Source organism: Leopardus geoffroyi, chromosome E1, assembly GCF_018350155.1.
Source record: "Leopardus geoffroyi isolate Oge1 chromosome E1, O.geoffroyi_Oge1_pat1.0, whole genome shotgun sequence".
NCBI classification, from domain to species: Eukaryota; Metazoa; Chordata; class Mammalia; order Carnivora; family Felidae; genus Leopardus; species Leopardus geoffroyi.
In genome coordinates, this window is record NC_059330.1 from 56,871,961 (window position 1) to 57,010,946 (window position 138,986).

A 138,986-nucleotide genomic window follows, 5' to 3' on the forward strand; every position below is an offset into this window, starting at 1 on the left:
ACTTCAAAAGGACCTCTGAGCTCTGGTTCTCAGACTTCACCCCTGGAGCCAGGGCCGAGCGTGACAGCCTCTCTCCGGATGGGACATTGCTGCAGGAGGGCCAGAGATCACGCGGTCTGGTTCAGAAAACAGGAAAGGGAAAGATCCATGTCCGATGAGTGTATTAATTTCCTACTGCTGCCGTGAGAAATTGCCACACAGTAGCTTAAAACAACAGAGATCTGTCAGGTCACAGGTGAGATATCCAGGCTCCAACTGGTTTCTCTGCTCCAGGTTCTACAAGGGCAAAATCAAGGTATCAGCCAGCCTGGGCTCTGATCAGGAAGTTCGGGGAAGAATCATTTCCAAGGTCGCTCGGGTAATTGCCAAGTTCAGTTCTGTGAGGTTGGAGGACTGAGGTTCCCCCTTCCTTGCTGGCTGTCAGCGGGGGCCGATCTTTGCTCCTGGAGGATGCTGACATTCCTTCTCTTGTGTCCCTCCAACAATGGCAGGCTGGCTTCCTGTCATCCGTGAAATCTCTCTGCTTCCTCTTCTGACCTGAGCTGGAAAAAAGTTTCTCTGCTTCGAGGGGCTCGGGCTATGAGATGCCCCACCCCTCACCAATAACGCAAAGTAACCTCCCTGTTTTAAGATGTCTAACTTTAACTATGCCCGCAGAGTCCCGGAGGCCACGTACAGCGTTTGGGAGTCAACAAGACCACCTTCTGGTTTGATAAGTCACTAGGAGGGCTCATAGAACTCAGAAACAAAAAACGCTCATGGTTAGGGTTGATCACAATGAGAGGGCACCGATGAAAATCAGCAGTGGGAAGAGGCTTGCGGGACAGGGTCTGGGAGAAGCCAGGCGCAAGCTTCCAGGCAGGGCCGTGCGGATGGCCCTTCATTCTCCCAGCAAAGATGGGTGACAGGACACATGGGGCACTGCCAGCCAGGGCCACTCACCCGAGCCCTGGTGTCCAGAGTTTTCGGCGGGTCTGAGTCCTGTAACTACAGCTGATTGTTGGCCATGCTGACCTCAGTCCGCAGCCCCCCCAGAGGTCGAGCTGGGACCCTGGGGCCCAAGGCTCCAACCCTAGAACTCATTGTTATCATAGACTGGCTGGCCCAAGGTCCCCAGAGACACGAAGACACTCTTATCAGACAGGACCTTCCAAGGGCTCAGAGGTAACTTCCCAGGAGCTGAGGACAAAGACCGAATCCCTCTTTGGGCAAGGTCAGTCTCTGAACACCATGACGCTAACATTTCCACCGGCTCCAGGATCGAGAGAACGTCCTTGGGGAGTCACTGTTCTGCTAATCACAGCTTCAGTCTCCCGGAGTCCAAGGGAGCAGCGTTTCCCAAAGTGTGTCCTTTGGAACCCAAACCCCTCCAGCCGTTCCCAGGAAGGGGCTGTGGTCAAACAGCTTTTGGGACCGTCATCCCCCCGTACCCTCCTTTCTCAGAGACCCACTTGGGCTTCAACGGAAGCCCAGGGAAATCCTGCCATAAAGACCCCTACTGCAGTGCACTTAATCCACATTGCCCAAACTGTCTTCTCTGGGGCGCCATCTTGCTCCCTCAGGCGATCTCTTGTAGGGTTCTACCAGAGATACCTGGGGAAGGTGGGACTGTGCCGGAAACCATGTTTGCAACCTGGAGCCTTGCCACCAACCCCTTCCTCAAGACAGTTTGAACGCCTCCCCTCTCATCCTGACCCATTTTGGCACACATGGTGAGCGTCTTTCTTGTATAGAGCGGGTTCAACAGAGCCCAGGCTTGCTTTGAACTCCGGTTCCAGGGCTTTCTGACTCGTGACACTGCCTCGTAGGTCTCTGAGCCTCTCTGAACCTCAGTTTCTTCATCAGAGTTATTGTTTTGCTCCCTCTCTGAGAGGGTCATTGTGAATTAAATTAGGCAACATACACAAAGTGCTTAGCTCATCGTATACTCCTGACAGATGCTAGCTTTTATGGTATTTATTTATTTACTTTTAAATGTTATTTATTTATTTTTGAGAGAGAGACAGAGACCAAGGGGGGGGGGCAGAAAAAGAGGGAGAGAGAGAATCCCAACCAGGTCCCGCACTGTCAGCACAGAGCCCGATGTGGGGCTCGAACTCCCAAACCGTGAGATCATGACCTGAGTCGGAACCAAGAGTCGGGCGCTTAACCAACTGAGCCATCCACGCACCCCAGTATTTATTTATTTTAAATGTTTACTTATTTGCTTTGAGGGAGACAGCGCAAGTTGGGGAGGGGCAGAGAGAGAGAGAGGGAGAGAGAATCCCAAGCAGGCTCCACGCTGTCAGCACAAAGCCTGACGCGCGGCTCGATCTTACAAATTGTCAGATCAATGACTGACCCAAAATCAAGAGTCAGACACTTAACCGACGGAGCCACCCAGGGGCCCCTATAATATCTATTTTCTAAGAATAAAATGTCTTGGGGCGTCTGGGTGGCTCCGTGGGTTAAGTGTCCAACTTCGGCTCAGGTCATGATCTCACAGCTCATGAGTTCAAGCCCCGTGTTGGGCTCTGTGCTGACAGCTCAGAGCCTGGAATCTGCTTCAGATTCTGTGTCTCCCTCTCTCTTTCTCTCTGCCCCTCCCCTGCTCTCTCTCTCTTTCTCAAAAGAAATAAACATTAAACAAAAAGAAAAGAAAAGAACTAACCTCCCCTGCTGCCTTGTCATCACTGTCAACACCAGGTCCAAAGACCCTGTGAAGCATCTTGTAGGATGGTCCTGATTTTGGCCCAGGGGAACCGAACGTGGCCAGGCATTCTGGCAAACGTAAGTGGTACTTCTCTCGAGGATCCCAAGGATCTGACGAGCTAACTAACCCAGAAGGATCCTATCTAACGAGTGTGTGGTGAATGAAGGGCACCCCGTTCAAGGTGACCAGGAGGCCTCACGCTCTTACTTGCCGGCACTTTGTCAGTATTTATTGAAAGCGATCGCTCTGCGTGGAGCTGCTTCTGGAAGGGACACACGGGCCTCTGACCTAACCCCCGAGCCTCCCCCATGTCCAGAACCAAACAATACTCTCCCTTGAGCCCGCACGCCGCTGCTCGGCCTTGTCAATCAGCCATCCAAACGAGCTGCAGAATGACCGTCAAGGCCGCCACACGGCCCGTGTTTTCTCTTTGGGGTCTGTCCCCAAAGCTGGGTGGCCCTCCGGGTTCCAAGTCCTCCTAGACCTTCTGCCCGGCCTCATCTTTTCCCACACGGTGGCTCCCACTCTCAGCCCAGCCCTGAGGCCGATGTCCGGCTTGGGGATTGTTCTCTTGGCTTTGACCTTGGGGCCCCTTCAGGACACAACTCCTGTATCACTTTCCATCATCACAGATAAAGGCAGGTGGAGCCCCCCGCCTGATGGCCCCACATGTAGGGCCCTCCTTGACTTTCAGGGAGGGAGCCTGCGTACATCTACGGGCAAAGCTGAGCCCTCCATGGGAAGGGACAACTTGGAAAGCATCTTGGAAGAGGCCGGGGGGACCGCACTACAATCCAAAGCTGGGCATCCTGCGTTCACAGTGTGCAGCGAAACAGAGTCAGATTTGGTTTGGTTTGCATTTTTTTTTTTTTACATCTGACTCATCTTCTTTATTTTTATTGTTTTATTACTTTCATTTCAAGAGAGAGTGGGGGGGGGGCAAAAGGAGAGAGAGAGAGAATCTTTTTTTTTTTTTTTTCTTTTTTGAACGGTGATGGTATTTATTCGGGCAGCCCTTGTCTTCTGTGTCCCATTAGCCCTGGGTCCTGGCATCTTGTGTCTTCAGGATTCAGCATATTGAGCCCTGATCGGGGAATGTTAGAGGGTCAGAATAGGTAGGTCGTGCTCAAGGAAATGAAGCTGGAGATATCTGTAGAACCATTTTTCTTCTCTTTTTATTATTATTTATTTGTTTGTTTACTATAATTCATTGTTCAGTTAGCTAACCTACAGTGTATACAGTGTGCCGTTGGCTTCGGGAGCAGATTCCCATGATTCATCACTTACATACAACACCCAGGGCTCATCCCAACAAGCTCCCTCCTCTGCAATGCATCACCCATTTTCCCCAAGAGAGAGAATCTTAATTTTTGAAAAATGTCTTATTTATAGTTGAGACAGAGAGAGACAGGGCATGAGCGGGGGAGGAGCAGAGAGAGAGGGAGACACAGAATCCGAAGCAGGCTCCAGGCTCCGAGCCGTCAGCACAGAGCCCGACGCGGGGCTCGAACTCACAGACCGCGGGATCATGCCCTGAGCTGAAGTTGGATGTTTAACCACCTGAGCTGCCCAGACACCCCTCCCCAAGAGAGAGAATCTTGACCAGCTTCCATGCTCAGCGTGAAGCCCGACCCAGGGGCTTGATCCCACGACCCTGGGATCATGACCTGAGCCGAAATCAAGAGTCAGATGCCCAACAAGGTATCCCTACACCTGACTCCCCTTCTAAGATAACCCTATGCTATCAAGAATAACATGGGGGCGCCTGGGTGGCTCAGTCAGGGGTTCGTCTCTGGGGTCGTGGGTTCGAGCCCCACGTTGGGTGAAGAGATTACTAAAAATAAATAAACAACAACTTAAAGAAAAAACACCAGAAGAACAAGCATGATGGAGTTGGTGATTCTGCTAACAGCACGGGCTCGGGGCTGAATTGGGTACCAGGTCCTGTGCGTCTTTTCCTTGCACTGTCTCATGTAACCCCGCCATGGTTACCCCATTACCTGTCATTCCCCCAAGTTACAGGTGAGGAAGGGGTAAGTCACCTGTTTGGGGTCACTAGCTGGTAGGCTTGTCCTCCAGGCCCGCGTGCCTCAGTACCCCTAGCTCTGCCTTGCTGTGGCCACCCCCCCCCCCCCACCGCCACCATCTCCCTGGGTCTCCTTGGCCTGACACACAGGTGTGCATCATCTGGCAAACAGCCTGGGGCCCCGTGATCCCTGAGAAAAATGCCTGCGGCTCTGGAAAGTCACCTGTTTCAAAATGAAGGAAACAGGCGGACTCTCCGACCGACTTCCTTCCAAGAGGCTCCCGTGCGTCCAATCGTCAGGCTCCCAGCCCAGCCTCACTGCACGTTGATCCTTCTGTCCCCTTTCCCGGGTCCCTCGCGGACAGCGGTAGCCCGAGTGCCCTCTCTTCTCCCGCAATGGGTTTTCTGGGTCTCCCCCCCACCCCCACCCCCTGCCTGGTCCAGCCCCTGGCCGTGACACTGGTCCAGCCTCGGTCTTTACTGCCATCTAGTGGCTCCCGGACTTACCGCGGGGAGGAGTGTTCCAAAACGGAGACCAGAATTCCAGGCGCCTTTGAAATGCTGTAGTTTAGTTTGTTTCGTCTCCACGTCTCCACGGGGCAAACCCAGGCCCAGCCCTCTGACAGCAACAGGCTTGGTGTGGCCCTGGGGGACCTGCTTGAGGGGGAACGGATGCAGCCGTTCATCCTGCGGAGGACCCCACCCGTGGGCGCTTGCCCCCTGTCTGCGGGAGGGTTTCCAACTTCAGGTGGAGAGCTCAGCTTCCCCCTGGCATCCAGGCTCCACGTCTCTGCCCACCAGAGGCCAGGGGGGTGTGGAGGGCAGGGTGGCCAAAGTCCAAGAGGGATGCAGAAAGCAGAAGTTGGCCCCGTGCGCAGGGGCGGGTGGGGGGCGAGGGCAGAAGCCTTCCAGAGGCAGAGACGCAGGAGTGGGTTTGTGTCCGGGCAGGAGACGAGAGGCGCAGAGCTATCTCTGCCCCGGGCTGGCCCTCTGAGGAATCAGGTGGCCAGGGTTCCCATCCTGACCCTGCCGCTCACTCGGAACGTCTTGGAAAAGGAGTCACCGTCCACCTCTGGGCTGTTGTCAGAATCCGACGGAGACGGATATGAAGCCTCGGCCACAGCAGGCCCTCGTGTGAGTTTCCTGTCGCTCTCCCGTCACAAATGGCCACAAGGGGGTCACTTAAAGCATCAGGAAGTACTCTCTCCTAGTTCTGGAGGCCACACGTCCAAAACCGAGGAGTCCGCGGGCTTGGTTCCTTCTGGCGGCCCTAACACAGACTGGTCCATGCCTCCTCGCTCCTGGCTTCTTGGAGCTGTGGGCAATCCACACGGCATCGTCCCTGCGGGCACGTGTGTGTGCGTGCGTGTGTGCGTGTGTGTGTGTGTGTGTGTCTTCTCTTCTTGTAAGAACACCAGTCATACTGGATTAGAGCCCCAACCCACACTAATCAAGTATACCTTCAACTTGGCTCGATTACATCTGCAATGACCCTATTTCCAAATAAGGTCACGTTCACAGGAGGTTAGGGCTTGAGTATGTCTTTTGAGGAGGGGACACTATTGTCCACGGCAACCCTCAGACGGATCGTGCATCATCGGGCTCCCATCTTCCCTCGGGGTCAAGAGCAAAGTCCACTTGTGTCTGATGTCCCGTGGGTCCTCCACACCGGGTTTGCCCGCTCTGACCTCAAAATGTCAGTCACATCTGGCTCGCTCACCTCCCACACTCAGCTCCATTACTCCCCATCTTTAAAAGGCCACAGAGATGTCCCTACCCCCGGAGTGGCCCCAGATCAGTCCCCAGGCCCCACCCTGTCTCACCGTCCCCCAAGACCCTCACGGGTGTCAGGCATCTGCTGCAAGGGGCGGCTGTATGAAGCATGTTTTAGGGTCAACACCACCAAGCAGACACCCCTCAGCGGAGCAGAAACCCCTCAAAGTCGGCAGAGCTCAGAAGGTGCCCTCACTGCCCGATTCATCCCTGCAGGCCTCTGAAGGACAGGGGTCCAAACAATTGTTCTGAGTCCAAACAACTGTTCTGAGTATAAAGGAATGTTCTAGAAAGTCAGGCTTTTGTGGGTCAAGTGGTCCGCTTTTTAGTATGTTAAAGAAATATTTTGCCCAAGAGCCTGGGGGGGGGGGGGGGGCGGGGAGATAAAAGCCTGGCGGCCAGGGATGTACTGACCGGGGAAAGATGTTCGAGACGCCCAGCCCCCGTCAGACGGCCTGGAGGGGCAGGCGTGGAGCCAGCCGAGCGGGCCAGCAGACCGCCCTCACCCCTACCCAGTCTCCTGGACCCGTGGCCCCACTCCCTGTGCAATCACACAAGGCCCTAACGAAACGCTGGTCTAAAGGGGCCTGATCTGCAGGAATGTTCGAGGCAAATTAAATACACAGCATCCGAGAAGCCAAGTGGCTTAGGAAAACGCATTCACGGCACAACAAAAGACAGAACAGTTGGACGAGCAAGCGAGACACAGCCCTCATCGGCGGCCCCATTTTGTTTGCGCCCCACAATCGCCTATTGTAGAGAAAAAAAAAATTGTAAAGAAGAAAAAAAAAAAAAAAGAATGCGTTGAAGCCTTGAAATTAAACACTTAAAAAAAAATAGGCCAATGTTCTCAGAGACCGTGTTTCAAAAGACAGCTTTTGTTCCACACTCTGGGCTCTCTCAGTCGGCAGCAAAGGCCGACTCCACCTGACGGGCACCACAGAGATAAGCCAGAAGCACCGTCTTAAACAGCGCGGGGGCAATTTTCGCCTCTACCTTATCACCACCTTCAAGACGCATTATTTTCATCTGAAGTACAGCCCCAATTTTGCAGGGGGGGGGGGGGATGGGGGAAGGGGGAGAAAAAAAGCTTTTCATCTCTCCCATCCTCGTGTTTTTCCTCTCTCTCTCCCGAGGGAAGCTTGGGGGAAGAACATTCGTCTGCTTGCCATGGTTTGGGAACCCCATAAAACACTCGGGAGGGTGGAGTGTTTCACACTGATAAATAAACCCCCTCCCGGCCCAGCAGGTGGCTCCTGGACACGAAGTCTCGGCCACCGCGCAGACCTGGTGCTGGGGACCGACGTGGTCGGGCAAAGGGATGGCCACCCTGTCCCCACGCCTCCCACCTCTGAAAGCGGGGGTGGGGGGCAGGGGGGATGTTGGAAGGGCCCAAGTGCCCTTTATCTATGCTCCCCCCTGCGTTTACCCCACTCCCTCTCAGGCACCACGGGCTTTCTCAAGGCCAAGGGCATCTTTTGCATGTTCATTTACCCATAACCAACGCAATTGCAAGCCAGCCTCACAGTGGGCTGGAGAAGTGACTTTTCCCTTAAACCTGTTAAGCAAACCAAGGGCTTGGAGGCTAAATTTTCCCTGTCCTTTGTCATCTCTGCCACCGAAAAACAAAATAAAGGAGATTTCCAGAACAACTGGACGAGTGATGAGGAGGCAGGCAGCCTCAGGATGGTCTCAGCCCTGGGGACCTCAGAGACCACCCAGGCCATTCCGGCAGAGGGAGGTGGTCCGTGGTCCATGGAGATGTGGCTCTCAAACCCCGGCACCTTGCCTTCGGGAGCGTCCACTCTCCTCCTCGCTCATTCCTTTCTTCAGCCATTCCCGAAATATCCTCGGTACCACTCTGTGCCCTGCTCTAATTACTGAGGACATAATAATTTAACAAAAACCTTCCCCGCATTCGCGGAACCCAAGCTGTATGGTGAGGACAGACAGCAGACAAAACAGATTTACGCTGATGACGCTTGGTGACCCATTAGCAAGGCATCGCCGGTGGATTAGAAGCGCGCCCGGTCGCTGCCGAGTCATGGCAGCACGAGCCATCTCTGGGGACGACGTCTGGTTCCCTCTGACTCCAGCTAGGTCATACCTCCCTCCACCCGTGTCCCACGACTGTCCAGCATCCCTGCTCTAGGCACCCTCAGTTAGAGCCAGAATACCAGCGCAACAGAGGCTGACAGCCCCCCGGAGGGCTTGCCATAGCCTACCCTGGAAAGGACCCCCACGCACCTCCTTAACACCCCCCTCGCTGGGCACTTATGCGGAGAGAGCCCCTGTGCGCAGAGGGACATCCGTCTGATGAACACACGTCTGTCCCACAGGGGCATCTCCAGCAGGTAGGAGAGAGATGGCAGGCGCCGGGGCGTGGGTCTAAACACTCTGCTCCCCTCCTACCATGACTGAAGGACCGCGAGCGGCAGGAACCCGGTCCCTACACATGGGTGACATGTGACCGTCCTCAGGCTGTGGCTGCAGGATTACGGAGCACTGTGTTTGCACGTGAGCGCTGACATCCGCTGACATCCGTAGCGGCTTCAGCGACGAGCACCCCTAGAGGGACAAAAATTGGGCTTTATTTTATCATCTTGAGCGTCCTTCCTCAGGGCACGTGCGCGCCCTCCCCCCTCCCCCTTCATCGGTCATCTCTCTCTTCCTCCCTCCCTCTCTGTTTCTCTCTAACGCAACCAGAAAACATGGAAGGAGAGGGCACCTTATGTCCGTGTCGCATTCCAAGATGATTCCAAGACCTGACTCTCAGACAGACACCAATGGGCTATTTGTATCTCGGCTCGGTGATTCATCCTTTCCTGCGAGCGCCCCCCTCTGGAGAGCTGGAGAGGTGCTCCGGCAACCCGGGCTCAGTCACAAACCTTTACAAATGGGCTTTTCCCGGTTCGTCTATTTTACACCCAGGAGATGGGTCCACGTGGGAATTGTTTTGCTCCAAGCAGCTGGTGCCAGATTGGCTTCCTAAGTCCCCACGGTCCTGGGGGCAGAGCTTCGGACCCCATGATCCTTCCCTCGAGGCAGACAGACACCCACAGGCTACAGGTACCCCGGGGAAGGGCCGTGCAGGTGCTGCTGGGGCTCCGTTCCCCTCCAGGGTGGGTGCGATAGAGAAACCCTGCTTTCTAACACCCACACCCAACAATCCTGCCGAACCGTCACTGGCCCCAAGAGCAACCCACCCAGAATGCCTTGCAACCTTTTTACCCGAAGAAACAATGTATCCTTGGCTTCCCGGCCTTAGCTTCCCTCCAGTGAAATTCAAAGGAAAAGGGAGGGAAGAGAAATGAACTAACATATTAGGCTCTCCCCGCTCAGGGCACCGAACAGGGAGCTTACTGAATGTTCAGCTAATCCTCAGCAACCCCAGGGACGAGCATTGTTTCTAGTTTACAAAGCAGGAAATGAAGGCTTTTGCAGAAAGGTAGTTAGCCGGGTCAAGGTTTCTCAGATAGACAAAGCCCGAGGCAGGATGTCAGACCCCCAAAGCCCACCGCTTGCTGTCCCGGAAATGCCCATCCCAGCTGCTGCAGAAACAGCTCCAGCCAGGCGGCCCGGCACTTGGGCAGACTCTGCCGTTACACTAACCTTCTCAATTCTCCCCACTGCTCTCCAACCGGGCTGTCCCCTTGAGGGCTCTCCGTCCTGTTTCTGCTCCCTAAGTCTGGCAGTGTCTCCAGGTTCAGGGCTTAACGCCTGCTTTTCTCTGTCTGCTACTGGCCTCGGAGAACGCCGCCGTCCTGCCCGACTCCGCCGTCTCTGTGCTTGGCCTGCACCTGCTTGGCCCTTGCAGGGGCTCCCAGGGGCGTGCCAGCCGTGCAAATGGGACCTGTCAGGTGTGACGCGAGAGCTGCCGCGTTACGTGACTCCGGGGAGCACAGATTTGTCTCGACATCTTGCCTCTTGCCTCTATCCTTATACCCAACTTAATTCCAGCTGGATTCTAGATATCGATGTGAAAAAAAGGAATCATCGAAGTACTAGAAGAAAATCTGCACGGATGTTTTGAGGTTCTTGAAGCTGGGAAAGCCTTCCAAGTGTGGTGGGCATAAGACCAAGTCAACGAATGTAGGAATACGAGAACATGTTTTTTAATCTGGGGACTGAATTTGCCCATCAAGCAGGTTGGGGAAGCCTCATGTTCTTAGCTAGGAGTTGTGCCTCCATGCCTCGGTCTGAAACCACTCGGGGAGAAGAGGTAGTTAAAACTGGGTCTTGGATATGCATGGGAATTTTTTTTTTAAGTTTATTTATTTATTGAGAGAGAGAGAGGGAGAGAGAGGAAGCAGGGGAGGGGCAGAGAAACAGAGGGAGACACAGAATCGCAAACAGGCTCCAGGCTCCGAGCTGTCAGCACAGAACCCAATGCGGGGCTCGAACTCACAAACCACGAGATCATGACCTGAGCCGAAGTTGGACGCTTAACCCACTGAGCCACCCGGGCACCCCATGCATGGGAAGTTTTAAGGGGAAGAGCAGGGAAGGGACCCAGAAAGAAAGCATGCGTTTGGTTCATTTGAGCTCAGTAGCATAAACTGTCCTTTTAGCTGTGTTTCCATGTTTTTATAACCCATGTAGGTCATAGCCTAACAGACAGTGTCTGTCTCTCTCCCTCTCCCTTTCCTTCCCTCCTCCAGCAAGAGGCTGAAACATTTCCCCACTGGCGGGGAGTGGGGAGATGGGGTGCAGGGAAACCATGAGGATTGTAATCGAATGTTTACCTGGCTTCCGGAGCGGCCTCAGGCTCGAGGGTATAAACATAAAAACATAAGACGCTTTTACGAGTTGTCTAATCAACGCCATCAGCCACACTCTGTCATCTCCTGCTGACATCTCAGGCAGGTCCCACCGCCTTCTGGTCACTCTCTGTTATTCGAATTCATTCCCTGGGGCGCCTGGGTGGCTCAGCCGGTTAAACGGTCAACCGTCTGACTTCGGCTCAGGTCATGATCTCGTGGTTCGGGAGTTCGAGCCCCGCGTCGGGCTCTGTGCTGACAGCTCAGAGCCTGGAGCCTGCTTTGGATTCTGTGTCTCCCTCTCTCTCTCTCTGCCCCTCCCCTGCTCACACTGTCTCTCTCTCTCTCTCTCTTTCAAAAATAAAAAAAAAAAATAAAGAAAGAAAGAATCAATTCCCTCTGGTTTCCTCTCAGTCCAGCTCGGAGCCCTAGGGTCTCTGTCCCTGCCGCAGCCTGAGACAGGTGTGGGCAGGGCTCCCGCCCCATCTGTCTCTGACTTGGTCTCGTTCCATTGGTCCAGGGGAGTTGCTGCCCTCCAGCTGGTCTCCATGGAGATGGCAGGTCCCTCCCCCTCCGAGTTTCTTGGGATGATGTTCAGACTCTGGGCATCTCCATGGCTGAGGACGCCCTCTGAAAAGACGCCCCTGTCCGCCCAGGCCGTGCCAATGGTCTGGGCCCTTAGCCCTCTGTGGAGTGTCTCCGGGCAGTTCACGACTGCTGCCTATCCTCGGTGTCATGGTCATGCGCACGGAACCCTAGGAATCAGGGAGGCGCTCTCCAATGACTCCTAAGAACTAGGAAGAAATGGGTAGGAGACCCCCTGTCCTCTCTTCCCGGTACCTGCACCCCAGAATGTTCCAGGTGGCAAGGGTTTGTCAGTTCCTATGTCTGCATGCACACCATACCCAGAGGCCCAAGCCTGGCTCTCCCAGGGACGCCTTCTCCACTCCTGAGAGCAGGACAGGGAAAACTGGAGCCCCGGAGGCACCCAGCTAGGGGCCGGCCCCCCACGGCCTCTCCCCACAGACCCTGTCAACGGCTGAGAGTTATCCCCTGGAGCCCCACTGTGGGGAGGGAAACACCACCTCGCTTGGCACCCTCCCCCCGCCCTCACCCGAACACAAAATAAAATCACAACAGATTAAACACTCATAATCCAAGCAATTTGTATGCACTATTTCATTTACCCTGAGAGGAATATTCTAGTTTTGCCTCCAAAAAGTTGAGATTTAGAGACGGTGTTTTGTCCAAGATTGCATGATCAGAACGGTGGATTCATCTGTCTTACTGTATAACAAAGAAATGTTACCAATGTCAGTGACTTACCAGGGCGGGAGGAGGGGGCCAACAATAATCAGGGAGCCAAGTCTAGCCCAACACCTGTTAACCTAAGGCTCACAGGCTAAGGGTGGTTTTTCCCTTTTTTTTTTTTTTTTAACATTTATTTATTTTTGAGAGACAGAGAGACACAGAGCATGCATGGGGGAGGAAGAGAGAGAGAAGGAGAGAGAGAAGGAATCTGAAGCAGGCTCCAAGCTCCGAGCTGTCAGCACAGAGCCCGGCCCGGGACTCGAACCCATGAACCACGAGATCAGGCCCTGAGCCGGAGTTGGACCCGCTTAGCCAACTGAGCCACCCAGGCGCCCCTGCTTTTCCCATTTTTAAATGGTCAGAAAGAAAAACAATCCGAAAGGGGACTATTCTGTGACAGGAGAGATTTATGTATGATTCAAATGTCAATGTCCATAAATACAATGTTATTGGACCCGGCCGCACTCATTTGTTTATGAACCGTCTGTGGCTGCCTAGCCCTACACGGCTGGAGTTAAGGAGTTGCGACAGAGACCATCTGGCCTTCACAGTCTAAAATAATTAGTAGCCGGTCTTGTGAAGAAAAAGTTAGCCAAATCCTGCCGACATTTCTTTTTCTCCCCCACCCCAGGCGTCTGGACTGGCTAGGACGGTTCCCGGGCTGCAGGGTGGGATCAGGCGGGCTCCAACTGTATTCGTCGGGGGCCAGCAGTCACGGGGACACGGTCCTTCTCATGGTGGGTAGAGGCCATACGGCAGAAATGCCCTGGGGCCACACGGTCCCTTCCGCCCCCACAGCCACAGGCCCTGCCCGATCTGGCAGGAGGGACTCCAGACTCACACCCAGACGCACACGCCAAAGGACAACAGTGTCTCGTTCTGACACAGGTGGGGAGTGGAGAGTTGGGAGCAAAGGTCTCATCGACCACAGGCGGGGCCCCAGGATTTGAACTCGGGGCCGTCTGACCCAAGAGTCTGTGCGCATTCCCCTGCCTCACGGGTTTGCATCCCGGGCAAACCGTCACAGATGCCATAAAGCAAAAAGAATGGGAAAACCTTGGGGGAAAAGAACGAACAAAGGTTTTTCCCATCGTTCTCCACCCATTCCTGGGCACCGCTGGGCACCATCCGGCACCCCCCGCCTCTCGAGTGGCCGAGGAAGCAGCGAGTGTAGACAAAATCAGGCCAGAGCTGGCAAGAGCACTCTATTCTGCGGGAATGCCATTGTGGGTAACTGAATAGCACGCTGACAGGGAAAACAGAAAAATTCCAAAAACCATCCTTCAATTACCCAGCAGGCATCCTCAGAACAAGCCTCTTTCAGAGTCAGAATATAAATAAGTCATGTGTGACTGGAAGCCCTCACAGACGAGAGGGAAAAGAAAGGAGAAGGGAATTTACGATCCTCCCCCCCCCCCCCCACCTGCCAGATTTTCACCGAAGCAGGAAGGAGCAGACCCTCTGTAGAGCCTGCTGGTTGTCAAATATGAAGCCCGGTGGAGGAAGTCGGGAGCCATCGAGTGTCTGATGTGCTGAACATCGCGGCCGGCAGCCGCGCGGGAGAGGGTGACAAGTGGGCGCACCCCCCCCGCGGCCTGCAGTTGATTCTCCGTGTCATAATGGGATCGGACGCTTGCCAAGCAATCGACAGGAGGGAGAAAGCATTTATAAAACACGTACAAGCTTCTCACTCTGGTAGCTGCCGCTTTGAAAGAAAGACGGCGGGGAGGAAAGAAATGTAGCAGATAATAGAGCGACATTGACACGTTGTGGGACGCGGGGAGACGTAGGAGATTTTCTTGTCAAGCTCCGCGGAAAATCAAAGGGGCTGAGAAGCAGTGGACGAACAGGATCCACGAATAACCACACGTCAGAAATATTGTACTTGACGGGCTGTCTCCTGGGCTCCAATCCCGACAGATAGTGTCCTCCTGAATCGTGGCCCGGATGAAATCAACTACTCTGGGGCAAGTGCTTTACCTACGTAGGTAGCGGAATAAAAACTGCCCCTTATTGAGCACTTACGTGTGCCAGGCACAACACGTTTTGCAGACAGGGTTCCGGTTAACCTTTCCTGTGGGGGGAGGCGTAACGATGCCCACACTGCACGCGAGGAAACGCACTGAAGCAAAGTTTCGGCGACTTGCCTGACACTTCACCTCCAAGTGGACGCGATTGAGACGATTCGCGTCGCTGCGACATCGTTTGGCGAGATGCGAAGCCTGTCCTCTCGGTCATGAGCTCCCCGCAGCCCTGACTCACCTGCTCGTCACACCCTCAAGATGAGAAGCGGCCAAATCAATCCCCAGTCTGTCCTGCTCCGTGGATCACTATTGTCCGGAAGAATGCTTACGTCCAGATTATTTCAAGTCCCTCCACGCCCTCGAGGCGTCAAGAACCCCCTTTCCCTCTTTTGGTGGCGCATGTGACTCTCGATCTCAGGGTTGTGGGTTCGAGCCCCACATTGGGTGCAGAGATTACTTTTAAAAAATAAAAAGGATATTGCTGTCACGGTACACCCCGAAATAATTGAGCATGGCTTTCATTCACTAGAGCTATACATTTATTTGCATTTTTTTTTTCTTTTGGGGCAGAGTAAAGCACAAAGAAATGTCCAGATCTTCAGCGTAAATCTGCTGAGTTTTGACAGATTCCTATAGTGTGTCGCAAACCTCTATCACTATACCCGGCATCGCTATCATCCCAGAAAGTTCCCTCCCGTCCCAATCAGTTCCCACTCCTAAGTCCCAGAGGCAGAGGAGATGTGATAATGTGCACTTGACCGTGAGATCCATTGATCTTTCTTACCATATAAATAGCCCATCATCTGGAAACATCTGGACTAAGAGAACAGTAGAATGGCTCACTAAAGGCTCGTCAAAGGCACCTGACCGGGGTAACGTCCTGCCGTGTAGCCGAACCATCCTCTAGGATAGAGTGGATGTGCTAGATGGATGGCCAACAGGTGATGCTCTGTCCCCAAGCGCTAGAACACAATGGGACTACACAGGGCTGAGAATCCCAGGGGCAAGCATCCCTGGGGGCCACCTTGGAGCTGCCTATGAACCTCTGAACAATCCAGAAGCACCAGTGAGTTAATGCCTGGGAAGTCAACTGGGACCCATGAGGGACAGGAGTCAATGGAAAAGTCCTTCCCCTCTGCCCTCTCAGGCAGACGGTTCTGAGATGCGTTTCATAAGGCTCCCGAGAAGGTCCCGGTGAAGTCAAGCACCAGTCACCGGTGGCGGTAAATTAATGACACATTCTGGTTGATATTGGTGTTCCCTCCTCCCCTGTCTCGTCCCCCAGCCCCTCACTCCTTGAACAGGATTATTTCCTAAATAAACAAGCCTTAGTCGCTGGCTCTGGTCTTTGGATGTGTGTGTCTGTGTGTGTGTGTGTGTGTATTGCGGGGAGGGGTACTAAGACCCAGATAGGCGCGTGGTATTTGTGGTTGTTGGTTACTTACCGAGATACAATTCTATACAGTAAGATGCACAGCTGTTAAGTGCACACTTTGATGGGTTTTGACAAACGCACATACACCTATGTGACCAACAGCCTCACACAACACATAGAATCTTGCCAGGACCCCAGACAATTCCCCTGCGCTGTTTTCAGTCTATCCCCACCCCCAGACGCAACCACCATTCGGATACTTATTCTGGAGATGCATCGGGTCTGTTTCAGCACTTGAAGGAAGTCGAATAGACGTGCAGTATTTTCGTGGTGGACGCGAGGTGGCTGAGTTGGCCACACGACAGGATCCGGCTTGCGTCGACACAGGGCTGTTGGAAGCGATGCTGTGATTTCCAAGGCTGTGACGGAAGACGTCTACGGCCTCCGCGTTCCCGACTTGGACGCTGGGTCTGGGCCCAGGACGAGCAGTCGTGACCGCAGTGGCCGCAGCGGGAGGAGGAGCACGGCCCCGAGACTCCGCCGGAGGGCAGGAGAGTTGTCCCACGTGTCCTGGTCCTGTGCGATACTAAAACACGTGAGATACAGCTAACCTGCTGTTTAGAGGTCAGTGAAACCCCTGAGTGTGCGTATCAAAAATAAGAAAGACGAGGGGGCCTGGGTGGCTCGGTCAGTTAAGCATCCGGCTCTTGATTTCAGCTCAGGTCATGATCTTGCGGTCCGTGAGTTCAAGCCCCACGTCGGGCTCTGTGCTGACAGCTCGGGGCCTGGAGCCTGCTTCGGATTCTGCGTCTCCCTCTTTCTGCCCCTGCCCCACTCACGCTGTCTCTTTCTGCCTCTCAAAAAATGAATGAACGTTAAAAAGATTTTTTTTAATTTAAAAAAGTGAATACGTATAATTTTTCCAACCTGCTAATTAATGAGGAAACTGACAAGATGACCGCTTGAAAAGAGAATGTGCAAACCAGCCATGAATCCGGGCAATCAGGAATGCCAGAATGGGATTTGCTGATCGATGCCACACTCTCGTGTCCCCGCGAGACAAAAGCCATTTGTGATGTTACGGACAAAAGTTATTTGTTTTAATGACTTAACTTCTCTTTCCCCCTTCCCCGCCCCGCCAAGAGGTGTAAAATTGCCCAGTCAATAGACGGGAAGGTACACACTCCTCCAAAACCAAGCGAGCTCTGGGGCGGGCGCTGGGGCCGCGCCCCGTCGAAAGCGCTCATATCCTTCTCTCCATTTTCAGGTGGACAATCTCTCTGGACAGGGACTAACTCAGTCCTCTCACACCTGCAGGACTGTCTTAGAGCACCTCAATCCAGCTCAGTAGAATGGGCCGGGAGCCTTGAAACATCCTGATTCCCAGGCCACACCCCAGACCCATAAAAATCAGTATTTCAGGGCGGGTGGGGGCAACGCCTGGCCTCAGGGTCTTTAAAGCTCCTAGATGATTCTGAGGTGCCACCCAAGTCGAGAAGCACTGCTCTGTCTTTTTGTTTTTTAATGTTTTTATTTATTTTTGAGAGAGAGAGAGACAGACAGACAGACGGGGGGTGGGGAGGGGTGGAGAGAGAGAGAGGGAGACACAGAATCTGAATCCAAGCTGTCAGCACAGATGCGGGGCTCGAACCCAAGAACCGTGAGATCATGACCTGAGCCAAAGTCGGACGCTCAACGGACTGAGCCACCCAGGCACCCCAGAGAAGCACTGCTCTGAAGACATCCAAGCAGGAGCTCTCCTCCCCTCCCCTCCCCACCCTCCTTCCCCCCACCCTCCCTCCTCTTCCTCTCCCCTGCCCCACCTGCCTCCCATTGTGCCTCTCAGGTCCTGAAATGTGCCTACTTTTGTGCAGAAGGCACCAAGCTGGGGCAGCCCAGGACAAGCCCCCTCCAACTCCCAGCCTGGCGGGGAGAGGGTCGTTCCCGAAGATGGCATCTTTCGAAAATATTTTCCTTCCGGGACTCAGAAGGAGCCCACAGCTTGAGAGCAGCAAACGAGAAGAGATCTAGGAAATCGGTTCTGGCAGTCCCGCAGAGTGACAGTAACCAGAAGTCCTTTGAGCACCGGCTAAATAAATGGGTTTAAAACGAATGCACCAGCTGCTACAGGAAAGTGCGTGACCACAAGATGGGCGGGCTGCAGGGCAAGGGCATAAATCCAGACACATGGTGGGGGCCCCAGCTCCCCCCCCCGGCCCCCCCCCCGGCTCCTTTCACAGAAGGCAGAAGGGAGCATGTCTGCTCTCAGCCTCCAGAACTCGTTTTTAGTCGAGGGAGAGCTGTCGTGTTTGGCTTCCCAGGCCCCCCACGCTACCCTGGAGGGCGGCCTGGGGAGGTGGTCTGGGAGGACGGGGCAGCCAAAACCCTGAGCCAGCTGACCAGCCTAGCTGGTCATCACAGATTCTGGCAGATCATGGGGGCAGTCAGCTGTTGGGAGTTGGTGACCAGGGAATTTTGAGTGACCTCAGGCAAGTCGGAACCTCCAAAATAATAACAATAATCTCTAGTTCCTAAGCTTTCTCTGAAGGTGAAATCACACTGTGTACAGAAAAGCAATTATCACAAAGCGACGCACCCAGGCAGCCATGGGGGTGGGGTTACCTTCCCTCCCTCCTCATCTATCCCGAAGCATCCGGGCACCCGGCTTGGCCAGCCTCCAGGTGCTAGCACTTTCCAGGCCACCACAAGCCCCACGTGACTCCTGGGCACTTGAAACAGGGCTTGTGCAAACCACAATGAGCCGTGAGTTTAAAATACACACCAGATTTCAAAGACTAGGTTAAAAAAATAAAAAGCAAAATCCCTCATTAATAAATTCTGGGGGTGCCTGGGTGGCTCAGTCAGAGTTAGGCCTCTGACTTCGGCTCAGGTCACGATCTCACGGTTCGTGGGTTCAAGCCCCGCGTCAGGCTCTGTGCTGATAGCTCGGAGCCTGGAGCCCGCTTCGGATTCTGTGTCTCCTTTTCTCTACCCCTTCCCCGCTCAGGCTCTGTCTCTCAAAGATGAATAAACGTTTAAAAAAAAACAAAAAAAAACCAGGCCCCTGGGTGGCTCAATCGGTTGAGCATCCGACTTCAGCTCAGGTCATGATCTCACACTCCATGAGTTCGAGCCCCGCGTCGGGCTCTGTGCTGACAGCTGGGAGCCTGGAGCCCGCTTCGGATTCTGTGTCTCCCTCTCTGTCTCTGCCCCTCCTCCGCTCATGCTCTGTCTCTGTCTCTGTTTCTCTCTCAAAAATAAACATAAAAAAATTTTTTTTCCCCATTAAAAACAATTATGTGTTATTTATCTGAAATTCGTACTTAATTGTGCAACCTGTTTGTTTTGCTTTGCTAAATCCAGCAGCCCTGCTTGGAATACTTTGGGCGGGGGGGACTTCAGATTTGGGGCGTGGTGCAGGGTTGAGAGCACCCACTCTGGGTTCAATTTCTGCCTCCGTCACCTGGCAGCTCTGTGTCCCTAACCCCCGGGTCTCGGTTTTTCTTCTCCTCACAATACCTGCTTCGTGTGACTGTCGTGGGGATAAGGCAGTGCACTTAAACCCCCTGGCACGTTGGAAGGGCTCCCCGACACTGATGAGAAAGAGGGGAAGGAAGGCCGGGGGGACAGGGGGCCAGTTCTGCAAAGCCAGGGCAGGACGCCCACCGCCCCAGAAAGGGGGCGTGCCGGATGTCAGGTTCAAAGGCGCACAATATCCTGGCATTCGAACCCCAGGACTCGCTGGCCCCCAATAGGAAGTCTCCTAAGGTGGGTCCAGAACACAGCCCCTGTCTGCTGAATCGTGGCTTGCCCCAGCCCCCTGGCTTCTGGGCGAGGACACCCAGAGTCACTTGGAGAGGTGACAGGGCTTAGCCGGGTCCTCCTGGGCCTCTCCGAGCCACTAGACTGAAGGGGATAAAGAGTCCTCATTAAGCTGAGCCGGCATCACTCCGCTCACCACTGGGCATCACTCCAAACCTGGGCATTAGTTCCTCCTCTCCACTGTGACTCTTGTATGATGAAGAGGTTGTTACGCCAAAGTAACGGGTCCGCAAATCACTTAATCACTGCCCATCCGGAGAGTTCCTGTTACAGGTAAAAATGCACTCGGCGTTCAGAGGAGACATTTTTAAAAACAAAGACACAGAGCCGCATATCAGCCGCTTCCGAACACCAGCTGTCGCCTGGCCCTTTCACTGCTGGGCCTCCAAACACCCTGCAGGGCCCTGGAAGAGACCAGAGTCACCCCCCAATAGCCCCTGTCCCTCCGGCAGCAGGAGTACCCAGTTAAAAGGCTATACTTTCTAAACTCCCTGGTGGCCAAATGTGATAAATCAAGCTGACTGCGATGTGGGAAACAAAGGCAGAAGGAAATGGCAGATGAAATTAAATTTCCTTAGAACCGGCAGCCCACTGGCAAATCCTTGAGGCCGGCAGAGCAAAACGTTTCTCCAGGAACCCCCCACTTGTTACCGCTGGTGCTTTGCTAGAGGGAAAGACAACCTTAGCCTGACAATAGCTAGGCCTCCAGGATCCTGTGAGTCTAATTTAGCGTATGAAAATCTCATTGGAAACTTCCCCTGCACTTGACCTCCCCCAAACTCCCAAGTACATAACCAGTCTCTCCCCATGGTCCTGGGGCAGCTAGCTCTTCCTGCCCACGGGTCCTGTCCCTATGCTTTAATAAAATCACCTTTATGCACCAAGACGTCTCAAGAATTATTTCTTGGCCGTCGGCTCCGGACTCCACAAAGCCCCCCCCCCCCCCTCACATCGCCCCCCAAAACCTCATCATCTGCAGGGCTGGTTCTTTCTGGAGGCTCCAGGGGAGAAGCCTTTCCTTGCTTCTTTCCAGCTTCTAGTGGCTGCTGCATTCCAAGTTCATGGCCCCCTCCCCCCACCCTCAAGTGCAGCAGCTTCTGTTGTCACATCTCCGGACTCTCCTGCTTCCCACTCGGGGAGGCCCCTTGTGATGACATTGGGCCCACCTGGAGCGCCCAGGACCATCTCCCACCCCAGGCCTCCTAACCTCATCACACCTGCAAAGTCCCTTCTGCACTGTGAGGTGACATGCACAGGGTCCAGGGCCCGGGGCACGAACAGCAACCTCCCAGACCCACTATACCGCTGTCCCTCGGGCCTCACATGTTCCGGAGCTGTCCACTCTGGGCCCCGCCTCACCCTCACCCTCCCTCCACCACCTGCAGAGGAGAGGAGGGAGGGCAGCCAGAGGTCCAGAGGCCTGACCGCATCCCGAGGCCTGACCGCATCCCGAGACCGGGTTCTTGAACTTCTGCGGCTCCTCCCCCCCACCACCCCCCCCCCCCCCCCGCCCCCGGACACATCAGTTCCACCCACGAGTAAGTCCGCTTTCTAATATAAGTTGAGTTGGCTTTCTGTCACATGACTCAGTCTCATGACTGACGTTTTATTAAATGGCAATAAATGCTATTTTTCTAGCAACAGCTAGCCCCTCAAGGTCCTGGAAACCTTGCTTCCAAAATTCCTTACAGACTTACTCTACCCCTGACCCTGTCCCAACCTGAGGGGATACAGTGAGTGACCCATCAGGACCCCAGTGCAGCTCTTCCTGCCCATGGGTCCTGTCCCCCTGCTTTCTGCACCAAAGACGTCTTCAAGAATTCCTTTTTGGGGGCGCCTGGGTGGCGCAGTCGGTTAAGCGTCCGACTTCAGCCAGGTCACGATCTCGCGGTCCGTGAGTTCGAGCCCCGCGTCAGGCTATGGGCTGATGGCTCAGAGCCTGGAGCCTGTTTCCGATTCTGTGTCTCCCTCTCTCTCTGCCCCTCCCCCGTTCATGCTTTGTCTCTCTCTGTCCCAAAAATAAATAAACGTTGAAAAAAAAAAATTAAAAAAAAAAAAGAATTCCTTTTTGGCCGTCGGCTCTGAACCCCATGGACACACACACCCCCGTCACCCCAAAACCTCATCAGTGGGAACCCAGAGGGGAGAGAACAGGCCGGGGGGGAACCCTGGAGCCTGGAGCTTCCCCCTGTGTGTGGCACGGTTCAGGGCGAGCCGCCCACAGCCCTTGGGCAGTCAGAGGTGGCTCTGCGTTAAGAAGGCCACCACGAAGCACTGAGGACCTGAGGACAGAGCAGCCTGGGGTGGGGGGTTGGGGGTGAGGCCACAGCTCTGCCCAGGAGATTCAGGGCACATACAGTCCCTGTGCTGGCTGCTCGGCCCATCTCCGCTGGAGAGGCCAGAAAGAAAGCAGAGGACAGGCAGTGTGAGCCTTTGTGTCCGCTCGAGCAAGTCACCATTGGCCCCACGTGGGGCATTTGGCACCTCCACGCTCCTCTTGATGTGGGCATAACCTTCAAAGTCCTGCCTATGGGGGCGCCTGGGTGGCTCAGTGGGTTCGGATCATGATCTCTCCGTTTGTAAGTTCTAGCCCCGCACGGGGTTCACTGCTGTCGGTGCCGAGCCTGCTTCAGATCCTCTGTCCCCCTGTCTGCCCCTCTCCTGCGGCTCAAAAAGAAACATTAAAAAAAAAAAAAAATCCTTGCCTATTAGAGTGGAACGTCATTTGGCCATAAACAAGAATGAAGCACTCATACATGCTATAGCTTGGATGAGCCTCGACCACACGGGTCCCTTCCGCTTCCCTGGCGCTAGGGCTCTCCCACCACCTGCCGCGGCGCACATCCCCCTGGAACCCGCATCCCCGGCTTCGGCCCCTTTAAGACAGCCATGGAGGACCCAGTTTCAAAGCCCAGGGAGACCCTCTGGCTGCCGCCTCTATGGTGAGACGTCACTTCCGGCCGGAAGTCGGTGCGTCCCGCGGCTTTGGCGCGAGGTGGGGGCGGGCAGCGAGCGCGGAAGCGTGCTTTCTCGTGTTGGGAGGAAAGGAACCCCCCCCCCCCCTTTTGTCCCCCGCACTTGGCTTCGGGCTGATCGCGGGGGCGGTGATGACGACTCTCGGCGGGGCGCGGGCCCCGGACGGGGAGGCAGAGGGGGCTCGGGCCGAACGCGGGCTCCGAAGCCGGGGCGGGGCGGGCAGTAGTAGGTGCGGCTGCTGGCCGATGAGTCTTGGAGGCCCCGCCGGGGCGGGGGGGGGGGGGGGCCAGGCGGCTTCTGGGGAGCGTGTAGATAGCAGATGAGACACCCTCCTAGAGCACGTTGTGTTACTCTTTCCCCAGGGTCTCCTCGGAAAACGAGAACTTCCCCGTCCCCAGGCGATTAGATGCAGGCAGGCACCGATTGGCCGCTTTGTCCTCGTCGGTCACAGCACCCAGAGCACCCTCCCTATGGGGATCCAGGTATGCCAGTCACGGGGACGGAGAGTCTTGAGGCCGATGGTCTGGGGAGAGGCTCCTGTGTTGCTGAACCTGCCGGCTTGCGGGTACAGCCTTGTAACCAGACAGCCCGACCCTGACCTAAAGTAAATTCCCGGGAGCAAGTTTTTCCTGGGGTTTGAATTTGCAGTAACAGGTGTGAACATTCTAGCAGCAGTTTGATGATCATGTATGATACTGCAAACAGGACCTATACTGAAAGAAGGAAAAAACCCTTACAGTTAGTATCCGAGAACGGTGGTTCCCAAACATCTGTAAACAGAGTGTGGAGACTTTTAATAAATATTGATAATTTTGGCCAGGCACCGTGCTGAACGTTAAGGGTACAGAGATGAACAAAACAGCCCAGGCCCTGGTTCTCAGGGAGCTACAGCCCCCATCGGGGGAGAAGAGATTAAATGATTGCACAAAAGAGGGTGTAATTCAAAGCCCAGCCTTGTTAGCAGGCGAATTACAGCGTGATGGAGGCTTTCCTAAGGATGGGATCCTTGAGCTGGACTCTGGAGGATATGTGGGGGTTCCGTGGAAGGCCACAGGGCAGCACGTGCAAAGGCCCGGTGGCCTAGCAAATTGTGGCTAGTGGGGGAGCTGAAAGAAGGCCATTATAACCCCAAAAGCAAGAGAATGGGGTGGAATGAAGCTGAAAAGGCGTGGAAGGGCCAGACCACACAGGGCCTGTGGCTCACGTGAGCATTTTGATCTTTCCTAAGAATGTGGGGCATCGTGGGTTTTAAGTAAGAGGATGAGGTGCTAACATCTAATTTCAAGAGAACGCTGTGTACAGAAATGTGCTGTACGATAGAACATGCCGCGGTGACGGAAGTGGTCTACACCCGCCTTGTCCAGTTGAGCAGCCACAAGCCACAGGTGGCAGTGAGCACTTCGCAGCGTGGCTGGTGCTCCTGGGGAACAAGATTTGTCATGTTAATTTCAGCATAAGCAGTCACACGTAGCTGGTGGCCGCCACGTCGGGCACGCGTGTAGCGCGTTTTGAAGGGCACGGGAGCACCTTTTTTGGGATCATGCCACGCGCACCCTCTCGTGTCTCCTGCGCTGCATCCCGTCCCAGGTCAAGGCTGAGAGGGATCCTGCTTTTTGAGAACCCTCCCACTGTCTCCTGAGGAGCTCACACACCGCAGTGCCTGCTGGTGGAACTTGGGACTTTGGGCTCTTGGCCAGAGGTCCTCCTGCCCCTCCTGCTTCCTCGGCCTGGTGGGCTGTCCCCGTGCAGAGGGAGCAGTGCCTGCAGGGGTCACCGCGTCACGTCTGTGCCTCCGAGGGGATGTGAGGAAAAGTGGTCCTGGGTGTTGGGGGGCTTAGCATCCGGAGAGGTGAATGTCATATGCTATGGAGCCACGGGAAGGGACATTTCCAATAGGACTTCTGGGAACGGGACCCCTGTGAGGACATAACGGCTGTTTCCAGCTGCTGAAGTGTGGCACAAAGCAGGAAGCCTGAAAATGCTTGGGGGATGTGAGCAGCTCACACGCTGGGGCCAAACTGGGGAACTAAATGGCCGGAATCGGGCAGGACGGGAGGAAGGTGTGGGTGGGCGTGGGGTGTAGAGGCTCGGTCAGAGTTCAGGTTTGCCGTGGCTCCTGTGCAGGCAGGTTTCTGAGGAAGGCCCCAGGCGGAATGCGGATGACAGCCCAGGGGGTGGCGGGTTGGGAAATCACTGTGGGTGCCTTCAGGTAGAAGGTGATGAGCCCTCGGAGGGAGCCCGCAGGCTTGGAGGAAGGAGGGGCTGGTGGACGCAGGGTCGCTGCCTCCCACCTTGTGTCCCGGGGCCGCTTGCTCGATTCTGGAGGGTGTCTTAACGGTGCTGACAGACTTGCCCAGGTAGAATGAAAACTGACGTGCACTTTCTTTGCAGGTGAGTTGACGGGAAGCTCTGTGTGCAGGCTGAACGTGTGCCAGTTTCTTTTCTGCCTGGTTCCGTGTGCCTGAAATAGAATTGTTGGGGCCTGGAACTTTCCAGATTCCTTTGGTTTCATTCCCTCCACCGTGTCACTTTGGAACGCGGGCCCTGTTCGTGCTTAAGACCCTGTTTTGTATGGACCTAAATAAAAGGGGACAGTCCCCAAGGAGCATTTCACGCACTTCGTGGTTTTCGTTCCCAGCGACCTCGTGCGTGACGTGTCGCTTCTGCTTCTGAGAATCGTCGATGGCAGCAGTGTTCCCAGCTGGAGAGTGACTTAGGGAGCCAGCCACGGGTCTCTAGGAAGTGTGAGCGCTGGGGACGCGTGGAGGGAAGTGGCTGTTGTCTCTGTGATCTGAGGGGGCAGTGGGAAGGCTGGTGTAGCTCAAGGTGGTGGTCACCTTGTTCAGACGTCACTTGGGGTAGAATTTCCAAAGACGGCTGTGACCTTGGCACTGATCGCTGCCAGGCACTGCCCGTCCCTGCTCCCTCCCCGATGTCTCCAGCCCCGTCTCTCCCAGGCCTTCCTGTCTTCTGACCGTTCACCACCTACTGATGTGAGAAAAGGAAAACCCAGCCTGCCTGTGTTTGTAGCTGTCGCGTCAGTGACGGTTGTACACGTAGGGTGAACCTCGGACTGTTTTCGTGCTCTCTTCTCCTTACAGTTGGGGTATAACGTCGTTTTTTTTTTTTTTTAAGTTTGTTCATTTTGAGAGAGAACGTGAGAAGGGGAGGAACAGAGAGGGAGAGAGAGAGAGAATACCTCTGTGCTGTCACCATCCACGCCGGACATGGGGTTTGAACCCACGAACCTGTGAGATCATGACCTGAACGGAAGTGAAGAGTCGGATGCTTAACTGAGCTACCCAGGCGCCCCCATACTGGGTGGGTGTCTTGGCATCCTCTCCCCCGCCCCTCCTCTTGTCCAGCTCAAGTGCCGGGAGGGTCGGGCCCACGGGTGCCTGCAAGGCCGAGAATGTAACTTGAAACCTGCAAGGCGAACTGTCAGCGGGCTTTATAAGGGACCGACAGTCCGAGACTACAGATGTGGGGGTGGGGGGCGTGGCCCCCAAGGGAAATGTCCATTCAGAGGCCCCAGAAAGCGCCTCCGCTCCAAAGGGCAGCGTTCCCACGTTCCGCACAGCCCGGACAGTTAGCGCGGGGTCTCCCATCCCAGCTGCGCCCTGGCCTGCACTGCGACCTCAGGCCCCTTCCCTGTTTCTTAGTAAAATGGGGACTCTGATGACAGGGACGCCCACGGGCGGGTGCCTGGGAGGAGTCTGTGAGCGAGTCAGGAGCACTTGAGATCAGCCTTGGCTGATGGACATTCTCGGACTTTCGGAGCCTCTCACGGTGCTTCCGGCTGTGAGCCTCTAGGCTGTTGCTGCGCAGGCGGGCCCCGGGAAGGCGACAGGAGGGTCCTCCTTGCTGCCAAGCATGGGAGCTGAGGCGGGTTTGCTACAGGCTCCTGGCTTGCTGAGCCCGATGGTGTCCACGTTTGGGGTGCTCACACGAGCACGTGACTCTCGGTGTGGTCACCTGCCCTCTACACGCTCGTCTTCGGCGGAAGTATCAGTGGCCCAGACTGACCTTGTGTTAAGACGTGTGTACTGGGGAACACAGCGTGTGTTGTTGGCATTTCTGGAATAATAAGCAGCTTCGACGCCCGCTTCCTGCTTTGCTCTCCTGCGGTGTTTTTCTTGAGGGCAAACGGCCACTGTGGCCGTGGGCAGGGCCCGGTCTGGCCTCAGTGGCGTCCAGCGGAGCAGCCGTGGGCTCTGTCTGCAGACTGGCTCAGTGAGTTACCGCAGCCTCTGCTTCGGTAGGTTCACCGGGGGCCTCAGATCGTGCTGGGCCCCCCTGAGCAGGAACGTGGTGTTTCCGGGGCGTGAAAGGCAAAACCGGATGTGCTTCGGCTGGGCAGTCTGTGATGGGCACGTGCCGTCTTCCGTTCCCGTTTGACATCGATGTTGGCGGGGGCGGGTGCTTGAGTGTCGTCCCCGGTGGGTCTGCGTGGCTTGGTCTGAGACCTGGGGCGGAAGAGCCTGCCCGGGACAGGGGAAGGGATGCTCTGACGCGGGGTGGTGTGGGCTGAGACCACGCGGTCCTTCTTGGCAGTCCCGCAGCCCTCGGGATGCCTGCTCGTCTTCTCAGTCTGCTGGAGTGCTCCCCTGATGGGGCTGCTTGACTCTGAACCTGCCCCCCCCCCCCCCCCCCCCCCCCGCCTTTGCAACTGCACCTCGGTGCACGAACGCGGTGTGCTGGGAGCTGTCGGCGAGGGGAGGGGCAGCCCCGAACCCACGGGAGGGGACTCGGGAGGACATTTCGTGGGGCTGATGCCAGCTGTCTCCCGCTCCTTCGGTCGCAGCTCCCTCATGCCTGCCTGGGCGCGGCGACCGTGTTTTCCGCAAAGGACACATATTTGAAATAGGCTGCGGTAGGACGTCCTTGGGCTTCAGCGTCTCTGGCTTTTATTCCTCTGGATTGTGTGAGAGAGGGTTGAAGGAGGGGCAGGAGCCCAGGCTGCCAAAGACTTTTCAGCGTAGCAGTAGATCCCGAAACGCGTGGTCCGGGAGAAGTGATTTTTAATGTCAACAACAGCCGTGGAACGCAAAAGGCCTGTAGCAGGAAACGGAATGAAAACAACCGCAGAAGAGTTACAGCGAGTCATGGTTTTGAAGCTCCCGCTCTGGCCACTAGGGGATGCAATCCCACACCACCCTGCTCTCTTTGGCAACTTGGTCCAGTTCTAGGTTTTTAATGCGGCCGAGCCCTTATTTCACCAGAAAGTTATGTGGAAGGTTAATCTGCAGGGCTGGGCTCTTTGTTAGGAATCTGCCAGGGTGTCCCAGTTGCACACGGTTTCTGGAAGGTGTTGATCATGTCATGGACGAGCCGAACCAAACCCGGGCACGGGACACTGGCGCTTGGGGAGAAGAGGGTGTCCTGATGCAACGTTCCATCCGGATTCACTCCGGATTCCCCGGCCGACAACAGGTGGCTTTACTCAGTGTGAGCAGATTTTCTTTGGTAAGGACCCCAGTGCAATACACAAACCAGTATTTGAGGTGCCAGACCGTGTGTGAAGGGTTTAGAGGCATCTCTCGAGAGAACGCTGCTCATAGTTGTGGTTGAAAGGTACAGACCAAAGCTGAACAAGATCTATGCCGAGCTGGTGAGGTCTGGATTGCTGGTTGTCGTCCACTTGGAAAGTGCTGCTGAATCAGGGGAAAGAGTTGAGATCCCGAAGCCTCATTTTAGGCAGAGTACTAAATGTTCTCGGGTTTGTGACCCTGGTTGACTGCTTTCTGATGAACTGAACAAAGGGTAGGTTGGGCGCCTCTTGCTGGCCACAGGAGGCCGGGCCGGGAGCCAGTCACAGGAAACTCCCCGCCCCCGGAGCGCTTCCATTCTGGAGCAGGGGGGACCAGAACCGAGTCCTTTTTATTTATTTATTTAAAAAAAAAATTTTTTTTTTCCCAACGTTTATTTATTTTTGGGACAGAGACAGACAGAGCATGAACAGGGGAGGGGCAGAGAGAGAGGGAGACACAGAATCGGAAACAGGCTCCAGGCTCCGAGCCATCAGCCCAGAGCCCGACGCGGGGCTCGAACTCACGGACCGCGAGATCGTGACCTGGCTGAAGTCGGACGCTTAACCGACTGCGCCACCCAGGCGCCCCCCCAGTCCTTAAAGAAGTGGAGAGGCAGGGTATGTGCTCTGCAGGAAAGGAAAACGGGGCCAGTGTGGAGGGGTGGGTGGATGGGGGGGGGGTTTCAGTTTCAGATGGGGTCGTCAGGAAAGGGCCCGAATCCTAAGGGAAGAGAAGTTGTCACGTGACAATCTGGAAGCGTGTGGGGGGGCGGGGCAGAGGGAGCAGCCAGTGCAAAGGCAGCCGGTCCAGCCTGGCACGATGGTGAGTGAACAAGGCTTTTCTGAGCCGGGTTGGAGAGGCCGGGGGCGTGGGGTCTTGCGGGGCCTTGTCGGAAAGTCTGGCCTTTACTCCCCAAGTGGGTGTCACTAGCTTACATGTCTTCTCTCATCTTTTAGAGACCACCCCCCCCCCCAACAGAGTAGTTTGCATTCGAAGCATTTCCTATTCCTGTGTCAGCAGATTTGCCACCTGAGAGGATCCAAGATCTGCACAGCGTGTCCCTCCCCTTGGCAGCTGTGGGAGGCTCCCTCTCGGCCCTGCTGAGCCGTGACTGTGGTGTCCCCAGGATGACTGACACGGGAAGAGACATTTGGGTGTAAGCTCCTGGGACAGCCGACCTGGTGCCTTTCACCTCGCGGATGAAGCCGGAGTCGGGCCACACGTGTCGTCTCAGAGCAGCAGGGCCCCGGGCACACGGGACTCTGTCCTAGGACTCACCCACTGGGTTTTTTTTTCCTCGCCTGTTGCCCCCTCGCAGGAGCCGTGTCCCTCCTTGCTTTCTCAACGAACAGTAGATGTGTTTTCATTTAAGTTACCGCCAAGAAGGCTACAGAAAGCACATTCTCCTCGAACCTTTACGAGGCAGAGGCTTGTCCCGGTTTCACGTGGCCATCCATAACGAATGTGGCTAAAACAGCTATTCGTTCCGGTATTTGTGCAGATCAGTAATGCAGCCACAGCAGAAAACTTGTTCTTTTATTGCAGACTTAGTTAAATACGGAGCCGAGTGAGTCATTGGAAGGTCACATGTGTCCGGGCCCGGCAGCCGTGGGGTTGTGCGATGGTCACCCAGCACCGCTCCAGAATGCAGCGGGCGTCAGCACAGCGCCCAGATTACCGTGTGGAATTAAAATAAGACTTGGCCTTTCTTCGGACGACAAATTCTTTGTGAAAACCAGACTTGGGTTTTTACCCTGACCTCCACTGGAGGCTCTGTGAGCCGTGTGTGTTCTGTCTTTGTGGCGGTGCCCCCCTCCGCCCGCGCCCCCCCCCCCCCCCCCCGGACCATGGGATACGGTTCTTAAAGCCCAACTTCTGACATACGTGCCCCTTTGGGAATTTTCCTCGGTTGTCCTCTAGCGGGGTGAGCTATGGGCGGAGTCCCCTTCACCCACGGGCCTTCTTTGTTCCAGATCACTGCACCCCTTTGAAAGTCAACGGAGGAGATAGGAGAGAGGAAGGAGTCAAAGTAAAAGAAAGGTGTTCCTTCTCCGGTCATTGTGGATACGTGTGAGCCCTGCTGGGTGTTTGCCTTTAGTTTTTTCCCCCCACAGTAACAACGCACAAGTTGCAAAGTGCAGAGGATGAAAAGGCTGGTGCTGAACAGCAGCTCCCGGCGCCCGGCTTCCCAGGGGCCTGGCCTCGGCACCCGCTTCGTGCGGCTCTGTCTTCCAAACGTGCGGGTCTCCTGTTTCTGAGTAACAGCCATGCACTGCGCCTTTTGACCCATCGTCTTGAGCCTTGCCCGCTGACTTCCTTTCTGGCGGATTCAGGCTGAGCACTCACGGGAAGCACCCTCTGCTTCCCCTTCCCCGTCCTCCAGTCATCCTGCACGATTTCTGTTCAGCCAGTGTTCACGGTTGTCGTGCGGACACAACAGTCGCCCGCCTCCTGGACTCGTCTGGCCAGACCCTCTGCGTCTCCTTCCTGTTCCCCGCCTAGTTGTTGTCTCGCGGTTTCCGTGGCCGAACTTTCTTTGGTGGCCAACTCTCATTCCTGCAGGGCCTGGAGCCTCTCTGCCTAACTTTGCACAAGGTCAACCACATCTCCTGATCTGTCGGTTCGGTCTGTTGCTTAGATGTGTGGAAGACTTTGCAGACAATTCAGCTGTGGTGGGAACGTTGTTACGGTTTTGTTACAATCTCGGGTGCAAGGGGAGAGGCCCCAGGAGGCCAGTCCCCAAACTGATCTCAATTAGGAATTTTGTATTTTGCAGGGAAGGTTGGATTATTTTACAGGGGAGGTTGGATTATTGTTAGAGTAAATACAAAAAGAGTCCCAGCTAAAGGTCATCTGGGTGGGTAGGTTTCCTAGGAGATTCCTTGCAAATTATATGAGGGAGGCCAATCTTCCCAGAAGGAGGCTATGAATTTTATCATCTGTCAAAAATCAGAGCTGGATTAAAGTGGTAAGAACAGATTTTATTCAAAAAAAGGCTCTGTCCCATGCCAGGTTTAGACTAATTTGGGGGGGGGGGGTAAGATTTTATTTTTAAGTTATCTCTACCCCCGAGTGAGGCTCAAACTCACGACCCCAAGATCAAGAGTTGCGTGCTCCGACTGAGCCCACCAGACGCCCCTAGACCAATCTTCATACCCTCTTTTTGACCTAGACCTCGCCTCTGACTTGCTCAAGAATGCATCGTGCTGCATTTCGGTTCTAAGAACATAAACGAAAAGTGTTGCCCGGGTCAGCACTTCCCAAACAACCTGTGCACAACCACCGTCCCCCACCAGGGATCTGTCAAAGGCAGATTCTGGCGCAGCAGGGCTGAGGTGGGGCCTGGAACTCTGCATTTCTCATGAGCTCCCGAGGGATGCTGGTCTGGGGGGCCACCCTTTGAGGAGTGACGGAGGGCATTTGTGGTTGCTAGCTACATCTCCCATTGATGATAGGCTTGGGTGTGGGTTTCATTTGTGTGGCACATACCCAGTTGTAGTTACCAGCAGTATCTACACACACACACACACACACACACACACGAGCCAGTTTCCTATATTAGGGAAGGCCTTACCTGTGCAGCATGGAGTGGTAATTTCTTACAGTCTGTGCACCTGGGCCTAGAATCTGACCCTGAACTCCCTCCTTATATACGCTGGGTTCTGTGAGGCCTCTTCTACAGCTAGTTACGGCAAGAAGCAATGATAAACATCTCCTTACCGTTTGCCTCATAAAACCAAGGTCACATGAAATATAATATAAAAACAAAAAACCTCCCAACTGTCAGAAATCAGCGCCTGGATTAAAGTGGTAAAAACAGGTTTTATCCAGAACTATTGCAATAAAGGAAAAGAGACATCAGTATAGACCGGGGTTCAATTCCAAATGTAGCGGGGACAGGTGGGGATTTACGGTGAGGGAGCAGGAGGAGGGCAGCGGGTGGAAAATCACTAAGAGGACAATACATCAAGGGGCAGGGGGCTTCTGGCTGATCCGACCCAGCAGGATTCTGGCCAGAGGCAGGCCGGGGGGTCAGGCGTCACCCAGGGGCCGGTGGAGGATGGGGAACCCGGTCAGGTATCTGGGAAGCGGAGGGTGGTTCTGTGAAACTGACTCAGCAGGGTTCTTGCTAAAACTGGATTTGACAAGGAAGTTCGCGGATGGGGCTGCCAGAAGGTTCAGGAGCCTGACAAAGAATCTTTGTCCCAAACTTCCCCTCATTAATCCTTTTGAGGTTGATTTGAACGCTTTCCAGAATTGGAGAGAAAAGGAAATATTCTATAATGGAGAGAGAATGGGAAGCAAAATTTCTTACGGGTCTGGTAGGTTCCAAGTAATTTGCAAATGTTCCCTCCTCAAACTTCTTGTCTCATGTGGGGGGAGGAGGCTCAGCAAGGACAGGTGACTGCTGGGGTCAGAGGCCAGTGTCCACTTACTCATTCACAAATGTGGGTGATACACGCAGAGACCGTGCTAGGCCCCGGGGATACAGGGGGAACGAGCGTCACCACGGCTGGGGAAAGGTCCCTGCTCTGCTCTTGGGTGCGGCTGGGGCTCCCGCTTGGCTTGGAGGAGAGGGAAGTCCTCCCTGCTGGTGTCTGCACGGAAGGCTGAATCACAGGAAGCCATGGGCCAGGAATGAAGAGGGAAGGGCATTCCAGGTGGCAGGAACAGCATGTGCAAAGGCTGCACAACAGGTCACCACTAGCGGGGTGGCCCTGGGACCTGAACCCTGTGCTTCCCGACCCCAAAGTGCATGGTCTCCCCACCAAGGCCTCTGCTGTTGTGCTGTCAAAAAACAAATCCCGACTTAGGAAACAGAGACTGTCTTGTTAAGGATGATTGTGGGGGTGATTCTCTCCCACCAGGGAGAATGCTCTGACCAGGGATCTGCCACGGAAGAGTTCAGCAAAAAGGACACTGCCTTCGTGGGAGGAGTGGGGTGGGGGAGGGGGAGCAGGTGTGGGGGAGGGATGAGGTCACCCCGTGAGGCTGCAGGGGCGGAAGAAGTTTCCTTCTGCCCTTTACTGTTCTTTGGCTGGGCTGATAATTAAATTGACACGAGGTAGATTACCAGGAGAAAAACAAAAGTTTAGGGGCGCCTGGGTGGCTCAGTCGGTTAAGCATCCGACTTCGGCTCAGGTCACGATCTCGCGGTCCGTGAGTTCGAGCCCCGCGTCGGGCTCTGTGCTGACGGCTCGGAGCCTGGAGCCTGCCTCGGATTCTGTGTCTCCCTCTCTCTCTGCCCCTCCCCTGTTCATGCTGTGTCTCTCTGTCTCAAAAATAAATAAACATTAAAAAAAAATTAAAAAAAGAGAAAAGTTTAATCAAATGCATACCTCCTGTGAACATGGCAGAAAAAAACGGAGTCACTCCCCCAAATGGCCAAAGCCATCACCTTAAATACCACCTCCGGCTAAAGACCTAGGAGATGTCGGGGTGAGGGATCAGTTGTGGGAGGGGGCCAGGAAAAGCACCACCAACAAGGCGAGGGTGTGGTGTGCATATAAGTCCACGCCGCCTCCACTGATGAGTTTCTAGAGATCTCTGGAGACCCCCGCATCCGTGGAGATTTCTCTTAGAATGAAATGTCTCTTACCGAAGGGTACCTCTCCCCTACCTTCAGAGCTTTTGTGCCTGCAGTTTCTTAAAAATAAGCAATTTAAGATAATATGCCAAAGCGGCATATCGAGGGGGTCTGTTCTCCCCTTCAGTCAACACGTTCTCGGAGCAGAGGCTGGGCCCACGGGACCCGTGCCTGCGGACTGGAGTTTCCTTCCGGTGGAAATGCTTAAAGTTGCGGCTCAGGCAGCAAACACAGCCTGATGCTTTCCCGAGCGCCCCACGCCCCTTGGTCGGCTCTCGGTAAGGGCAGGAGGTAGATGCAGAGCCCAGCAGACTCTCCAGGTCAGCAGCTTGTTCAAGGCCTCCCACCTGGTTCTGGGAGCAAACCCCCAAGATTTGACCTTTGTATATAAGTTTGCGGAGTCCGTCACGGTCTGCTAGAAATTTAACGTATGTAGACGGGCCTGGTCCACAACCTGTTCCTGGCAGCGATCGGGCCGTGCCGTGATGCCTTGGCAAGTCCTTTCCCAGCTAAGGAACTACGTGCATAGCATCAGTGACTTGTCCTCCTTCCTACCAGGAAATGATTGGATGTGTCTAATCCAGCGCTGACGCCAGAACTGTCACATTGAGGAACTCTACTTCCCACGGGAAAGCACGGGCCCGGCGTGGAAGCCTAACAAGTAGTTCTGGCATTTCTGGCAGGTCAGGCGCACCGCTGCGGAGGTCTGGGGACCTCGGGAAAAGAGCGGCGGCCCCACGCCCAGCCGGTGTTGGTGGCCCTTGTTCCCTGGTCTCTGAGAACACGGGGATTTAAAAGCAGTTGGGAAGGGCGCCTGGGTGACTCCGTCAGTCAAGCGTCCGACTTCAGCTCAGGTCATGATCTCACGGTCCGGGAGTTCGAGCCCCGCGGCGGGCTCTGTGCTGACAGCTCAGATTCTGTGTCTCCTTCTCTCTCTGCTCTTCTCCTGCTCATGCTGTCTTACTGTCTCCTTCAAAATTAAATAAACATTAAAAAAAATTTTTTTTTGAAGGATCTGAAACCCTGTAAAAATAAGGCATTGTTGAAAAGTAAAGGAACAAAAAAAAAAAAAAAAAAAAAGAAAAAGAAAAGTAAAGGAACAAAAAAAAAAAATTAATTTAAAAAAAAAAAAAAGGAAAGCAAAGGAACAAGGGAAGAGCCTCCCCCACCCCTACTCCCTATATTCCCAGCCTCTCTTTCTCTGCCCTGCTAATCTGTTTGTGGCTGAATCAGTCTCAGGCGGCTCCCAGCTCAGGAATGTCTTCCCTGGGCCCAGAGAGCCTAATCTTTGAGATGTGAAGAGGCTAATGCCCTCTGTGTCCTGGGAGGGGACGGCCAGACTCCACCGGCCCCACATTAATCGCAAACCTACGTGAGGACTGAACGCAAAGAGCACGTTTTCTTTCTGTGTTTGCGGTCCCTTCAGCGGGTGGCCTGGGGGTGGTCCTCACGTTGTGGTTTAACGCTTATAGCACTGTTCTCTTCTACCTTGGTGGAGAGGTCTGTTATCCAGGGCTCTTGGACCAAACTTCAGTCAGGCGCCTGGACCTTCTCGTCGGCCCATCCGTCCACTTCCTCGTCAAATGCAGCGTTAGCAAGAGTCGAACCCCATCTCTCTCCCCGACGGCACGTCCCCGCCGTCCCATCTCCATCTCGAAGGTCCTGAATAGAGTCGACCTCACCGTCCTCAACAAGTGTCACTGCACGCGTTTTCCTTACCGGTAGTAGTAACGAGATGTGAACCCTTCTACCCTCTCACGTTCTTTGGAGGCCTGCAGGTGAAACGGACAAAGACAGTTTAGCAAGAGAAAGGCCGATTTGTATTCATGCTGGTAGCGGGAGTTTGCAGAAAAAGGTCTCTGGAGGCTAGAAGTGAGGGCTCCTGGGGAGAGGAGGGGAGGACACTTGCAGGAAAGCAAGACTTCTAGGAAAGATAATGAGCCTTTTGAAAAGGTGACAGGCGTGATGGTTTCGCGACAGTGCCGCTGATGAAGTTTTGGGGTGATGGTGGGGTTCGTGGGGTCCGGAGCCGACAGCCGAAAAAGAATTCTTGAGATGTCTTGGGTGCCAAAAGGCGATTTTGTTAAAGCACGGGGACAGGGGGACGGGACCCGTGGGCAGGAAGAGCTGCGCTGGGGTTGTGATGGGTGACGGGTTGTATCCCCTCAGGTTGGGAGGGGGGCAGGGACAGCGTAAGTCTCTAAGGAATCTTGGAAGCAAGGTTTCCGGGACCTTGAGGGACTAGCTGTTGCTAGGAAAACTCCATTTATTACCATTTAGCAAAACCTCCGTCTTGAGACCCTTCAGATGTGTATCGGGGGCCATGAGCTTGGAGTGGGATTGCCAGCATGTATCTTGGGGCTGTCGAGATAAAGAAGTTGACTTACAGGGTCCCCGAGGTTGGGATCGCGTGAAGCCGAGATTCCCTTTTGCCCCCCGCAAAGTGTCACCATCGAGGCAGCCGAGCTCCTAGAGGGTGGTCGTTCTGCTGGTTTCCAGGATTCGTCAGCGGGCTGTAGGCAGTAAGGGAATTTCGTTTCTCCTCTGCCTTAGTTTCCCACGTCGCCACGGCAAGGACTTAAACCCCATTCCTTATCCTACTTGGTGGGGGGGGGGGGGGGAGTGCTAGCTTATGCTCTGCCCCTCAGTCTGGGAAGGGCACTTGCGACCCTTGGATCCTCTCCGGAGGCTCTGCGTTCGGGCAGATAAAGGGAGCTCGGAAAATCAAACAGCTCCAAAAACCCCTCTCGCTCTGGACCCGTTCACTGGCTTCCTTCTTATCTGACTTTGCTAGTTGCCTCCTCCCAAGTAAGGGGAAGTTGAAATCACTCAGGCCCTTTCCAGAGTCAGGCAAGAAGCAGGCTGGGGCCTCCAGGCCCCGGCATCCCCCCCCCCCCACCTCCCGCCGTGACCTGGCCTCACCCCGCAGCTGACTTCCCTTGAGTCCTGCCCGCACAGCCCACCGGGCCCCACGAGCAGGGCCTGGCGTGTCCACCTACAAGCCCTCGTTTACCCCCGCGGGGCTGTGATTTGCTGGGAAGGAGTCGCTTCTGTCCTGCAAAAAGCCAGAGGCTCACCGCGCAGCCCCCGTGACCTGAGATTCCAGGGTAGCAATGAAGGGTCTCATTCATTCGGCTGCCCGCGCTGTCCACCCACAGAGGGAGAGCGCGGGCGGAGACCTGCTTTTCCACCCAAGGACCCCTCACCGCCCTGGGTGCCGGGCCTGGCTCACTGCCTTCATCTCGTTCACTGCTCCTCCGGACAGATTTCTGAGGCCCCATTGTCCCCCACCTTGCAGATGAGGGCGTGGGGGCCGGAGGGACAGCCGCTGCCAGGGCCCCGCAGCCAGCGAGTGTCGGGGTTTGGACGCGGGCCGTGCCTGACCCACCCAGCGACAGGCAGTGACAAGAGTCTCGTTGGTCTGCGTTAAAGCTCACAAAACATAAACGAGTCAAAGTAGCGCAAATACAAAATGTCTCGGACGGGTTTCCGTTCTCTGTCGGAGGCAGTTCACGAAGACGTCGAAAGGGGGCGCGGTGAGAGGCGCTTCTCTTGACTTTATTGCCCTCACGGGCTCATTTGACAGAGGTTCTAGAAGTTCTTTTTTTTTTTTTTTTTAATGTTTTTTATTTTTTTTATTTATTTTTGAGACAGAGAGAGACAGAGCAGGAGCAGGGGAGGGGCAGAGAGAGGGGGAGACACAGAATCCGAAGCGGGCTCCGGGCTCCGAGCTGTCAGCACAGGGTCCGACGCGGGGCTCGAACTCACGGACTGCGAGGTCGTGACCTGAGCTGAAGTCGGACGCTCAACCGACTGAGCCACCCAGGCGCCCCAGGTTCTAGAAGTTCTAAAGGTCCCACACGAGCGGACGGTCGAGTGGTTTTGGAGCTTTGTTGTGCTAGAGCGTCAGCAGCCCCCAAAAGTCCCTGTGACGAAGGGCCTCTGCCGATGGGTACCATTCCGCAGTCTGCGAAGGGGACACTTTGGGGCTGGGATTTGTGTCCTTGTTTTCAGCCCCGCCAGCCTGTCGGGTAAGCACACACCACGTGTTTGGTAGCATCTGATGGTGGTGCCGCCAGGCCCGGCCCGGCTCTTCGGGCACCTTCATCCCGCGTCCCCAGGTGCCGAGTTGACCTGTCATCCCAACCCGAGGCCTGCAGCCTGCGGCCCTGGTGTGTGTCGGGGACAGGCGCAGAGGGTGGCCTGGCCCCGGGGGGCTCTCGCTCTTTCCCACGGGACCTGAGGCGGGGCCAGAGGGAGGGGACCCCAGTGTTACAAGTTATCGTGGGCACGCGTGGCGTCTCCCACCCCAAATGTGCCTTCACCTCAGGTCCGTGAGAACTGTGGCCGTCCCAAGACAAAAGTCCCGTGACACGGTAGCAAAGCATGTTTCATCAGGCGTTTCAAGTGCTTCTCTCTGAAGGAGGAATGGCTGAAACTAGGTGTTCAAAGCTGTGCTTTCTATCTGCTTTCGGCAGTGTTTACGTGTCTGGGGGCGCCTGGGTGGCTCGGTCGGTTGAGCGTCCGACTTCAGCTCAGGTCACGACCTCGCAGTCCGTGAGTTCGAGCCCCGCGTCGGACCCTGTGCTGACAGCTCGGAGCCTGGAGCCTGCTTCAGATTCTGTGTCTCCCTCTCCCTTTGCACCTCCCCCACTCGCACTTTGTGTCTCTCTCTCTCTCTCTCAAAAATAAATAAACTTAAAAAAAAAAAAAAGCTAACACCCTACCATGCACATTTTTTGAAAGTGAGGTCGTCTCTTATCATCATTTGTCAGCTTGCACACATTTTCCTTGGAATACGCCGGGCTCCCCTGTGCTTCCGAATCCCGCACTTTTGGGACAAACACAATAGTTGGGACCAACCACAGGCCAACGGCACTGGTGTCAACCCCGGTCACATTCCCCAGAAGGGAGGCGTGGGCGCGTTTACTTGGTTTGTGTTGAGGAACTTTCTTTGTCTTCCAAAGAATACATGAGAAAAGTTCCTGTCTTGGAACACGAAGCTCTCGGCCGTGGCTTGCCAGCCGGAGTAATCAGACGCCGGTTGACGGAGCTCAGAGAGGAAATACCCTCTTGGTTGCCAGGTCGCGAGGAGAGGCAGCGGCCTGGACCCTGGGACTGTCAGGAAACAACTGTTTCTGAGGGTGGGGGGTGGACAGTCTCCTTTCCATCAGTTCCGGACGTGGCTGGAACCAAGCGTGAGAGCCAGGCCGCGGATCTGTACCCCTGGCCTCTGTGAGCCGGAGAAGCCTGGGGTGTCTCAGATGTTTTTTTTTTTTTTTTAATTTTTTTTTTTCAACGTTTATTTATTTTTGGGACAGAGAGAGACAGAGCATGAACGGGGGAGGGGCAGAGAGAGGGAGACACAGAATCAGAAACAGGCTCCAGGCTCTGAGCCATCAGCCCAGAGCCCGACGCGGGGCTCGAACTCACGGACCGCGAGATCGTGACCTGGCTGAAGTCGGACGCTTAACCAACTGCGCCACCCAGGCGCCCCTCAGATGTTTTATTCTCAACATCAGCCGAACACTGGAAGCAGCCCGAGACAAGAAGGGGCAGTCCAGTCGAGCGAACGAGGCAGGGCACGGCCGTGCGGTGGGAAGTGCTCATGGCATGTTGACGGGCGAGGACGAAGGTCTCCGCATCCCGTAGGGTGCCGTTTACACAGAGTCCCAAATCGGACACAAGTCATTCTGTGGTGACAGAGGTCAGAAGACTAGTTATTTGGGGAGGACGGGGGACCGGCCAGCAGTGGGGAGGGAGCTTTGGGGACCTGGTCCTGAGACTCACCTTCTCAGGGCAGTTCATCCGTGTCTGCGAATGTGAAGACACGCCTAGATTTTGTGCTCTTGGCTGTGTGTGAACTACGGCTCCATGAAAAGGCCAGCCCGCCGTGTACCGATGGTGTGACTTTGTCTGGGAAGGTCACGGACAGGAGCACTAGGCCGTGGTGTCGAAGAATTATAGTGGGCTCACTCCCTCTGGGGAGTGGGTGACCGGGAGTAGGGTGAGGGGTTTCTGGGGGAGGGGAGCTGGTCAAGGAAGAGCTCTTGACCTGGGGCTGTGGTCACACAGGTGTGCCTCGCCCTGATCTCCACCTATTTGCTGAGGATCTGGGATTTTGTTTGAACGCTGTGCCTCAATAAAAGGTCATTAAAGGGGCGCCTGGGGGGCTCAGTCGGTGGAGCGTCCCAACTTCGGTTCAGGTCACGATCTCGCGGTTTGTGGGTCCGAGCCCCGCGTCGGGCTCTGTGCTGATGGCTCAGAGCCTGGCGCCTGCTTCGGATTCTGTGTCTTCCTCTCTTTCTGCCCCTCCCCGGCTCGCGCTCTGTCTCTCTCTTTCTTTAAATAAACATTAAAAAAAAAAGATCATTAAAAAATAGTATGTACAGTATGGTCCCTTTTTTTGGTGGAAAATATATATGCGAAGAAGACCTTGGGAGGGGGGGCATCGTGTTTCTTTCCTGCAGCTGCTGTAACAAATTCCCACAAACTCAGTGGCCTGAAACAACAAAATGTGTTTTCGTTATAGTTCTGGGAGTCTGAAGTGCGACTCAGGTCTCGCTGAGCTGAAATCAAGGACGCTACAGAAAGACCGTTGTGATTCCGTTGGGCTACCTGGAGAATCCCGGCTGATGTCTCCGTTTTGTTTGTATTTATTTTTTGAAGAGTTTATTACTTTTTATTTAAAAAAATTTGTTTAGCGTTGATTTATTTTTTTTTTTATAATTTTTTTTTAACGTTTATTTATTTTTGAGACAGAGAGAGACAGAGCATGAACGGGGGAGGGGCAGAGAGAGAGAGAGGGAGACACAGAATGGGAAGCAGGCTCCAGGCTCTGAGCCATCAGCCCAGAGCCCGACGCGGGGCTCGAACTCACGGACCGCAAGATCGTGACCTGAGCTGAAGTCAGACGCTTAACCGACTGAGCCACCCAGGCGCCCCTAGCGTTGATTTATTTTTGAGAGAGAGAGAGAGAGACAGAGCATGAGCAGGGGAGGGGCAGAGAGAGAGGGAGACACAGAATCCGAAACGGGCCCCGGGCTCTGAGCTGTCAGCACAGAGCCCGACTTGGGACTCCAATTCGGGAATGGCGAGATCACGACCTAGACCAAAGTCAGACGCTTGACCGACTGAGCCACCCAGGCGCCCCATTGAAGATTTTACTTTCAAGTGATCTCTGCCCCCGACATGGGGCCCGAACTCACAACCCCGAGTTCAAGAGTCACGTGCACTACCCACTGAGCCGGCCAGGCGCCCCTGATCTCCGTATTTTAAGGTCAGCTGATTAGCACCCTTCATTCCATCGGCTTCATCGTGTGGCCCCTTATCCCCTGTGTGACCTAACATATCACAGGTTCCAGGCTTCGGATGTGGACACTGGGCGACATCCTTCTGCCGACCGCGGGCGTACCCGAAAAAGTTGAGAAGGCTGGTCTTCCGCCCACGCCCCGCCCCTTTTTTCCCTCGTCTGTATTTTCAGAAGTTTTCCTGGGAACGCATGTACCGCTTTTGCAGTGAGGCAATTGGAATCTCACGCCACTGTCTCGCCGAGGCGAGAGCATCCCAGTGTGGTGCTGAGCACCCGATCGCGTGCCTGAGCCTCTGACGTTCAAAGAGATGAACCCAGAGCGCTGAAGCCTCGAGCAGACCGCGACGCGTCGTCACTGCCCTTGGAGCCTCTCGTGCTCCTGGATAGGCATAGAGCCATCTTCTTAGCCAGAAGAACCGCCCTTCTGCTTAAAACTCCGATCAGGCTTTCAGGTTTAACTTTTGAAACAAAAGGATGCTCCACACGGGAGTTTTTTGTAAACAGGTGAAACAAACACAATGACGATACTCCGGTGTTCCTTGTCCCCGCAAGGTCGCCCGCTCACCTCCCCCCGTGTCCCAGACGGGGGCAGTGCTACCTCTGACCACGGGAGCGTCCGCACGGTTGCTTCCCGGCCAGCCCCACCCCCCCACTCTTGGGCACCTCTGGATCACCGGCCAAATGCACCCGACAGTGTAGCTGCGGCCACACAGCAGGTGAAGAACCAGTTAAGAACGGACACCAGCCTGGGGGAATCTGTCTGTCGGCACGTCCTTCCCGGAAACACTGCCGGGCCGAGCGGACCACTGTCTTTGGGACAAACAGCAGTTCAGAAGTGAGGATCTCCGAGGCCTTCGTGCTTCCCGCGAGTGCGACACAGCTAAACACGAGCTATCCCTTCTTATTGTTTGCACATTAGGCCGTAGTTGCTCCTGGTGTGCTGTGAACACAACCTCTTATCCTAACTCATAGACCTAAAATACTCCCCGGGGTGGGAAGGAGAGGCCACTGTCTGTGCTATCCCTGCTTAAGTGAGACCTTTTTATTTATTATTTTATTTTATTTTATTTTATTTTATTTTATTTTATTTTACTTTATTTTATTTTATTTTTTTATTTTATGATTACTATTTTTAAAAACTTTTAATGTTTATTGATATTTGAGAGAGAGAGAGAGAGAGAGAGACAGTGCATGAACAGGGGAGGGGCAGAGAGAGAGGGAGACAGAATCCAAAGCAGGCTCCAGGCTCTGAGCCGTCAGCACAGTGCCTGATGCAGGGCTCGAACTCATGAACAGTGAGATAATGACCTGAGCCGAAGTCAGATGTTCAACCGACTGAGTCACCCAGGCGCCCCTAATTTTATTTTGGAGAGAGAGGGTACAGGTGAGGGAGGGGCAGAGAGAGAGAGAGAGAATCCCACAAGGGTCAGAGAGAGAGAGAGAGAGAGAGAAGCGGGGCTCACCCAAAGCAAAGTGGGGCTCAGACTCACCAACGATAAGATCGTGACCTGAGCCAAGGTCAGATGCTTAACCGACTGAGCCACCCAGGTGCCCTAAGTGAGACCTTTCTAACAATACCGTGTGGACCCCCTGGAGATCTGTGATAAATGCCATTAGCGTAGAGGTCCTAGGAGCCTCTCCTTTCCCTCCACCCCACCTCCTGATTCAGGAGTCAGGCACAAACGTCAAACCATTAAGTCCCCGTGGGCTCGCATTTTCTGGAGGCCCACCGCCATGAACTGCTGGAACAAAGGTCCCCTCAGGTCCTACTTTCAGATCTGTTTTCTGGTTTTGCCTTGAATCATTCACTCCAGAAAACTTCCCCCTTCCAGCTCTTTCCTGGGTCTGACGTCCACCGGTTACAGATTGCCCGCTGAATGCAAATGTGGGTTTTTCTCCTGGGGACTGTCAGGCAGAGCGTTTCTGTGGTCGTATCATCTGCTTAATGCCTTTGGCAGCTAAGTTTGGTCACGGGAGATGTTTTCCAAGTACCTGGGAGTACTTGGCAGAATAAAGCAGGAACACTTATATTTAAAGGCCTCTCTGTCAAGCCCTGTTTTGAATTTTTTTTTTTTTTTCAACGTTTTATTTTGTTTTTGGGACAGAGAGAGACAGAGCATGAATGGGGGAGGGGCAGAGAGAGAGGGAGACACAGAATCGGAAACAGGCTCCAGGCTCTGAGCCATCAGCCCAGAGCCCGACGCGGGGCTCGAACTCACGGACTGCGAGATCGTGACCTGGCTGAAGTCGGACGCTTAACCGACTGCGCCACCCAGGCGCCCCTGTCAAGCCCTGTTTTGAAGTCCGTTCATTGTGCCGTAAAGAAAATTAAAAGAAAGAAATGAAAGTTTCTACTCGTATGTCTTTGTAAACCCTACAAAAATTCACAAGGCTGTAAAGATGCGAACGAGCCCATTTTGGGGTGTTCTCGCTCCCGGAGGGAGTTGGTGTATCTGTGGAATGGCTAAATCAGGCAGAATCTTTTATTTCCTTAATGTTTTCATTTATTTTTTAGAATGGGAGAGCACGAACGGGGGAGGGGCAGAGAGAGAGGGAGACACAGAATCCCAAGCAGGCTCCAGGCTCTGAGCTGTCAGCACAGAGCCCGACGCGGGGCTCGAACTCACGGACTGCGAGATCGTGACCTGAGCTGAAGTCGGACGCTCAACCGACGGAGCCACCCAGGCGCCCCATTATGAGAGCATTAATGACAGTGTGAGCAAAACCCCCGACCCTGAGTCCAGAGGAAAGAGGAATTAATTCTGACCTTAGCATCTGGGTGTTACACGGAGGAACGGAACCGTGAGGGGTGGAGTGGGATTTCTTAGAGCAGATACCGAGACAAAAGCCCTTCTAGGTGGGAGAGGCTCAAAGTTCCAGAAAGGGAGAGAGGCGTGTGCTTCCCGGAACAGCAAGCGCTTGAGCCCCAGCACGATGGACTTGGCTCTTGGGGCAAAGTTGAATTCAAGTCAACTATTCTGGGGACGCCTGGGAGGCTCAGCCTGTTGAGTGTCTGATTCTTGATCTTGGCTCAGGTCATGATCTCAGGGTTCGTGGGATCCAGCCCCACGTCGGGCTCCACACCATCAGCGTGGAGCCTGCTTGGGATTCTCTCTCCCTCTCTCTCTGCCCCTCCCCCTCCAAAATAAATAAACATAAAAAGAAAAAAGAAACCCAGTATTTTTATTGCTGTTTTTGTATTGTCTTTACAAGCCTGAGCACTAACACAAACCCACGAGGTCAGGATTTTTGATTTGAAATTCAAAGAGGCACTTTTGCCAGCGACAGCGTGTTCGAACAACCGTGGAGGTCCACAGACTTTTCCGCAACCTCTGCCCATTCCTCCAAGAAGCTACCAGGCAAGATACTCGATCACCGACTGTAGAATTTACCCTTCTTCGTGGACTGTGGATGTGAGTGGGGGCCAGGCCTCGGGCTGGGGGAGATTTTGGACCGTGACTTACAGGCCAACGCCCCATGTTTACAAAATTAAACGTTCAGCATCCTTTTGATGCCATAGGTGTTGCTCTCTGGGTCCGTTGAGCCCCCACGGTCTCCAGCCTCTCTCTCTTCCTTGCAGGAAACGCTAACGAACTAACCTCTGTGCAGAGGCACTTTCTGGGTGCATGCAGAGATGCAGAGACCCGACCAACGTCTTTGCAAACGACTGGTATTTTTAAAAACTCTAATAAGCTATTCTTGCCGGCTGAATGGATGTTTTGACAGCCTAATGGTGATCGATGTGTTCCACAGCTTCTAGACGGAGCTGATGAATTATAGAGTAACTTCACGGATCAAGCCCCAGAGGAGAATTTGCTCCACGGAGTTGGTCTGTCCCCAGCGATGGCTCAGGAAAACCCATCCCCCTGTTGGCCTTGGCCGTCTCCTGCAGGAAGAAACATTCTCAGGGCTGAGGGATTAGGTGTGCCTTCATTACCGCGGAGCTGGAGGCAAAAGGTTAAGTTTGGGGGGGGGCGGGGTGTCAGATCTTTGAGGCTCCCTGAAGACCCCTGCCCGGCCCTCCCTCGTATTCCCATCTCTCTAGCTGCAGATCTATGTGGGATGGCAGAATGGGCCGTGATGGGACCCGGCATGGTCAGAAGACCCTAAAAACAAGAGCTCCTGTGCCAGCCTGGCACCTATGTGCCCTTGAACCTGCGACCGGAAGGCCTGAGACTTGGGGGCCCAGCAGCAAGACTGGCCTTTCATCTTGGGCGGCTGCCGGGTCAGCTGGATGGCAGGAATAACGTGATTTTCTCATCACACCCAGAAGGCCAACAGGTCCACCTGGCTTAGCTTGGTCACCCCAGTGGCTCACGAGCTGGGGGGGTGTGGCTGCTCAGAGCCACGAAGGGCGGGCATCGCAGAGGGCTCTTTGGAAGGGTTTGGAAAAAGTGCTGCTTTCTTCAACCTAATGCCTCTTATCCGGGCAGGCTCTCGAGGGGGGTCCGTCTCCACAGAGAGGCCTTGTCTCCCTCGTCTCGACCGCTACAAACCGATGATCTTAAAATGTGTCATCCAACCAGGTCACTTCTGAGAGTGACAGGAGGGCATTGTGAATAATTACTCTGAGTCCACAGGCATACCCGGAGACTGCCTTGGGCCAACCGGGACACCTGTCACCCTAACTAGAAAGGACAAAGAAGGGAAGGAATGTGAATGAGGCCCCTTTGTCTCCACCCACGTCAGACTGTCCTTTGAGCCCTACACTTTCCAAGTGGCAACGGACACTTTTCTCTTATGTAACGCAATCTCGGGCGCCACTGAGTCCAAAGGTAACAAAGGACAGAGTATTTCCAGCTGCCGGTCCAGGAATGGCATTTAACCCAGGGAGAGCCCTGGCCGTGGCCAGAGAAGGTCATCTTTCCTGAGTCAAGGTTACATTTCCGCAGCACGGGAGCCTCTGTCACGTAACTGTTCTCACACGCGTGCGGGTAGTACACAGACCCACTGGCGTCTCTAGTAACATCAGCATCACCTCTGTAAGCGCGTTCCTGTCTTTTTACGCAGGGAGCGCAGGCTTTGGCTGGCAAGGTGATCCCAGGGGGTCCGGAACAGGAAAGAAGTAACTAGCACCTTCCAGTAGCCTCCCCACCCTCTTCGATGGGATGGAGGCAGCGGCTGGCTTGGCTGTCTTCCCGAGCAGGGTCCCAAGGGCTAGATTACCAGCCAGGAAAATGAGCCTCCGCGCGCAGCGATGGGGGAAGGAAAATAAGAGTCTTCAGCAGATCACTCGGCCACCCACCCTCCTTAGGGGTTGTGGGTCATTTCCAGGCCCCCGGCCACGCAAGAAACACCTGTGTCTCTCAGGAGTTGAGACGCCGAGGCTCAAATCACCGTAGTCGCTGGAGGAAAGGCTCACAAACGGCCCGTACCCGGTGGGAGAGGAGACCGGGTTGTCGTGAAGGCGTCCAGCTCTCTGGCAGGACAGGAAGCAGGGTTTCTTTTAGCGCCTGATGAACAGCACTTAGGCTGAGTGAGTGCAAAATAGCACGTCCAAGGGCACGTAATGAGTAGTATCTTCATCCCTGAGGAGAGGGCCAGTCTGGCCGAGAGATCGCCAACTGGAGACAGAAGCGGAGAAGCACAGGGAGGAAGAATGTTTCCTGGACTCTCGTAAGGTCCCCGGCGAGGTCTGAAAATGAAACCGACAACGACGTTAGCGGAGAAAAACACCCAGCGGTTACGGAGTGGAAGTTGTTTGTGACACCGGGAGTTGTCACGAGGAAATGAACACGTGAGGAAACGGTTAAACCTGAGTATTTTCGTGCTGGGTTTGAGGCCGAGTGGAGGGTCGTGGAGGAATGTGACAGGTCAAAAATTAGAGGTAAGGGTGGTGAGCGGGGGCACGCTCGGAAGGGCCGTTTGTTGGGATTCTTCCTGGCGTCCCCCTGGCGTCGGAGACGCCCCCCTTTGCCCTGGGCGGAGGGAGGGCACCTCTCACATCAGGATTTTTTTTTTTTTAATGTTTATTTATTTCTGAGGAAGAGAGAGAGAGAGACAGAGCACGAACAGGGGAGGCGTAGAGAGAGAGGGAGACACAGAATCCGAAGCAGGCTCCAGGCTCTGAGCTGTCAGCACAGAGCCCGTCGTGAGGCTGGAACCCACGAACCGTGAGATCATGACCTGAGCTGAAGTTGGACGCTTAACCCACTGAGCCACTCAGGTGCCCCAGGATCGATTTCTTTCTTCCTTCCTTCGTTCCTTCCTTCTTCCTTCCTTCCTTTCGTCTTTCTTTTCTCTCTCCCTTCCTTCCTTCCTCCCTCCCTCTTTCTTCCTTCCCTTCTTTTCCCTTCCCCTTCCTTCCTTCATTTTTATTTCTTTCTTTCTCCCTCCCTTCCTTCCTTCTACCCTTCCTTCCTTCCTTTCCTCTCTTTCTTTTCTTTCTCTCTCTCCCTTTCTTCCTTCCTCCCTTTCTTCCTTCCCTTCCCCTTCCTTCCTCCCCTTCCCCTTCCTTCCTCCCTCCCTCCTTCCCTTCTTCCTTCCTCTCTCTCTCTCCTTTTCTCTTTCTTTCTTTCTTTCTTTCTTTCCTTCCTTCTTTCCTCCCTCCCTGCCTTCTTCCTTCCTTCCTTCCTTCCTCCCTCCCTCCCTCTCTCACTTTCTTTCTCTTCCTTCCTTCCTTCCTTTTTCTTCCTTCCTTTTCTTTCTTTCTTTCTTCCTTCCTTCCTTCCTTCCTTCCTTCCTTCCTTCCTTCCTTCCTTCCTTCCTTCCTTCCTTCCTTTCTTCCTTCCTTCCTTCCTTCCTCTCATTTCTTTCTCTCTTTCTTTTCTTTCCTTTCTAGGCTTCACACCCAGCATGGAGCCCAACGTGGGGCCTGAACTCATGACCTTGAGATCAACACCTGAGCTGAGATCAAGAGTCAGATGCTCAACCAGCTGAGCCCCCCAGGTGCCTCTCATGTCAGGATTTTATGACCTATGTCAGGGAAAAGTGGAGGAAGGTCGGCCTGAACTTCCTGCTTCTGTTGTCTTCTCAAATCCCTTTAGCTTGCAATATTTAACGTGCCAAGATGCCAAATTTGGGGGTACCATGTCCTGAACCCCACCCAAGCATGTTCTTAAAAGTACAAAATGTGCAGGACCCATCAACCATGTACCCCCAGGAATGGCCTGTTCGGTCTCCTGGCCTCGCCTCTCGCGTCTGAGCTCTGCTGGGGTCACACCGGAGCCCGTCACCGAGTCACCCCCGATGGACGGGGAAGCAGGTGCGTGACTCCCAAGCATGTGTCCTTGATCTTCTCCCCACCACAGTCTGAGGCTGCCCCAGAGGTTTTGTACCTCTCTCTACACGTGGATTGTGCTCAGATTTCCAGATTGCAGGTGTCCCCTTTCCAACGTGGAAACGTAAGACCCGCTGGCGCTCAGATGTGTGATTTAGATTCAACTAATCGCATGCTCCGCGGGAGACTTGACTCAGCACTCACGCTGCAGGCAGGGGTAGGGGACAGAGCACGGTGTTGGTGGCGTCTACTGTGGCAGAGCCAGCCCGGTTCTGGAGACGGGAGCCAAGGTAGCAACATCCTGACTTGGCAGCTTCCCGATCCTGGTGCGGCCCCGTCGGTGAGCCGGTTCTCCGGTTGTTCCTGGAAGCCTGCCCGGTGGCGGCATCTCAGTAACCCCGTGAGCTCCCTGCCCCCCCACCCCCTTCAGAAACCCCTTTGGCTTGAACCAGCTACAGCGGACCCCGTTGTCTGCGACTAAGAACCCCCCGGTTGACACAGATAGAGCGAGGACAGCAGAGAGCAGGGAAAAGGGGGTTCAGGATACGGCAGAAGAGTCTAGAAAAAGATACGGGAAACTGATAAGGATTTTGAACAGTGGCCCCGCCGCGTGCGTTCGCTCCAACCCTTACAACAGCTCTAGGCGTGATTCTTCCCGTGTTACAGACGAGCAACTCGTCCCAGAACGGTGAAGTGTCCTGCCCAAGGCCACACCGCCTGCCACTGTGACCCGGGAATGGGAGCCCGGATCCTTTGGCGCTAAGCCCGGGATCTCCACCTTATCACTCCGCCCAGGCCAGCCCTGCTTACAGAAGGGAGTAGGAGTGCCCCCTCCCGTTGCGTCTCCCTTCTCTGACCCTGATCTTGAAAGTGCAGTTTAGGGGCGCCTGGGTGGCTTGGTCGGTTAAGCGTCCGACTTCGGCTCAGGTCATGATCTCACGGTCCGTGAGTTCGAGCCCCGCGTCAGGCTCTGTGCTGACAGCCCAGAGCCTGGAGCCTGTTTCAGATTCTGTGTCTCCCTCTCTTTCCGCTCCTCCCCTGTTCATGCTCTGTCTCTCTCTCTCTGTCTCAAAAATAAATAAACATTAAAAAAAAAATTAAAAAAAAAAAAGCGCAGCTTACCCGCGGGCTCAACAGACCATGTGGGTCCTCATGAGTCAGGGGCAGGCAGCTCAGGCCTCGGAAAACCCCACAAAGAGTCCGCCACCGAGAGGGAGGGGTTACGGCAGCTCGCTACGAGGAAGAGAACGCGTGGCATGAAACTGGGCCGCCCGGTGAGGACGCCGATGGGTTCACGGGACTCGATGTCTGGCAGGAGGAGGGCCCCACGCGTGGCAAGGACACGTCACCAGAGACTCCCTCTGCTTCTTCCACCTCCTCCCCGAGGCCCCAGCATCCTCCCCACTAAACGTGGCTCCTCTTCTGCACACGGCCCAACGGTAACAGCCTCAGGGACCCGAGCAGGCACAACAGGGCCAGACACAGACATAGGGGACTTCTGTTTCTGTGTCTCCCTTTTTCAGAGTGCGGGAACCCTTCCGGCACCCCCTGGCAGACTTCCCTGCAGGTCTCATTGGTCACAACTGGGTGACACGCTCACTCCCAAATCTGTCCGTGGGAGGGGCGCCCCGGGGGGCTCAGTCGGTTGAGCCTCCGACTTCGGCTCAGGTCACGCTCCCGCGGTTCACAAGTTCGAGCCCCGCGTCGGGCTCTGTGCTGATGGCTCGGAGCCTGGAGCCTGCTTCAGATTCTGCGTCTCCCCCTCTCTCTGCCCCTCCCCCACTCTCACTTTGTCTCTCTGTCTCTCAAAAAAAATAAATAAATGTAAAAATAAAATTAAAAAAAAAAATCTGTCCGTGGGAGAAGGGATGCCTTAGGGTCACCTGGTCTACCTGCCGGAGGTGGCCCTGGGGCCCCGTAACATGGACGGGGGCAAATGCCTGAACAAAGTCGGGGCGTTGAGGACTGAAGACGTGGGATGGGTGCCTCGTAGACAGTCTACTATGGCAGATGTTATTTTTTAACTTAAACAATGACAGGGGCACCTGGGTGGCTCGGTCGGTCGAGCGTCCGACTCTTAACATGGGCTCGGGTCAGGGCCCCGCATCGGGCTCTGCTCTGGGCATGGAGCCTGCTTAAGACCCTCTCTCCCTTTCTCTCTCTCTCTCTCTCCCCCGCTCACACACGCGCGCGCACGCTCCCTAAAATGAAACATAATAAAATAAATAAATAACTGTGCTAATTTCTTAAAAGCTTAAAATTACCGTCGTGTGGTCGGCCCCGCCGTGGAGGGCTTTGGCGGAAGTGTGTTGCTGGGTCCGCTCGCGTGCCGCTCTTGATCTCGGGGTTGGGAGTTCGAGCCCCACGCTGGGCGCAGAGATTTCTACCAAAAAAAAAAAAAAAAAAAAGTAAAGAAAGGGAAAGAAAATTCTTCCTATTATTCTCGCCGAGTGCAGGGTACCTTTAACTCCACTGAGCCTGCTGAAACTTGAACTTCCTCCCTGGCTGGCAAAGTTGTGGAGCGTTTCTTCCCTCCGTTATGTCATGTGCTCGGCACTCAGGAGCGCCGCGATTCTAGATCTCCGAACCACAGACGCTTGGAAGAATAAATGGAACGTTAAGAAGTCGTGCAGGTTATCGCCACTTGTTAGTTAAAGGATTTGTAAGTCGGGACAGTTCAGACTGCTACCCAGGGCCCATATGGAAATGGCTTAAGGCCAGAGACGTTCTTGGCTCAGCCGCGCTCGGCAGAATGTCCGAGGACGCACGGGCGCCTCCGTCCATCGGGCCTGGCATTTCACATGCCTTCTGTGCTTATGGGTGATGGGCTTTCCACCACGACACCTGGGCATACAAATCTGGAAGCTGGTGAGCTGGAAGAAAGAACAAAATGCAAAACAGGGAGAAGCTGATGCAACGTGAATACCCCCCGTGAGCGTTGGAGTCGGTGTTGGGCTCAGAGTCTCTGCCCTGGAAGTTGCTTACCCTGTGTGTGCCTTGGTGCCCCCATCTGTAAAATGGGCTCTTCCGAGGATCAGTGAGGGTGGGTGTGAAATGCCTAGCACCGGCCCAATGCGGTTGGGAGGTGGCCGAGGGAGCTGTTTTGGTCTCAGCTGGAACTCTTAATTCAACTAAATTAAAGAGGGCGCCGTCTTCGGATGTCCTTTGGCAAGAGAGGCATGGTCAGCCGGCTCCAGAGTTCTGAGTTCTCCGCAGGGTTTAAACAACCAGGCCTCCCCGTACCTTGGTTTCCTGGAGTGTGGGATAAACTCAGGTCGTCAGCACCGGAGAAAGACTCTCTGAGCCGCTAAGAAGCCGGTCCCCAGAGAAGTCCTTCGCGTCCCTGCCTGTGATGCCAGCCCTTCTCCTGGTGCACGTCCTGAACCTTTCAACCGGACACAGAGGTCGGCCTTGGTCACCAAGGACAGAGATGTCTTTGTCCTCTGGCTTTGGGTGCTTCCTGAGCCTGCTGGTGGTAAAAAGTCTCCTTTCCCTGCTGTGTGAAGTTCAAAGATGTACCTCTTGTCCCCGGGGGGTGTGGAGGAAGGTCGCCTTAGCACTTAAGAGTGGAGTGAGCTCTCCGAACGTGGAGGGTGACCGGTGACCGGGGCTGCCGTGCCCAGCTGAGCAAGGTGACCGCCTCTGCCTGCATTTCCCCGACACCTTCAAGTCCTATCTAGCTTATAATTATCGAAGGCGCTTTACCAAGGAAAGCGGGTAGGTCTGTGTCTCCAGCCACTCAGGCGAAGACTGGTCTTTTGATCAGCACTCTGTGTTTGTTATGTTTGGGTTTGGGGGGAAATTTCAGGTGGCGAAGGGCTTATCTAAATAAACAGAGGATTGTTCTAGCAACCAACCAGAGGCGTAGGCAGGGTCATAATCATCTCTGGTTACAGAACGTTCCCGAGGCAGAGCTATAAGATGTCTGGCTGTGGGAAGCCTTTGCATACAGCCTCACCGTTTACAAACGGTTTTCGCAAACATTGGCTTATCTAAGCTTGAAAACCCTGTGAGAAACGTTTTCTGACACCAAATCCCATCAACATCCAATTAAAAAAAATTTTTCTTTTCCCCCCCTTTGGAAGAACAAGGCCTCCGAAGCTGCTCTGGGCTACAGCCATGGTTCCATCAGGCGCTGCCATGGTAGGAAGGGCTGAGAGATGGGATTTTCAGCGAGGTGTGAAATGAGCAGATGCGTGGTTCTCAGCGGGAGGCCACAGAACATTCTGGAGGCAGAGCTGTTGGACGGCTGGCTGTGGGCGGCGCCCCAAATAAGGAATTGAGCGGAAATACTCCCCCCACCCCCTACCATGTTCAAAAGCCTTTAGGGCGACAGGAGATTTTGGGGTCTGAGGCAGGCTCTCTTTTATCTGTGTCACAGAGAAAGCGGGGGACCTCTGGGCCACAGACTGAAAGGGCTGCCGTCCACAGTTAGCCTTGGGACAGATGCTTCATTGATCAGATTTAGAGGGCTCAAGCTTCTTCTTTTTTTTTTTAATGTTTATTTATTTTTGAGAGAGAGAGAGAGAGAGAGAGACAGAGTGTGAGCAGGGGAGGGGAAGAGAGAGAGGGAGACACAGAATCCGAAGCAGGCTCCAGGTTCCGAGCTGTCAGCACAGAGCCCGACGCGGGGCTCGAACCCATGAACCGCGCGATCACGACCTGAACTGAAGTCTGACGCTCAACTGACCGAGCCACCCAGGCGCCCCGAGGGATCGGCTTCTCATTCCTCGCTCAGGGTCCCCTTGTTGTGTGACCTTTGGTCGGTCCCTTGTTAGCACTCCGTGGGTCCTGCCAGGCCAACCCCACCCCCAGACTTGTGTCACCAGCAGAGCAGCCTGGGGACCCACTGCTGGCTTGCTAACCTAAGTCCCCCTCCAGCCTACAAGAAAAGTGCCACACAGCTGCATCGGGGCGGAGAAGCCAGGACTATATTTTGCGAAACAAACAAACAAACCAAAAAGAAGTATGATTGGGTTGGCTATTTTTATGTCTCTGAGCCGGAAGCTGAAAGGCCTCAGGCCATCCTTTGTTGTCCTAAATCTCACTGGAGGAGCGCTGTGCTTCTCAGGGCACACGCAACAATTTGCCACCTAAACCAGGCTGCTTCCCTAGGCTCTAGATGTCCTAGCCTGGTGACACAGAGGACAGACCGGGGTGGGGAGACCACCGCCCTCAAGGATGCTTCAGCTCAGTCCATGGGATGGAGAGATGTGTTTAATGCACTTAGAATAAAGGCTAGGGGGTGGGGGGTGGGGTGTGCCTGGGTGGCTCATTCGGTTGGTCGGCCGACCTTGGCTCAGGTCATGATCTCACGGTTCATGGGTTCGAGCCCTGCATCGGGCTCTGTTGCTACAACCCAGAGCCTGGAACCTGCTTGGGATTCTGTGTCTCCCTCTCTCTCTGCCCCTCCCCTGCTGGCACTCTCTCTGTCTCTCAAAAATACATTAAATGTTAGAAACATTTAAAAAAGAAAAGAATAAAGGCCGAATGTAAGGCTCATGACTTCAACCCAACCAATATGTAATAGGGCTCTGGAAAAACGCCAGGTGCCAGGGTAGGTGGGAGAACATGAGTACATGTGGTCCTAGGACCCAAGCAACTTCCAATTTGATGGGACACAGACCTGGTTCTTCTTTTCGAGTTTATTTTAAGAGAGAGAGAGAGAGAGAGCACGTGAGTGGGGAGGGGAGGGGCGGAGAGAGAAGGAGAGAGAGAATCCCAAGCAGGCTCCACGCTGTCAGCACAGAGCCCGACAAGGGGCTCGAAACCGCGAACCGGTACGATCGTGACCTGAGCCGAGGTCAAGAGTCGGATGCTTAACCGACCGAGCCACCCAGGCGCCCCGACCCGATTCTTTCATAATCTCGTTGAAGACAGCTTGCCTTCAACGAAGTGCCGAGCACATAAGCATCTAGAGAAAGAACAGGTGACAAGAAAGGCTTCGGGGAGGGCTGTGGAACTCAGCAGCTACATCTCCGCCGTTTCCACGTCTGTCCTGTGCCGTAGGCTGAGCACCTGGGGGGAAAATCTGCTTTTCTATAGTGTATCTTCCCACACTCCCGCGCTCGATATGGTGTCTGAATAAATTAAGGAGCCGAATAAGTGTTTGCCTAGTTAACAAAGGCACGAGTCAGGGAACAGACAGCGGGGGGATGGAAATAAAATCATTCCGGACAGAGGGAAAGCTGGGGACCAGATTCAGAGACGACCTCGGATGGCAGGCTTTGATGCTTACATCGATTTCTGTCATCAGCGCAGGTGTCGAGTGAAGGGGTGAGTTTGCGTTGGTGGTTTCGGGAGAGAATAGTCTGGTGGCAGCCTTCAGGGTGCCCTGGAAGGGGGAAGACTTCGGCGGCCAAACCAATTAAGAAAGCGGGAGCGCTGCCCTCTCCGGATTGCAAGGAAATGTTTCGGAGATGGGTAAGGTCGGATGATAACTTCTGCAAATCTGGCTTCCTGGCCTCAAGTTTTCCCAGTTGGAAACGAGGCAATGGTATTCGCTCAAGGCCGCTGGCTGACCGCCAGAGCGCAATTAGGAAATTGTGCCTGTGGGGGAACCTACCTCCCCCAACCCCCAGACTTCTCCAGGCTGGAAACTTCGCCAGATGGCCCGTGTCAGGAGAATCTGTCATGTTTTGCAAGGCTGTCTTTTGCCACCAAAGGAGAAAGTAATCTCTTCCAGACGTGGAAGAGGGCTGGCACGTCCCTGTGACTGACCAATGTGTAAAGGACCAACGCGGGGATGGGAGGGAGGGCCACCGGAGTATAAGTGCCATTGGGCCTGTCACACAGCCTGGATACTTAATTGACCCTGACTCTCGGTCACATTCAAAGGGATCATTCAGACCTCATTTCCCATTTCTTTGGCTGCTGTGGGGAGGAGGTTGGGCTCCAGAGGCTGGAATTTGAGCTGAGACTGTCACTTGGCTCCCAGCGTCTCCCCTGAATGACCCTCCCCTTAAAACATATCCCCAAACCTCTCGGTGTCACCACCTTCCCAGGCTTCCCTCGGAATGACTCCTGAAAGGGCACCAAGAGCGATGGAGAAGATGTGGCTGCAGGGACAGTGACAGTGTCCCCAGCTCAGGTTACTTCTACTGGGGAAGATGTTCACAGCCACAGGGTCTGTGCCCAGGCCCAGGTGTGAGCGGCCCAGGGATCCACGTCCATCCACGTCCTGACACATCAGCCACACGGAGGTGGCCACGTGGAACAGGAGCTTTAGATCCGGGCTCCTAGTGGACACTCAGCTGAGCCACCCAAAGGAACCAGAGGGTCTCTTTACGGATGCCAGAACTTGGGACTCTTCGGTTTCCGTCCCAGGGTCCCCATCAAGGCTTCCGTCTACCCAACGAGAGGTGACAGCAGGTGAGGAGCTTATTAGGAAGAAGGCTCACAGAGCTGGGGGCTCCCTCCAGGGGTCTCAGAATTCTCTCGTGGTACAACTTGCGAGTCTGAGGAAGAGAGCCAGGGGTGCTGCGGCAGACGAGCGGGGCCACGTCACGTCACCTCCACCGGTGCTTCCGCCGTCCCGCCGGCCGTCCTGCCCTTTGCCTTGTCACGCACGCACTACTGCGCACGCACACGCGTTACATCCACAAAGTGCCATCGAGGAGGGGCGTTAGCGCCTCACCTTCACTCTCCTCCTCCTTGCTGGCTGGGGGTGCAGGAAACATTGAGATAAGACAAGGCAGCAAGACAGAAGGACCCCACGGCCCCGCCGATGAGAGACGAGACCGCCCGCGTCCACACAGCCTGACTATCGGGACTCCTGTGTCAACACGACTCGCTGTGTGTCTGGAAAATTCCTGGCCGGGGAAGATAAGACCGTAAACCAACGCACGGCTTCACCGTTTGCTTCGGGAAACTCATGAAAAAATAATGCCTTCTAACAAAAGATGGCTCATCTTGGCAAACAGCTTGTTTATCAGACGGCCGTGTACTCGTCGAGGCTCAAATCTTCAAGACCCGCTGTACCCGTCAGGTCTAAACAACTACATCACCGAACGGACCTAGTCCTTCTTGGTCCCGGTTTTGAGACAGCTGCCTCGAATGCTTAAGCCCAGACTCACATCCCCTGAAACGTGCCCCCGACCTCCCCCCCCTCCGCTGACCCACCAAGAGTGTCTCCAGGCTGACTCTGGTTAAGGTGGAGCTCTCCCCTGCTGGACTTGACTTAATCACCGTAGCCTTGGGTCATCAGGGTGGCCCTTTGGGGGAATCGGCAATTGATAGTGATGATGAGACACAATACCAGCCTTGGACGCCATTCATGTGTGAGGGACATAAACTTCTGTTCCGTCATGACACTTTTGCTTGGGGGTCCTGGTCACCGGCAGCCACACCTGACCCCTGCACTTCTCCCTTTCCCCTTCCACACGGTACTCATCTTTTTTTATATATTTTTTTAATGTTTACTTATTTTTGAGAGAGACAGAGACAGAATGTGAGTGGCTTAGGGGCAGAGAGAGAGAGAGGGAGACACAGAATCGGAAGCAGGCTCCAGGCTCCGAGCTGTCAGCCCAGAGCCCGAAGCGGGGCTCGAACTCACGAGATGTGAGATCATGACCTGAGCCGAAGTCGGACGCTCAACTGACTGAGCCACCCAGGCACCCCTTATGTTTTATTTTATAAATTATATATATATATATTTTAATGTTTATTTATTTTTGAGACAGAGACAGAGCGTGAACAGGGGAGGGGCAGAGAGAGAGGGAGACACGGGATCCGAAACAGGCTCCAGGCTCTGAGCTGTCAGCACAGAGCCCGATGTGGGGCTCGAACCCATGAACTGTGAGATCATGACCTGAGCCGAAGTCGGCCGCTCAACCAGCTGCGTCACCCAGGCGCCCCCACACTGTACTCATCTTTAGGCTTCACACAGTGTCTGCCACATCATAAGAGGTCCATGTACACGTGCTAAAGAAAAGAGACTGGAGACTAGATCTTTTCACGTAACTCTGTGGTATGTGGCTCGGGAGAGTTTCTTGTGCATTTTCGACAATTGCCCAATAAAACTGATTTAAAAACAATCCAACGTAAGCCTCAGTGGTGACAAGCCATCTTTTTCGTGTGTGTGAAAAACGTCTTACTATTGGTAATTTCAAATGTGGTAACTCAAACATTGGTCATTTCCAAGTGTACAAAAGCGGACGGAACCATACAATGAACAATTATCAACCTAGGACCGATCTTATTTCGTCTTAGCCCTTACTCCTCCCTCTCCCCACCTAGATTATTTTGAAAGTAATTTCCAACACCGCATCATTTCACTGCAAAATATTTCTGGGCACCTCCTTATAAGATAGGGCTTCTTTGAAAAATGTTAGCTATAATACCATTATCTCACCTAAAAAAATTAATTTTTTTAGTATCGTAACATGTCCAAAGTGTTTAAACTCCCCGGTTTCACAACAATGTATTTCACTGGTGAGAATCAAGACAGAAATAAGGTTCATGGTCAATGTCTTAGTTCTGTTTTTTTTTTTTCCTCTGAAAAGTTTTTTTTTTTTTTTAAAGGGTTGAGAGAGAGCGTGTGGGCATGCGTGTGAGTGAGGGAGGGGCAGAGAAAGAGAGAGAGAAAGAAAGAGAGAGAGAGAGAGAGAGAGACTGAATTTCAATTCCGTGCTGGCAGCAGGAGTCTGACTTGGGGCTCGATCCCACGAACCGTGAGATCATGACCGGAGCCGAAATCAAGCGTTGGTCCCTTAACTGACCGACGGAGCCACCCAGGTGCCCCTTTTGGAAAAGTTTTAACTGAAGTATACTATATATACACAAAAGCCTACAAACCATAAGTGTATGGCTGAATGGTCTCCCCATCTCTTTTAGGCCCTTCCCCCCCCTCCCTTTTTCCTTTAGAATTGATCCGATAAATAATATGTTTGTCATGCAGTGTTTCCCACAGTTGAAACTTGGGCGATTCTTTCCCCCTGAAATCATTTGGCACGTTTCTCTGTTCTCTATTTCCAGTAAATTGGTGGTTACACCTAGAGCTTATCAGATCAGGTCAATTTTTGACAAGACCATTTCATGGGTGCCGCTGTTTACTCCTACCGGGAGGTTCATCATTCCCGGGATGTTTCTTTCCGAAAGCATCTTTTGAAGGTGGATGCAATTTTTACAAACTGGCCGAAGCCCGTCGGAGCTGAGTCTAGTGAGCAGTGTGGCTGCTCAAGTTGGAAAATGAGGGTCAGAGAAAAGTAGGGTGTGATGAAGTTATAAATGGTGCTCTTGGGTGCCTGCTAAACTGACCCTGAAGGAAATTCCAAAGCAGTTCCGGAAATGTTCTGTGCAGGGGCAGCATCCGAAGTGCAGCCACCCAGGGTGACTAATGCAAAGGGCGCAGTAGTGACACGGCCGGAGAAATTGTGTGCTGGCGGTAAAGCCAGCCTTGCGGTGTGTGGGGGTACGTGCGCCGTGCCCCCCTCCAGCCCTCGCTCCCCGTAAGGCGCCGGGTCTCAAGGTGCATCACCCTCGCGCTCTGAAGCTACAGCTGGAAGTGCGGCTGTCCCGCTGGAATGCAGCCCTCCTGGTCCCCAGGGGCTGACCTGGCCCCGCGTTCCTTCCATCGCGCGGCCTGGACGTGTTGACAAGACGATGCTCGGTTCCACCCAGCCCCTCCCAAGCCCTGGCACTCGCCTCCGCTGCATTACTTGGTGAGAATGCGGTCAGGGCGCTGCAGGGGGAGGCCTGCCGCCCCCGAGCAGTCCATAAAAAATGAGGAGGCACCGGACCTCCGGCGCCGGCCAGGCCTCGTAGCAGCGGCCTGGCCCCGGCCCCGAGCTGACTCTGACCTGGCAGGAACCGGCTGGCTCCAACTCGGCGCAACTCCAGGCCCAGCTTGCCCGCCCTCCGGTGTCTCGCCCCGCCTCCCGCCGCCCCCACCGCGGCCCGCGAGCCCCGCCCCTCGGCCTAGCCACGCCCTGTGACGAAAACAGGGCGGGGCCAGCGACCTCTTGCGAGACTAGCCTTGCGTCGGGGCCGGCGCCAGCTCCGAGCTCCTCCCACGCCCGCCGGCCGCCGAGATGGCGCTTGCGCAGCGCGGCTCGGCCCGGGTCGTCCCCCTCCTCCCCTTCCCCTAGCAACGGTCGTAGCGCCCGCCTCCGTCCTTCGGCCGCGCTCGCGCACGCGCGCCCCTTCCGGCCGTCCGGCCCCGCCCTCCCCGTCACCCGTAACAACCACTGGAGCCTCGCCGCGCCCCTCCCTTGCCCGCCCCCCTCCCCCCTCCCGGTCCACTCCCCGGAACCGGCGGCGGAGCTGCGATCGCAGGCGGTGGAACGGCGACGGCACCCCGGAGCCGCCGGCATGAGCTCCCCCCGCCGCCCCGCGTTCCGGGCCCGGCCTTTCTGACAAGAGGTAGGCGCGCGTCGCCGCGGCGGGCTCCGAGCGCGCCCCCGGCCCGGCCCGGCCCGGCCCCTCCCGGCGTCGCGGGGCCCTTCGCGGCCCCTCGGCTTCCTCCGCCCCGGCGGGAGCGCCCCCCCCCCCCCACCCCGCTCCCGCACTCCCCCCTCCCCCCTCCGCTTTCCCACTCCGGGAGCCCTCCCTGCGGGAGACAGAATTTGGGGTCTGATCCCGTCCCCGGCTCCCCTCCCCCGGGCCGGTCGGGGCTGGGGGCCCGCGGGGGCCGCCGCGCTGGAGCCCCCGTACCGGCCCGAGGGCCCGGCTGCCCTCAGCTTGCGCGCGGTGGACTCCCTGGGTCTGGCCATTGGCTGATTTTTAAGCACCAATTGTCATGCAATAGAGGCTGCCCGGGTCCGGGGTGCCACTTGGCCGTCGTAACTCCGGATTCCCACGGAGGAGGTTTCTCTGGACCCGAGCATCCGAAGCTGGGAACTGGCAGGAGTTCAGAAGTTCGTGAATTAGCAGGTTCCCCAGCGTGGTCACTTTGGGTTCTGCCGGGCAGCGGAATCGTGAATGGATGTTAGAGTATCTCAGCCGAGCACTGCTTTTTGAGTCTCCCAGCCCCCCGCATCCCTTTGTATACCCCGTAATCGCCCTCCCCTTCTCTGGGAGATCCTCGGAAATCCGTTTTCCCAGTTTTCAAATTGTGCTCCAGCATCGCCAGGGTTGCAAAACGGAATAGCTCGTGGTCCCAGCGCATCAGGACCTGCCAGTCCCAGAGTGAGGATTAATGCGGGGCTTCCAGGGGAGGTGGAGAGTTCCGGAGTTGGGGCTCTGCGTGTCATGATTTTAGAGCTGGAAGTCTTTCAAGGTTATCGCACTCCAAACCTCGTTGTACAGAGGTGAAACTGAGTCCACGGGAAGTCAAGGGACGTGCTTGAGGTCACCGAGAGTAATTGTGTGGCAGTTTTCAGACTGTCAGCGCTGTTTTCCAACATAACCTGTTCCTTCAGAGAGATAAGCTAAACAAACATGCCGGAGAGAGTTCCAGACCTGTTTAAATGTAATAATGTAGATAGGAATCTTCTGAAATAAAATATATTTCCGTAATCCTTTTCTTTTTTTTTTTTTTTTTTTACAGCTAGACTTTGGGCTCCTTGAGTATTTTCCATTTTGTACTTTGGAATAGCCCCTCACCGTATCCAGCATGAAGTAACCTTCTTAATGATTATCCTCAGCAGGACAGGTAGGCTCTTTGGATTTCTTTTTCTTCCTCATTTTTAAATAGGGAAGTAGGGTCTCGCGGAGGACTCCCCCCCCCCACCAAAAAGAGTGTGTTTTTTCATGACCGTGCACGGCGGCTGGCACCACCAGGGCAGGAATACGTACCTCGGGGAAGGTGCCAGGGGGTACCCCCGGGGAAGTAGACCTCTAGCACTTGAATTGATTGCCGACAGATACCACAGCTATTTGAGGCTTGGAAGTTTCAGGGGAGCCTCTAGCCAGAGTGCTTGGTGTTGCCGCCCCGTGAAGACAAGTCTCTGAAATTGTGGTCACCGCAGTTCGAAAACAGGGATGGACCGTTAGACTTCGAAGCTCGCTTTTGAGGAGTTTTCCATCATTTGAGATACGGTAGTATTTTCTTCCACTTTGATGCTTGTGTGTCTCCAGACTTCATATCCCGAAGTGCCATCGTTTTGGTTTGGCTTGTTGTAAAAGTTGTGGAAGAGAAAAATGATTCGGGAACTGATACTCGGATCGTAACATCTCAGTGCCAGAGAGGACTGGGATCTTGTACCCCTGTACATCCCCTGGAGAGGCCCCGGGAGGCCGACCAGAGGGGATTCTCTCATTACACTTGAACTTCCTTCACCGACTCTTAAACTGTCTCTTTCCCTTCTCCTTCCTCGTGTAATCAAAGTAGCATCTTTTGATTTTTGCGTGTAGAGAATGATGCGACCTATTGAGGGCCCTTTCTACACTCGGGCTGTGGTTTGCTGAGTAAATACGGATTTAAATTTTCCCTGTATCGCGGGTTTTTTGTTTTTTTTTTTTTAATCGCAATGCATTTGTGTCTTGCAGGTGTGAGAAGTTTGCTGTTGTGTTACAATCATGGTGCAGAAATACCAGTCACCAGTGAGGGTGTATAAACACCCCTTTGAGTTAATTATGGCTGTAAGTACTTTCTATTTTGATTTACTCTTTGGCCTGTTTTAAGTATTCAGATTTGACTGTAGCTGGATGTATTCAGGTTTGATCTGTAGCCGGATGTTTATCATTTGTCTCCATTCTCCCATTTTTACTTGTTCTGTTTTTATGCTGACGAGCCACGGCTAGAGTTTGTGAAGTGTCTTTAAACTGTCAGTCTCTGAAAATCAAAACCTGCCTGTTTTTTGTTTTTGTTTTTTTTTTTTTTCAACGTTTATTTATTTTTGGGACAGAGAGAGACAGAGCATGAACGGGGGAGGGGCAGAGAGAGAGGGAGACACAGAATCGGAAACAGGCTCCAGGCTCTGAGCCATCAGCCCAGGGCCCGACGCGGGGCTCGAACTCCCGGACCGTGAGATCGTGACCTGGCTGAAGTCGGACGCTTAACCGACTGCGCCACCCAGGCGCCCCCTGTTTGTTTTTTTAAAACTGCACCTCAGGTTGATACACGGATTTGAGTTGAGGCGCCTGGGTGGCTCAGTTGATTAAGTGTCCGTTTCTTGATTTCAGCTCAGGTCGTGATCTCAGGGTCGCGGGATCGAGTCCCGCGCGGGGATCTGCCCTGAGCTTGGAGCCTGCCTAAGATTTCTCTCTCTCTCTCCCTCCCCCTTTGCCCCTCAGAAGCAGGATTCTGATGAAATACTTTTTCCTCTGGATTTTGTTCTTTTTGTTTGTTAAAGTAGAAGAGGGATGTGGAGAGGGTTTTTTCTTCCCCGAGTCCCACTCCCCACCTCCCTCCCACCTCAAAGTTGGCCGCCGCTCTCACTTTGAACACCATTGATGAGTGTTGGCTGTTTCGTTTCTGTATTTAACTAGAAACTCAGGTGTTTTTGCATCTGGTTGTTTCTGCTCAGCCTTGGTTGTGAGATTTATCCGGGTCAATATAGTTTTGAAAAATAGCCCCCAAAACTCAAGTCCTCTCAAGGAAACAATTTAGATTTAGGGAGTTTGTTTTTGTAAATTGAGGTATAATTTACATACAGTGAAATGGTCACATACTCAGTGTCCGTTTTGATCGGTTTTGAAGGAAGAGTGACCAACACGTCACTTGTAGAACCTTTCCATCCATTACCTCAGAAAGTTGCCTTGTGCCTCTCCTCAGTCAGTGTGAGGTTTTGGGGGTTTTACTTTTGGTGTGGGGGTGGTGTTTCTAGTTCTGTATTTCCTTTTTTTTTTTTTTCTTTTACAAGATTTTATTTTTAAGTCATTTTAACCCCCAACGTGGGGCTCAAACTCACAACCCCAAGATCAAGAGTGTTGTGCTCTACTGATGGAGCCAGCCAGGCGCCCCTGTATTTCCCTTAAATACTAGGCCTGTTGAGTATGTTTTGTGAATGGTTTATCAAGAAAGGCTTGTTTCCTGTTTGCATGTTATACGTGCCGTTTTGGCTTTTGGTTGTGTGCAGCACAGACCCACTCCAGAGAGCTTGAGAAGGGGCATTGTTCACGGGAGCACATGTGGGGTGATGTGAATTGCACAGAAATGCAGGAACGCAAGCTGGATGGGCTGAGCTCCAAGGACCTGGCATTGGAGGGTGGTTCCTGGCAGCTCTGGGGAACGTCTGTCCGCAGCAGTTGTCCCTGGAACTTTACCCCGTGGGACTCTGCCTTGCTCCGTACGCGGGAGCCCCCCTCTCCTACCAGCTGGCTGCTTTGCTCGCTCCTGGGCTTCCCTCCCTTGTGGCTTCAGCTCACGAGCTCTTTGAGCTATTCAAAACCCCGCAGGCCCCAGTTTGTGGCATTTCTTGTTATATTGTTTCAGTTTCTAAGTGACCGATTCTGGTCTTGTTTCCTAGTTCAGATTCTGGAGAGACTTGATCCGGTCATCTCTCCCCTGGAGCTAGGATGTAGGTTATTGGCCAGCCTGTGGATTATCTGCCCAGGGTTGGCGGCCTGACCCTTTTCAGTTGGTAGAGGCTGGTGGAACTGGGGGAGAGGGGTGAGGGAGCAACAGAGCCCAGTGGCACCGTGTGGGGCAGAGGACTGCCCCGAGGACTGGGCCAGGCCTGGTGGGGCAGGGGGACAGGAGCCATTCTGTTTTCTAAAACATGAAATACTATCTTAAAAGCTCCGTGCAACCCTGATTCTGTGTGGCAAAGGTATTTTGGTCTCTTCTGCAGACACTAGCTTCATAAAGAGGAGTTTTGACTGTCTAGCGATCAACTTCCTTATTTTCCTTACTTTGTTATTTTCAAAATGGTAAAGTTCGTCCTGCCCATTTTTATGCATGGATTTACAGGAGACTGAAATTCAAATTCTGAACCACCTCCCAGTCTTTTAAAATTAATGCATTTTTAAATTGCTTTTATTTTGAAGCAAGAAATCATTTTCTTTTGAGTTGTGAGAAAATATATATTTTTTATTTTATTTTATTTTATTTTTTTAATTAAAAAAAATTTTTTTTATGTTTATTTATTTCTGAGACAGAGAGACAGAGCATGAGTGGGGGAGGGGCAGAGAGAGGGAGACAGAATCAGAAGCAGGTTCCAGGCTCTGAGCTGTCAGCACTGTGCCCGACGCGGGGCTTGAACTCACAAACCATGAGATCATGACCTGAGCCAAAGTCGGTCACTCGACCGACTGAGCCACCCAGGCGTCCCAGAAAATATATATTTTTTAAGTTTATTTATTTTGAGAGAAAGAGAGAGAGTGTGTGCATGCACACGCACGAGCAGGGAAGGAGCAGAGAGGGAGAGAGAGAATCCCAGCCAGTCTCCTCCTCCCTGTCAGCACAGAGCCCGGTTCAGGGCTCGATCCCACTGGGAGATCATGACCTGAGCTGAAGTCGGATGCTCAACCGACGGAGCCACCCAAGGTGCCCCCGAAAATATTTTTTAATCTGAAAACGAAATGTGTTTTCCTTCGGGAATTAGAAGCCAGAACGTTTTAAGTTCTTTAGTGATTTTTTGGTGTGGTGTCATTTGCCACTTTTTCAAGCTGAAGTTGTACGTCATAAAATCCTCATTTACCTGGCTCTATCACCGTTTTTTCCCTTGAGCTTAAGCAGGAGTATAACAGACTTCCTGTAGAAATAGTCTTTGCGGCTCATTCAGAGTGAGGAGAGAGATGGCCAGTTAAAGCAAGAACGGAACTATGGCTTCAAGGGAAACGTTTTTGAGAGCGAGCCTCAGAAGGTGTGAGGCGCTAGTCACAGCACGTGGCGGTGACAGCGGCGTTGGGGAGGTGGTCGGCCTGTGGGATCTGGGGGTGGATCCAAGCCCTGCTTTACGGGGGTCCCGTGGGGAGGAGACTGTCGGGGAAGATGCCACTCCGTGAACGGATGCCCTTGTCTGTTAACCGAGAGCGTTACTGTAATTTAGTATGGCCTGAAAATGGCTTAGGGGAACAGCGACTAGTGTAAGTTGCTCGTAAGTTGCTGGGGGGGGGGGGGGGGTGTGTATCAAGTATGTTAATTGCATTTGATCCATTCAGTGTAGCGTTTGTTTTGGGATCAGTGTATCCATAGCATTAGGAAATCATGTGAGCGTTCTCACTAACCCATTTGAATTAAATGGCAAACCAGCAAAACGGAGGTGGAGTTTCTGCAGAAACCAGCAAAACGGTTGTGGCGTTTTAAGGGCCTGCTCTCATGCCATATTTGCCCAGAAACGGAACGGGAGAGCCTCATTGAGTTGAGAAATCACCCGAGACCACCTGAGGCACCTCGGAGGGTGAGGAACCTGAGACACACCTCGTGGTAGAGGTCTGCTGCCCGCGTTCGGTTCTCTTTATCCTGCCAGGCCTCCGGCGCCCCGCGTGTGCCCGCGGTGTTTTCCGAAGGCTCTTGTTCGCGGGGGCGCCTTGGACTTGTCCAGTCTCAGCCAAGCACGTTTCCCGGGGCTCCTCTGCCTGGGTCGTGGGGAGGGGGACTGAAGGGGCTCTGGATGGGCAGGAAGGTTCTGGCGTGCTGGCTCGAGAGGGCTGCGCGTGGAAATTTCTGAGCTAAAACATAATTTTAAAACTTAGACGTGTTCAGTGACAGCTTTCCCCCCGCTGACCGTTAAGGGCCCCTTCCTGCGTGACCCAGAGGTAGGGTAAAGTTGCTGGAGAGCAAATGGAGGGACACGCGGGAGGCCAGGGCCCCGAGGGGGAGGAAAGCCCGCGGCCCAGACGGCTCTCTGCCAGCATTCGCCGGCGAGGCGTCCCCTTGCCAATGATCCCTTTTCACCTGAGGACAGCCGTCGTTTTGACCAGTTGGAGCGCGTGATGGGAGAGGCTCTGCCACGTGCCCTGCCACCCCGAGGACCGCCACCTTGTCCGGCCATCAGCGCCAGCCACGTGGTGCCCTCCCCTCCTGCCCTGCTCTGGCCAGCTTCCCTCCTTTCAGAAGCCCCGTCCTTCTTCCAGAGCGCCCACCGTCTGCGTCCCAGCACACCTGTCCTCTGGTCGTGCCTTCGGGTCACGCGCTTCCTGTCTCCTTCTCTCCCTGCACCACCTGAGTTATTTGTTCTGTCCTTACGTCTTGTACGCGGACAGGTCGCCCTCCGTTCGGCTGCCATACACTGTGTCTGCCCGGCAGTCGCCTGTTTGACCTCTTACCTCTCCCACCCGCTCTAAACTCCTTTGCTCTCTCGCAAGGCCCTTCCTGTCCTCCCCTCTCTGTTTCACCTTACTTCACGAACATGGACGTTTAAGTCTGCTCTGTGCTGTCCTGGCTTGCCACACGGTGTTTTTCTGGCCCTCACACCCCTTTGACCCTTCCTTCCTTCCTTCCCTTCGCTGCTTGCTTCTCCCGTCTGTCCTCTGAATCTCCGTCCCGCTGACCCAGCTGACTTTCCCAGGCCTCTGAGCACCGCTGCTAGGGTCTGTCTCCCCTTCCTCGATCCCTTATCAGGGTCATCCGTGTTAGCTACTCCCCCTTGTAATTAGCGTTTCTTTCGTTCTCAGGGTTCCATGCAGCTGTTTCGAATGTTCCTCGGGGGCAGTGACCTCGTGTATTATTTTCCTTGTTCCCTCGAGTGTCAGCGCTAAATGCATAGTAGTCTCTCAGATTGCACTTGATCAGCCGACACGTGTGCACTTGAGCTTTGAGTACGAGGACTCGGGAGGTGGGTTTGACGGAAACTCAGCCTGAAATGTCGCCCTGTGGTCCGTTTTTGGACACGAGATCTACGTGTTCCCCACGAAACACTTTGATCCTTCAGTGAGCTAATACCTCCCTTAGGAGCAGAGCCCTTTTGGTGGGGAATGTGGCGACTTCTTTTTTTGTTTTTACATCTTCCTAAATCCTACAAAGTCCTGTTGGCAAACCCCTTATTAGGAGTTTGAACGATGTGTTTCTGTAGGTTGAATAAACGGAGAAGCTGTTTGCCGGGGTACCGCTGTTGATTAAATGGCCCACGACCACAAGACTGACTTTTTGTTCTTCTCTCTCGCGTTTCATTTTTGTTCGTTTCATCCCGTTTTTTTTGTTTTTGTTTGTTTTTGTTTCTAGTCCCTTTTTCCTTAGGTGCCTCCTGGCTTCCTGCTGAGACCAGATGACGAAGGCAGGAGGGAGAGATTGGCTGTGGGCTCGGTCCCCACCGGCCCTGCCACAAACCCGCTCGGGGACGGGTCAGTTTCCTAGTGTCAGGCTGTGGTGAGGAGGTGCTGGAATTAGCCCTCAGAGAGGAGGGTGGGGGAGGGCAGGGCCTAGCGAGACCCACACGTCCTCCCCTCTTCCTTGCTCGCAGCCAGCCCTGTGCCTCCCTCCACGTACGAAGTGAAGTGCATCAGTAAGTTAATGACGTCTCTGAACGTGTGTGTTTTCTTTTCTTTTTTGTCTTTTTTTTTTTTTTTAATTTTTTTTTTTTCAACGTTTATTTATTTTTGGGACAGCGAGAGACAGAGCATGAACGGGGGAGGGGCAGAGAGAGAGGGAGACACAGAATCGGAAGCAGGCTCCAGGCTCCGAGCCATCAGCCCAGAGCCCAACGCGGGGCTCGAACTCACGGACCGCGAGATCGTGACCTGGCTGAAGTCGGATGCTTAACCGACTGCGCCACCCAGGCGCCCCTTCTTTTTTGTCTTTTATGTCTTTTGCATTAAGCCGGCATTTGTATTTTTATTTGGGTTTTATTGCATCCATTCAGATTTCCTTTGTCAAAACAGCTAGGGAGACCTGCGGGGGCCCCAGGCGCCTTGCATGTGTGACCACAGTGTGAGAAGAGCCCCGAGTCTGGTCTTCTGGGGGGGGGGGTAGCGAGTGCGAGGTGTGCAGAAATCTGGCAGGTGGAGTGCTTCCTGAGGAGGTGGCCTGGCGCACAAGCCAACCCCGCGGGCAGCCGCTTCCAGGTTGTTCTTTGGGTTGGCTGGGATAGAGGGGCACGGGTCCTGCCAGAGCGCATTCCTGTTTTGTCCTTTCTCGCTCCGTGTGGCAGCCAGCCGCCTCCCGAAGCCCCGTCCGCTCTCCCGAAGACATTTTGAGCCACCTGTCCTGTTTTCTCTGGTTTTTTCCTCTGACCCGAGTGCTGTGCACGTTGGGTTTTGAGCAGGATTTTAGTTTGAGGTGTTGTCGTGCCATCTGTCGTCCTTCTCGAAGCACGGCTTCTTCCTCTCACCCTAGATTTCAGCCCTGGGCCTTTTCGCGTCCCTGACTCCGGTTTCCCGGTTTCTCGAGGTGACCCTGAGATGCATCCTTTTCGTTAACGGAAGTGTTGTGAGATCTGCCAGCGGCCTGGTGGGCAGGAGCGGTTGTTCTGCTCAGAGGTGAACAAGCCGTGCTCGTGTATCTCGGGGGCTGCCTTTCAACAGTTTTACTCCTTCTGGGAGTGGAGGGAAAGGACCCAGTCCCTCTGATGGTATATTGGGATCCTGGTCAGTTTTCCAGTGCGGGGAGATGGCAGACTTCTTATTTATAAGGTTCTTGAGTGCCAGGGTGTGAATCCTACCGCATTGAATACAAATCGGGGTGTAATTAGTCAGACTCACTCAGTTTCGGAAACAGACAGTTATAGTACATTCTCAGTACGCACTACTCTGTATAGAGCTAGGCATTTTCCCTTCTCTTACACCCACTCTCCAACACATCATGCATCCTGAATTATTTTTAATGTGCTAGGGTGGAGACAGTTGTGGTTCTGAAGGAAAAATAAAGCAGGATCTGACTCAGCTCCTTGCTTCTTTGGTTTACCTGTTTTTGCAAAAACACGCAAAAAAAAAAAAAAAAAAGACAAACCCCCCGAACACTGATACGGACATTTTCAAGCCTCTCCAAGTTGAGAGACTGAAGGGTCCAGGCAGTGCCAGGGGCCCGTCACCCTCCTCTGGCGGCGGGGGCAGTGCTTTGCCACTATTGTTAAATCTGTTTTCCCCAGTTTTTCCCCCTGGTGTATTTACAGTTGTTTTTTTTTTTTTTTTACATTTATTTATTTTTGAGAGACAGAGACAGAGCACAAGTCGGGGAGGGGCAGAGAGAGGAGACACAGAATCCGAAGCAGGTTCCAGGCTCCGAGCTGTCAGCACAGAGCCCGCCGCGGGGCTGGAACTCACGAACTGTGAGATCGTGACCTGAGCCGAAGTCGGATGCTTCCCCATCTGAGCCGCCCAGGCGCCCCTCCCCTGGTGTATTTAAAGCAGGTTTCAGGCGTCTTGTGAGCTCACCCATAACTACTTCAGCAGGGTCTGTAACCATCAAGGACCTTTTATTCTTTCAACATAATCGCCATGTACGTCATTGTCATACTTAACAAAAATACTGGGTCCACGTTCAGACTTTCTCGATCGCCTAAAAGAGTGTCTTTGGTTCCCGCTCCAGATCAGCTGTCGCTCGTGGTTCTTGTCTTCAGTCTCCCTGCTTCTCCCACCTCCTCCCTTCCCTTCGTTTCCTTTCGTGCCCTCGCTTTGTGAGAGAAACTGCCACCGTCTTCTCCTGTCACCCTAACCCTCAGCTGCTGTCATTGTTCCGGGGAGCCTCTGGGAGCACATGCGGCCTCGATCGGTTCGGCCTCCCCATCCGTCCCTGTGGCCGTCCTCCGGAAAGCTGAAGCGCAAATAAGAGGCAAAATATTCTTTTCCCAAATTAAACCGGGTCTTTCTATGATGGGTCCCTGTGGTTCCTGCAGAAAGCAGGGAAGGAGTGCATCTGATGGCAGGGCCGACTGAGAGGGTTTCGGGGTAGCGTGAGCAGTGGGGTGCCTGGGGGAGTCTGGGGGAGGGGGGCCGGGGTGGCGGTGCCGCTTGGAGAAGTGCCCGCAGGCAGGTTCACTGAAGAGAGGACTTTGGTCGCTGTTGTCATTACTGATTCTTCTTTCTTTTTTAACCTGCATGAGAGGGAACCAGTTTTGTGTATTTCTAGGGGAGTGACTTCCCGTGTTGAAACAGAGCATAGACTGCATTCTGATTCCCTGGCGAGGCACGGTTTGAGGTTAGGAGAAGGAGTCTTTTTGTCGAGGGAACAAAAGCTTTATGCTTTGTGTGTCTTGATGTGTACCGGGTCCCTTCTCCATTCAGAAATTTGCCGTGTGTTTCCTGGCTCCCCTGCACATTTTCGCACTAGAGTGTTCAGCGTGCACTTTGAGTTATTGATGAGCAGCCAATGTGTGAGTGTCCTGCATATTTGATCGAGGCTGCACGTGGAACTCTCTGGCCTGCCCCTCTGACCGATCTTGCCTCTCTCTCCCACCTCCGTGCCTTCTCGGGGACAGATGGACCCCTCCTCTGATGACACTTGGTTTGCCGTTTTGGGACCGCCGGTTGGACATTTCGTGTTTTCTGGCCATCGTAAACATCGTGCTGTTTTAATTGGTAGTTCGTGCTGTTTTAGAAGAATCCGGTTCTCTCTCACCTGACATCTCTTCCTGGGCAGCCTCTGAAACCCATGGCTTCAACTGTCACTTTATAAACAGAAGATCCCAGAGTTTATCTTCAGCCTAGACTCCCACTCAGGAACTTCCAGATTCCTAGCCAGCTGCCTGCTAGGACGTCTCCATTTGACGCTGTACAAATTTAGCGTTTCTGAAACAGAAGCCACTGCCTCCTCCTGCCCGCACAAAGAACACAGCCCACCAGAACACACACACGCGCGCGCGCACACACACACACACCCAATAAAATGCCCCTCAGGAGCTCTGCCTTTTCCCGTGAACTCCTGCTCCTGACGAGTGCCATCACCACGTGCCCTGTTCCCAGACCGGAAGCCTCGGCGTTCCTGGCCGCCTTCCCTCCCCACCCCTCAGGCTCTGTGATGACCAGAACCTTCCCTGATGTCTCCCGGACCGTGTCTGAATCTGCCCGTCTCTGATCGTGTTGGCTCCTCTCCGATGACAGCGCCTGATGTCCCGTTGGGGCCCCTGGACGCCGCCTCCCCGCTGCCCCTCACCCACCTGCCCTCGCTCGGGGCTGCCGCCGGGGGCTCCGACTGAAACTCTGAACACGCTTCGTGTTTAGAGTTCTTTGAGTGGCCGCCCCACACCTTCAAGGTGAGGCTCGACTTCTCCGGCCCGGTACCCAGAGCCAGTGAGAGTTTTGACAAAAGGGCACATTGGAGCGTCTTCTTTCGGTCGGAGGTATTTGCTACTTACGCTTAAATCGTGGCTCTTTAAAAGCTTTTTTTGGTATTTTTAAACAAATTTAAACCCAAGTTAGTTAACGGATAGTGTGACGGTAACTTCAGGAGTAGAATTTAGCGATTCATCACTTACATGTAACACCCAGTGCTCATCCCAAAAGTGTCCTCCTTGATGCCCCTTACCCCTTCAACTCATGTTTTTTTTTTTTTTTTTTAACTTTTTTTTTTCAACGTTTATTTTTGGGACAGAGAGAGACAGAGCACGAACGGGGGAGGGGCAGAGAGAGAGGGAGACACAGAATCGGAAACAGGCTCCAGGCTCTGAGCCATCAGCCCAGAGCCCGACGCGGGGCTCGAACCCACGGACCGCGAGATCGTGACCTGGCTGAAGTCGGACGCTTAACCGACTGCGCCACCCAGGCGCCCCTCAACTCATGCTTTGAAGGAATCTGACTCACACCATGTTTTGTGGGTAAAATAGTGTTTATAGTCCGTGAACTGAAGCTTATAATCAGTGTAGTTGAGTAAAAAACGTGTCCTGCTTTATGGATTATTTGGTGTTTGGAGTGGCTTTTCTCCCGTAGTGACGAATACCAAGTGTGAGAGAATGTCGTTTCTGGGGTTCTCCTATGGAACATAAAATTCACTTAAAAATTATTGATTCTGATAGTATGGTAGTCTGATTTTTTTTTTTTTAAAGATTTCTTCAGGTTTAAACCTGAAAGGTTGGTTATTATATGTCTCTTTTTTTCTTAATGAATGTTATCCTGTAACATGAGGTGGGTCTAATTTTAAGGGATATGTTTCTCGTATTTTTTCTAGCCTAATCCCCGTATCTGTCTTAAAAATCAAGTCCAGAGCTAAAAGCTGCAAGGTACAGGTTTTAAGAAGAAATTAATCTAAGAGATCATTGATTATATTGCAGGATTTATACTATTAACATTTAGAAAACTTTTCTCCAAACACCTCTTATCTTCATTTTACTTTTAACACAGAGTTGGCTTGGAATGAGAATTCTGACAATAATAAGTTCTGATTCTCTACCGAATCGGGATTTCTGAGCGTGGGTTCAGCAGCCCGGTGTCCCAGCCCCGCAGGCGGTTCGGATACCTGCCCGGGTTTGAGAAACACTGGTTTAGGTCTCCTCAAATTGAATTTATAGCACATGGAATGGGAGGAAGGGAAGCTGGTTTCAGTTATAACTTTTTAATTTAAAATTTTTGAAAGGAATAGACTCTCTAACAGGCTGTGGCCTGTTCTCACATCATATTTTCTTTCGAAGGATTTAACATGCCAACGGGGAGACTACTGGCTTTATATGCTTCTCCAGACTGTTCCTGTGTTTACTTAGTGATACAGAGTTATAACATGTGCTTCTTTGAACTCGTCTTAGTTATTTGTATGACTCTGCGAATTTTCAGGTGGAGAAGATCGGTACTGTGTTTTATTGTGGTAAATACACAATGCTATAAAATCTGCCGTTGTAAGCATTTTTAGCGGACCAGTCAGTGTGTTGGGCGTATTCACCTTGTTGTGCCTCCATCCCCCAGCACTTCTGTTTTTCGCCTTTCCAAATAGAACCGTTGTCCCCGTTAAACCCCAGCTCCCCATCCCCCGGCCCCGGCAAACCCTCTGCCCCTTTTTCTACCTTCTGTTTGCGAGTGGCGCTATGACTGTCCCTACTAGAAGTGGAATCAGACAGTGTTTGTACTTTAGTGATTTGCTTGTTTGACTCAGCGACCTGTCTTCACAGGCCATCCACGTCGTAGCACGTGTCAGAGCTTCTTTCCTCATTTATTTATTTATTTAGAGCGAGAGCATGCATATGAGCGGGGGGTGGGGGGCACGGATAGAGGGAGAGAGAATCCCAAGTAGGCTCTGTGCCGTCTACGTGGAGCCTGATGCGGGGCTCAATCCCACCAACCGTGAGATCATGACCTGAGCCGAAATCAAGAGTCGGACACTTAACCAACTGAGCCACCCAGGCATCCCAGAGCTTGTTTTCTTCTTAAAAGGCTGAATATTTTTAAAAAAAATTTTTTAATGTTTTATTTAATTTTGAGAGAGAGACAGCATGTGTGGGGGAGGGGCAGAGAGAGAGAGAGAGAGAGAGAGAAAGAGAGAGACGTAGCATCTGAAACAGGCTCCACGCTCCGAGCTGTCAGCAGAGCCCGATGCGGGGCTCAAACTTGGGAACAAGATCATGACCTAGGCTGAAGTCGGACGCTTAACCAACTGAGCCACCCAGGCGCCCCAAGGCTGAACATTTTTAAGATCTAGTTTTTGATGCTAATATCAACCAAAAAATTGCATATCTAAGTTCATTTCTGTTTTGTCTTTTATATTAACAGATTCTAGATCCAAAAGGCAGTTCCTTGAAGAATTCTACCACTGTATTTTGTTCCATATATTCAAAGTATATATTTATTTTTTAAACAAGTTTTTTTTTTTAAGTTTATTTATTTTGAGAGAGAGAGCCCGAGCGAGCCTGCTTGTGCGAGTGGGGGAGGGGCAGAGAGAGGGAGAGAGAGAATCCCAAGCAGGCTCCATGCTGTCAGCACAGAGCCCAACCTGGGGCTTGATCTCACAAACTGTGAGATCATGACCTGGGCCGAAATCAAGAGAGGGACACTCAACCCAGCGAGCCACCTAGGCGCCCCTCAGAGTATATCTTTATAATGTGCATTTTGTGGTTGCTGGTGTTCCTGGTTTCTTAAGAAAGAAGCAGGTGTAGGGCCACCGAAGTGAAACGCTGGGCTCCTGCCATAAGGGAAGAGAAGTCGAAGAGACAATAGAGAATCAGACGCTTCGGGTGTGTGAGGTACGACGGGTCTGATAGGCCTTTAATAAATAGTACGTGATAGATATTTTCCTGGTGGATTAAAACAGCTCCTAGTTTCAGTCCGCTAATGATGGAGTTTTTATTCTGGTTCATGAAACCGGATAATATTTCCATAGCTCATTACGTTCTTTTATGTGGGCAAACACATGGCATCTTTCAAAGCTGACAGCTGCAATTCCCCAGAACACCAAATGCTTTTTCTCAAGTCCTTGGGTTTATTTTTTTACACTCTGGAAAGTAAAGCCGTACTCTGCCAAATCCAAGTTGATTTGAACAGGAATATGCAGAACCGCTATTTTCGTTGTCATCCACACTCTGTTTGCTCTTTATTAGACAAAAAAATGTACGGACTAGGAGTGGTTTTGGTAAATCACGGGGTGTCTTGGATCCCACTGGATCACGCGTGGGTCCGTCACGTGACTGCATGCGAAAACCCCAGAGAGACCTGTCACGGTGCTTCAGGTGTTCGTGTTTGCCTGGGGCCTGAATAATTGTCACCTGTGAGACCTTTGACCTTCAAAATGTATTGACGTATAGCTTACGTATAAAGATCTACCTAAAAGATGTGTATACCTCCGTTTTTCCCAACTGTAGTTGGCCCTTGAACACAGATTAGTGTCACAGACACCCCCCCCCATCCCCGCATGCAGTCAAAAATCTGCATATATAACGTTTGATTCTCCAGCAACTTCGCTAATAGCCCACTGTTGACCGAAGCCTTACCGATCGCACGAGCAGTTGATCGACACATATCTGGCACGTGCCTTATGTCCCGTATTCCTCCAACCAAACAAGGTAAAGAAAAAATCATAAGGATACGTTTCAACTCTTGTCACCTGACAATGGAAAGGTCGAGGCGGGAAGTCTTTACGTTTGTGATTCTTACAGTCATGTATCTTTTTCACGAGTTAGAGTGTTTTGTACATGGTCCTCAAGTACAACTATATCATGTTTTTAACTTTAAAAGTGTAAAACTCGGGGCGCCTGGGTGGCTCGGTCGGTTAAGCGTCCGACTTCAGCTCAGGTCACGATCTCGCGGTCCGTGGGTTCGAGCCCCGCGTCGGGCTCTGGGCTGATGGCTCAGAGCCTGGAGCCTGCTTCCGATTCTGTGTCTCCCTCTCTCTCTGCCCCTCCCCCGTTCATGCTCTGTCTTTCTCTGTCTCAAAAATAAATTAATGTTCAAAAAAAAAAAAAGTGTAAAGCTCTTGGGGCACCTGGCTGGGCCAGTGGAGTGTGTGACTCTTGATCTCAGGGTTTTGAGTTGGAGCCCCGTCTTGGGTACAGAGATTACATAACTAACTAATTAAAAAAAGAAAGTTTAAGACCTTCAAAGCAGTTTAGTTTGAGAATGATAGTCATGTGCCCAGGAGGTTACAGTTGGGCTGGATGCCACAGGGAGATGGGAAGGGGTTCTAACAGGTCCTGCCTTCAGAGGCCGGTCTCCTGGAGGAGGTTGATAGGGGATCAGCTAGGCCTTGAGCCTGTAGAGGGACCGAGCCATCTTCTTGGGCTCTGCTCTCAGCGAGCTTATAGTCCAATGAGAAGACCCAGTTGTCTGAGCCCTGGGGGCAAACAGGGACCCTCCTGCTGAATGTGAACCAACATTTCTCCCTTTAAGTGTTTGAGAAATACTTAAAGAACATATAAAAGGTTTAAGGATAATGGTGAGCATTTGTTGGGTACATAAGTATTTTGTCATTCGTTTGTGTGACGAAACGTTAGGGGCGCATGGCTGGCTCAGTTAGTGGAGCACGTGACTCTTGATCTCAGGGTTGTAAGTTCAAGCCCCACAGTGGGTGTAAGAGATTACTTAAAGATAAAATCTTTAAAAGAGACGTACACGCTGTGTTAATTTCCACAGATCTAAATTAGACCCGGAAGAAGTTGAGGACCCTACCAGTATCTTTTTGATTGCTTACGCTTACTTTGTAGGTAGGGCCCCACCAGCTTTATTTGGATATAATCGACATTTAACATTGTATTAGTTTAAGGTGTATACCGATGTTTTGAGATACGTACAAATTTGTGAAACGACCATCACAGTAAGTTTATTTAACATCTGTCGCCTCACATAGTTACACATTTTTTTCCTCGTGATGATAATTTTTAAGATACCCTCTTTTAGGGGCGCCTGGGTGGCTCTGTTGGCTAAGCATCTGACTTCAGCTCAGGTCATGATCTTGTGGTTTGCGAGTTTGAGCCCCACGTCAGGCTCTGTGCTGACAGCTCGGAGCCTGGAGCCTCTTCGGATTCTGTGTCTCCCTCTCTACTCCTCACCCGCTCATACTCCGTCTCTCTCTCCCTCTCTCTCTCTGTCTCTCTCTCTCTCTCAAAAATAAACAAATGTTTAAAAAAAATGTCCTTTTTTAGCAGCTTTCAAACATGCAGTGCAGTGTTAATTATAATCACTGTGCCGTGCGTTACATCACCAGGACTTTTTTTTTTTTTTTTTTTTTTAAGTAAGCTCCACACCCAACGTGGAGCTTGAACTCATGACCCTGAGATCAGGAGTCGCACGTTCTGTCGACTGAGTCCGCCGGGCGCCCCTGGACTTCCCCTATCTTCCAGCTGGGAGTGTGTACTCTGGAGTAGGTCTGTGGGCTTTGCTTTACAATTCCTCTCCCTTTCTCCTCCTCGTTCTCCCTCTGATCTGCCTGAGCCCGACTGGGTTGCCTGCCGGACGATGACACTTTTCCCCGTCGTGCCCTGTCTTTGGTGGCTCACAGGCGTCTTCTGCATCGAAGGCTGTTGCTTACGGCTGGTACCCGTGGCATTCAAATCAAGGCCCGTCGACACCAGAGCCCAAGCTGTCCATTGGCCCCGTCGTGCGGCTCTCCCTGGTTTGTGTCTCAGGCCCAAGGTGACAGTGCTGCCGGAGCAGAGGGAAAGGACACTGGTGACTAGCCGAGTCACACAGCTGGTAACTGGGGGGGTGGATAGGAAGTTGCCAGCACCCTGCGCTCCAAGGAGTCCGTTGGAGGCCGTGAGGGCTGGTGCGGCATCACGTCTCTGGTCAAGATCCGGTGCGAGATCCGGAGAAGGCTTTGTCCTTGGAGCAGGAGAGGACTCTCCCAGGACTGTGGGGAACAGCAGTCTAATGTTTACATTTATTCAGGCCGCGATGGGAGCCGAGCGATTAGTTTCCTGACGCGAGTTCTTTCCCTTCCAGGGTATTGTGTTTCCTCATTCTGTGGAAAATGTTAACACCAGTAGCCTGAGGCCTGTTTCAGGGCTCCCTGGAACCGAAACCTTTTCAGAGAACGTCGTCTCGTTCAGCACCCTCCTTCCACCCCCTGTATTTTGTGAAAGGTCTCTTCCCAGCCCTGGTCGTGTTTCTCTTCAGGGCCCTATCTTCTGATTCCCGCAACTGAGTATAGTATATTTAGCTAATAATCAGTTCTCTAACTAGCTAAATCTATTTCTTGTATTTATTTTATCTTTCAGAGGGAATATTTTATCCATAATACCTACATCGAAGTAAAGATGATTTCTGTCTGTATCTTCGGTTTGCCTTTTCTTTATAGGAAGAAGGAGACCTACGTGATACTATTTACACCGAGTATTTGTTTTTGTTTTTGTTTTAACTTGGCTGTTTAGAAGCTTCACATAGTGGGTTTTCACCAAAGCCTCATGAGATTTGCATCGTGTGTTTTTAGGGCCGTTGGGAATATGATTACCATTTTAGTCTGGTGAACAGAGGGGTTTTTGGGGGGTGAGTTTTCAAAGCATGGTAGAAAAGATAAACGTCAAAAAATATTTTAGTTTTTAAAGCCGATTGCGTTAGAAAGGCTTCCTTCCCCTTTTTGAGCCTAGACAATTTGGTTCCTTGGAACCATTGGGCTGCCGCGTCTTTACTTAATGCGCGCTCACTTTCTTCCTCTTTGGGAAGTTCAGCACAGGTCAGTAGGCACATTTTTTGCCTGTTGTACTTATTCTGTGTCAGGGCCCGCTAACCAGTTCCTTTTTGAATCTTCCACGATTCTGTACGCTAAAGAAAATGCAGAAGCTGGGACTCTGCGAAATTCGGGAATCTCCCGGGGCTCTCTGCCGACTGCTGTTCGGAGCTGAGATTTGAAGGCGGGTCTTTTATCCCAAGGTCTGTACGAGGGGGCGCGGACCCGGGTTCAAATCCCCGGGACATTGGCTTCTCTCGGCCTCTATTTCCTCATTTCTAAGTAGAGAGAAACTCATCTCGTAGAAAGATTCTGCCTAGTAAGTGCATTAGTCTTTGTGAAGCCAATTACGGTGCATACGCAGCGGTCAGTAAGTAGGCGATGCTTGGGTAGAGTGTTGTCAGCCTCATTTCCCGTGCTGACAAGGTCCTTGTCCTGTGTCCCTGCCTCCTCAGCGCCCGCTGTGGGGAAGGGAGTGAATGTTTGTTGAGTAATTGCTCCAGCTTCTTCTGAAAAGAAGTTTGTCTTTTGTTTTCTTATAGCACGCTTGATAGATTTTTGTTCTTTTATCATATTTCATAGGTCTTACTTTTTAGAATAGTTTGTTTAGGTTTGCAGAAGATTGAGGAGACCACACAGGGGGTCTCCAGATACCCCTGTCGTTAAAGCCTGTGTGCTGTGTTTCAGCTGATAAGCCAGTATTAATACATGATCTTTTTTTATTTTTTATTTTTTAATGTTTTATTTATTTTTGGGAGCGAGAGAGACAGGGTGTGAGCAGGGGAGGGGCAGAAGGAGAGGGAGACACAGAATCCGAAGCAGGCTCCAGTCTCCGAGCTGTCAGCACAGAGCCCCACGCGGGGCTCGAACTCACGAAAACCGTGAGACCATGACCTGAGCCGAAGTCGAATGCTTAACCAACTGAGCCACCCAGGCGCCCCAATACGTGATTATTCATTAGCATCCCCCATTAGGATTCACTCTTGGTGTTGGACATCCTGTGGGCTTGGACAGATGCAGAACCTCACGTGTCCACGTTAAGGTATCACACGGAGCAGCTTCATGGCCCAGGAGACCCTCTGTGCTCCGCCTGTCTGTCCCACCCCCCTCTCCTCCAGTACCTGGGAGCCGCTCATCTTTCGTCTGGTTCTGTCGTTTTCCGTTCCCAGAATGCCATGTGGCGGGCATCCTATGACATGTGGCCTTTTCACACAGGCTTCTTTCGTTAAACAGTAGTCATCGAAGTTTCTCCCATGTATTTTTGGGGGTTGATGGCTGATTGCTCTTTGTTGCTGGATAACGCTCCACCGTATGGACGTGCCCCAGTCTACCAATCCATCCCTCTTTCGGAGGACACCTTGGTTGCTTCCGGTCTTGGACACTTAGGGACAGAGCCTTTCACCCTGCGTCCCTTTTCACATACCCTTGCCGCTTCCCTGCTCTGGTGGATCAAGTTCCTTTGTCAGTCAGACTGGTCACTGCTGCAGATGTTAGGAATTCCTGACTTGGCTGCCAATTAAAACTCGATGAATTTGTTGCTGTTGTTGTTGTTTGGCTTTACTGAGGTATAAATGAGGAATAATAAACCGTACATACATTTATTTATTTATTTAAAATTTACGTCCCAATTAGCTAGCATACAGCGCAACAATGATTTCAGTAGATTCCTTAGTGCCCCTCCCCCATTTAGCCCATCCCCCTCCCACCACCCCCTCCAGTAACCCTGTGTTTATTCTCCATATTTAAGAGTCTCTTAGGAATAAACTGTACATTTTAAAGCTACATAGTCAGGTAAGTTTTGTCATGTGTTCTTACCTTTGAAACCATCGCTGTAATTAAGGTAATTAACGTAGGCATCGCCCCAAAAGTTCTTTATGTCCCGTTGTAATTTCTCCTTTTTTCCTAACGCCAGGGAGCCACTGATTTGCTTTCGGTTACAGTAAATTAGTTTGTACTTCCTAGAATTTTACAGAATCACACGTCCTTTTTTTTATTTTATTTTTTGCCTGTTTTCTTTGATTCAGCATAATTATTTTGATTCATTCATGTATGCACGGATGAATCGTTCATCACATTGTATTGCTGAAGAGGGTCTCCTTGGGTGGGTTTATTTATATATACTGCAGCAGAAGACATTGGGGTTTAAAAAAAATAACACTTAAACATTTTTTTTTAACTTTCTTAAAATTCATTTTTTAGAGAGAAAGAGAGCGTGTGGGTATACAAGTGGGGAAGGGGCAGAGAGAGGGGGAGGGAGAGAATCCCAAGCAGGCATCTTGCAGAGTCCGCGAATCGTGAAATCGTGACCTGGGCTGAAATCAAGAGTTGGATGCTTCACCGACTGACCCACCCAGGCACCCCGAAAAGAGAACGCTTTCTGATTTCGTAGCACCTTTCTAAGATTTTGGATCTGTTAGAATCAAGATGGAAACCTGTGATTTATTGTTATTATTTTTTATTGCTCTTGTAATTTATTTTCAAATCTGGATTAATACTTGCAAGCTGGAAAACAAAGGGATACTTTTCAGGCTGTCAGCAAAAAGGAAGATGAAAAGTAGTTGCTAAAGTTCTATTCTAGGCAGAAAAGGCAACCGGATCTGGGACTCAGACCACGAGAGGGGTGGGGAGGGTGGAGCAGGAAGGTGGGGGCGCCGAGAGGAGGGGGGCCTCCTCAGTCCTGGAAGGAATGAACTGTTTGTTGTTCACCCGAAGTCACCTTTGTGATTGGTGTGTGCGGTCAGAAGCTGCCTGTTTTCTAAAAAATTGCCTCCGATGCCAGAAATTTAAAAAAAAAAAATTTTTTTTTAATGTTTATTTTTGAGAGGGAGAGGGAGAGAGACAGAGTGCCAGCGAGGGAGGGACAGAGAGAGAGTGGGGGAGACACAGAATCCGAAGCAGGCTCCAGGCTCCGAGCCGTCAGCACAGAGCCCGATGCGGGGCTTGAACCCATGGACCGCGAGATCATGACCTGAGCTGAAGTCGGACGCTCAACCGACTGAGCCACCCAGGCACCCCCAGAAACTTTTAAATAGGTGATACAGCCTCCTATTCTGCGTCTGGACAAAAGGCTTTAAATAACAAGACCCAGTTAATAAAACAGATTTGAAACTCAGACTAGTATAATTAGTTTATCAAGAAGTATGAATGACTCGCTGGGTCTCAAGGAAAGAAGACATTTATCGTTAGACTTATTATTTAGGGCTCACCGCAGTCCCCACAGACGTTCTAGGGACACGAACTAGGACAAAGGTGTGTAGTTGTCAGGTCAAAATGTTCCTTGTAAATCAGCCAAGAATATCAGAGCAACTTCTTGAACTTGAAATGTGGCCAGTGAGGCTGAGGAACTCAATTTTAAAGTTACTTACCTTTTAACTAGCCACATGTGGTTAGTGGCTGCTGGTTTCGATGACAGAGTTCCAGAGTCATCCGTTCATTGCGTGGAATGGTGGGTGTTTTCCTCATCGCTCAAACGCATTCTCTCCTTTCCCCTCCTCCCCACTCCTTTTTTGGGTGAAATGTACATAGTCAGATTTGCGGATGTCAGTTAAGATGTGTATTTGTTGGAATCCTGCCTTCTCATGGAGGACGGTTCAGGTAAATAAACATAAAACGTATGAAGTGACCATCCATGGCTTCACAGTTCTTTCTATTTTATGTAAAGTTTTTTTGTCCACAGTTTTGACTGATTGGCATTTTTTTTTTCAATATATGAAGTTTATTGTCAAATTGGTTTCCATACAACCCCCAGTGCTCATCCCAAAAGGTGCCCTCCTCAATACCCATCACCCACCCTCTGATTGGCATTTTCAAGAACTCTGGAATTTTTGTGAGAAAATAATTAAATGGAACCTTAATTCTATTAAGGAATGGAATTCCATCAGGAATTCCAATGAAGGATGTTAGAGTTCATCTCTTAGATCAGGGGTGGGCAGACTGTGCCCTGTTGCCTGTCTTTGCAGACAGCTTAGTTTTTATATATAGATCATATAGATGATATAGAAAAATAGGTATAAATTATATATATATGTGTGAATATATATATATATTTAGTTTTTATATATATATTTTTTAACGTTTATTTATTTTTGAGACAGAGAGAGACAGAGCATGAATGGGGGAGGGTCAGAGAGAGAGGGAGACACAGAATCTGAAACAGGCTCCAGGCTCTGAGCTGTCAGCACAGAGCCCGACGCGGGGCTTGAACTCACGGACCGCGAGATCATGACCTGAGCTGGTCGGCCGCTTAACCGACTGAGCCACCCAGGCGCCCCATAGTTTTTATATTTTTTAATGGTTAGGAAAAATTCCAAAGAATAATATTTCATGACATGTGAAAAGTATATGAAATTCAGTTTTTGGTGTCTGTGAATACAGTTTTAAGGGAACACGGCCGCGCTCATCCGTTCGCGTATTATCTGTGGCTGTTTTTGTCCTATAAAAGCAGAGTTGAGTATATGCGACAGAGACTACCTGGCCTGTGAAGCTGCAAGTCTTTGTTTTTTGGCCCTTCACTTACTACAGAAGCTTTGCTCACCCATCTCTTTGCTTCTCCAGGATCTCTGTGCAGAAGTTGGAAACTCTGGACCCTTTGTTTTTGATAGAAAGTTTGATGGTAGAGAATGATCCATTGGATTGAAGCTCATTTGTTCGGATTTTGAATACCGCCTCTCTATGCAGGCAGAACTTATGAACAAATGAATAACATTTAAAGCACTTGCTTGGCGGCGCCTGGGTGGCTCAGTCGGTTGAGCGTCCGACTTTGGCTCAGGTCACGATCTCGCGGTCTGTGAGTTCGAGCCCCGCTTCGGGCTCTGGGCTGAGAGCTCGGAGCCTGGAGCCCGCTTCCGATTCTGTGTCTCCCTCTCTCTCTGCCCCTCTCCTTGGGCTCTGTCTGTGTCTCTCAAAAAATAAACAAACATGTAAAAAAAAATAAATAAAATAAAGCACCTGCAGCCGCAGTTCCCGCACTGTGCCGAGGCACCCCAGGGCACCACAGTGCTGTCGGGTGTTTTTTACATTTTGAGAAAACACGCTTGATAGTCAACATTTCTTGGACGTCGTGCAAACTCCTGGCGCATGCACGGGTAGCTCACGTTTCAAGATTGGATCACACTGTTTCTTTTCATGGCGTCGCATCTTTGTGGAGCTGCGTTTTCGCTGGCTGCTGCGCTAAAAATTAGCTAGTGCGGCACGAGAATCCGTGGGCAACAGGAAACGAGAGTACAAGCGCCCCGTGTGATTCCAAGCCCTGGTGGCACCCAAGTGTCCACCCTCACGAGTAACACTGGCCATGTAGGAATGGAACAAAAACACATTTTCCCTCGACTTGAGAGTATTATTGTTTCAGATGGCTACTGAGTTATTAGGACACAAGTGCTTTTCAAGCTTGTCTGGACCTAATAACAACCGATACTTCTTCTGGCATTGGGGCACCATGGAAAAGTTACTGAGATGTCAAGGGTGCTGCGAAGGGACATTTGGGATCCTCTGACGTAGGGCACCATGTGGTGGTGCCTGAGGACAAACGTTCCCAGAGAAGCCAGTCAGAAATGTCCTCATCGATTATCTTCAAGACTGTAAACAAACTGAAGTCACCCCCAGGCTAGTGTCTGAGATGTCGATCTCCAGCTCTTCCAGAAACATAATACTGTGGAACACGTGAGGGCCTTAGCTTTCTACTCTAGGCTAAAAAGCAGAAGATCCGGTTTATCGAGCATGCTAGATGGTTCTTGGAATTTCATTTGAAAGCTCAAGAACTCTGTGTCGGTCTATTAAATTGTGTTCACAGAAGTTTCCACGTAGTCTTGCCCGGAAATTCTCGAGAAGGAATACATTACAAGTACCGTAAGGTAGAGTATTCTAGAAGACCTTGCTGAATCAGGAGTGTAGCCGTACAGCTGCTTGCACACGCAAGGAGAGAAGGAATGGTTTCACGTTTGTCTTTAACCAGGAACAACTAGAAACCATTGTGCCTGGTAGCTTTGCTGGAGCCAGATAATAAGCTCTGTGCCCGGCGTGGGACTTGAACTCACGTCCTTGAGGTCGAGAGTCGCTTGGTCTACCCACTGAGCCTCCCAGGCGCTGCCGCCCCTCCCCGAACATATGCTAATTTTGAAATAGATTCGGATGATTGATTATTTTTCTTCTAAGGACAGTTCTTTGTTTTCTTGCTCGTTTGGTTCTTACAGCAGCGGTTCAAACGTTGAGGAGTCCCGGGACTCTGCTGGCCCTTGTCAGATGGCGACTTCGCGTTTCTCTGCCGGGAGCCGGGAGCAGTGTGCTCGGGCCGCGTGCTGCCGTGGGTGCAGGTTGACGTCCTGCTGTCCTGGGTGCGGGGGTGGGGGGGGAGGGGGCAGCACTGGCAGGGGCGCGGTCACGGGCGCCATCACATTCTGCTGCGGTCCGCCCGCTGCACCGGCTCCTTGGCTCAGTGTTCTGTTGTGGTCACGGACTCGCGGTTACTTGGGCTGGGACCCTCACGGTCGAAACGTTTGTGGTAGAACATCCTAAACTAGATAGAAGTTCACGGAGGGCCAGTTCCCGCTACTCTCGCGGAGAGACCTTTGCCAGGCATCTGGGTTTGGGGGGCTCCTGTCCCACCTCGCGCTCAGGGGGGTGGGACCCTGCCCTTTGGAGCGGAGTCAGGCACGGTTTGGGTCTCACTCACCCGAGTTGTCGAAGAGGTCGGCAAACACCCTCCTGCTGTGTGATTTGGGGCCCTCTTTACAAATATCGTAGTGTGGATAAGGGAGGGTAGCGACCTCGCTGGAACTGAAACTCCTCGCACGTGAAGTCCTTTGATCTTGTGGGTAATTTCCAGCAGGCCCTTTCTGCTTGTGCCGCTGTTGCCACTGCTGGTCGTCTGCAGGCCGGTGACAGGGCAGGGGACACAGGTGGCCGCCGTGCACGGTCCCCTCTGCTTGAGGGAGGCCCGCCGCCCCCAGTGGCCCCATGTCCCGCGTCCGTGTGCTGTGGTCCCACCGAAAATAGGTGGACTGGGGAAGAAATTGCGAAGTTTTTCCGTCCTTTAACACAGCCGTTCCGTGTTGAGAACCGTCCAGAGCAGGGGCACAGGCGTGTGAACGAGGGACACGGGGCCTGACCTGCACTCCTCCCAGTACCTCCCAGTACCCGCCTGTCTCCCCCGGGGGTGTGGGGGAGCGCACCGAGCCGGCTCCTCGGTCGCCAGGAAACACGGCCGGTGTGTCCCGCGGTGTGGTGGCTGTGAGGGCGGCCGTGGGGCCGAGGGACGGTCAGAAGAAGGTGCGTGCAGTCGGGACGCTGTGGCGCGAGGTGTGGGAGCCGCACGTCTGCCAACTGCGCTTCGGCCGCGCTCCCGTCTTCGCTCATTGTCGCCCTGCTCGACGGAGAAGGTCCTAGAAGAGGGTCCAGCCTCTTGTACTGGATCCCGTTGGCGTCGGTCACGATGCCCTGTCCTTAGAGCTCCCGGCCCCGCGGGCCCGACTCACGCCCTCTCCACGCTAAATGTCACCCAGAGAGAGTGTGTCCTCAGAACCCTGGGATTGAGGTTGTCCGAGACGAAATCCCTCATTTACACTTCAGATGTGTTTGATCCCGGAGGGAGACGGCTTGGCACCTGTCAGATGTTTGCGTATTTTTTTTAGCTGCCGTAGAATCTTTGTGTGTTCTCGTGTGACCTTCCCAGGGCGAGTCCAGTCTGTTGTGACTTGATTTGCGGGTCCCACTGAAGGCCGGTGACTGAGGATGGGGACTTTGGTGTTAACTCAGCACTTGGCCCGGACAGTTGTCTGTACCCTGTTACCCAGTTAGTCCGCTCATGGTCTTGAACTCGTTTGAAAATCGCTAATCTGACTGGGTTGGTCATGAAGAAGTTGGATGAATGGAAGTGTATCACAACTGATTGGATTATAACTTTTCTTGGAAAGGACTCGAATTTTCAAAAATTTAAGTTTTTATAAATACTTTGTTTTATATTTATATAAATATATATTTTTATATATATATAAAAATGTATATATATATATATATATAGGGACGCCTGAGTGGGCCTGAGTGGCCCAGTCGGTTGAGCGTCTGACTCTTGGTTTCGGCTCACTCAGTTTCGTGGGTTCGAGCCCCGTGTTGGGTTCTACGCTGACGGTGCGGAGCCTGCCTGGCATTCTCTCTCTCTCTCTCTCTCTCTCTCTCTCTCTCTCTCCCCCTCTCTGTCTGCCCCTCCCCCACCCACACTGTGTGTCTCTCTCTCTCTCAAAAATCATTAAACTTAAAAAAAGTAAAAAAAGAATGAACACGTTTATTCACAAGTAAGTAGCACGTGATTCGGAACCTCGCCTTACTAGTGGACTAAATAGAAGTCCGCCTGTCTTGTAATAGCGGAGGCGGGATTCAAGAGCCCATCAAGGACTTGAGTTGCGACCACATGCAGTGTCGGGGGGCCCCCAGGTTCCTCGGGCCGTTGACACTCTTCACGTCTTCACTGAGCCGAGCTGTTTGTCTGCTTTGGAGTCTCAGCAACAGACCAGGTGCCCGAAGCTCTTCGCGGCGCGACTCCTGTGCCTGAGCCGCTTCTGAGGCAGGTGACGCGGTGTCCACGGGTCTGAACGGCTGCTCCGGAGCGTGTCCACGGAGTGTTTCCTCCCTTGTGGTGTCGCTCCCGTGGCCCCCATCGGGAACGTTCCCTTCTGCACACGCGCTCTCGCCACCCATCCTGGAGCCATGTCCCCCCCCACTGTCTGAAGCAGTTTTTTATTGTCAGCACGGACGGTGCATTGCTGTCCGTGACCTCCTCCCTGTCTTTTCTTCATTGTGGACGGCACGTGTGTCTGTGTCTTGCTTCTGAAGAAGCCCCGTCCCTGTGTCTTCCACAGTCACGTTGTCTAGATCTCCACACGGTGGCTTATACGGCAGGCCCTCTGTGTGTGGCTGTCATGTCTGCTAAGTCGGCGACTCACGGAGAACCGACTCCGAGGGGCTTCGGTCAGTTTCCCACGTCTCCCCGATGCGTTTTATATTTGCCTCTTCGAGCACTGGCAACTTCTGAGAGACTCCCGCCGTATTTAGGGTTTTTCCACTTCTGGAGTCTTTCCGGGGTAAAACCAGCTCTGCGTCTAAGTGTGCTTGAGGGTCACGTCCAGTGCCATAGGATCTCCAACTCATACGGAAGCGGCTGGCTTAGTTCGCTGGCTAAGTTGTGTATGAACCTAGTTCAGTCTGAAGGTAGACTCTTTAAATGGAATTTCTTTTAAATGGGTTCTCCTGGCAGAATGCACCGTTAAGCTCGTTACTTCTCAAGTTGAAATGTCTTCACTAAAATATGGTTTTATTTAGCACAGTACAAGCTTTTAATATCTCAAAATTGCATTCAAAGTTTGGTTAAAGACTGAGAGTGCTGTTGCCAAGCTCCCGAATTACAGGCTCAGAAATCCCTTTTGAAAGAGGAGGAGTGGGTGTAGGAAGGTGGGAGGAAGCCGAGTTACCCACAAGGCAGCTTTCCTCCCTGGGGCAAATGGGCGAGGCCCTGCTTTTGTTTTTATGATTGAAACAATGGCTGTGTGAAACAAAAAACGAGTGAGCCAGTGATTATAATAGTCAAGGTCTCTTGGTCTCTTGCGAAAGTAGCTTTTCCTTTTAAGAGAGGACATCGAAGAACATTTCTCTCTCGCTGGAAGAATGCCTTCTGGAAAATTTAATTCTGTTCAGGCCTTTCTTGATTTTTGTGGTTGATACATGCCGAGTGTGACTAGGAAGCGACATAATAATATTGCAGATAGTTCGTGAAAACTAAGACGGAGGGAGATTCCTGTGGCTCTCCCGAGGCGGTGATTTGAACCCGGAGAGAACTGAAGCCTGGGTTCCTGCCCAGTTCTGGAGAGATAGGTGCAGGGAGGAGGCTCGAAGGCCTGCGGACGTGGGCCCGTGGGCACGAACTAAGCCTTCAGAATGGGGAAGCTGCACACAGAAATCCAGACTGCTGCCTTCTCGTGAAGAGCCGGCAGCTGGAGCTCTCTGGGCCCGCGTCCCCTCAGAGCCACGGTGGCCAGGCCGGGCCGGAGTCCCCCGTGCCGAGGCGCAGGGCCCCGGGGGACCTCTCACCTGGCCTTCCACCTCGGGCTGGAGCTGGGCCAAACCTCACGCTGGGTAAGATGTGACAAGGTCATACTCAGTTTGGTGCAAAAGCACTGTTGGTCTCCATATTGCCCTTCCCCCCGAAGTGACCTTCCCCTGTTGCTAGTGTCCCCAGTTTTTTACTTTGAGAAATTTCCATTATTAAAGAAGTTGATGAAGTGTAGCAAATACGTGTCTACGTTTCCACTTAGATAAATTAATACATTCGCTTTATCTCTTACACACACACACACACACACACACACACACACACACGCATGCACACACTCACAGCCTGAGTCTTGCAGAACCATTTGAAAGAAGCTGTGTGTATCATTACACTTGCCCTAAGTACTAAAGCATTATTGCCTCAGAATAGAAACGCTGCTTAACGGTCATCGTTATCACACCCGCGAAATTTCACACGGACAGAATGATAGTATTTAGTGTGTGATGCATGGGCACATGTCCTTAAATATTCTTTAGAGCTATTTTTATTCCAAAGAGCCAATGCAGCATAGCCTTTGGTAGTCCTGTCTCTTTAATTGCCTTCATGCTAGATAGTTCTCGGCTTTTTCTGTTCATCTTTCAAGACAGTGGCCTTTCTCATTTTTTAAGAGTCCAGGCCGGTGCTTTTGTGCAGTGCCCCGTAACTTGGACTTGTCTTGATTATTTCCTCCCTTTCTGTTGTGAGGTCTGCAGAGGTCGTGCGTGCTTCCGTTGTGTCACAGCAGCTCGGCAGGTTGTCCCGTGCTTGGTCCTAAGTTAAATCCTTGGCCGGAGCTGGTATCTGCTAGATCTTTCCATTATAAAGGGACAGATTTCCATCATCTGTCCCTTTGTAACTGACAACCTGCAGGGTGATCTTGGAGACCGTGCTGTCTCTTCCAGCCTTTCAGTAGTGCCCTGTGTCGATCCTTGCCTGAACCAGTTATAAATTGGTGGTTGCAGAATTGTGGTTTTCTGATTGTGGTGTTTGCTCCTGTGGTTATTAGGTGACATTTGTCTGTAAGATTTCCTCCCCCGCCCATTTCTCTTGAGTATCACTATCTTTTCTCTTTCTGGTGCTCAAATGATCTCAGAACGTGGGGGGTGGGGGGGGGGAGTGGAACCCCTTCAGGCTGGTTCCTGTGTCCTTTTGACATGCCCCCCCTCAGTCACTGAGCACATCCTTATTTCTGGTAAGTACTTCAGATTCACCTTGACCTTTCCCTTCAGACTTGTAATCAGTCATTTCTTGACAGTGCATGCCTTCTTCTCTAGTCCTGAGTGGTATTTAGAAACCGAGCTCTAGATGCCAAGTTTCTTGTTGCTGCTGAGGTGTCATTGCTTCTAGGCCCTTCCTGTGGGCAAAACTAGAATGTGCATAAATGTTTCTAATAAGATTGGAATGCTTCTGTTTTTCGGAGGCTGTAGCAAGTTTGTAGATTGTAGTTTGTGCTGAAAAACTGGGGTCTGGTATCCGTAAACAGTTGCAGAGACTAAAGTTTTGTCACCGTTTTGCGATCTTTTTTTTTTTTTTTCCAACGTTTTATATTATTTATTTTTGGGACAGAGAGAGACAGAGCATGAACGGGGGAGGGGCAGAGAGAGAGGGAGACACAGAATCGGAAACAGGCTCCAGGCTCCGAGCCATCAGCCCAGAGCCTGACGCGGGGCTCGAACTCACGGACGGCGAGATCGTGACCTGGCTGAAGTCGGACGCTTAACCGACTGCGCCACCCAGGCGCCCCGCGATCTTCCTTTTCTATAACCCTCTAGAAAGTTAGGCTTTTCTGTGCCAACAGTATGCAGAATTCCTGAGCCTTATATATCTCCGAAAGATTGGCCCAGGTAAGTGAGCACAGAGACAAAGAGCTGGGTTTGTTGCTTTATCTAGTAAGGTTTTTTTTTTGTTTTTTTGTTTTTTTTTTTTTTTAATGTTTATTTTTGAGAGAGAGAGAGAGCCCGAGCACACACGAACAGGGGAGGGGCAGAGAGAGAGAGGGAGACAGAGGATCTGAAATCAGCTCTGCACAGAGCCTGACGCGGGGCTTGAACTCACAAAACCTGAGATCATGACCTGTGCTGAAGTCGGACATGTGACCGACTGAGCCACCCAGGCGCCCCTATCTAGCAAGGTTTTATCCCATAATTTAAAAAATGTTTATTGAACACTGACTTTGTTTTAGGCGATGCGAAGACGCATGGACTGGCCCCTGCCCCGTGGCTGAGTGGTGCGCCTGGGGACGGGGCAGGTGCCGACCGGGGTGCGCAGGGAAGCAGGGAGAAGCTCGCTAGGAACCTTCCGCACGGACAGCTTTGCAGAGGAGTGTACCGATTCCCCGGGTGGGTCGTGCGTTAGTACTGTCACGCCTAAGGCCATCTGGCCAAAGTAAAAGCGAGTCTCTGTGAAAACAGGCGTCTACACGGATGGATGATTTTACAGGGAATAGAGAGTTTGTACTGTGTCTTAAATTGAAGACTGGGCTGTGTGGGTAATGCCCTGTGCTGACCACTCTGTTGCAAGAATTTGGAGGATGTTGTGGGCATTTTGAAAATGATCTAATAGGTCCTTTGATAGGAGAGATCCCGGCTTTGGGTATTTCTTGGCAAGTGCCTACTCTACCCCGTATGTAACTTAAAAAGAATCTTTTTGTTTGAATCCTTGTATTTCAATTTTTTGATGTGTCATAGCGCTGGAGTATACAAAGCCAGGGTTGTTTTGTTTTTTTTTTTTTGTAATGTATTAAAATTTAAAACTCAGTTTAGATGGTTTTCAGTGTCTGTAGAACAAATGATAGCAAATTTTTTTTTCTAGAGTTGTTCCCGTGTGCAATACTCAATACTGGCGTATTTTAGGGCCTCCCAGAGACTTCTGTGTGGTATGGTCTGAGCAGTTCGATAAACTCCTTACATGTTGTTGATTTCAAATGCATTAAGAGACGAATGCTGTGTGATTTGTCAAGATTATAGCAGTAATGGGATGCAGAATATATTTGAGAGGAGGGGGGAGTGGGTAAATAGGAAGGATATGTTTTCAACCCCCAAAGTAAAGACTTTTTAAAAAGCAGTTATAATTGGCCACCACGTAAGTTTTGCCTCCCTTCCAGACCGCCCTGTGCATGACTGTCCTTGATTTTCTGAAAGGGCGACTCTGGTCACGTGGTAGACTTCCCTCTTCCTCCATCGCCCCGTGAGGTAGGTCAACTCCAGGAGAGCCAGGCCTTCCCGTTGGGTTTGGTGTGGCCACGTGGGCTGTGCTCAGCAGGGACAGGCCTTGTCACAAGTGTCACTGCAGGCCACCGTTCCCTCCTCCACTGGCTTTCGGTCCCTGCTTGCCCTGCGGCATTCCCTTGAGGCCATGCTCCTGGGTTCTCTTTCCTAGAAATCTCTCCCCTCCTCGATGACTATGAACAGTCGTGTGCCTTGAGGTCCAGCGTAAATGCCCCCTCTTCCATGAAGCCTTCCTACACCACCCCTCTCTCCAAAGCTCAGGGTGTTCTCTTTCTCCTTACACCTCTGTGGCACTTGCTTATTCTTAGGACACACTCGTGTATGACCCTGACTCCCTTTCCTGAACTGTCTGCTTCATTTTCCACTGCCTCTCATAGTGCCTCGCGTGGTATCTTATATAGACAGCAGGAGCACAGCCGGCAATTTGCAGACTGGTGTAGCCCTGTAATGTTATGGAGAGGAGAGGAGATATGTACCAGATTATCGAGGATACTTAGAGTGAGATTAGTGAAAACCGGGTGGAGGGATTAATAGGTCGCCCTGGTAGGGGCGTTCCGACTTGGGTTCAGGTCATGGATCTCAGGGTCCGTGAGTTCAGGCCCCGCATCGGGCTCGCTGATGTCGGCACAGGGTCCGCTTCGGATCCTCTGTCCCCCTCTCTCTCTCTGCTCCTCCCTCCCTCTCTCTCTAAAAATCAAATACAAAAAAATTGTAAGTACAAAAAATAAGAAATAGGTTGCTCTGGTGCTTTATGGGGGGTTCAGTGCAGCTCCTGCGACCTGAGTGTTACTTCTGTTCAGACGTCAGGTCTGTCCACGGGCAGCTTCAGGAAACTGCTCCACGGAAGGCAGCGTGTCAGTCTGGCCGTGCGCCGGAACGCCTCGCCCCATCGCAGCGGTCGGTGCCACTTTGAGGTTGTCATTCATCTTGTCAACAGCATACATTTCTCCTCAAATCTGTGTGTGGTTGTGATTAACTTAAGGCGGGAAGTCAGCCCCCCCCACCCCCCATTTTTAGGACAGCTGGTGGAGGAGTGGCATTTGTCACTTTAATAGGAACATCACGTCACCGAGGTGCTGGGCCCAGCCCCGGGCTTCTTTTTCATGCTTCTTCTTAGAGCCCAGACACTTGTCATCCGGCCGCCTCGGTTTCCTGTTCCTGCAGCCCCGCGGGCCGCCGGGTGGCTTTGGTTTTAGTGTAAATTCAATAGTCAGGTCGTCAGCAAAGCTGTCTTCACAGATCACCACACGCTCGCTACGCCGTAAACTAAATAGGGCGCCTGAGTGCATTGTCGAAGAGTTTGGATGAATTATACAGGGAGTGAAGCTTTTTTTCATGCTTTAAGTTTCGTAGTTTGCGATAATTGAAGATTCACGATATGTTAATACCCTGTTATTCACCAGGAATGACACCGGGGGTTCCCCTGTGTTCCTTACCCGTTCCTCCCCGCCCCCCGTAACATTTAGGGAGGCTGTGGTCCGTTGTCACAACCGGAATATCCCCATGGATGCAGCGAAGATACTGAACATTCTCCGAGTGCCTTGACGGCTGCACCCACTCCCCCCGCCACCGCCCCTGGCAACCGCCGATCTGTTCTGTTTCTGCGGTTGTCATTTCAAGCAGGTTACAAACACATTTGAGTCCATGGTCCGTTTTGAGCTAATTTTTACATACGGTGTGGGGTTCAGGTTGAGGTCCTTTTTTTTTTTGTTCCTTCCTGTTGGTGTGCAAGGCCTCCAGTCAGATTTGTTGGACAAAAAGGCCGTCCTTCTTCCGTTGAATTGCTCCTGCCCCTCTGTCGAAAATCACTTGGGCGTATTTGTGTGGGTCAATGTACGGCTGTCTGCCCTGTGACTTCTGTGTCCCTTCCACCGCCAGCCGCGCAGGCCTGGGTCACCGTGGCTGCGCAGTAGGCACCGATCCCACACCACTTGGAGTGATTCCTCCCAGTTTAGTCTTTTTTTGTTGAGAATTGTTTTAGCCGGTTTAGTTCTCCTGCCTTTCCGTATAAACTTTATTTATTTATTTTTTTTAAGTTTATTTATTTTGAGAGAAAGCGAGAGTGCAAGCTGGGGAGGGGCAGGGTGAGAGGGAGAGAGAGACTCTCGAGCAGGCTCCGCATTGTCAGCATAGAGCCGGACGCAGGGCTCTAACTCATGAACCGTGAGATCGTGACCTGAGCCGCGATCAAGAGTTAGATGCTCGACCGACTGAGCTGCCCAGGCGCTCATATAAATTTTAAAATAATCTCCATATAAATTTTAAAATAATCTTGTCTGTAGCTTAGACAAAGATGAGCCCTGCCGGGATTTCGATAGGAGTTGTGTTAAACCTCTGTAGCCACGTGGGAAGGATTGATGTCTTTACTGCCCTGAGTCTCCCAGTCCATGAACACAGAATGTCTTTTTCTTTTTTCTTTTTTCTTTTAAAAAAAATTTTTTTTTTCAACGTTTATTTATTTTTGGGACAGAGAGAGACAGAGCATGAACGGGGGAGGGGCAGAGAGAGAGGGAGACACAGAATCGGAAACAGACTCCAGGCTCTGAGCCATCAGCCCAGAGCCCGACGCGGGGCTCGAACTCCCGGACCGCGAGATCGTGACCTGGCTGAAGTCGGACGCCTAACCGACTGCGCCACCCAGGCGCCCCTGTCTTTTTCTTTTTTAACAAAAGCTTGTGATGTAAAGACAAAGGCAGCTCTGTGGTGATGCGTGGACGTGTACCAGGAGATGCCGTGTTTGTTTTTTTTTTTTGAAGTAAGCTTCGCGCCCAGAGTGGAGCCCGATGCGGGGCTTGAACTCCCTACCCTGTGATCGAGACCTGAGCTGAGATCAAGAGTTGGCCGCTTCACCGACCGAGCCACCCAGGCGCCCCGGGAGATGCTTTTATTCCTGGGAGAATCTCAGTGACGGGCTGTCGGGTCGCATCTCTGTTCAATTCCTTTTTTTAAAACAATTTATCCCCAGGCCTACGAAAGGAGGTTCCCTACGTGTCCTTTGATCCCGATGTTTGTGGACAGTGACACCGTGAACGAGTTCAAGAGCGAAGACGGGGCCGTTCACATTATAGAACGGCGCTGCAAGCTGGACATAGACGCACCAAGGCTGCTGAAAAAGGTACCCACGGGGACATTTAGGCCATCCCCCTGCCGGACGAACTTAACGCTCACGGCTTCTGTTGCACTCGGTGTCATTAATAAGTCTGTTTTCTCCTTTTTTTTTTAAAGATTGCAGGAGTCGATTATGTTTATTTTGTCCAAAAAAACTCACTGAACTCTCGGGAACGTACTTTGCACATCGAGGCCCATAACGAAACGTTCTCCAACCGGGTCATCATCCATGAACATTGCTGCTACACTGTGAGTAACCGCGCTCGCGGGGGTGGGGCGGGGAGGGCAGGGGACGCAGGCTTGGGCCGGCCTGTGCTTCTGGGACCCGCGTGGCCGTCGCGCTAAACGGCACACCGCCTTGTGTTCTTCAGATACCGTCCCTCGCTTCTGACGCGTGGGGTCAGTGGGTGGCAGCTGCGGTTTACTGCAGAATGGGTCACGTGGTTGTAGCAGTCAGGGTCGCCTTGTGACCTTCCCACGTCCCTTCCCGTGTCCCTTCCTTTCCGGCGCCACTCTGACACTTCAGAAGTACACGGGAAGGACCCAAGAGAACAGTTTTCCTCCGCTCTCTGAAAGTAGAGCGTTCCCGTGAAGCCTTTCGTACGCAGAACACGGGCAAAGCAAAGCAGCAGTTACGAGTGTATATGGGAAGATTTTTTAGCGTTCCCGTATGCAAAGCAAAACATAGCTCGTTTAGGGGCTTCTGGTGCCCCAGGACCCGTCTTGCTAACAGGTGCACAGAATAAACGGAGATAAAGCCCAGAGGCCCACAGACACTGTTCTAAGCTCTGGAGTCTCGAGGCTTCCGGAGGTGGGGGGGGGGGGGGTGCCATCCTCGCCGCTTGGGGTACGAGCTGCCTCCATAACGGCTTTTGCAAAATAAACGGTGAATGCTATTTTCACGTTCACCCATTTTCCTAAATGAGGAAATCCTCTTTAGATTTCTTTTGGTTAGCCAAAACAGGCACGGATGTCAGTCTCTCGTAGAAGCGGTGGGGCGGAATGCAGACTACGGGAAAGCGGGGCTTGCCATTGATGGTTACCTCTGTATCAGGCTGATCTGCTGTTCTTCATCACTAACTTGCCACCAGATTATCAGAATAATCTAATAGGGTCTCTCTGCTTCTTCCTCACCCTTCTACAACGTATCCTTAGCGCTGAATCCCAAGTGATCCATTTAAAGTATGTCAGATCAGGGGCGCCTGGGTGGCTCCGTCCGTGAAGCATCCGACTTCGGTTCAGGTCACGGATCTCACGGTCCGTGGGTTTGAGCCCGCATTGGGCTCTGTGCTGACAGCTCGGAGCCTGGAGCCTGCCTCGGATTCTGTGTCTCCCTCTCTCTCTGCCCCTGCCCTGCTCTTTCTCTCTCTCAAACATAAATAAACATTAAAAACTTTAAGTAAATAAATAAAGTATGTCAGATCGTATCATACTTTCTGCAGCCTTCTTGCATTTCACACGGAAAAGCCCAGAGGCCTCCCAGTGGCTTACAGGGCCCCTCATTTTCTCGTCCTCACACATCTGCGGTCCTGCTGTCTTTGTGCACAAGCCTACGCACCTGCTGTTCCCTGATGGCGTAGGCTGCTTCCCCTAAGGACCTCTGCTCCAAGTGCGCCCTCTGCCGGGGGCGCTGTGCCCCCGGATCTCTGCTGGACTCCCGCCCTCACCTTCGGTCTGTGCTCACATCTGCCCTTCTGGATGAAGCCAGCCTGAACGCCCTGTTCAGTTCTGCTGCCCGCCCCCCAGTTCATTCACCTCCAGCTTTTCCTTTTTCCCTTAGCGCTTGTCTTCAGTTTCTTACCTCTTTATGTTCATGGCTAATTGGCTGTCTCCCCCTCCAGACCGTAAGCTACATCAGGCAGGGATCTTCGTTTTGTCTACACTGGAGAACCCTGCTCAGGAAATACGGTGAATGAACGAACCACAATGAAAGCGGAGCTCTCCTTTTAACAGGCGTTTTTTTATTTTTTTTTTCTAGAATATTTTACAAATATTTAGGTCTTTTTATGATTTTGAGCCTCCCCGTGTAAATTTTCCATCTGCTGCTTTCATGACCATAACGTTACTGGTAGAGTGTTTTCTTTTGGTTACTAGTTGATGGAGAAGCCGACAGATGATACCGTCACTCATCAGCATAGTTAATGGGAACGATTTCTCATTTGTCTGCAGGTTCACCCTGAAAACGAAGATTGGACCTGTTTTGAACAGTCTGCGAGTTTAGATATTAAATCTTTCTTTGGTTTCGAAAGTACAGTGGAAAAAATCGCAATGAAACAATACACCAGCAACATAAAAAAAGTGAGTCCAGCTTGGGATTTTATGGAAAAGGGGAGGCAGGAGCCTCTGAGGTGCTCGAGGCTGGCAGTGTTTTCAGAAGGCCGGAAACGGGCCAGTCGGGGGTCCCGGCCGTTTCACGACGTGGAAATGATTTGACTCTCCCCCGAGTCTTGTGTTCTAGGGAGGGGGAGGGTTGGGTGGGAGTTCAGATATTGCTGTTGCCAGTGACGTAGAAGGAAGGTGCGGCCACTGGCTGCTTGTGCCCTCTGCCCAGAATCGTTGGCAGATTGGGGTGGGCGGGCGAGGCGGGAGCGGACCTGTCTGTGGGCAGGGGGAGCGCTTGTCGGGGATCCCCGGGGGCCCCCGGGCCTCGGGTTCTTAGGTTTACCTTGCGTGGAAAACTTTCCTTCTCGTTCTCGTGCCGTTGCTCAGCGCTGCTGTGGGATTTTGGTTTTGAGAGTGTCCGTGTGAGATCATGAGTGTTATGTGAAGGCTTGCTTTATTTTCAGGGTGTTGGAAAGAACTTGGGTCGAGACACAAAGCACAGATTGAGTACAAGGGTGATACATGGGTGCTTTTAGTCAGCCGTTAAAAAAACCCCGTCTCTTTAGAAATTACTTCCTGGACCTTTGGAGAAGAGGAAGTAAAATAATTATGAAAAACCCAGACACAGAGGCATTTGGCTTTTGCCTTTATAGATTTCTTCTGCGGCTATTCGGTTTTTGTTAGTGTCTTAAAAACCTGGGGGAGGGGCGAATAATTTGAATGTGGATCATATACTAACCCGTCAAATCGGTTTTATTTTCAAGGGGAAAGAAATCATTGAATACTATCTTCGTCAGCTGGAAGAAGAAGGCATCACGTTCGTGCCCCGTTGGACTCCGCCTCCCATAGCTTCCTCTTCAGAGACGTCCTCGTCCTGCAAGAAACAGGCGGCGTCCTCGGCTGCTGTCGTCTCGGATGCTGCCCAGGCGGAGGGGCTGGGCGGCGAGGCCCTCAGCAGCCCCAGCGGGCCGCCCGAGCCGGCGGCGGGGACCCCTGAAGGTAGGAAAGATGCGGTGTCCCGCGAGCAGGACCGGGGGTCGTATGGGGTCCTTTCCCTCCGGTTCCTCGGCCCGTTCTTGTCTCCTTAGGACCTTTAGGTCTCATTTTGTCGCTGTCCCTTTTCCTCTGGCTTAGGTAACCCATTGTAGTTTTCTCTTAGAACGAAGAAATGTTTCATTTTTTTTTTTTTTTTTTTTTAATGGGCAGGAAGAGTTCTATCAAGTTGTTCTTTTATTGAAACCGGGAGATGTTTTTCAGTTGTTTTAATTGAAGGCGTACTTAGCAAACGAAAGGTAGCAACTAAGCCTTTTACTGCAATCGTAGCGTCGTCAGATGCTCTATGCTTCCCGTGTGCTAGGCCCTAAAGGTGATTGAGTCAGTAGGTTGAGCTGTGGCTTGGCCAGGGATTTGGTCTTACAGACGATCACTGAGGGTCTCTAAGGGGGGGCCTGCTTGACCCTGCTGTCCCTGTGGCATGCTTCAGTTCTATGGCCGGAGGACCGCACTTTACTGAGCAGGACGACTTTGGACGCCTTCAAGTTCCAGCGTTCTTTGTTGTAAACGCTGTCATGTAATTTCTGTTCCAGACAAACTAGACGCAGACTACATCAAGAGATACCTGGGGGACTTGACCCCGCTGCAGGAGAGTTGCCTGATCCGGCTTCGCCAGTGGCTCCAGGAAACCCACAAGGGCAAAGTGAGAACCGGCCCCCCCGTGTGTGATGGTGCTGTCCGTGGAACTGTTCATGGTTCCGGGTCCTGTTCACGGTTCTGTTCGTAGTTCCTCGGAGTAAATGTTCCCGGTTACCGTAGCTGGGGAAGCCCCTCCCAGTCCCAGAGTCACAGGATCTGTGTTTCTCTGTGTGGCGTCCGAGTCCTTGACGGCAAATTGTGATGCCCTTCTATTTAGAATTAGTTTATTTTTCTAGGTTTACCAGAGAAGGGTCTCACTTAAAAACAGCTACACGTCGGGACACCTGGCTGGCTCAGTCGGTGGAGTGTGTAGCTCATGATCTCAGGGTTGTGGGTTTGAGCCCCACGTTAGGCGTAGAGATCACTTAAGAATAAAATCTTTAGGGGCGCCTGGGTGGCTCAGTCGGTTAAGCGTCCAACTTTGGCTCAGGTCGTGATGTCGTGGTTCATGGGTTCAAGCCCCCCGTCGGGCTCTGTGCTGACAGCTCAGAGCCTGGAGCCCGTTTTGGATTCTGTGTCTCTCTCTGTCTCTGCCCCTCCCCCTGTCATGCTCTGTCTCTCTCTCTCTCTGTCTCTGGAAAATAAATAATAACATTAAAAAAAATTCGGCAGGGCGCCTGGGTGACTCAGTCGGTTAAGCGGCCGACTTCGGCTCAGGTCATGATCTCTCAGTCCGTGAGTTCGAGCCCCGCGTCGGGCTCTGTGCTGACAGCTCAGAGCCTGGAGCCTGTTTCAGATTCTGTGTCTCTCTCTGTCTGACTCTCCCCTGTTCATGCTCTGTCTCTCCCTGTCTCAAAAATAAATAAAACGTTAAAAAAAATAAAAAAAAAAAAATTCGGCAATAAAAAGAATAAAAGGTGTTCAAAAATTACATGTCACATTATAAAGCGATACCACATTCCAAGTATTCTGACATTTTAATTTTCAGAAGTTTTGGAAGGAATTCATGGATTGTTCTAAGACTAGAAGTGTTTGAGTTTCGATTTTGAGGTTTTTGGTAAAATTTTAGCCTTATAAGGAGTTGGGTTTTTCTTTTTTTTTTTTTTTTTTTAATTTTTTTTAACGTTTATTTTTGAGACAGAGAGAGACAGAGCATGAACGGGGGAGGGGCAGAGAGAGAAGAAGACACAGAATCGGAAGCAGGCTTCAGGCTCTGAGCCATCAGCCCAGAGCCCGACGCAGGGCTCGAACTCACAGACCGTGAGATCATGACCTGAGCTGAAGTCGGACGCTTAACCGACTGAGCCACCCAGGCGCCCCAAGGAGTCGGGTTTTTCTAACCCTCCTCATGCTAACGGGACTAGAAGTGAACACAGGCACGTTGCTATGTCCCGCTAGTTACTGGCATCGCTTAGTAAAGGGAAGCTGGGCATTGCATGGAGCCCACCCACGCGCTGGTTTCTGCCGGCCTTGGTTACTAGCACCTCCGTGTCTGACGACTGTTGGGGAGCACAGCCGCTGTAATGATGGCTGTCGTTTGTCGTGAGCTTGCCACGGGCTAGACACTCTCACGACCTTTACGAGATCTTCCCAACGTCCCTCTGAGACGGTGACGTATTTTCCACCCCTGTTGTACATACGAGGAAACTGAGGCCCAGGGCAGTGAAGTAGCTTGCCCGAGGTCTTCCCCCAAGGGAGTGCTGGCATGAGGGTTTGAAGCCAGGCCCTCTGGTCCCAGAACCCTCGTTCTTTACCACGTCCGTGGGATGCTGGTCCTTCCTGAGTCACAGCGATGCCATCTCCGTGCCTGGAGTCACTCTCCCAGCAGTGGGGGAGTCAGAAGGCTCCCCCTTCCCTGCCCTCCCACCCGCCGTGGACCGGCGGTGTGCACCAGCGAGCGTGTGGCCGTGGAGGAAGACGGCCGGGCCAGGTAAGACTCGGACACAGTCTTGGCCTGGTCCTTCCCTCAGAGGAGCCGACTTGTCCGATAGCAGACTCTCCAGAGAAGGTCCCTGTGTGTTAGCGACACCGCCACCGCCACCAAAACCAACAACACTTTTGTGTTCTGACTTTTGTTCGGGTGCAATACACACGTGCAGAAGTGCACGCAGATCACAATCACGGATCGTTCCGGCAGGCCGGAGCATTTGACGTTTAACAGATTATTTCTGCCTTCGCTCTGCTTTGCTGACACTAAAATAGAATTCTGGAAAGATTACTCAGATTAGCGGTAGTGATTTTCTAAAGCCTTGAGGCAGGTTTTTTAGTAACGGCCAATTTAAAAAAAAAATTGTTTTTGAATGTTTCTTTTTGAGCGACAAGTAGCGGCTGATTTTAAATAGCGCAATAGGGGCGCCTGGGTGGCTCAGTCGGTTAAGCGTCCGACTTCAGCTCAGGTCACGATCTCGCGGTCTGTGTGTTCGAGCCCCGCGTCGGGCTCTGGGCTGATGGCTCAGAGCCTGGAGCCTGCTTCCGATTCTGTGTCTCCCTCTCTCTCTGCCCCTCCCCCGTTCATGCTCTGTCTCTCTCTGTCTCAAAAATAAATAAATGTTAAAAAAAAAATAAATAAATAAATAGTGCAATAATGCAGCTCGCTCTGGACGAGAAGTGAGTTTAGAGCTTCATTCCCCTTTAGTCACTTGGTTTTCTTCCCTTAGCAGCTTTTACCGTTGCTTAGAAACGTCTTCCTCTCTTCACAGATTCCAAAGGATGAGCACATTCTTCGGTTCTTACGTGCCCGGGACTTCAACATCGACAAAGCCAGGGAGGTCATGTGTCAGTCTTTGACTTGGCGGAAGCAGCACCAGGTGGACTACATCCTCGATACCTGGAGCCCCCCCCAGGTCCTCCAGGACTACTACGCCGGAGGCTGGCACCATCACGACAAAGGTGCGCCGGGCATCCCGGGTGCGCGTAGAGGCCGCCTCGCGCGGGGTCCAGAGGGCCTGTGGGTGGTCGCCCTCCCTCTCTCCGCCAGGGCAAAGGGGCGCCCGTTCATCGCGGCCAGCCCCACACCCCCCCCCCCCCACCTGCTTGGGAGCTCCCCCCGCCCCCCCGCCCTGCGTCCCTGTGGAGCGCAGGCACGGGCTGTCCCTTCCTTCCCTCCGCTCTCGCCCCCCCTTGGCCGCCAAGTTTCTTCGCGTTGCGGGAAGGCCGGCGTTGCCAGAGGCGTGCCCGCTGCATCCTGGTTCGGAGCTGGGCAGCGGACAGGACGGGATCGCAGACGTGGACAGGGCACCGGGCGGCCCTGGCGCGCCCTCCTCCTCAAAGCAGGCCCTTCCCAAGCGGGATAGCTCTGATGTGTCTGCTTTCCAGACGTCATCTTTTGTGCTTTTCCATATTGATTGTAGCTTTATTAGTTTTTACCGGAAACGTCTCTTTATTCTGTTTCCCGACCCTTCGAAGACTGAAGCGTGGTAGTAAAACATTAATGTATTTTATAAACGTTGGGAGACACTTTTTATAAACCTTCCCTTCAACAGGATTTGGGAGCACAAAGACCTTTTCGTTTTAAGTAGAACAGGTCTAGAGCCAGTGGGAGGTGAATGAAATTCACCGGGTGATAAACACAAGGAAAAGTTGGGCCCCGTCTGTCAGAGGAGCGGGCTGGCCCCCCCGTGGACGGCACAAGACGGGTCTCAGGTGCTTGTCCAGAGCAGATTCCTTCCCTATCCTTTCCCCTGCTCCCCTGAGGCAGCAAGTGTCAGGGGTCTAGAATCTAGAGAATCTGTTGATTCCGGGACCCGCTGTGGCCACTGAGGTCTTTACGCTGTCCGCGTAGCTGTCGTGTGATGACAGAGCATCTGTATAGCGAATGAGGTTCCTCTCAGGCTCCGTGTTAGGCCTCCAGGCTATTAACACGTAGGGCCACCCTGTGCTGGTTGGTATGAAAGTAAAGAGTTCCTGAAAGTCCTCAATTATCTTGATCCTCTAGGTGGGAATCAAGGGTAAGCGGACTTTTAGAAAATCTAGACGTTAACTTTTTGGTAACCCATGAAATGAACACGTTTTCTTCCCTGAAAAAAATCAAAGATTTAAAATCCTCCCTGCTCACGGAAGAAGTGTGGCTACTCTGAGGTCCCCCCCCCTCTGTTGAAAGTGGGCTCTGTTCAACCCCCTGGTTGTTCTTGAGGAGTCTGAGCCCCAGTTGGCACTGGCGGTTAGGGGAGGGCCGGACGGAGGCTGAGCTCCTCTGGGCGCCCGGTCCCGGGCAGAGGGGCGGCTGCTGGGGGGCCTCTGCTGTGCCCACGCAGCCGGCTGCGGCCTCTGAGCGCGGAAGCACGCTCCTCGTAAAGGCTCCGGTCAGCTGCTCGCCAGGAACGGTGCCGATCGTGCGTTTCCTTCCCCTCCGTAGACGGCCGGCCGCTGTACGTGCTCAGGCTGGGGCAGATGGACACCAAGGGTTTGGTGCGAGCGCTCGGGGAGGAGGCTTTGCTGCGATACGTAAGTGCTTCCCGGGGAGGCCGCCGCCCCCTTCCGACCCTCACAACTGCCCCCTTAGAGCGAGTGTGGAGTGCGTTTGCAATCAGGAAAGGAACTCTCTCAGTACGTTTTTAGAATTTCAGAAGAGGGCCCAGGAGCTCTAGAGAGATTTTTCACAGGAAAGCGTGAACGAAAAATCACCGTGGCCACTCGGGATGGCTTCTTGGGGCCGATTTTGAGCCCTCTTTTTCCATCGAATTGCTCCCTCCCCCCTCCTCCTTTTGAGAGGTGTCTCACTCGGGTCAGACCTCTTCATGGCATTCTTTCCCCAGCACGGCCTCACCAGGGGGTGGGAGGGCGGTTAGCATCTCCCATCTGAGCCATTAGAAATGCTGCCTTCCCGCCCCTGGACCCCGGGCTCCCCCTGCCCCTTCAGCCTCCACAGTGCGGGCAGTTAGGAGAAGAGTGTTGTCCTTAAACTAAAAAACAAACGAAAACTTTAAAAGACACCTCCGTGATCCCACCGTCTCCGAATATCTGTCGTTGGCATCTCGTCGCGTATTCTGTCGGCCCCGCCACCGTGTGAGCGTTTACACGTGCACACGCGCGCGGCCGCATCTACGCACTCGTGCACGTAAAGATGCGGTAGACTGTGTCTCCAGGGCAAGTGAATCCAGACCAGAGAGTCCCCCCAGCCGTGCTTCCAGTCCGCTGTCACACTGCCCTTCCTCGTGGATTCGCGTGTGGCTGAACGGTCCCCTGCTCGCAGCTACCCGCCCCCCCCCCCCCCATACCCCAGAGGCGCCGATTCCAGAGACAGGTCAGCGGGGCGCGCCCTCCCCGCCCATCCGGTGACACCTAGCTCCGATCTCACGGGACGTAGCTGTCACCTTCGCCCAGAGGACAGTGCTCACCCCCTGTGGAGAGAGAGAGAGATTCTCTGTCAGCCACGGGTTGTGTGTGTATGAACGTGTCATAAAATCTAAACCGATGACTCTGTCGGTTGACTCGCTTGCCTAAAACGGGCTTTGTTATTGTCCCTTTGGTTCCTAGCTTGACACGGTGGTGTTGCTTGGGCTAATCGTGGGTTTTTTATGGCCCTTTTTCACATAGGTTCTCTCCATAAACGAAGAAGGGCTGAGACGGTGTGAGGAAAACACAAAAGTCTTTGGTCGACCTATCAGGTAGACGTTGATTTTGTTTTCCCTTCCAGCTTATTGAGAACACGAGTTAAATATTTCTAGTTGACTCTTAGGACCCAAGTCTGGTTTGATTGGGTTAGGACCCAATCTAAATAGTAGCCTGTTTTCTACAGCGTACTCAAAGGCGGAAGAAGGATAACCGTGTAATACGGTTAGTTGGGAGGGACAGGTGCTGGGTTTTGGTATTTTTAACCCCGAGGCATTGCTGTCACCTCGCTCTGAGTGGGTCGGCCTGTCTGGTTAGTCTGCATGGTCCTTGTGGGGGGAGTCCCCGGGGGTGCAAAAAACTTACTCTGCGTTTCTGAACCATACTTGTAGTTCTGGTAAACCATTCTGAGAATGTGCAACGGTTCAGAGGCTGACACCAGAAGGGGACGGCAGGTTAACTGGAACGGAAGTTCCGCCATGACAGGAAGGAGTTTCGAGGGTTTTCTGTTCCCTGCCGTAGTCTCGGCTCCTGAGGCCGCGCTGGACTCCGATCCTTGCGGAAGAATAGCTTATTGTGGTTCGCCACAGCGTGCGTCAGAAAGCCAGGCCCGTGCCCCGTTGGGTCAGCAGAGGCCGCGCAGCGGGTCAAGCACGACACGTCACCTCGTTTTGCTGGGTCACGTGTGTGCCCGGGTGAGGTGGCGATGGTCGATGAGCCGCCGATGCTTTGCCGTCTCGGGGATTGGTCCCACCCCACCGATCCCGCGTGCTTGCCGCAAGTAGATAGAAACACGGTGCGCGACCCTTTGGTTTTTCGAGACTGGTGGATTTGTGGAAATGTGTGTAAAGGGCTGTTGCCCAGTATCGAAACGAGAAAACAGTAGCAGTCGCTTGGGACGCGGTTGGCGAGTGTGGCGTCTGGCGAGTGACACACGTCTGCACGCCCTTACAGTTCGTGGACCTGCCTGGTGGACCTGGAGGGTCTGAACATGCGCCACCTGTGGAGACCCGGCGTCAAGGCCTTGCTGCGCATCATAGAGGTGGTCGAGGCCAACTACCCCGAGACGCTCGGCCGCCTCCTCATTCTTCGCGCCCCCAGGGTGTTTCCCGTCCTCTGGACGCTGGTAGGTCTGGACGCCACTTTGGAGAAACGACGAGCCACTTGGAAGGCGGACGTGCGTGCATCCGCGTGCGTGCGTCCCTGACCCTTAGCCTTAGCCGGCTAGGAAATAACAAAATAAACGTGGAAAGATACGCAGTCTCTCAAACCGGCGAAGGGAAGAAAGAATTCCCAAGCGTCCTTCTGTCACGCGGACAGACTTTCCGTGCATCAGACACCCTTCCCCGGCCCCCCCCCCCCCCCTCATACTGTCTCGTTGTCATTTTAATCTTTGGAAATCGGACGGCCAAGCAAAGATGACCGCATGGTCTTCTCTCGTTACCTACAGGTTAGTCCATTCATCGATGACAACACCAGAAGGAAATTCCTGATTTACGCAGGAAATGACTACCAGGGTCCTGGCGGCCTGCTGGATTACATCGATAAAGAGATTATTCCAGATTTCCTGAGCGGGGAGTGCATGGTATGTATTTAGGCAAGTAGTTACACGTTTGGCCGCTTTACAGGGATAGGGAGGGTGGGCGTTGGTTGGTACAGATGATTTTCAGAACCTTTAGTTGGGAGTATTGTCTTTCTTTTGGCTGACATTTCTCTGACCCAGAGTTAAACTAAATAGAACCGTGTAAGTGATGGTCGATAACATGCCCATTTCTTCGTCGTTAAATACTAATGAGGATTCGTTTTAGACTCTAATATAATTACGGCTTGCTTTATTCACTCAGCTTTGTGTGGACCAGATTTCTTTTACCTGTCGGGGGGAAGCTGTGTGTTTTATGAAAACACTTAACTCCAGATGATGGTCCAAGATTTCTCCCCGGACCGTAAATCAGGATAACATTTCAAAGGGGATACGTTAAGAGGACCACTTCTTTTCTGTAATCGGGCTTTTAATACATCGAGTTGCCAGCTTCTCGGGCAGACACCTCCACTTGTGTGCCCTGAACTGTGATGAGGGGTCCTTGAGGACCTTACAGCCCCAGGGCATGACACAAGGGTGAAAGAGACCTGCGGAGGCGCAGGTGGCTTCCCGAAGTGACAGCCGAAGCCAGAGGGGGGTCAGGCTCTCGTTAGAGGAAGGATCTCTGTCATCCTCACGGTAAACAAAGTTACCCGCTTCGGGTACGTACACACTGGATCTGACGCGTGCGTTTATGAGCTAACGAACTGGGCTTTCGGGGGAATCTTTCGGGATGGGTGGAGGAGGTTGAACAGCATTCGGATCCAGCTTTCAGGTCGTGGGTCCTGCGCTCAGGAATTGCAGGCAGCGTCGCGGTGCGAGGGGCAAGCGAACTACAGGGCCCTCCTCACCAGGCGCCATGACGTTGAATCGGGAGGTCAGGCAGGTAGCATCCTACAGACGGCTCGCGTTACAGGAGAACGGTCCCGAGTGGCCGGTCCTTCCGTTGTGAGCTGGAGGGAGGCCTGGCTCACGGCGGATCGGACCACGTTTGTCAGGCACCGACCACCATGATGCGATTACCGGGCTGAGAGTCCTCTTCTGTCCACGCGTCCGGGCTCCGGCGCCTGAGGCTCTCCCGGCTGTCATGTGTCCCTGCACACTGTGCTGCTCGCACTCGGCGCTCCGATGTCCCCTAACAGGACGTCATGCCGGGATAGGTCTCCAGGCTGGCCACACTGCCGGCCGGACACCATCGCGTGGGTTCCCTGTGTCCTCGCCTCCCGGGCCTTATGGTGCGAGAGCTGCTAAGATGCTGTGAACTTGAGTGCTGGGTCACTCTGTCAAGGTCGACGAGGAAGTTTATGAAATACACAGATTCTAGTTCAACTTAGCCTGTTTGCAGCGGCTTCAGAAGAAGCTCTCCTTTGTTATTTTTTTGTCTGGCATTGTGGACGGATCCTCTGGCCCGGGTCAGACACAAAGCTCTCATCGCTGGTTACGTATGGATTGACGGTAATTGCACGTAATAAAGAGATGCCTGTAGTTGCCGAGAATCCAGCTTTTCTGAACGTAACGTTTCCTCTTCACGGTGCCGTGTGAATGCTTGCGATTCTTACATCAACGAGTTTTAGTAATTGAGTCCAGTACCTCGTAAACACTCGTGTGAATTCTGTGCTAAATCAGCTTCACCTTGTTCTCATGTAAAGTATGACACGTGTATTTAAGAGGTTCTTAAAAATCCTTTGGCTAAGTCGCACAGAACGTTTTTCGACCTCGCCGGTGTTTTCCGTTTCCCGAGCGGCCCGGAGGAGTCGAGCACGCTGGGACGTGGCCCTCGCCGGAGTGTTTGGTGCTCAGGGGGTCCCCGTGTGCGGGCACAGCTTTTATTGCCGCGTTTCTGTTTCCAGTGCGAAGTGCCCGAGGGCGGACTGGTTCCCAAATCTCTGTACAGGACCGCGGAGGAGCTGGAGAACGAAGATCTCAAGCTGTGCACCGAGACCATCTACCAGTCCGCCAGCGTCTTCAAGGGAGCCCCGCACGAGGTGCGCCCTCCGCGGTGACGGCCCGGGGCGGTGGGGGCCCTTCTCCCCGGGGAGAAATTCTTCAGGCGGCCTTCCGAATAGGATTTAGTTCAGGAAAATCAGATGCTTTCTCTGGTTGTTGTCTTTAGATTGTTGTCGATTTTTTTTGTTTGTTTGTTTGTTTTAAATCTGTAGTTGAGGCACATGTCTACGCTGAAGGACAGGCGTCTCTCAAGGCATCTGTGCTCGGAAAGAGATCAGGCCTCCTGACCTCTGTTTTACTGGATAACCTCTTAGCACAGGGATGAGGGGCACGTGGAAAGTCTTTCCTGTGGAAGATGTTTGACTCCTCAGTTTGGTTAGTTTAGCGATTACTTAGGGCCGGTTTCATTTCTCTTTTTTCCTGACCGGGCCTTGGTGGTTTAGATTTTAAGGAATTTGCCCGTTTTTATAAGGCAAGCAGAGTGAGGAGAAAGCACATTTCTCTTCCCTTCTTGCTGTCCCCTCTGGTGCGGAAGCAAGAGTGCGCCTGTGTTTTGTATACGCGGTGTGTCCTCTGACGACAGTTGTGAGCGGCCTGAGCTGTGAGGGCTCCCAGCCGAGCCCCCCTCCTGAGCTCCGGGCAGCTTTCCGCCTCGAGGGTTGTTGCCGAGGACGGCGGCCCTGGGCTCCCAGCGAGGGGTCAGCGAGGAGGGGCTGCGGGCTCAGGCCGCAGCTGGTGGCCGGGAGCTGACCCCTTACCGCCGCCCACCATCTGTCCTTGCTGGTGTGTGTCCTGGAATGGCCAGCCTGTCACTTGCGGGGCGGACAGGGGCCGTCACTGTGCTCGGACAAGCGGAGGCACATTAGGTGTGCCTCATTCCTGGATTCTGTAGGGAGATCTCGAATTCTCAGGGCTTTGCCTTCAGGATTATTTATATTGATCTCCTGCACGGAGACCAGGCTCGAGGAGGCGGAGTTCTCGTTTCTCCGGTGACCCCCGTCTTGTCTGCGGCACAGAATTCGGTGGCGCATGACGCTTCTCGAGAGTCACGGGGTATCTGTGGAAGTGCGAACGTCTTCTGTGTCACAGCACCAGAACTTGCTTTGGGGATGAAGTCAAACAGAAATCGAGGATGGTGATGGCCCTGAAACGAAGGCTGAGTTCAGTGTCCCCCTCAGGAGCGCAGGAAGGAGGGGGCCCGTGGGCAGACGGGGTGCCTCTCGGGAGAGCTGTGCCCCTGGGGAGCCGCCTCGCTGCAGGAAGGGAACCACGGTTCCCACAAAGGGCTCCGGTGCTCCTGGAATCTGCTCTTTCGGGAAATTCCGGAGTGGTATTTCTGTGGTGAGGAGGGAAGAGTCTGCCTGACGACGAGCAGAAGGCTCCTCCCGGGAAGAGGGGGCCCCGGCCCCGGCCCCGGCTGAGGTTTCCGAGCGAACACAGAGCCTCGTACAGCTGGCTTCAATTCTCACGTCCCTCCCGTAGTCATGTTCTGAACTATGTAACTTTGATCATCCCCTACTGGGAAACTTGATACGGGCGCGCAGTTAGGAAGTTCGGGTTTTAGGTTGGCGCTCGGTCCCCGGGGCGCCTCCCCTGCCCCATGCCACGTGGCTCTTTTCTCCCCCGACTGCGCTGGCTGCCACCGTGCCTTGCGAGCCTCTGTTCCCTCCGCTTGCCTGGAACGTTTCCTTCTGTTCCTCCACGTGCCCTCTGTTCCGCTTGCGCCTTCTCCGGCACCTTCCTTGTGCTGGCCAGCCTAGAGCGACCCACGGAACCACTTCTGTACCGTGTTGAGTTCCTTCTGTTCTGTGTGGCTAAGGCATCTTGACAGCCAGGGCCTGGTGTTTCGAGCGCTGAGGCTCGTGCAGTGGGAAGTCTTGGGCCGTGGGGGCAGCCAAGGAAGAGCACAGAGCTTGACCTGGAGCGGGGGCCATTGGTCGAAAGAAGGGAGAGCCGGGAGGCTCGGTGGCCGGAAGGCGGATGTGGGTGAAGAGACGGCCGATGTGACACGTCTGCCTTCCTCCCACGACCCCCCCCCACACACACACACACACACCGCTGGGCCAGAAAGCTCCTCCAGAGACGAAGCCACCACAGTGGCAGTGGCAGCACAGGGCGGGGGCGGAGGGGGGCGGCCTCGTGCTTCCCTTGGTCGCCTCATGCAACCTCTTCTTCCAGATCCTCATTCAGATTGTGGATGCCTCTTCGGTGATCACTTGGGATTTTGACGTGTGCAAAGGGGACATCGTCTTCAACATCTACCACTCCAAGAGGTCGCCCCAGCCTCCCAAAAAGGACTCCCTGGGGGCGCACAGCATCACTTCCCCGGGAGGGAACAACGTGCAGCTGATAGACCGAGTCTGGCAGCCGGGCCGTGACTACAGCATGGTCGAGTCCCCTCTGATCTGCAAAGAAGGGGAGAGCGTGCAGGTAGGCCCGTCCGGCATTCCCTGCGGCTTGCGTATTTCGTCTCGCAAAGGAGGGCTCTCGGGCTTCACTGATGCCCCGCGTGGCTGGCGCGGTGTGTCCACGGGCGAGCCCGTAGCTGTGTCCGGCTTCCGTTCCGGTCAGGACGACTCTCAGGAAGCCAAGTGAGACCCCGAAGAAAACTCAGACCTGAGTGATGGTTCTGGACTGAATCCATGACTTGGATCTAAAGTGCATGAGGTTTTTTTAGAAGTTCTTTTCATGAAAGTGACGTGGAAGGAAGGGAGAGGCATTCTGTGCACTTTGCAGGCTTCCGCCGAGAGGAAAAGCGCCCTAAATCAGCAGGGGGAGAGGCGCGTGCTTCCGGAGCTATCCGCGGTCGTTACTGAGCATTCTAATTCGTTTAAAAATGCTCTGTCGGTTCATTTGTTAAGTCGTGGCCGGTTATTTTCAGTGCTTGTACTAAGAACAGTGGTCCATGGGCGCTTCTAGCCTGCATAATAGATGTGTAATTTTGCTGCGTTTACAGTTTTCAGGGATAAGCCTGTCAGTGCTTGGTCTGAGAAGTAGCGTGAAAGAGAGGCTTTTACTCCGTTTTAAAAGTAATGGACAGTTGAAGGTGAGGCTCTGGTCATTTTCGCACGTTGACGTTGAGTCCTACTTTAGATGGACACCCTTTATAAGGTTTTTCTTCGTGTTTGTTTATTCTTGAGAGAGAGAGAAAGACCGAGCACGAGCGGGGGAGGGGCAGAGAGAGAGGGAGACACAGAATCGGAAGCGGGCTCCAGGCTCCGAGCCGTCAGCACAGAGCCCGACGCGGGGCTCGAACTCACAAGCAGTGAGATCGTGACCTAAGCTGAGTCAGACGCTTAACTGAGCTCTCCAGGCGCCCCTAGGTTGACATCCTTTTCACCAGAATGCTCTAGGTAGATGATTGCAAGCAGGTCCAGGAGAGCATCGCCTGGTCAGATGACCTTTTCTGAGCCCCTTAGGGCTGAGCGAAGGGTAGCCTGAGCTCACCCAGCCCCCCAGGCGCCTGCCCCTGTTGTGGCCGTCCTCCCTATGAGGCCACGGGTCCTCCTCGGTGCCCAGCTGGGCCGGCAGGCGGGCCACCCACCGAGATGGCCGGCGGTCGCTGCGGAGCGCGATGACCGGGGCCATCCTCCGGGTGGCGTCTGCCGGGGGGTGGGCGTGGGGGAGGGGCTCCGAAGTGAGCTCTCAGCCGGCACCGCCCGACTTGTTCCAGGGCTCGCACGTGACGCGGTGGCCGGGCTTCTACATCCTGCAGTGGAAGTTCCACAGCATGCCGGCGTGTGCCGCCACCAACCTGCCCCGGGTGGACGACGTGCTGGCCTCGCTGCAGGTGTCGTCCCACAAGTGCAAAGTGATGTACTACACCGAGGTGATCGGGTCTGAGGACTTCCGGTACGGGCTCCCCTCCCACCGGGGCCGCCGGGTCTCGCGGACGGGTGGCCGTGGCCTCGGGGGCCGAGCGGGGCGGCCGGCGCGCGACGTCCTCCGTGTGCGGGGGCGGTGGGGGCGGGGCGGCCGCGAGCGGGGGGGGCGGCCCGCCGCGGGGTCCTGATGCCTCGTCCCTCCCTGTGCCGCTCGCAGGGGCTCCATGACCAGCCTGGAGTCCAGCCACAGCGGGTTCTCGCAGCTGAGCGCCGCCACCACGTCCTCCAGCCAGTCTCACTGCGGCTCCATGGTTTCCAGGTAGTGCCGCCGCGCCCGTGCCCGGGGCGCGGAGGGGACAGCGCGCCTCCTCGGACGGCCCGCCGCGCTCCGCCCCCTGCCGGCGGCCGCGTTGTGCCGACTCGTCCCCTCGTAGGCAGCGGATAGCTCTCCAGACGGCAGACGTAGTCCTCCGCCCCAGACCCTCTCGGCAGGTAGTTTTAACTCTAACTCGATAGCCATAGATTTTGTACACAGTGGGCACAAAATCAAACCAGAGCACAAGGGCTCCCTCGAAAGGCAAGCAGCTCGTGTACACTTAAGACGTTGACTTTGTCTCCGAAGCTGATGCAAAAAACGTTTCCGACAACCTCCACACGCTGCCCGATAGCGGGTGGGTCCCCACACCGTCCTTCAGAGCCGAGCCACCCCCCTCCACGGAGCGGAAGCTGCCCGCCGGTCCCCACCTCGCGTCGCACAGCCGACCCGGCCCGCAGGTTGAGTGGCCGCCTCCGACCCCCCCCCCCCCGCCCCCCGACCCCGACCCCCGTTCCCGGGGGCAGACCTGCTACGCCGCCGGGAGGCCTCGGGGGCGGCCGGTGGGAGCGCCGAGCTCTGCTCCCGCGGGCAGGTGCGTCCGCGGTCAGGGGACCCTCGGGGACTCCCCCGTGACGCCAGGAAACCACCGCCGTCATTAAACACTTCCTCTTGCCTCCTTTTCACACCTTTTTGATACTTTCAGAGCAGGATTTTTCTGTAAGCGAACCCACAGGGAAGGGATTCTTGCCCTCTCCCGTGGCCTGGCGTCCTCTCTCCCTGCGGACGCTGGTTCAGAACTCCTTCCAGCGTTAATCCCGGTGCCTCCTCAGAGCCTAACAGCATCGGGGCCCCGGTGGTCCTTCTCGTCACTGGAGGGGTATTTTGAAGGCCCAGTCGCTTTGGCCACGTTGAGATCGTCCGGTGTCCACTTCGGCCAACCGTGTTCTCGCCGTGCGGCCGCTCCGGGAGAGCGCGCGGCCCGCGGGAGCCCCGCTGCTTTGTAGAAGAAAAGTGCAGACTTTGGGGGTGTGTTTGCGGGTGCGGGCATGCGGGTGGGGGTGGCAGTGGGGCGAGTGGGTGTGACCGTGGGGGTGCCTGTGGCAGCAGTGGGGCGCACGTGCATGTCGACGCGTGTCAATGCGTGCAGGGGTGTGTGTGAGTCAGTACTGGCGGGGGGGGGGGGACGCGTGCGTGTGAGACCGAGCACGAGTGGGTGGCATTGAGCAGGGCGGGGGGGGGGGGTGTGGGGGGGTAGCAGTGCGATGCTGGGGAGAAACGGGCAAGTAGAAAGTGAGTCCAAGTTACGAGGGATTCTTCTAGAAGCAAATCAGAACATGGGCTTGCTTTGCCTTTTACGTTTTCTTTCTGACCCCGGCGACAGAGCACGGTCTGTCTCGTGGTGGCCCGTGGTTTTTTCAGCTTTTTACGGGAAACACGGGTCATTCACAGATCCGACTGCAGGTTGCATCGGGTTCGCGTTTGTGATAAGGACGTGACGTGTCGGGTGGTGTCGGAAGAGGCTGCGTCTTTAAAGATGCGTGCCAAAACCCACGCGGCCGCTCTGGGTGTGCGTGAGGGGCACGTGCGTCCCGGGCCGCGGTGCTCGCGGTCTGCTCTGAGGGCCCAGGTGGGGTGGCCACGCAGCGGAGGAGCGAGTGGAGGGCGCTGTGCTCCCCTGCGAGCACTGAGGCGGGAGGGACGCCCGGTCAGTGCGGCTCCGGGGTGGCCTGCACGCTGAGCCCTGGGCTCCTCTGGGACTCCCGGCCTTCCCGGGGCGCAGCCACCGGCTGCTTTCGGAAAGATACGCTCGTCATTGGCACCTAGAGCCTTGTTTCCAGAAAGCACGGGCGGGTTGCTCACACCCGCGCTGCTTCCGATCAGCGCTTCCTCCTTCCTGGTTCTAAGGACCTGAGGTGGTCCCTTCCTTCTCTTTCTCTCTCTGTGTCTCAGATGGCGACTTTGCTGCCAGCTGTCAGGAAAACGCTTCCCTCCACAGCCCACCTCAGCCCAGGGATGTTTGTAGAACTGTTTGAGTTGCAGCCACCCCCTCCCCCAGTCTGAAGATGTGTTCCTTTTAAGTTGACTCGGAAGTGTCCCTGTCCTGTCCCCAGGGAGTTGAGTGCCGCCGAGAGTTCGGAGCACGTTTGTAGGGCTGGCTCACGGCCACGGCACCTGCTTCTCCCGGGAGGGGCCGCGGGCCCACGGGTCTGGACCGAGCCCCGACTGTCAGTGCCCCGCACTTCTCCCCCGCACTAAGGGTCCTTTTGGTTTCCCTTCTATGACTAATGTCTTAACTCCTTTTTCTTCCTAAGTTCCTTATTTGCGTATCAGATTCTGTAAATGTTTTGTAAACATATTACCTCACTCTTGGTAATACAATACTGATAGTCTTTAAAAGATTTTTTTACTGTTCTCGATAATAAACGTGAACCGTTTAAAGAAAAGGATGTCTCTTTCTTACTGTGAAAGGCAGAGCGGCCGTCTCCCTCGAAGAGGCTGACATTCTTAGGAGACTTCAGGGGGCCAAGGCCGATCTGGAGCCAGCGTGCTGGTATTCTAGAAGTTCCCGAGCACTGCCCAGCTGGTGCAGGAGCCAGATCGCGGCTGTGAGCGGCTGGCGCACAGAGGCGACCCGGGGCTGGCGGCTGCCTCGCTCCCGTCAGAGCACCTGCCGTAGGTTTCTTGGACTCCATGAAGGCAAACCCGGCCCGGGGGCAGGGTGTCCGATGCGCCCTTTCTTCGGTAATAAAACGGATCCTTTAATCCCGAGGCTTCAGAAGGAAGAAGACGGGCGGGTGTGGACCTTCAGAAACCTGGGCCCCCTTTCCCCCGCGGCTGGTTGCTGGCTGGTGCAGGGTGGCAGGGCCCGGGAGGGCCGAGCGGGCGCCGGACTGCCGCCTCGGTCGGGAGCCGTCACTTGGTTTTCTAGTCAGGGTGGGTGGGAGCTGGCCGAGGGGACCGGCCGGGGATGTGGCGTGGGCAGCAGGCGTGTGAGCGTCTGCGTGTCGCGTGCTCAGTCTGGGTGCTGAGTCTGTCGGCAGAGGAGACGGGTGACCGTCTCCGTCCCCTTCTTGGCAACGCGAGGGCCTCGACGCCTTAGCCTGTGGCTGCCGGAAGCACAGGGTTTACACCGTGATCTCGTGCTCTGAGGTCTCTCCCTGTCTTCAGGTCAGGCCTGCTTTTACCAAGCCTTTGGTTTAGCCTCGGACTCTGACGGCGGAGGCGTGAGAATCCAGCGAGCATCTGTCCCCTGCTGCCGTCCCTCGGCTGTTGCAGAGAGCGTGGCGACGGAGCGGGACGTCCCGGACCACGGTCACTGTGTCACGTCGGGCCACCAAACCCGCGATACGTGTTTCTCCTCACGCACGTCGCTCCCCTTGATTGCCGAGCACAGCCGCGGGGCGCCCCTCGGCGCTCCGGGCAGGACAGAGGTGTTCTCAGTAAAACGTCATGACGAGCCGATGAATCCGCAAGTCGGGGCTTTGGGAAGCAGGGCTTCTGGGAAGAGGGTAGGGGCGTCCCCGTAGGAAAACGGCACCGAGACTGCAAAGCCCCAAACCCGAGGACATCTGAGTCGTGTGCTTAAAAACGGTTACGGTGGCAAAGTCTGTTGTTTATCTTCTGCCACGGTAAACGCCCCTATGGACGCGGTTCACAGCAAAACTAGGGGGTCGGGGATCCGCACAACCCAGCCACAGCCCTGAGCCCCCGCGTTCAGTGGTGGAGTGTCTGGTGCACGGGAGCAGGGCCCAGGCCACCCGGCAGGTGCCCAGGAGGGACACTGGGCCGGACCCGGGCTGCGCCCCTTCCGACGGTGGGTGCCAGGGCCGCTGGTGAGGAGTCCGAGGGGTGGGGCAGCCACGCCCTTGCCACGCCCAGCGCCAACCTGACGGGGCTCCCTGCCAGGAAGGGCCCCACACTGAGGGAAGCCTGCCAGGAGCGGAATGAAAAGTAATCAGGAGAGGGACAGGAAGGAAAGAGAAGGCTGGGCCGCCGCAGGGCAGGAGCCAGGAAACCCCTGGAAGCAAACAGACATTTTTTAAGTTTCCCAAAAACAGCAGAAGGGGGGACTCTGTAGAATTGGAAGTGCTCTCTTAAAGTCCGCTTTGTTCTGGAAGTTCATGACATCATCTGACATAAAAATAAGTATCAGAAAAGTATCAGGGTGCCCGGGTGGCTCAGTCGGTCACGCATCCGACTTTGGCCCAGGTCACGATCTCATGGTTCTTGAGTTCGAGTCCCGCATCTGGTGAGCCCTGCTTCTCTCTCTCTCTCCCTCTCTGCCCTCGCTCACTTGCGCCCTCTCAAAGAAAAGAAAAGAAGGGGCGCCTGGGTGGCGCAGTCGGTTAAGCGTCCGACTTCAGCCAGGTCACGATCTCGCGGTCTGTGAGTTCGAGCCCCGCGTCAGGCTCTGGGCCGATGGCTCAGAGCCTGGAGCCTGTTTCCGATTCTGTGTCTCCCTCTCTCTCTGCCCCTCCCCTGTTCATGCTCTGTCTCTCTCTGTCCCAAAAATAAATAAATGTTGAAAAAAAAAAAAAAAAAAAAAAAGAAAAGAAAAGAAAAGAAAGCATCAAAGTCAAGTCCATACAAATCTGAGAATGAGAATAGTCTGCTCCAGAGAAGGAGCGCCCGCCGGAAGGACGTGCCTGCACGACGGACAGACGTGAACCGGGCTTTCTGATGGAAGGTAATACACGACGTGTTAATAGTTTCGTGTGTACGACATACAGACTCAAAGCTCTGTGCGAGCGCGCTCGCCACCTGTCAGGGTACAACAGCGTCACGGCGTCCTTACGGCAGTCCCCGTGCCGTGCTGCTCGCCTCCAGGACTGACTGCGTCACTGGAGGTCTGTGCCTCCTCACCCCCGCCCCCTCTGACAACCCGCCGGTTGGTTCTCTGTGTTGAGTCTGGTTTCTGTTTTCTGGGTTTTCTGTGTTTTGTGTTTTTTCCTGAACTAAAAGTCACTAAGAAAACAGACGTGAAAGGAAAGCGTGCGTCAGAAAAGTCTGGAAATGCAGCGACGCTTCAAGCATCAGAGATGAATGAAATCGCTTCAGAAATGAAAACTGGCTTGGAAGGACACAAACCGAAAAATGCAACAGGTCAGGCTTCAAGAGAAGCGAAAAGAGCCGAAGAGGAAGATTGTACGAATCAGAAAGGAAGGACAAAAGTGAAGGCGTTTATTTATTTCTTTTAAAATGTTTATTTTTGATCGAGCGAGCACAGGCTGGGGGAGGGGCAGGGATGGGGAAGGAGGATCCAAAGCAGCACAGAGCCCGACGCGGGGCTCCGACCCAGGAACCGCGAGATCACGACCTGAGCCGGAGTTGGACGCTCAACCAAGCGAGCCACCCAGGCGCCCCAAGGAGAAGACACTCAGAAGGGGACGCGTCTTGAAGATGAACGAAGCGGCCGCAGTGTAAGGGTGACGCAAAAAGGCGGGGGGAGGTCAGGCTTTTCAAAGGCTGAGCTTTAGGTGGGAAGAAATGGAATAGTTAGGATTTTCAGGGAAAGAAAGAGGAAGCCGAGGAATTGACATCCAGCAAAACTGCACACAGGTGTCCCTGCGGCGATTCGGATTCAGGTGGCCACATACTCCTCCTGCGGAGTCTCGATGGGGCCTCAGATCGCTGGGGTGGTGGGAGAGACCGAGGATGGGGGGCTATAGGGCTCTTAACCTGCCAGCCCGAGGCCAGTGAGGGTGCAGATGGGGAGAGTGTGGTACTTGTTGGCTGCAAGCTCTGTGTTGGAGAACTTTTTATTTTATTCTATTTTTATTTTTATTTTTTTAAAAATTGTTTTTAATGTTTATTTCTGAGACAGAGACAGAGCATGAGTAGGGAGGGGCAGGCACGGAATCAGAAGCAGGCTCCAGGCTCCAGCTGTCAGCACAGAGCCCGACGCAGGGCTCGAACTCACAAACCGTGAGATCATGACCCGAGCCGAAGTCGGACGCTTAACCGGCTGAGCCACCCAGGTGCCCCTTGGAGAACTTTTTAAAAATGGGGCAGGACTGATGCCCTGGTGGCTCGGTCAGTTGAGCGTCCAGCTCATGATCTCAGCTCAGGTTGTGATCTGAGGCGAGTGTGGAGCCTACTTAAAAAAAAAAATGGAGCAAGCAAACAGGCACCCCCTACGCAAAACACTCTGCTTCTAGAAGTCCCATCAGCGGCAGCATTGGCGTGGATACTCTGAGAGTCGTGGTCTGTAGGATGCATGCGTCTGTCTGTCTGCCTGGAAACAGTGACCAACAGCCCTGGGAACCCCCAGCCCCCAGGCCGTGGCCTTGAACCGCCGATCCTGGCTGGAAGCCCCGTGAGGTGGGCGCAGGGGGCGCCTGGCTGTTCTCGTTCATGGAGTCATCGCTTCGACTGGTGTGCTTTTCTGTACCTGTGTTTTCTTATATGATACAAAGGTTTGTGGGCGGTGGTGTTTTCAGTTAGGGCTTTACAAAGTTTTTTTAAAATGTTTATTCATTTTTGAGACAGAGTGCGAGTGGGGGAGGGGCAGAGAGAGAGGGAGACACAGGATCCAAAGCGGGCTCCAGGCTCCGAGCTGTCTGCACAGGGCCCGACGCAGGGCTGAAACCCATGAACTGTGAGATCATGACCTGAGCCAAAGTCTGGTGCTTAACCGACTGAGCCACCCAGGTGCCCCTAAAAGATTTTTTTAATGTTTGTTTTTCAGAGAGAGAGACAGAGTGACAGAGTGGAAGAAGGGGAGGGGCAGAGAGAGAGGGAGCCACAGAATCTGAAGCAGAAGCAGGTTCCAGGCTCTGAGCTGTCAGCACAGAGCCTGACACAGGGCTCGAACTCACAGACTGTGAGATCACGACCCGAGCTGAAGTCTGGACGCTTAACCGACTGAGCCCCCCCAGGCGCCCCATTCAGTTAGGGCTTTAGACAGGTGGTTTGCCTTGAAGGAAGGTAACGCTGGCTCTTCCACTGGGACTCAGGCTTCCTTTCTTTTGTCCAAATCACCGCTGTGACCCACGGCTCGTGGTCGAGCCTGTGTGGGTGGCCACGCACGCGCAAAGGACGGCAGAGCTGAGCGGACCAGCTGGCGGTGAGTGACCGTGAAGCGCCCTGCTGTTTTCCAGGACACGGTCTGAGGCCGGCCCCACAAGAGCCCTGCCGTTGCAGGTGCTGCCCACAACCCATCCCTTCTTCGGATAGAAGCAACCGGACAGTGTCCCGCTCTGACCTTGCCTTTGGCTTTAACAAAGAACTCGGCCACCGGGACCCGTGTGGGCACCCACGGAGCAACTCCTGAGCCCTTGGACCTTGGAATCACTGAGCTTCATGCACCAGCCCGACCTCTCTGTCGTGAGGTCGTGAAGGAGAGAGGCAAATCCGCCGCCTGCTGTCCCTGGGCTATTTCTGGGGACCCGCGAGGGGCGAAGGCCTGGCTGCGGAAAGGACGCTCCCAGCTCCCATCTGCAGCGCGGTCTGGATCCCTGTGGAGTTGAACCCAGGCTGCAGGCGCGTCCTGACCGTCCTGGTGCCACAGCCAGAGTGCAATCCAAGCTCGGGAGCCTTTCCAGCCCGCGGAAGGTGAAGGGAGCCGCGGCTCTGGCCAGGGAATGTTCTCCCCCGATGCCACCTTGTGGCCACATCCGAGACACACATCCCCCCGCCCCCCGCCCCCCGCCGGGCCGCTGATGGTCTTTTCTTCCTTCGGCTCTGCCCTGCCGGTCAGAGCCATGGGTGGAGTTCTCGAGCAGGAAGGCAGGGCTGGCCCAGGGGGAGCAGGATCGTGATGGTGGCAGGTGCCCCTCCCAGTGCTGGGGTGCAGAGGGCAGACCTTCGCTTGCTGCCGTTGTTCACGGCCTCCAACGTGCAGCGGGGCCCAGGTGCACGAGTGTTGTCCAGAGGCGCGGACGGATAAAGTAATTTATTCTGCGTTGACTCTACCAAGTCCTGTCTAAAGCTCCCCGGGGGAATCCACGCTGATCCCTTTTCCTAGAGGCAGTGTTGTTTGTAAAAGGAGCCGAGGGCAGTGAGCCTGGACCGGCAGTGCGATCAGGCCCACTTGGCCCCACACGGCTCCAGCCTCCTTCCCCACGCCCCACGCTCGCCCAGCCGCCAGGCCTTTGCTCCTGCTGTCCCTCTGCCCGGGACCTTCACTCCCACTGGGAAGGAGAGAACCCCGCACGGGCTCCGTGCTACGCCAAGACCTTTGTGGATCCCACTTGTTGCCCCATTCTAGAAGCTTCTCTGCGGGCTCGGGGGGGGGGGGGGCTCGGGGGTGGGACCAGGACCCAGCACAGTGCCGTCCCACGGGAAGTGTTAGTGTCTTATACAGGGAGGCCCCTCCGGGAGAAGGCGGGTCCTCCCAGGGCAGTAGGTGGGACCCCTGTGATTTGGAATGCAGCCAGAGTGCTTCTCGTCCAGGGTCCTCAGGCTTTGGATTTCACGCACCAGCGCATTTCCAAAGAAATCGTGAGCAGTGACCTAGTGACCTAGGGGAGTATGTGTGCGCTCCCACACGTGTACACACGCACACGCACGTGCACACACACACGCTACACGCACAGTCCTAGCGTGGGATGTTCAGTCCCATCGTTCACCAAAGGGCAAAGAGCGGGCACGTAGCGTCAGGAGGATGGACTTCATCTCAGGACAGAGGACGTCGTCCCTGCTGAGCGTGGCCTCGCAAGAAGCCAGTGTCCTACTTCCTGTCGTGCACCAGCCCTGCCTCGTGCCCGGCCCTGGGGGCCTCGGCCCAGGCTGGACACCTGTCAAGGCACTGCCGCTGGTGTGTCCCTGTGTCCGGTGCCGGCCCCGGGCTCCCACGACCGTTGGGCCGCGGGGGAGAGAGCCCCACACCTGCTTCTCAGCCTCCGGGCCGGCTGACACCTGCCGGGGCCGCAGACAGAGGAGTGGGCGGCTTCCGGCTTGGGGCGTTTCCAAGACAACCTCGGGGCCACGGTGGGAGGTGCGCCTGCGTTCAGAACCGCTGCTCTCTGCTGTCCCCACGGACCCGCCACAGACAGACAGGCGGGAAGCCCTCGTGCTTGGAAACCAGAGAGAGGGCAGGTCTGGGTTCTGCGTGGGAAACCGAAGCAGGACGGGTTCCGTTGCGATTCTGTGACAGGCGCCTATTAATATTTTCTCCCTACCGGGTGAGTGGATTCTGTGACCGCAGGGGACCGAGCTAATTAGGGATGGGGTCCCATGACTGAGCAGACGAGCCGCCTGTGGACGTGCTCAGACCATAGTGCCGTTGAGCGCCTCCTGCCGCCAAGGCCCAGAGGCAAATTAAACAGGGACCCGAGTCTGTACAGAAGCCAGCATTTCTAGTCACCCTGTAAGAATGCAAATTTGGTTGTTGTTTTTTTTTTTTTTTGCTGATGACATCACTCTGGGTTATTTTTTTCCAATAGCAAATCCAAATGAATCACTTGAATCAGGTGTCATAGTCAAGAAGGAGAAGCCTTGTGCCTATTTTTTTTTGTTTTTTGGTTTTTTTTTTTTTTTTGTATTGAAATAATTACAGATGCCGTCACATGCAGTTGGGAGAAATAACACCGAAAGCAAAAATCTTCTGTAGCCTTTACCCACTTTCCCCCAGCGGTGACATCTGCAAAGCTGTGAGTCACTGTCAGTCACACCCAGGTCATCCAGCTGACGCAAGCCCACCCGTCCTCTCCCACCCTCCGTGTCCTTGGCGCTCCTTTGTACGGGTGGGTATTTGTCTCCATACCGTTTTACCCCGCGTAGGTTCGTGTGCCCCCCACCACCGTAGTCCAAGTACAGAACATCTCCTTCCCCGGAGATCCCTGCGTCGCCTTTTTCTTTTCTTTTCAATTTGTATTTTATTTTATTTAAAAAAAAAATTTTTTTTAACGTTTATTTATTTTGGGGACAGAGAGAGACAGAGCATGAACAGGGGAGGGGCAGAGAGAGAGGGAAACACAGAATCGGAAGCAGGCTCCAGGCTCTGAGCCATCAGCCCAGAGCCCGACGCGGGGCTCGAACTCACGGACCGCGAGATCGTGACCTGGCTGAAGTCGGACGCTCAACGGACTGAGCTACCCAGGCGCCCCTCAATTTGTATTTTAAACGTGTTTATCTAAATTCAAGTCAGTTAGCATCCAGTGTACTAGTGGTTTCGGGAGTAGAACCCAGGGATGCATCCCTCGTCGCCCTCTCCTGGCTGCCCTCGCCTCCTGCCGTCCCCACGGTCCCCAGCCCTCAGCAACCCCCACCGTCCGCCGCTTTGGAAACGTGGCCATCTCGAAAATGCCACGCGAGGAGGCCCACGCAGCCTGTAACCTTTCGGAGTTGGCCTTTTCCGCTCGTCACACCTCTGTGGAGACTCCCCGGGGGTGTGATGCGTGTCGGTGGCCCGTGCCCCGTGGCGGAGGAGCGAGTACCACGTGCCCACCTGTGTCTGCAGCCCTTCGCCCACGGACGGGCCCGGGCTTGCCCCCCGTTTTTGTGTGCTGCAAAGACAGCTGGTTTGTGTACCTACAGGCTCTGCGTGAACAGAAGCTTCCCTGTCTCTGGGATAACAGCCCAGGAGTGCGCTTACCGGGTCGTACGGTAATTGCTTGCCTGTTTCTTTTTTTTTTTTTAATTCTCGAGATGTGGTGGCATCTTTTTAGTATTTAAATTGCAGCTAACATGTAGTGCAATGATGGTTTCCGGAGTAGAATTCCGTGATTCGTCCCTTACGTACAACACCCAGCGCTCGTCCCAAGCGCCCTCCTTGACCCCCGTTACCCGTCCAGCCCGTCTCCCACCCACGGCCCTCCAGCAACATTCAGTTTGTTCCCTGTCGTTAACAGTCTCTTGTGGTTTGTTTCCCTCTCTTCCCCACCCCACCCCCCGCCATATGTTCATCTGTTTTTCTTAAATTCCACATACGAGGGAAATCACACGGGATTTGTCTTTCTCTGGTTGACTTATTTTGCTTCGCACAATACATTCTCGTTCCAGCCACATCATTGCAAATGGCAGGGTTTCATTCTTTTTGATGGCTGAGTAATTCTCCATTGTGTGTGTGTGTGTGTGTGTGTGTGTGTGTATGTGCGTGCATGCATGCACACCACGTCATCTGTGTTCCATGTCTGCTCTCACGAGAAGCTGCCACACTGCCTTCCAGAGAGGCCGTGTCACGTTCCATCCCCACCGCTGGTGAGAGGACCAGTCTCCCCACATCCTCACCAGCACTGGGTGTTGCCGCTGTTTTCCATTTTGGCCGTTCCCATAGATCTGCATCTTTCTGTGGCTTATCTGCCATCTGGGTGGCCTTTGTGGGGAAATGTCCCTTCCTGTTTTCTGCCCGTTTTGTTTTTTGTTTTGTTTTTTTGTTTTTTAATGTTTATTTTTGAGAGAGACGGAGTGTGAGTGGGGAAGGGGCAGAGAGGGAGACAGAGACTCTGAAGCAGGCTCCAGGCTCTGAGCTGTCAGCACAGAGCCTGATCTGGGGCTCGAACCCAGGAACCGTGAGATCACGACCTGAGCTTAACCGACTGAGCCCCCCAGGCGCCCCTCCTGGGTCCGTTTCTTGATCCGGCTGCCAGGAAGCAGACCGAAGAGCGCTCCTTCCGTCTTCAGGACAGCATCCTTCGGTCCTCCTGGGGTCCAGCTACTTTCCCAGCTACCCATCGGTCCGTTCATTCACGCCCGCCTTTGTTCACGTCCACCGCGTGCTGGGCGGCTCTAGGAGGGTGGGTAGAGCCGCTGGTTAGAAACGAGAGCCTCGCAGTCTAGCCCGGGCCTGACCATGACCCACCAAGTACACCACACTGCCGGCTCCGGCCCTCCCTGAGATCTGCCCCCAGACTGGGCCCCCTCAGACCCCGCAGCTGGTCGAGTGCCCTCGACAGTGCTCGCAGACGGTCGAGTGCCGTGCCCTGAGCCGCAGGCAAGGCCCAGCTTCCAGAAGCCCCTCCGCCTCGGGGTGAGCCACTGCGGCCCACAGACGCGAGTCCCACGGTGTTCCTGTCCACTCGTGCACCCGAGTAGCCCGTTTTCTCTATTAAATCTTTTTGTTTGGGACACCTGATCTCAGTTTTCCCGACTGGACCGCGCCCGGCATGCCGTCCCGGACGGTGATGCGCGGCGAGCGACGGTGATGGGACGGGCGTGGGAGGTTGTCGTCTTCACCAGGGTGACCGGGAAATGAAGGCCTCACTCGAAGGAGGCGAGGGAGCCAGCTTAGCAGATTTCCAGGAGAACAACATTCTAGAAAGAGGGAGGAACTCATGTAGAGGCCACGGGACAGGCCACAGGACCGCATTCGAGCCCCGGCATCGACGTGGGTGTAGCTGGATGAGTGAGCGAAAGAGGAGGAGTGGGGGGGGACCGTGGCAGGGGAAGCTCAGTTCACCAGGCCCCGTGCCCAGCCGAACCTCCCTGCCCCCTGCAGCCAGCAACCCACGCGCCCATCTCCTGCCAGCGGGTGATGTCGCTTCTGGGGGTCGGTGCCACCAGGTGGCCGCGTGGCTGCTACCCTGGGGAGCTGCCTGACCCCAGGACTTTGCACGAGTGGAAGTAAATCTGTGCTGCATTACGTCAGGGTTTGCTCGGCACCCCTGCAGAGAGGAGCCCGTGCTGACAAGCACAGGGGTGAGGCCAGAGGTGGGGGGCGGGGCGGCCAGGTCCTGCCAGGCCACCAGCTGGCGGGTTCAACTCTGCCGGCGACGGGGAGCAGTTGGCTTCTGTTTGTCACGTGCCTTGGACTTCTGTTCGTTTGTTCCTCAGTAGAAAATTTTAATCTTTATGACATCAAATTTATTTTCCTTTCCTTAACAGCTTCTGGGCTTTACATCTTAACTCAGAAAGGACTTCCCCGTGTGAAATTCTTCTCCATTTTCTTCGGGCACTTTCGTGGTTTTATTTTTTCACGTTTAAACCTCTGATGCATCTGACATTGGGCCAAGAGTGACGTCATGACTTGATTAATCCTAGTGCTTTTCTAGATTCCGTGGCCGCTGGACCAAGCTCGCTGCCAGCCCTTAAAAACCCTCCTGGGGCCACCTGGCTGGCTCAGTCGGAAGCACACAACTCTTGATCTGGAGGTTGTGAGTCCGAGCCCCGTGTTGGGTGTAGAGGTTACTTAAAAGTAAAATTCTTAAAAAAAAAAAAAAAAAAAAAAGCCCTCTTGGGGTGTCTGGGGGGCTCGGTTGGTTAAGGGTCCGGCTTTGGCTCAGGTCATGATCTCACAGCTCGTGAGTTTGAGCCCTGCATCGAACTCTGTGCTGACATTTCAGAGCCTGGAGCCTGCTTTGGATTCTGTCTCCCTCTCTCTCTGCCTATCCCCTGCTCCTGCCCACCCTCTCTCTCTCTCTCTCTCTCTGCTGTCTCTCTCTCTGTCTCTCTCAAAAATAAACATTAAAAGAAAAGTTCTCTGGAGAAATCCTTAGGGGCTGCGGCTGGTTGGGGCAGGAAGGAGCAGGTGGGCATCAGCCGGTGCCCGGGGAGGGCAGGGCCGGCTGGCAGCTGCCGTGGATAACTCGAGCCTCAGAAGCGTTGAAGTCGTGCAGGAGAAATGCCAGTTAGCCCGGGGTCCACCCCGGACACCTTCCGTGACAGCCTGCCCCGGCCGAGAGAGGATGTGAAGAGGGCCCACGTGCCCGCCGACCTCTGCTGCCCCTGCCTGTGCGGGTCGTGTGCAGCCCCCAGGCCCTGCCATCGGCATTCCTGGGTCGGCATTCCGTCAGCAGAAACATGCAGCCTAATAACCAACAGGCGGCCCTCCGAGAACGAGTGATTTATTTTATTGCCTCATTTTTAAACACTTCAACGTGCCTCCCAAGAAGCTGTTTGGTTTGGAAAATCATAAGAGAAGACCGAAACGGCAAGCGGCAGATGCTTGGCTGTCCTTGCCCCGGACGCCAGCCTTCCCCGCCGGGGATGGGTTTCGGGGCGTCTGGACCTGGTGGATGTTCCTGCACGGGCTCTGATCCCCAGCGCAGGACGGGAAGACGCACGCAGGTTGTCCTTAAAATGAAGAAAGGTGGGGCGCCTGGGTGGCTCAGTCAGTTGAACATCAGGCCTCAGCTCAGGTCATGATCTCACCGTTCGTGGGTTCGAGCCCCGCGTCGGGCTCTGTCCTGACAGCTCGGAGCCTGGAGCTGCTTCGGATTCTGTGTCTCCCTCTCTCTGCCCCTCCCCTGCTCATGCTCTTTCTCTCTCAATAATAAACATTAAAAAACAAAATAAAATCAAGAATATCAGTTTCTCTGCATCTGGAAATACACGGTGGACCTCCATCAGTTTAAAGGGGCAGCATGGTATTGGGCAGCGAGGCTTCTCCATTTCCCCAGTTGACATCCTGCCCAGTAAGGCATGTCCTGTTTCGTTGTCCCGATGGCCCGATACTGACTCAGAATGGGCAGGGGTTTGTTTACTCCAGGGTCTCTCAGCCTCAGCATGGTTGACCTTCCGGGCGGGGTAACTCCTTGCTATGAGCTGTATGTGACCAGCACGATTTTACCGAAAGGTGCAGCTGGAATTCACCTAGGGTCCTCTTCTCCCCTGGAGATCACGGGGGTCCTGGGTGCTCGGGCAGCGCAGAAAACTCACGTCCTTGGCCGTGCAGAGAGCCAGGCCCCAACACGGACCCTGTCCCCCCCAATCCTGCATGGAAAACACAGCCTTCCAGTTCAGGAGCCTGGACACTTGGCCGAAATAGCGAAAGGCTCCCCTCCACATGATGCCGGCGTTCGTCCTGGCTGTTGTGTTTCACATCACAGCGGTGTCGTCATCATCGTCGTCACCATCAACAATCAATCCTGCAAACCCCAAGTGCCTGACGTGTTTGTTCTTGTGAAGCAGGGGGCCTGCGGCCTGTCCAGTAAATGCCTTCCCGGTAGATCAGAGCGCAGGTTAAAACGTGGGTAAAGCTGTTGAAAGCACCCCCCGGTAGGAATCCCCACGTGATGCCGGATTTCCCTGATGATTACGTCCTGATTTTTGATGAAATAAATGAAAGGGAGCACAGCGTGCAATTTTCTGAAAGCACTAACACATTTATTTGGAGGTGGGGATAACTGACCCGTGTGTGTGTGTGTGTGTGTGTGTGTGTGGTTTGGAAGCGGTCAGACATACAGACTGAGCTTGTCTGGATTAGAACATCCTGTACATAGATTCATTCATGGCATTTGATTTGATTTTACTGTCCTAGAGTTAGCGGCTCTGGTACACAATATGCAAATCAGAGGGAAATGGCATGCAAATGAGCAAACCTCGGTTCTATTTTCAGCCCCGGTTTCCTGCCTCCCTTGGGACGCCAGCTGACAGAGCCACATGCGGGTCTCTTATCTTTGTCCCAGCCCCTCCCAGGGCCCTGGGGTCTGGGCTGCGTCCTGCCTGGCCGTCTGTGGACCGAGACGCAGGCAGCCCCCCTGGATTTGCTCGCCAGGAGCCTGTGCATGCACGGGGGCTCCAGGCCTCAGCGCCGCCACTGACTGAATGTCAGACCTCTGAATCCCAGGGGGGTTATTCTCCGGGTGAAAACGAGCGTCCAGGCATCGAGCCGGGCACACGCATGGGAAGTGTGCTGGAACCATCGCTGCTGGGAGGAGGCAGATGATGGCAACGAGAGGCTGGCTCGAGGCCCTTGCGATCACACACTCAGAGGTGACCACAACTGACCCGACACTTCCAGGGCTCGGCTGCAGCTGGGACCCCGGAGCCGCTCCCCTCGCCGGCTAGGTGCGGTCACAGGCTCTCTGCTGCACCTTGCTGTCCTCAGGGTTCCTTCACAGCTGGTGGAGGCCAGTTTGGTCTCAGGGGGGAGATAAGAGAGACACAGGAGCAAAACTCAGCCTGGCTGTGCACTCGACGAGAGCCATTCTCTGGCTGCTCTGGTCCGGGACGGGATACAGGATGGGAAAGCGGCCCAAAAGCCCCCTGCGGGCCGCCGCACAGCCCCTCGTGGCCCAGCAGAGGGATGGGGGGCTCCTCCGGAGGGGCTCAGGCCCCCTTGAGGGCCACCTGGTATTTGAGAAACAAACTGAAACAGTAACAACGTGAAGGTCCGCACTCTCCCGTGTCTATGGCTGAATTACATGAGATCATCACAGATCAATGAACTTGGCCCCGTAGACGGGCCTTCCCTCCTGGAGACGCTCCCCTTGACTTGGGACTTCACGTTACACCCTGGGCATGTCCAGAGGGCCAGCTCCAGGCTTGCTCTGGGCCTTCAGGAGAACCCTGCGGAGGTGCACGGGGCCTGCGTTGAGCCCGTGCTAACAGAAGCACCCACGAAACCTTGGTCCCTAAGTCTGGTTTCGGGGGGCGGGGTCTGTCGTGGGGACAGCTCGCTGTGCCTCCCTCTGACAGGGACTGCCATGCACTGTGGTGCGGCGGCCCGGGAGGGCTCACGGAGCGGCCAGGCCGCTCCATTCGCCGCTGTCACCAGGGAGCTTCTAATGCAGTGACTTCTCAGATGCAGCAACTAACGTATCATCACTTCCTGGAGAGGCTCCCACACTTGTGGGATCTAGCTGGGAGGCTCTTCAACCGAAATGGGTTGGTGGCCAGGGCGGGGGGCGGGGAGGGGGGGTGGCGCTGTGCCCAGAAGATTCCGCCAGCCTCAAATGACGGCTTCCTTCCAGAAACAGAGGAAATCGTCCCCATGAGACTGGAGGTGAGTCAGGGCACAGGCCTGTGATTCAACGCCTTGAACTTGGCCAGCAGCCTCAGCAGGTGAACAGCAGCCTGGCCTTGCAGCCAATGGATGAAGACAGTAGAGGTCTTGGGGTGGGGGGGCTGTTACCCAAGGACAGCAGCCTCCCCACAGTTCCAGAATCCTCTGGGCCAGTCCAAGGCCTGGGCCCTGTCTGTGCCATCCTGGGTCACCCGCTGTCCCAAGCAGCTTCTGTGTGGGAATCCGGGAGTCTGAGAAAGTGCCCCACCCCCGGGGGGCCTCAAGGGCTCCGCCCTCGGACAAGCACGCACGTGGAATCTCCCGACACAGCCACGTCACTGCCCTTAGCCTGGTGAGAGCCATAAATCACTCCTTATTGTTTCCTCTATACATCTGTTTTGGATCCCACATTCTCCAGGCGATCCGTACTTTTATTAAGTCTAAAAAGCTATCATGTAAAATTTCCAACACGGAAAAGTACAGAGCGTAACAGTATGAACGCCTGTATATCCGTCGCCTATATTTAACAGTTGCTAACATCTTGACATACCTGCTTCATTCTCGAGAGATCTAAATCGCTTCAAAGTAAATTACCGTCTTGGCGACATTTCTGCCTCAAGTATTTGGGCACAGCCTGATTTCAAAACCGAAGGACGTTTTTCTACTTCGTACGAGACCGTTATCACAACTAACAAAACTGACCGCAATTCCCTGATGTCAGGGAATGCCCGCTCCATACTCAGGCCTGCCCAGTGACCCCCAAGTGTCTTTTTCAGCTGGCCGTTCTAACCCGGACCTGATGAAGGACGGCCCCTTCATCAGGTGTCTTATGTGACTTGTCACATACACCAAGACCACGCCCCTTTGGTTTGTAGGGCGTCGACCGCGGAAGAGCCTGGGCAAGTGACTCGTGGAGCGTCCCCCTTCGGGATTTGTCCGATGGCTTCCGCTTCCCTGCCGTGTCTTGCTTCGTCACTGCACGTTGCCACACATCGGACATTAAATCTGAACGAGGTGTGGCTAGAGGGCTTTTGGCGGGAACGTCTTAAGGCTGCCGCATCGCTCATGGTGACGGGCGTCTCCCCTCTTGGGGATTCCAAGGTTGGTCCCTGGACTCTCGGTGGAAGGAGGTCTCCCCGTGTCTCTGCAGCCTTGGTTCCAGACCTCAGGCCAAGCTGTTCATGAGGGTCTATCAACCCGGTTCCTTAAGAACCAGGCCTTTGGGCCCCCAGTGGATGTGAAGCCTGGGGGGTTGACTCGATCAGAGCAGTGAGAGTGGACGGCGGTGGGGCGGGGCGGGGCAGGGAGCCCAGCTGGAGTTGGGGACAGCGTGTCAAGACCCAGGGCGGAGTGCTGGGGGCACAGGAGCCTGGGGGCAAGGGGAGAGGCAGCGCTCAGAAGGGAATGTGGAGGGCCCAAGGCTGGAGGGGTTTGTGCAGGGGAGGGACGGGCAGCTAAGTTCTGCAAAGTTCAGGGCCGATGAGGAGGTGGGAGCCGAGACAGCGCATCCCAGGCAAGAGAGCAAGGTTTTCCAGTCAGCCCATCCCAGGTCGTCACTTTCTAGCTGCGAGGCCTCGGAGGTGTGAATTTCTCGGAAGCTCATGCTTCTTATCTACAAAATAGAACAATGCTCCCTGCCTAGCACTGAGGTAGAAGATTGCCTTTGCCAAAGCCGGTCTCCTGTGCAAACCTGGTTTGTGAGCAGCTAACACCCGCTCTGCCCATCAGCTCAGCCTCCTTGAAGACCCTCTCCCCTGCCTCCTTCCCTCCCAGAGCAAGTCAGGCTGGTCCCTGCCCCAGGATCTTTGCCCCTGCCGTCTCTCCGTCTGTGGCATTCTCTCCCAGGTCTTGACACGGCAGTCCCTTCTCTGACTAGGCCCAGGCACTCTGATAGTCTGCTCTTAAGTGGCCCAGGTGTCTTTCCCCGCCAGACACGCACCCCACGGAATCAGGAGCCTCGCGTGCTGTGTTCAGTGCTGTGGCTCCCGAGTCCAGAAGAATGCCAGACAGTGGGAGCGGCTGAATGGGGGAATGGATGAAGGTAGACGGTCGAGGTCCTTAGGTACGTGAGCAGGCTGTGGGGGGTGGGGCTTGGTCTGCAGGCCCTCCGGGGGTCTGGGGGCTGCAGACCGTGTGGTCTAGGGTGCTGGCGGGGGCTGGGTGAGGTTAGGGTCCCAGGCCGCCGCCAGGCCGTGAGCCCCGAGTGAGTGTCCCAGCAGCCGTGAGTCCCAGCTTTCTCCCTGCAGGGCAGAGAGCCTTGCTCGGAAGGTGAAGCCCCGGGAGGGGCCGCTGGAGGGGGGGTCCTTGGGACAGAGGTCCATGCAGAGGGCAAGGAACGGCGGCCTCTCTGTCCTCACGCTGCCCGCCGCGGCTCCAGGATCATCACAGACGCAGCTCTTGTCACGTGGAGGTGACTGGTCAGCTCCCGCTGTGAGCAGATCGCTTCGGTCGCCGGGCAGGCCACGAGGAGAGGCAAAGGCCTCGGCGACTAAGATGGGCGGGCTGCCCGGGGCCAGGGCTGGGCGTCGGTCCTTCATGTGAACCTGGCCCCCGGGGAGCCCCAGCCCAGCCCCTCTGCCACCAGCTCCCAGTGAGGTGAACCAAAGTGCAAAGTCTCTACTAGCTGGGGGACAGTCGGGGGACCGATCGGCAGGGCTGGAAGGATGTGGGGGGGGGGCAGTCAGGAGGGGCGGGGAGGGGGCTCAGGATGTGTCCTTAGAGCCCACAGGTCTGGTCGCTGCAGGCCACAGGAGTGAAAAGCCCAGAAGCAGTGCATTTGGGGCGTGCGTCCGGAATGGACACGTTTCTTCGAGGCCTGTGAACGCGGGAGCTCCCGGCTGAGGCCTGCTCGCCCCGTCCGCTTGAGGGCTGTTTTCAGGACGGCACGAGACGCTGTACGTGGGAGGAACAGACGTGGAGCCACCGGGAGCCCCGGCCTCTCTGCGCCCGTTCGGGCTGCTGGCGCGGGCAGAGGCCTGGTCTGAGGAGTCGCCCGGTGGGCCCCCAGGTCTTGGCCCTCGTTCTGCCCGCACACGCTTGGCACCTGCTGTCTCTGAGGGTGGCCGGGAGGGGCGAACGAGGGGCTTCCCCCCTGCCGTCACCAGCCTTCGGTCCGGGCGTGTGTGTGCTCCCGTGTACGGATGTGTGTATGTGTGTGCGTATGTACACGAGCATGCATACGCATGCGCATTCACGTGTATACAGTGGTGTCTCTCTGTGCGCGTGTGTGTACTGTGTGTGTGTGTGTGTACGTGGCCCCAGCCCCTGCCCTGGGCCTCCAGTAATTTCCGCGGCACCTTCCAGGAGCTGCCAGGCCACGTTCCCACGGGCCACAGCGCCACCTGCTGGAACGCATGTGGCGGGCCATCCCAGACCCGGCCTGAGGGTGGGGAACCCCTGGCCTTTCCAGTTGGATGTCCTGGGAATCCCCCCCAGGAAGGGCTGGAGGCCAGGAGACCGGGCGACGTGGGTAGGAGTCCCAACACCCAGCGCTGGGCCTTGCGATGTTCAGGGGACACTCCCTCCGGGACTGGTCTTTACCGAGCCTCCTCCCATCAGGTGGAGGGACCCTGCCCTGCAGCAGGGGCTGTTCCTTCTCCAGGTTGAAGACGGGAAACTGAGGCCCGGAGACGTTGCGGCCAGTGGGCAGAGGGCTGGGATTCTGGCCCAGGCCAGTGGGCTCTACTCACTTAAGGCTCTCTCTCTGCTTTGCCTGAGCTGAGGAACTTCCTCCAGGAAGCCTTCCCGGAGCTCTCCACATTAGTGTGGGTGCTCTTGCCCTGTGCTCAGCTAGCAGCCTGTATTCCCCATTTTAGTTCTCTCCAGGCCCTTACGTGGTTCACGGCTTACCTTCCCCCCGAGTCCGGGAGCTCCCGAAGAGGCCACTCTTGTGTCTGTCTTGTTCGCCTGCCCCCTCTAAGGACCCGAAACTTTAACTGCACGATTTCTAGTTAACTATGGGGGTCAGACGGCTGTGAAGAAGGAACCAGGTCGGAGGGAATACCGAAAGCCCATCTCTTAACTGCGTTGGCCTGGACTCCTCAAGAAGTGCTCCCCCCAGGAAGACGTCCTCTGCAGCCCTTCGAGGTGGTGACCACTGATGCCCCCAGGTGCCGGGTACCCCAGGGACGGGCCGCACGCCCTGGCTCCCCACGCTGCTCCCGGGCCTGATCCTGCCCTCCCGCCCCCGGAGGCCAGCGCTCCCCTCGGGCCCAGCCTCCAGCGCCCTCTCAAGGGCTTGGGGACTGGCTCACCGTGTTCCCTTGGCCCCGATCCTACCATCCCCATAAACAGCTTCGAGATCACAGATGTTTTAGCCGACGGCCTCGGCTGAATCAGCCTCCTCAACCCCGTGTGGTGGCAGAATCCTAAGGTGTCCCGGCTCCCAGCCCCTGGTGTGCCGTCTGTCTCCTGCTTCCACTTGTTCAGCCACATGCCAGTGTAGACACTGCGCTGATGAGTTTGCAAGCGTCCTTCGTGTCTCCGGGCAGCTCACCTTAAAACAGGGAGGTTACCAGGGTGGGCCACACCTAAGCACAGAACCCTTTCCATCTGGGCGTCCGCAGCAAAGGAAGCAATCAACCGAGCGAAAGGGCAGCCTGCGGCAGGGGAGGAAGTATTGGCAAACACAGTCGCCTTAGGATCAAGCCCAGATTCCTTCCCCTCATGCCCTTGACCCCACTGACGGTGCCCTCCTGGGCCGTGTTGTCCTTCCCCTCAGCACACTGGGGCGTCCCTCCCAGAGCACCTCCCGGTGTCACCCCCCAGGTGAGGGTCTTACCTCCGCTGCCAGGACTCAGCTCAGCATCGCCTCCTCTGAGAAGCCTCCCTTGGTTTCCCCCAGCCTGGATTTGAGGCTGCCTGTGCTCTCCTGGCACCCTGCACCGTGCCCGACGGAAGCCCCTGACCACACTGCATTTTGGTCTTTAGGTCCCTGTGTCCATGTCCGTCCGGGCTCGAGCCCCTTGGGCCGGGACACCGTCACCGCTTGTCACCCCTGTCACTTCTGCACCTCTGCCCACACTCACCTGCGACTCGACTCGAGGCTTCCTTCTCCACGCACGCACACCGTGCCCCTCATCTCCCTCCCGGCGCTGCTCTAACGGCATCCTGCGTACTCTGGCACATCGGATACTTATTTCCACCCGGCCCCGGGTTTAAATTTCCTTCCAGGCTTCCTCTTTGACCCGTGGATTATTTAGAAGCGTGTTGTTTAAATTTCCAAGGGTCTCGGGGTTCCCCCGTGGTCTCTCTGTGGCTGAGTTTTCGTTGGATGCTATTACAGTCGGAGAACACGTCCTGCGTGATTTCAATGGTAGAAAACGTGTTGAGGTTTATCCGGTGGCCCAGGACAGGTCGATCCCCACGTTCCCTGGGCGCTCGATAAAATTGTGTATTCTACTGGTGGGCGGAGTCTTCCGTATCTGTCGGCGGGTCCCGTGGTGGATCGGGCCGTCAGATCTTCTGTTTCCCCCCTGATTCTCGGTCTGGTAATTTCCTCCGTTGCTGGGGGTGGGGTGTGTCCCCAGATACGCGTGTGGGTCCATTTCTCTATTTAGCTCCGTTCGTTTCTTGTTTTTTGTTTTTTTTTTTTTTTCTCCTTCATGTATTTTGAGGCTCTGTTGCTTGGTGAGGACCCACAGATTTATTTAGGATTCTCATGTCTCTGGTGAATTAATCTCTTTATCGTTATGTAACGTCCTCCTTTGTCTCTCGTAATTTGCTCTGAAGCCGACTTGTTTCATATCATAGGCACGCACGCTTTAAAAGAGCTTCGTGGTGTGTCTTTTTTCCCCATCCTTCTTACTTCCGTTCCGCCGATGTCATTGGGTTTGAAGTGAGCTGGGGTCCCCTTTTTTCCACTCTGACAATTTCTGCCTCGCGTGACTGCATTGACACCATTTATGTACATTTAAGGCTTCAGGCTGCTATTTTGTCGTTTTTTGTTTGTTTGTTTTCTTTTTATCTATTTCTCATTTCTCTGCTTCTCTTTTCTTGCCTACAAGAATATTTTGGGACCCCGTCTTGATTTTTTACGGTGTTTTTGGGAGTTTTGTGTAGTTTTCTATACAAACTTGGCTGTTGCTACACACGTGCGCACAACTTACCGCAATATGCCGGTGCCATTTCGAGCGGAGTGTGCAAAACGTTCAAAACTTACTCTGTGTAGGTCCTTTTACCTTCCCTCTTTTCTTATGTTTATTTATTTTTGAGAGAGAGAGGGTGGGGGGCAGAGAGAGAATCCCAGGCAGGCTCTGCACCGTCAGTGCAGAGCCTGACGCGGGGCTCGATCCCACGAAGCGTTGAGATCGTGACCTGAGCTGAGATCAAGAGTCGGACATAGGGGCGCCTGGGGGGCTCAGTCAGTTGAGCGTCCGACTTCAGCTCGGGTCATGATCTCACAGTTTGTGAGTTCGAGCCCCGCGTCAGGCTCTGTGCTGACGGCTCGGAGCCTGGAGCCTGCTTCCGATTCTGTGTGTGTGTGTGTCTCTCTCTCTCTCTCTCTCTCTCTCTGTGCTCTCCCGTTCGTGCTCTGTCCTTTCTCTGCCTCTCAAAAATAAAGAAATGTAATAAAAAAATTATTTTTTAAATACACCTTTTGGTGGTGCTTGGGTGGCTCAGTTGGTTGAGCGTCCGACTTTGGCTCAGGTCATGACCTTGTGGTTCACGGGTTTGAGCCCTGCATCGGGCTCTGTGCTGATGGCTCAGAGTCTGGAGCCTGCTTCGGATTCTGTGTCTCCCTCTCTCTCTGCACCTCTCGCATTCGTGCTCTGTCTCTGTCTCTCAAAAATGAATAAACGTGGGGCGCCTGGGTGGCGCAGTCGGTTAAGCGTCCGACTTCAGCCAGGTCACGATCTCGCGGTCTGTGGGTTCGAGCCCCGCGTCGGGCTCTGGGCTGATGGCTCAGAGCCTGGAGCCTGTTTCCGATTCTGTCTCCCTCTCTCTCTGCCCCTCCCCCGTTCATGCTCTGTCTCTCTCTGTCTCAAAAATAAATAAACGTTAAAAAAAAAAAAATTAAAAAAAAAAAAATGAATAAACGTTAAAAAAAATTAAAGAAAAGTCTGACGCTTCACCGACTGAGCCCCCGGGCGCCCCCGCCCTCCCCTCTTCTGAAAATCTGGAGCGTCCGTCCGACAGCCAGGGCTATAGCTGTTGTTCCGCTCACCACGTGGGATTCAGAAAACATACGAGGCGGAAAGTCTGCTGCGATTTCCATTCTTCCTTATTCCTTCCCGATGCTCGAAGATTCCATCCTTTTCCTCTCTCCCTTCCGTTTGCCGAACTTCCTCCAGCTGCCCTTTAAGGAGGTCCCTGCCTGCCAGCGTTCTTCTCATCTTGCTCCATCAGGGGATGTCTTTATTCTTTTCCCTCCGTTCCTAACAGGGCGTTTCTGCCAGACGCCAGGCTCGGTTTCCTTCGGCACCTTTGCGAAACATGCTTCCAGTGCCAATCTGGTTCAGAGTCTCCGCAGGGCTGCCAGGGGGCACGAGGCCCAGCCGCCTGGTGCCTCTGGGTGGGAGGGGGCCTCCGGCTCGCTCGCACAGACAGCGCTCTCGGGGCCCGTGCGTCTTGTGTGGGTGTTCCCTTGGCCATCGTTGTCTCCGGGTGAGTAAGGGGACCACTTACCTGGCCACTTCCTGCCGGAGGCCTGGGGAGCGTAGGGGGTCCTACGGAGCCTCGCGGCAAATTGTTCCTGACTCAGTCTTGGGGTCCCAGCCAGTTCACCTGCTCCCTCCCTTCTGCTGGCCTCTCTCGCACCGTTCCCAGGGCGTGTGGCTGTCCTCAGTGGAGAGGGGCAGGAAGACACGAATCCCACGCCGTCCTTTCCAGACGGGAAGTCCCTAATTAGGTGATTGAGTGACTGAGCGTCTGTTTGAAGGAGAGAGGCGAACACAGGACCCTGGGCCAGAAAAGACCTTTCTCTGTGAGACGCAGAGTAAGTGCCCGAAGCCAGATCCCTGAGATCCGGGCTGGACTCCAAGGCCAGCCAGCTTCTGTCACAGCCCCACTGCCAGCGCGGTCAGGAGCGGCGGCCCCAGGCCCTGTGTGGCGTCAGGAGGGACCGCAGAGAAACAGCCACCCGCTGGCCAGCTACGGGGTGCAGAGAGACAGGGAGAGGGGAGAAGCCCCAGCAGGGAGACGCCTGGAAAACAGACCCCCTGCCCCCTCCGGGGCGGGGCATTGCCACCCGTAGCAGACGTCACCCACTCGATTGTAGGGATGGATGTGACAGCCTCTCCGGGACAGAACCTCCTTTCTCTCCGCCCCAGCCAGCCCTTCCCTGCTGCTGGTGACTTTGCTTTGCAGCAGACAGGGTGGGGGCCCCATGGTCCCGACGGCTCTGTGGGCATCCTGGGCCTTAAGCCGGGGGCCTGGGACACTGGGAGCTCTGTCTGGGTCTCTGTCCCAGAGGAGATGGCTGTTGTCTTTCCAAACCCACCAGGCCGCCGGCTCCTTCCCGTCTAGTCTAGCTGCTGATCCGTGTGTGAGCACTTCTGTGCCCCACCCCCTGCCCCCATCCCAGGGAGGCTCGCAGGGCGACTTTGGGGGGATGGGGGCCAGAAGAAAGGGAGACCCCAGGAGGCCAGTTCTTGTCCGTTCTATTCCATCTCCTTCCATACACATCGTCTGCACCCAGCTCTGTGCTGCAGGGAAGGGGGGACGGGGTGCACACAGGTGAGTCCCACCCGCTCAGCCCTGGGAAGAGCTCAGCGGGCCCAGGAGCTTTCAGTCCTGCCCCGGGCGGCAGCCATTCGGGACACTGGGAGGTTTCAGACGCCAGGGTCTTTGGACGGGCCGGTCCGTCTCTCCATTGGCATCTGGCGGGGCCAGGAGGGCTGGTCCCCTGTCACCAGGACGGCAGGGGAGGCAGAGGCTCCGAGGGGCGTGGCGCCCCCGGCCCCCACGCCCAGGCCTGTGCCCTGCCCCTCCCACGTCTTTCCTGCTGGGGCCTGTCTGTGGCTCCCCAGGCAGAGGCCCCGGTCCCACCCCCGGCGTCCGATGACGCCGCCGGCTCTGTCCTGATCGCGGCCTTCCCCACCCGGCGCCCACCACTCCGCGGAAGCCTGTAATTTCGCAGGACTGAGTCACCGCTGGCTGGCTAGAGCCGGGTCAGCGTGCCGCCCGGCACGGGCACTGAAGTCAGCTCCCGGGGCCTGTGCCCAGCGGTTAGGTGCCCAGGGACGGATTGCCAGGAAGCCTTGCCTGTGAATAAGCCTTTAAGTGCCAAGAGCAAGGCGGAGAATGACCACGCCTTCTTTCCCTCGCCCCACCCACGTCAGGGGCCACCGGGCTCCCTCCGCCTAGGCTCCAGCATGTCCGACGGGCTCCCCCTGACGCCCCGGGGCTTTGGGCGAAGCCTACACATTTCGGAGAGGGCGCCGGGCTTGGCCAGCAGTGGCAGCAGACCCAGCAGAGGCTACGGGACAGCACGGTGGTTCCAGCACGGTGGTTCCAGCGCGGGGCCCGGGAAAGGGGTGCTGCCTGGCACCAAGCCGCCGAGTGGCTGTGTGACCTTGAAAGGGCGACATCGCCTCTCTGTGCTTATGTGCCTCATCTGTGAAACGGGCCTGTGACGGGGCTTCAGTGAGTCGCGGCGTGTAGGGCACACAGGGCCGGCTGGAGAGGCTGCCGGAATCTGGAGGCGAGGTTTTGGGAGCAGAGGTGGGGGGGGCGGGAGGAGTGTGGACAGGAGGGCCCCGCAGCTGTGACCGTGGCGGGGGCGGGGCGGGGGGGACACTGAAGTGTTGGTTTAGACCAGTCGGGTGGTTTGAATATGTGACAGCGAGTCTAGGAGTCTAGGCTGGCGAAGATGAGGTGCTTCTTAGCGCTGAGCATGGACGGAAGGTCTGTGAACTGCCCTGGCTGTGAAGGAGGGGGAGGGGGGCCAGAGTGGAGAGAAAAGTAAGCCGCTGAGCTGGGCCCCTGCAGGGAGCTGGCCACCCTCACCGCCACTCGAGCTCCAGCCACAGGACGGGTCTCCATCAGCTGCCTTCCCCCCATTACTCCACCCCCCTCCCCCTCCATCCCTCACCTCCCTCCACCCGTCGCCACCCCTCCCCCTCCCCCTCCCTCCCCCCTGCCCCCATTCCTCCATCCCCCTCCTCCCATCCACCCCCCATCCCCCCTCGTCCCCATCCCCCCGTCCCCATCCCCATGTCCCCCTCCCCCCTCCCCCCTCCCCCTCCCCTCCATCCCCATCCTCCCTGTCCCCATCCCCCCACCTCCCTCCCCCCTGTCCCCATTCCCCCATCCCCCTCCCCATCCATCCCCCTCCCCTCTGTCCCCTCCCCCTCCATCCCCCATCCCCCTTCCCCCATCCCCATTCCCCTGTCCCCATCCCCCTGCCTTCCTCCCCCTACCTCCCTCCCCCCACCCCCATTCCCCCGTCCCCCCATCCCCATCCCCCATCCCCCCTCCTCCTCCCATTCATCCCCCTCCCCCTGTCCCCATCTCCAACGTCCCCATCCCCCCATCCCCATCCCCATGTCCCCCTCCCCCCTCCCCCTCCCCTCCATCCCCATCCCCATCCTCCCTGTCCCCATCTCCCCACCTCCCTCCCCCTGCCCCCACTCCCCCTTCCCCCTCCCCACCCCTCCCCCTCCCCTTTGTCCCCT

The 138,986-nt window shown here is 54.2% G+C and overlaps 1 protein-coding gene, 6 long non-coding RNA genes and 1 other non-coding gene across 9 annotated transcripts in view; 4 read left to right on the forward strand and 4 right to left on the reverse strand.

The window, feature by feature from the left end:
* Positions 1–4,536, forward strand: part of LOC123604696 — an 8,159-nt gene extending 3,623 nt beyond the window's left edge. Inside the window, exons 2-3 of the long non-coding RNA XR_006715437.1 lie at positions 2,033–2,056; positions 4,299–4,536. This is a non-coding gene — a long non-coding RNA (uncharacterized LOC123604696). The remainder of the gene's footprint in view (positions 1–2,032; positions 2,057–4,298) is intronic.
* On the reverse strand, positions 3,673–5,119 carry LOC123604695. The gene is made up of 2 exons (XR_006715436.1): positions 4,942–5,119; positions 3,673–3,776 (listed from the first exon to the last, which is right to left on the reverse strand). It is a non-coding gene; the product is annotated as an uncharacterized LOC123604695 (long non-coding RNA).
* A 10,650-nt stretch (positions 5,120–15,769) lies between these two features.
* LOC123604067 lies at positions 15,770–21,130 on the reverse strand. Its single transcript, XR_006715202.1, has 3 exons — positions 20,991–21,130; positions 19,940–20,187; positions 15,770–16,547 (listed from the first exon to the last, which is right to left on the reverse strand). It is a non-coding gene; the product is annotated as an uncharacterized LOC123604067 (long non-coding RNA).
* Positions 21,131–23,277: 2,147 nt separating this feature from the next.
* On the forward strand, positions 23,278–23,466 carry LOC123604739. The gene has a single exon (XR_006715471.1). It is a non-coding gene; the product is annotated as a small Cajal body-specific RNA 16 (non-coding RNA).
* Positions 23,467–27,971: 4,505 nt separating this feature from the next.
* LOC123604599 lies at positions 27,972–32,055 on the forward strand. Its single transcript, XR_006715382.1, has 2 exons — positions 27,972–28,225; positions 29,311–32,055. It is a non-coding gene; the product is annotated as an uncharacterized LOC123604599 (long non-coding RNA).
* Positions 32,056–46,684: 14,629 nt separating this feature from the next.
* Positions 46,685–51,192, reverse strand: LOC123604600. Its single transcript, XR_006715383.1, has 3 exons — positions 50,870–51,192; positions 50,673–50,791; positions 46,685–46,824 (listed from the first exon to the last, which is right to left on the reverse strand). It is a non-coding gene; the product is annotated as an uncharacterized LOC123604600 (long non-coding RNA).
* A 3-nt stretch (positions 51,193–51,195) lies between these two features.
* LOC123604601 lies at positions 51,196–51,762 on the reverse strand. The gene is made up of 3 exons (XR_006715384.1): positions 51,652–51,762; positions 51,394–51,571; positions 51,196–51,281 (listed from the first exon to the last, which is right to left on the reverse strand). It is a non-coding gene; the product is annotated as an uncharacterized LOC123604601 (long non-coding RNA).
* Positions 51,763–59,415: 7,653 nt separating this feature from the next.
* SEC14L1 (SEC14 like lipid binding 1) lies at positions 59,416–114,208 on the forward strand. 2 transcript variants are annotated; one of them, XM_045490922.1, is made up of 17 exons: positions 59,416–59,769; positions 60,896–61,000; positions 61,837–61,929; positions 94,452–94,601; positions 94,712–94,843; positions 96,764–96,892; positions 97,681–97,915; positions 98,503–98,612; positions 101,248–101,437; positions 102,903–102,991; positions 104,084–104,154; positions 105,053–105,224; positions 105,549–105,683; positions 107,528–107,662; positions 109,803–110,054; positions 111,298–111,476; positions 111,666–114,208. In XM_045490922.1, exons 3-17 carry the CDS (start codon positions 61,867–61,869, stop codon positions 111,769–111,771), a joined length of 2,148 nt encoding a protein of 715 aa, XP_045346878.1. In that variant the 5' UTR covers positions 59,416–59,769; positions 60,896–61,000; positions 61,837–61,866; the 3' UTR covers positions 111,772–114,208. The 2 variants fall into 2 exon arrangements, with proteins under 2 accessions (XP_045346878.1, XP_045346879.1); XM_045490923.1 differs by having other exon boundaries at positions 59,579–59,769; positions 60,900–61,000.
* The last annotated feature ends 24,778 nt before the right edge of the window (positions 114,209–138,986 follow it).

Coding starts and splice junctions, on each gene's coding strand:
- SEC14L1 (XM_045490922.1), top strand. CDS start 61,867: ATGGTGCAGAAATACCAGTCACCAGTGAGGGTGTATAAACACCCCTTT. Junction 94,602..94,711: donor CACCAAGGCTGCTGAAAAAG/GTACCCACGGGG, acceptor TTTTTTTTAAAG/ATTGCAGGAGTCGATTATGT. Junction 96,893..97,680: donor ACACCAGCAACATAAAAAAA/GTGAGTCCAGCT, acceptor TTTATTTTCAAG/GGGAAAGAAATCATTGAATA.